The sequence below is a fragment of the Parasteatoda tepidariorum genome, chromosome 1 (genome assembly GCF_982258835.1).
Source record: "Parasteatoda tepidariorum strain Cologne lab strain chromosome 1, Ptep-v5.0, whole genome shotgun sequence".
NCBI lineage: Eukaryota > Metazoa > Arthropoda > Arachnida > Araneae > Theridiidae > Parasteatoda > Parasteatoda tepidariorum.
Genome location: NC_141755.1, coordinates 84,184,363 through 84,306,570, shown reverse-complemented (window position 1 = coordinate 84,306,570; position 122,208 = coordinate 84,184,363). Strand labels below are relative to the sequence as shown.

The window sequence follows — 122,208 nt, the reverse complement described above, 5'->3', positions numbered from 1 at the left end:
AAAAAAGTACAAAAACTACTTAGAAAATTGCTAGTAGCTTTTCAAATCAGATTTTTTTTTTATTAGTTACTTAATACGATTCACTACAAATTATGAAGCAAAAAAATTTTAAAGTGATACAAAAAAATTTGTGAATAAATATGTCCATATCTGCATAAATAGTTAAGCTAAGCTTACGAAATTTTGTGCAAATAACAACCCAAAGTAATTGATGCAAGTTTCTAGCATAGGGTATTCAAAAGTACTAGATTTCATTCATAATTTATTGCTGTTCCCTTAAAGCTTTCAAATTGAGAAATAGCATGATCTAAAAACCTCAAATAATCAAGTGTTTAGTGAGAAATTTGTTTTTAAAAAAAAGTCTAAGTGTTTCTTTCCTTATTGCCAGGTAGTGTAGTATAATTATTAAAATAACCATTTCGCCTCCGGTGACACGACCTTTGCATATCATGAATCTGTGATATACGCAGAGTTCTCCCAGGAAATAAATAAGGGCACTAACTTACTACCCTTAAAATTAATCGAAATGTGCAATATTATGTAATAATTGAATTTGATCCTCAATTTTTAAATTACACTCATATTTTATGTACAATCTCACTTATCGAAATAACAGAAAAACTTGAGGCTTATGAAAAATAATTAAAGGCAAGCTAAAAGACAATCAGTGTCTATAAATTTTCTTTAAAAATTTTATATTAATTTTGATAAACAACTTGAAAGCTTTTTTAATATTTTAAACTAAAAATTATGAGAAAATTTAAAAGTCCATTTTTAAATAAAACATATTTATTTAAAAATAATGGTATAACTTAAAATCACTAAAAAAACTCATAAAAGATGTGAATATCTCAGGAGTCTGATTATCATGCGAATTTTAATTATATAACTAGACGACAACATGAAAAAAATCTTAATAAAATGAAGGAATGAAATTAAGTTAAATAATTATGATTAACTAAATAAAACAGGTAGTTAAGTAACCTTTCCCTGAAAAATAAAATAAAAAGGCAGATTTTTTAAGGGTTGGCGGCTTTTTAAAAAAACTTAAGGAGAGAACTGTATGTTTCCAATGGCTATAATAAATAGGCATTCATGAAAATGAAACAAGGTTCAAGCATAAAAAAAATAGGTATGAGTAGAAAATACTGGTGACTTAATTTCCAAATAGCCTGATGCATTGCAAAATAGTATTGACATCTGCCAAGACCTAAAGCAAATATCACAAGTATAATTTTAACCACATATAAATAAGAACAGAAACATTACTACTATATATAATAAACTGATTTATTAAAATGAATGATAGAATGTGTGCACTGACTAGTGACAGAAAATGCTTTGAATTAATACAACTTATAATGAAAATATATCAATATACATTGAAAAAATGTTAACCAAAATAAGTAAGATGAGATATTGCACAAAATACTGATACAATTTTTTATTATTATTATTAACAGCTAGAATACACATACTAATAATTTCTACCAGTTAAAAAATAGTTTATTCTGAACTTAAATTCACACTAAATGGATTTTGAAGAAAGAAAATATTTTTTTCAACATATATGAAATAATAAAATAAAACATGCAGTAAAAATAAATTCTAATTAAAATAGTTTAGCACCAGATGCTGAATAATAAGGTGAACACTTTAACAAATAAAAATAACATATGTTTTAAGTAGTTAAAAATTGATGGAATTATATATAGGTAATAACAAATGTCATAACATATAAATAAACTATTAATATTTGAATCTGGTAATTTAGCAATAGTTGTATAAATACATTTGTCACTTTGAATGAAATGAAGGAATGTTTTAATATCACAGGAACAATCTAAAAATAACAACAGCTAAAAAATGCAGGGATGTCAATATTTAGATATACTTTATCCTTATATGCTGATTATTTTCATAAAGAAATCAAATTCTCATTAAAAGAACATACCAATTACTTTGGCTTCCCTCTTTTAAAATGAATTTTGACCAAAGACTTAATAGAACAGCAAATTGTTTATAAATATGTATTTCTTTCTTTTTAAAAAAAAACAAGTTTTGGTCTTGAATATTTCATTGAATATACAAGGTGTGTTGCGTTTTTAAAAAGTGCTTAGAGGTGCTCATTTTCGTTTTTTAAAAGCCTTTAAAGGTGCTTTTTTCATTGGGTGTTTTTAAAAAGTGCTTAATTTTCCTTTTTTCAAAATGAGATTTTTCCCTTACAATGTTGATTTTCGCTTAGAATTATGCAAAAAGACACAGTTCACATTGTTCTATTCTACGTTTTCACAATTAATTCAACCCCAATCTGTTTCGGCGCATTGTCAGTCCGTAGCGTATGAAAACGCCATTTGTTTCACATGATTTAAAATTTCATGATTTTTGACAATTGTCAAAAACAAAGCCAAAGAGTTTTTTTTTTTTTGACATGTAGGTTAAAACAAGATAAAACAGTCAATTATCAAAAACTTTCCAACCCTGCCTAATTACATTTTTTTAAAGTGCTTATTTTTTGTTGAATAATTTGGCTACGCTCCTGGTCATAAAAAGAAATTTTTATAATTACTTAATTAACCATTAAACAGTAGCCTGAACAACATAGTTGGAGACCAATATAATTTTGTAACTAAGGAAATAATAATTTAAAAAAAAAAATTATTTCATAATTCCCATTGATTTTAAAATCATAATTTTATAGGGGACTTTTCACAAAGAAAAGAAATTTGCAGTGATAACATAAAAAATTATAAAACAAAATTTCAAATTCTTTAACTTAATGAGTGATTAAATACTAACATTCAGAATCTATTTTTGTTGTACTACACAGTTAAAAAAATTAATATTTTGTCCTAGTGAAATCGTAAAAATGCAGCACAACTATATTACAGTTAATCCAATTTTTAGAGATTCTGCAAACATGCCATTTGAAACGAAACAGATAATGGTTATAGTTTCATAAAACTAAAAAAAATATAAAAATTCTTAGCAGTTGCACAACTAGCCATAAAACAGTAATTTTAAGATGATTGTAGTTGAAGAAAAAAATTTGTCGTTTACTAAAAAAATGCTATTATAGTTGACATCCCTGTAGATGAAACATGAAAATACTGACTATTTATAAAAATGCTACTGCAACTAAAAAAAAAAAAAAACTTACAAATTGAACAATTAGGTTTATATTGGATTACTTGGAATGAAATAAAGAGACAGCAAAATGCATATGAGTCATTCAATAAGCAAACTAAACAAAAGTCTAATGAAAAATTCAATCCTCAAATGAAGTTTTTCAGCAGTGAACCGGTGTAGTAACTTTAATAGTCATATAATAAGCCTAAATAAAACTATGTTCAGGCAAAAGTTTGACTTAGTCTGTTGATTGTAACTTCACTTGCTGAGGCCAAGGGTGCAAACTGGTTTTTTAATTGAGGTAAGGGAGTATCTTCATCGTAGCTTTCATTATCTCCAGGTTTCTCTTGTTCTTCAGGATCCATATCCTCCAGTGCCTTAAATTTAAAAAAATATTTATATATATTCTTTTACTTCCATGTTAATTTATAATAATCACATTAAATGGAATGTCTATATTTTGGGGTGATTCTTTCTAAAAAAGAGAGGTTCAATCACAATGTAATTTTAAGTTTAAAATATACAGTGAAACTCTTTTTAACACAAAAGAGTAGGTACCAAGATAATTTATTTGTTAATGCTGAAATAATCAAAAATTAAAGCTATAATGTAAATATTAACTAGAAAATGTTTAAAAACAGTGAAATTTTTTATAATTAGCGTGTCTCATCAGACTAAGGAATCAATATATTTATTGCTTACATATCCACTTTATTGCCTTAAATAAGAAACTAATCAAATAAGGATAATAAAACCCTGTAATAGTTTTGTAGAATTTTTTTAGTAAACCAGAATTATGAAAATTGGCCAGACTTATAGTCAAAACCTAATCAAGATGCATAACATGAGAGTACATGGAAGAACTAATAGGTGAAAAACCATATCTAGTTTGAATCACCAGTACTCAATGGTGCTTGCAATGAGGAAATTAATATTTTAAAACATAATTTTCACAACAAAAATATCGACAAGGATATTTTGATGCCCTAATTATATCAGCCATACTGTTTAATACAACAAAGAAATTAGAAAAAAACTTCTGTGAAGATTAAGGATTATTGCAGCTTTCTGTCCACCAAAGACAGTGTATGAAATAACTCTTAACACAATCCTTAAATATTAACCCAAAGAATTTTTCACCTGATCTAATAAATGCCTGGAAAAAAGCTTATTATTAAATATACAAGCAAAAAATCTTAAATTTAAATATTTTATAGGCAATAAAAAAAAAATTTCAATTTCCTAAAAAAAGTGCCTTAAAGAATTTCTGGGAAAAAATGTTCTTCCTTCAGTTTACTATGGAGTTCAGTGGTATAATACCATGCACATAAGATATAGTTTGTCTATAGCAAGAATTCCACTCGCCACAGAGTTTGCTGCCATGGAAACAAGAAACACATTTCAAAGAGGGAAGCTTCTCTCTCCAACCTGTCATAAATATTGATATAACACCAATACTTGAAATAATTAAACCTCACAACCATGGTCATCGCCACTCCTCTAGACGAATGGCTGGGGGGGTGTTTTTTCCATAGACAGACTATAGCATTACTTAAAGGCAAACCTCACAAAAGGAATAATAAAATAATATATTTAGTTTGGGGGTCTGTTTTTCGAGAAAACGTGGTATGTGCTCTCCTATAAACTGTTCAACAGTAAATAATAAATCAAAAGAATTTGGTACATGAAATAAAGTATTTACAGTGCTCACTAGTTGTGCTCCAGTTGGATCCCATTCTAATTCTTGAGAGGATGTCGATCTGAGAGGAATAATTTCAACACTGTCAACTTGACCATCTAAATAAAACAATAACTCATTTTATTCAAAACTAACGAAATTCAAATAAAAAATGGCTATATAGAGAGTAAAAGTTTCAATTTTTTTTTTAATCTTTACTTAATTAGGTGATTAGATTATGAATAAGGGGTCCAAACTTTTACCCCTCACTTGCTTTAACTACTGGACTATATTTGCTAGATAGCAACTATACTTTATAATTTAAGAGTCAGGATTTGAGGTCTCTGCCATTATCTTGTGTTGTAAGATATTCTTAGACAGGGGATATCAAAATATGACTATACACATCTGTTTCAACAGTCAGGCTGCTCTCCTATCACTGTCAAAGTGTAAATTCACCTCTTTGCTAGTGTGGGAATGCTATTTGGTCCATTGTGACCTATTTACTCATAACAGGGTATACCTGCATTGGGTACATGGACATATGGTTATTCTTGGAAATGAGCTGATGAAGCAGCACAGGCTGGCTCTAGTGCAATTTTCTGGGGCCCTGAACCTGCATTGGGAATTTTTCCCACCTCTTTTAGGGCATCTATATTCAAGCTCTATGGCAAAATTGCCCATGAGCAATGGCACGTCGCTGGCGGTCAGACACAAGCTAAGGAGCTGAATCGTGGCTGTCCTAGTGTACGTCAAAAAGAGCTGTTAAAGCTTACTCGAAACAGTTGAAGAAAGATCATTGGTCTTCTTACTGGACACTGCATCCTCAGGGGACATCTATACATAATGGAAATTGAATCTCATTCTCTTTGTCGCGGTTGTCATCTTGAAGAAGAGACATCACAACACATACTTCGTGATTGTGAGGTCTATTCTGTTCAAAGATTTGAGCATTTGGGGCAGCATTGCATTAAAACCAGGGAACTGCAGGATGTTCCTGTCAGGTGTTTGTTGAATTTTATTTCAGCTACAGGGCTTTCATTCTAATCATGATTTAGGGTTCGGGTACAATAGATCTCTGGTCGATGTGCAGATAATCTCTTTGGAGCTGCCCAACCTCTAAGTCTAAGAGTCACGAATCCAAATTAGTATTGAAAATAAGCAAGTATATTTTTGTGCCTTTTAGGTATTGCTGATATTTTTTTTTTCTCCGCAGAAATTAATTAGTATATTTAAGGTTAGGCCCACAAACCAAAAGTATGAGTTCATGTAGTTGAAAATCCAATCATTATATTAAAACATATTATGGTGTTTGAATTTTTTTTTTCTTACACTGTACACTATATTCATTCTTACCTGGCTGTAAAATAATGCCTTTTCCATTAGGCTCAGTTGTCCCAAAAGGTGGTTTGGGAAAGTTGAGAACATTTGGTAATGGAGTTTTAGGATATCCAACTAGTGGAAGATCACCTTCATCATAATCATCATCTATTCTTTCATCTTCTTGAGAAAAACTAACAGCTGGTAAAAGGAAAAAACATACTGTGCATTTATTTTATATAAATAATCTACAGAGAAATAAAAGTTTATGGTCATACAGCTCACTAAAAACCATAATGATCATTATTTCAAACAACTTTTAGAAGAACTTTCTAAATTAAAATGTTTATCACTTTTATAGCAAGCTAGGGTATCATGCATTTTTTCAAAGTTACAATGAGAGTACATTACAATTTTTCTGTGTGTATATTTCTCTTTCAAAGTTGATCACATGAATGTATATTTTAATAGCACAAGAGTCAAAATCAGTTAGTTTACACTAAACATAAACAACATTAAAGTACTCAAAGCAAGCTGATCCAACATTGTAAACAATGCCCTAAATAAAATTTTAAAAAATTTACTAAGGTAGATTAGAGTTGAGGAACATGCTTTTATTTAAGAGGAATTCACAATTTAACTTTATGGATAAAGGTATCTTTAATTCATTACCTTAAAAGAATCAGTTACGTTAGTCTTAAAATATTTAATAACTAATATAACACAACTACTAACTAAACTTTTTTGATAGTTTAGATTATTCTGCATCAATGATAAAATGTAAACATTTCACTTCAGCTTTGCTGATAATTTACATTTCCTTACCTTTAGCTCGCTCAGCACAGGTAGTTGGCCTTCTTTTTCCTCTTCTGCTGTACATTTGAATGTCTTCTCCGAGTCGTTCTCTTTTATGACGACGATGAATGCGATAAATATATAGGAGAAGTGCCAAAACCACTATGAGAAGCATTACACCCATAACCGCAGCTACACCTATAAAATGTGATGAAACAATTCTTCATTATTAATAACATCAGAATTGGAAGGGAAAAAAGAGCAAAATATGTATAATAAGGTTATATTAAAATATTACTAACCTAATAACTTAAAATTAACAAGCATAACGCAATTTTAATTGTTGCTGAATTTAATTATTATGAAAGAATAATTTTTTAGTTCAAACAAAGTTTAGTAGAACTAAAGAAGTATTAACAAGAATGTCTACCGAATTCTAAGAATTTGCAGACATATATTGAACTTAAAATGCACTTATAATTTAATTTAATAGCTTTCTATTTGTGTTTGTTTAGGGAAGTTTACTTTACTTCACACATATGGTTCAGATAGTTTATTTATTAAAAAAACTGTATTTTTTCTTTAACTTATTTTCCTCTATTAGTTTCCTGAATTAGTTGTCATTAATTAAATTAATTATTTTAATGGAAGAAGTATTTTCAAAATTCATTCTATAGTCACCTTATAGCCAAATGTTTCAACAAAAAATAAGCACCTTTCAAGCACTCAAAAATATTTTTAAGCACTTTCAAAAAAAATATTATTAGGCAGGGTTGTCAAGTTTCTGACAACTGACAAAAACTTTAGTTTTGCAGGCATAGTTCAAAAATCGTGAAATTTTGAATAATAAAACGAATGGCGTTTTCATACACTAAGGACCAGCAGTACGCCGAAATAGATTGGGATTGAATTAAATGTGAAAATACTGAATTGAACAATATGAACAGTGTCTTTTTGCATAATACGTGGTGAAAATCAACAGGGTAAAGGGAAAATTAAGCACTTTTTAAAAACACCCAATGAAAAAAAGCACCTTAAAGTGCTTTTAAAAAAATGATAATCAAAAATGAGCACATTTAAGCACTTTTTAAAAATGCTACGCACCCTGTTATATTTTAATTAAATACACTTCTTTTACTAATAAAATATGACTAATTGAAGATAAATAGGAAGAAAAAAAACTTTTTTATCTAGCAAACAAAGTCGAATTTTTTCTTAAAGTTTAATATTTAAGAATACAACAAATCTCTCTCTATATATATATTTATTATACATACACAAAATTCTACAAATTTTCACTGTTATTAAGTAGTCATTTCTGATTTTCGCTAAGTTGAATAATTTAGCTTTTAACTTCTAGTTCAATAGCTTTTAATCAGAAGTCGAAACAATCAATAGCACGGAAAATTCAAATAAAAAAACTTCAGCACTTACGATTACTAGTTCTACTAATACTCTCAAGAGGAGTCATTTCCATATCTGCAAAAACACTTTTATAATCAGCTGTTACAAGAGGCTCAGGAAACCATTCAAGACCTTGTATCTAAAAAATGAGACATTTCACTAAAACTAATAAAAAATTTCATAAGCTTAGTAGTACCATTCACTCATATTAAGAAATAAATAATAAGAATAGACTTAAAAGTCAACAAATTGAATCCTAATGAACTTTATGTTCACATTTTTAGATGTGAGTCTAAAAAATTATTAAAAGTTATTCATACACTGCTACAAAAATAAAATTAACAAAGTTATTTACAGGTATCTACCAAATACTATACCACTACAAAAAGTAAGAGTCAACTCTAATAGTTTGGTAAAACAGTATATTCTCTCCCTATTCCTGTTAGTGGCACTTTTTATTATAAGTGCAGACAATTTACGTTTAAGGAATATTATTTGGAATCAGTTTAAAGATGGAATCGAAAAGGTCGATAGTTAAACAGCTATTTGATTATGGAATTTTTACAGATTGAATCTTTAAGCAATTAAAATCTCATGGGCTTAATTGAACATTTATACATAAAACTATAAATCAATTATTGGATACTAATAGCTGTAAAGATCGACCCAGTTCTTTACAGATTTTTACCTTTTGTACAATAAATACAAATGACTGCATTAAAAGAATTTGCAAAAAGATATGAAGAAATCCATAACGTTCTGCTAATAAAATGGCTGCAGAATAGAACATGAGTCATAAAACAATGCAAGTTACAATGTATGAAGACCAGAGTTTTTGCTGTAGTGCAAAAAAATAAAGTTGCTGAATCGGCACAGTAGTAAAAGTGTTAAGAACAAAGTTATAACGCTAGAAATAATGTTGTATATTCAGCAACCTTCGATGATATACCTGAAAATTATCAAACTAAACGATTTCAGATCAAGAATTATGTAATGGTCTGAGGTGCAGTGCCCAATAACGAAAAATTTCCTTAACATTTCACCAAAAAAGGGATAAAAATCAATGCTGAATATAACAAAAAGGAAATATTGGCTATACACTTATCGCCACACGTTGACAGAGTGTATCCCTAAAAAGGATTGGATATTTCAGCCATATTTAGCACCATCACACTGAGACAAAACAACACAAGCTTGGTCCCTTGTCATATCAAGCAAGAAGATTGGCCACCTTGTTCACCAGATCTAAAGCCTTTTAGATTCTTGTGTGAGATGATTTTGGGGTGTAAAATTAATGTTTAGACTCTAAACATAAACTATTACAGAAGTTTAATTACTAAATATCTTTAATGGGTTAAAAAAAACTGTGTACCTCAGGTGGTATATTGGATGGCAATGTTGCCATTAATTGGGATAACTGAGCAAAAGCAGCACACTTCCGCTCATTCACTGTACCATCCACTTTAATTTTATCCAGAGATCCTTTTTTGTAACCAAATGCAGTTTCAAGTGGCATCAGTTTCAAGTTACCAAATTCAATCATAATATCTAAAAAGATAATACTTTAATAAAATTACAATGTTTACACATTTATTTATTCGATTTTTCTGCAAACATTAAAAAATATGGATCCTACATTAAATTAGGACTCAAATGTAGATAACGTTGAATTTACTTATGGGTAAAAGTGATTACTTAAAGCTAACACTCAAAGTTTACATCGAATCATTTATGAAAATTTAATCCAAAAATTTCAAATTTAAAAAAATCAAAATGCCACCCTGTAGCAAGAGTTCTCTGCTCGTCTATATCATAAAGCTGGCCAGCTCAATCTGAATGAATGAAGAGGAAAAACTTCTGTCGCTCCAACATTTTCGACTGTGCTGTTAATGGTCTACACTTATTGGCTGCCTAAAGCAGAGTGGATTCATCGCGAGTCAAGGGGTGGCTGCGCTGCTTTCCATCATAAAACAAAACTATTCTGCTAACCGATCTCAGTTTGAAGGGGAGTTGTTAAAAATTAAAGTGCCATAGAATTGGTATTAAATTAAAGTGCCTAACAAAGAAAATGAATAAAATACAATCATGATTAGAATACTTATTAATCACTAGTCATATTACAGCCTAATTATCATCAACAATTGACTGTATTACTCAATACATAACATTATCTAATGAATCTATTTACATAAACTTTTAAATCAACAGCTAATTGCTTAACATTAACCATAAAAATACTAAAGAAAATAACTATATGCAAATATCCTACTCAAGACAATTATCGTAGAGAGAGATATGCTAATTCTAACAAGCAACTAAATGATTTCTATTTATCCTAATTTATAAAATTTTGTAAATATAAAATGCTGCTAAAGGAATAATACATTAAAGCTTTTAATTTGTCTATGACTGAAATGAAAATGTATTTTTTTGAAAATTTGGAAAACAGAAAAAACACATAAAAAGGCATTACAAGTTATTTTCACATGTTGTGTTCTCTTTTTATATGCTTTGGTAAAACCTATATGACAACAACCTGTATCTTAATCTCCAACGTGCTTTATCATAACTGAAATTATTAATAATAGCAGCAAAAATTTACAGAGCTAAAACAATTCACCATGAACTAAATTTGTGGTAAGTGTGCTAACAATAGCCTTAGAAAGGAAACCATTTTTTTTTAAAGCAAGTCTTTACACTATACAGCATGGACATAAAATAACTTTAAAATAATAAAAGCAATGAGACTTACTTTCAACTTCAATCAATGTCTACAAAATAATAAATAAAATTCTTGAAAATTGGGTAGTCGTAATTTACAAACTGAATTGATTAATAATTCGCAATATATATAACAAATAAAAAGTTATAATGTTTTAATATTATAAACAAAAATAAGATTCTTACTAGAAATACATCCTTTGAAGCTTCCATATTCTCTTTTATTCATTTCTTTAGGTAAGCCAGCAACATACAAAAGATTTGGAATCCCTTCATAAGTTTCAGAAGATGTTTCTATCACCTGAATGAAAGGATTATAGGTTTTTCCATCCACCTAGAACATAAGATTGATTGAATGTAGGGTTTAATGGTACAAAGTCCAAATAAGGACATGCTGTGCCAAACAATACAGTATAGCAGTTTAAAGGCTAAGGTAAAAGTGCATACAGCAATTTCATTGCACAATTTTTATTGATAAAATGGTACAAGTTAATAAAGTCTGAGATAAAAGCGGCATAAATACAATATAAAATACAATGAGTAAAATGATACGAAGGTGATACGATGTTTGCATACTGAATAAAATTGTAGATGCTTTTAAAAGCATTCAAATATTGTTAAAAATACCAGCGGCACATAGAAATGCAAAAATATTAGGATGATGAATGTCATTCAATAAATCCTGTATACATAAAATAGAACTCCCGAATAAGGTAAAACGTTGTCGGTTAAAACATGGGCAAAATATTAAAATGTGGTGAATTGTGAGCGGAACATTACAAGTATGACATTGAGGAGAAGGTTCTCCAAATAGCAAATGAAGGTGTGCTAACCGGGTGTGACCTATTCGCAGACGAGTAAGTTTAACGTTTGCACTATGCAAGTGCAGCACAGGCAACTGGTTCAAGTCTGTTTTAATATAATGTAGTTTATTCAAAGTTTGGAGGTCCCACCTTTGTTGCCATGAAGATGTAATAAATCGTCGAACATGCAGCTTAACATCCGAGAAAGGTACAGACATGACAGGAGAGCAGTGGCAGAGTCAGCTAGGTCGTTTCCTGGTATGCCAAAGTGGCTCGGCATCCGACAGAACAACACATGAAACCCATTTTTATGAAGAGTGATCAACAGATGAATAATAAAACAGAAAATTAGATGATTATTACTGTTAAAATTATCTAACTGGTGCAAAACGCTCATACTATTGGAGTAAATACAATATCTCCGTGTAGAGCGTGAAGAAATCAGTCTTAGTGCCAAAAGAATGACAACAGCTTAGTGCTGGAATCAATCGTTGAACCTAGAACATAAGAGTTCTTTCTATAAAAAAAATAACATTCATAAAATTCACTCCAAATAGCATTTCAAAAATAATTAGTAAAGACAATTAAACAAACTAAAAGAAAGCACAACAAATTATATGCAAAGAGATATTAAGGTTTTATCACATACTTATCAAATAATAATTACAGATCAAATTAAATAACTGGAGAATAAATCTGCTAATGCATAGACTTACAATTAAATTGACTATTCCAGCTTTCCATGAAAAGTAAAACCAATGTCTATTATTGTCAGACCAAGTGTTACTAGTCATTGCTTTTCTTCTAATAACTAAAAAGAAACATGTACAGGCATATTTAATAAATATAAGCGTTCTTATTTAATCTGAAAAATTAAAAATATAATAAACGTTACTTGTACTAATGCAGGCAAGCTAAGAAAAAACTAAAATAAATAATAGTTTGGTTAAAAAAAATTAATAATTATAAAATGGGGCAATATTCAAGGAATTTTTTTTTTTTTAAAGTTTCAGACATTTAATAAGACTTAAAACTTTATGATTTAGAAAAGACCAGGTTTATTAAAAAGATTTTTGAAAAGAAATCATGAAAAACATACCAATCTTGACTTAATTTGATGAATTACTTGCAACAAGTATACATCATTATTTTTTATTGTGAAGAAAAATATTTGAAGTAAAAAAAAATAATAATAATAAAATGTGTAACTTTCATCTGATTTTACATTTACTATCGCAATTGCAATAGGCAACAGATTTATAAATAAATCTATTTTATATCAGACATATCAGATAGCCAGATTTATATATCAGACATAAATCTTGCATAAATTTTATGTATTTAAGACAACAAAAAAATAATAGTTCAAAACTTTTTTTTTGCTTAACTTGTATGTCTTGATTGTTAACACCATAATATTAAAGGGATATGCATACTATGCTTTTAAAGCTATTAATATACAAATCAGAGCTATTTGTGGGGACCGATGTAAAACAGTTTGTGAAGGTTCTAGTAAAATGTACCACTTAGAATCCTGTTAGAATTTTGTCTAGTTTATTTAAATGAAGAATATGATTATTTTTTTAAGAAATAACAATGTAAACATTTTTTTTATTTATATTGCTGCTATTGTTTTTTATTTTATTTTTAAATTATCATTTCCTTTTTATCATTAATTCTAAAATCACAGTAATTTTGGTTTTATAACTTCTCCTTAAAATATGTAAAAATGTTTAAATATATATTGTGGTCTAATTTAATGATTTGATTTTTATGACTAAAATTATGTGTTCCTCCAAGTGAAGAAGCCTCCAAGTGTCATACCTAGCACTTAGTTTATTAGATCTATTTCATCATCATCAATGGCTCGACAGCCCAGGGTGGGCCTAGGCCTTCTCAAGAAGTTTTTTCCAGGCTAACCTTTTTTTGCTAGTGTTTTCCAATTTTTACATTTTAAGACCAAAAGGTCTTTCTCTAGGCCATCTACCCATCTCAAATTCGGCCTACCTCTTTTTCGTGTGCCAACTGGTCTGGCATCAACAACTCTTTTTGTGGTACGCTCTTCGTCCATTCTGATACATGTCCAAATATCATGCCCATTTTATTCTTTGTTGTTTAATAAAGTTAATAATGTCAGATTCATTTATGAGTGATAAAGCTCTAGATTTGATCTTTTAAGCCACACACCATTTTTTTGAATTCCTATTTCTATTTACATGATTGAAATTTTTTTTTAAATGTTGTATTTTTAAAACAAAAAATATTTTTTAAAAAAAGAAAATTTCAATTAATAATTCTAGAAATGCATTGCTCTGAACAAATGCCTTTCTTCCTCCCATTACAACACAACAACTCTGTAAATAATGAACTTTCCTGGTTGGAAGTAAGCAATAAAACATATTTGGGAGTAGAGATAGCGGCACAATATATATTCTAAAAAATCAAGGGAAGGAAAAATATTAAAAAAAAGCCACAATTTTAATACTGAAAAATAAATAGAATTGTAACTTAATATGCATAAGCTTCAGAAAAAGCTATTTATTTATAAAGTCTTACTGTTTGTGGTGATTCTTTCTTCAACAAATAAGGCGTTATCTTCAGCAAGTCCAAATAAAATATATCTCCTAAAAAATTTTGTCATTAATGTTATATATGAGAATTTTATAATGTCTTAAGTAATTTACAATTAAAGATTGATTTTTGTAAAATACTTCACCTCAGAACTTAATGATTTAAACCAGTTTTTTTACTGCATTACATAAATTATAAAGAACCAAAACTTTGATTAAATTTAGTAAGACAATATTTAAAACAAAATACTAACTAAAAAAATTTTTGTTAATACTAATTGAGTAACTACTAATTGAGTTACTACAAACTAAACATTTGATAAATATTTAGTGAATAAATAGGAATTTTTAACTAAAAAACAAAACAATGAATAAATAAGAATTTTTACTTATAATTGCAAAGCCAGAGAGCCAATTTATGAGTTAGATATCAAACAAAGAATAAATTTAGATAAAAAACATTAAAAAGAAAATTTATTCTAAATTACTCAAATAGTCTTTGTTCCTTTTTTAAATAAACATAACACCAAAATGTGTAGAATAGAAACATTTATTTAATGACAGTTAAACTTTAAATTACTTTTCATACAACTAATATGAAATTATAAGTTATAGTATATTAACTACAATTAGTCTATTTATTAAAACAAAGCTTTCATTATAAATTATTTGAGATATCAAAAATATCCCTATCTTAATATAATATGCTTAATGACATAAAAAAATATTTTCAAATTGAATCAATGATTTAAAAATATTAAACGTTTTTAAATCATGTGAATTCCAGGGTTGCCACAGAAAAAAAATGGACAAAATAGTTGCTTTTAGTGAAGCATAAAAATAGTTGCCTAAATAAAAAAAAAAATAATATGACTAAAATTTCGTTAATGACTTAATTGTTGTATACCATGATCCATTCAGTCAAGTTGGTGGCAAATATGATAATTTTTATATAAATGTTAATGTTCTAGCACAATTTTCCCTTTTATCAATAATTTATCTAGGAAATATATATACACACATATATATTGTGAAAAGTGATTACTCCAATTCAAAATTCACGCATTGTAATATCATATTAAATTTTTTTTATTTTTAAATCATGCGGAATTTCAAAGCAGTAACCATTGAAAAGGCGACCGAGAAACGAAATAGACTTACGAAGGAATTTGCAGATTGAACGAATTAAAAAGTGAAGACTCAAATTTGCAATTCAAAATTTTGAACATTTTTTATTTTTTTGCATTTTAGTAGCCTGTGGCAACCCTGGAATTCTGTTCAGAACTTAATTCAAAGTAGTTCTAACCTTTCCTGAAGTTGAATAAACAACAAAACTTGAAAAGCAGCTTTAGCATCAGTTGAAAAAGCAAGCCTCACAGCCATATCTGCTCGCATTTCATCAGATATTTCCTCTCCTTGGAATGAATATGTTAACAATGTGTAGCCATCAAAATTGCCTCCTATATCTAAACAAGACATTTTAAAATAAGAAATGTATAATATACAATTGAAAAGAGTTAAAACAAAATATATTAATTCAACATTTAACCATTAAAAGAAATCAAGTGATACATAATTAAACATCGAGATAATAGAAAAAATGAAGCCTCTTTAAATGAATAATTAATAAAGTATATATTCTTAGGCCTGATTGAAATGATGCACCCCTAAATATTTCCAATCAGGTAAATGAATGAAAATTTAAAAAATAAAAATTATAGCCTGTTACATACTTCCCAAACAACGCCAACAAAGGGTTTGTAACATTTCATTTTTTCATTGCATAACTTTTCTATTAATGCAGTCTACAAAAAATAGAGAATTTAGATTTAGTTACATGTAGTGTTTACATTATCTAGACCTTATTCGTTCTTTTTTTTTTATTTTACAAGTATTATTTAAAGAAATTATCTTAAAACATTTATTTCAAAGTAAATACAATATTTTTTATTGGCAAAAAAATAAAAATAACAGCAATTTAAATATTTTTTTTTTTAAGCATACTGTCTGTAGGAAGAAGTTTTACAATTTTAACCCTTTGAGCACCAGTCCCAGCTTTTTCCAGACTTTCAGATGCCGGTTTTCCAACATAAAAAAACTGGTTCCTTTATGCTTTTGAATAGTAATATCGTAATAATAGTAATAATTTAACAGGAAAATTTCTGCACAATTTTCCCCAGGGTCTCAAAGATTAGAGAGATTAACTGCATTTGGTATTTAATTAAAAGGATGGAAAAGCAAATAAGATTTAAAAAAAAAAACATTTAATTAAAAATTAAGACTGAAAATTATAAATGGCAATAACTAAATTAAACATACGTATTAAATATACCTTTTTATGTTGTCACATGAAACAATAAAAACAGATTTCTTAGAGCATGGAAGGACATTTAAACATGTAAATAAGAAATTTTTCATAATTAATGAAAACATTTAATAAATATCTTGTATTAAGACTATTTTTATAACAGTGAACACTTATCTTGACATAAACTCAGGTAATTACATTTTAAAGTTAGCAAATCAATATTGAATGAAAATGTATCTAAATTTATAAGATGAAGTCATTCTATGGGCCCTTCTAATCAACAAAGAGTTCAACTTGACCATATCAAATGTTATATTATCACATCTTTTAACATTTTGAATTAAACTAAATACGAAAATACATCTAAGAGTGAAGATGCTATCAAGAAGTTATCTATTTTAAAGTTTGTAAAAATAAATAAAAAAAGCAAAAAAATCTATCTATCAAGTAAAACAGATTAATAATCAAGAGTTTTCTCAATGCTTTTTTTTTTTAGATTATTGAAAGAAACTTCTGAATTGCGCTTAAAAATAAAAACTACTTCATTAACAACCAACCAGTTGCTTAAAACGTGCACAAATTGATACAATATAAAAGAGTATAATTAATATCAAACCTATTTTCGTGAGCTAACCATGCTCTTTTAAAACAATCTCTAAAATGGATACATAATTTTTTTAAATAAAAAATAATACTTTTTTTTATTCTAAGCAAATAAAGTTAATTTGATAAAAATGCAAAGTTAAAATAGTGAAAAAATTGAAGACAAGTAAAAATAGAAATTTATCACCTTTTCTTTCATTCGACGGTAAATTATTTTTGAATTTAAAAAATGAAAGTGAGCAACTGAGTCTAATAAAAACTACAATGCTACAATTAAAAATCGAAAACCTTTTAACGTGTAACTGTAATTATTTTGATTAAAGATTAAATAATACAAATTAAAAATATAACTAGTGTGTACATTTACAACAAGAATATTAACACTTCTAATGTCCTTTTTTTTCGTTTTAAAGAACAAATACAGATTGTAGGTCAATATTCTAATGAGTAAAATAGTAGTCGTAAATATCATATCCTATTTTAAACACAGATGAGCACCTTAAACAGGAAATAACCTTTCTGACATGCTTCTCCAGTGTAAGAAGTGAGAGAACAGTCGCAAGATGTTGTGTTATCCTTCCAGTGTTCAATACATAATCCATGATTGTGACATGGCAGACTATCACATAGCATTGCACACCCAGGAGCTAAGTCACCTAAAATATTTTAAAATCACAAAAAGTATTAAATAATGGCCAGAAAGAACAACAAAGCTTATCAGCTAAAAGAAAAATTTGACTTTCCATATGCTCCACATTATGAAAGACTTTATGACTTCTTATTTGTTTACCACAACTTGATTAAAATGTAGACAGGATGCATAGCCAAATTTTTCAACATAAAATAAGCACTTTTTAAGCAATTGAAAACTATTTTTAAGCACTATATACATTAACAAAATGCAAAGTAACTTTCAAAGATTTTAGATGATCATGACAAAATAACTAGTTTCTGACAAAGAATTCTTTTCTTGATTATATTAGCCACCATGAAAAGATAGATTTTTCGGTTCGATATCAGAGGGTGGAAAATGAAGTCTAAAATTGAGAATATCTTGCAAAATGCAGCAGAGTTGCACATGAGAGTGCAATAATCTCAGCGAACCCAGCTCAGTAGACGTTAATCCAGACTAGCAAGTATTTTATCAAACATGTAAAATGTTTGGCTCTTTCATACGCCATGAATCGAAGGTACGCCGAAATGGATTGTGGTTGAATGAATTGTGAAAACGTTGACTTGAACAATGTGAAAAGCACACTTTTGCACAATACGTTCTGAAAATCGACATGGTAAAAAAAATTCATTTTCAAAAACACCCAATGAAAAAAGCACCTTTAAGGGATTGTGGTTGAATGAATTGCGAAAAGGTGGTTAAAAAAATGGTAAAAAAAATTCATTTCCAAAAGGGGGAAATTTAGCACTTTTCAAAAACACCCAATGAAAAAAGCACCTTTAAGGGATTGTGGTTGAATGAATTGTGAAAACGTTGACTTGAACAATGTGAAGAGCACACTTTTGCATAATACGTTCTGAAAATCGACATGGTAAAAAAAAAAAATTCATTTCCGAAAAGGGAAAATTTAGCACTTTTCAAAAACACCCAATGAAAAAAGCACCTTTAAGCACTTTTTAAAAACGCTAAGCACCATGGTAGATTAAAACAACAAATCAGCTATCTTGTTTATCTGCTATAGCGCAGTAGTGGTTCCCAATTTTTTTTCGACTAAGGAACCCTAAATAATCGATCATCTTTTAGAGGAACCAAGAGACTTAATAAAAAAATATAAAATATCAATGATTGAAATTTTATTAATTATTTTGAAAATATTTAATAAAGGAATGAAAATAAAATTTTTCATTGAATTGTTTTTTTGATGCTTTTATGTCACATAGTTAAATTTACAGGTGTGGAGCAGCATATGGTCTTTTAATTTGGTTTTAAGAGTATGTATAAACTGAATATACATGAGCTAAAACTTGGTTTTCATTAAGATAAAAACGAAAATAAACATTGAGAGTGGTTATTAGGAGAGGGAAATTTCTTCTTGAATTCGATTATTTTTATTCCATGCAAAAATACTAATTTTTGATAAATGTGTTCTCTTCATTATTCATTAAATATACTGTAATTTAAATTCTTTTTAATTTTGCTTTTCTTTCTTCACAAGCATTTTAATTCAATAATTTCATAAAAATATTCAATAAATAATAGGTAATTAATCGGATATAAATTTAATCATGGGTTTGGAAAATTATAACAGGTAAAAACAGGTCCCTGTGACCCTTCCAAGGAATCCTAGAGTTCCGTGGAATACCAGTTGAGAACTGCTACTATAATGTTCAAACATGCCAAAAACCATAGAGGAAAGGAAAATTAAGACCCGTTCTCTTGATAATAACTCATATATAAAATCATACATAGCTAAAATAGAAGCAAAGGCTAAAAATTAGTTTATGCAAATTCTTTTGAAAAATCTCTCAAAAAAGGAAACACTGGCAATTGCAAAATTAATTTTAATAATGTAAAATACATTCCAAACATATGGATCACCTACTGAATGGACAACAACAAATAACTTAAATAATTTGTTCTGATATGGTAAAGCTGGAAAAAACTTCTTAAACATTTGTAATTCATGACTTAAAAAAACATACCCAAAGAAGACTAACTTTCAAAACATTCTCAAACAAGCACATAGTAAAAAAGACATACAAAATATTGGTTTAAAAAAATTTTTTGAATAAAATTCTAAAATGGCCTTGATGAGATAATTGAATAGGTAGATTAATATTATTGTAATAAAAAAAATGAAATTAAAGCATCACTTAAACAGTAAACAAATTTTGAGCTAAAAATAAATATACCGTTTTTAGCATCAGCATTTTCGGTGAGAGCAGCTGCTTCCAAATCAAAGAGTTTATCACCTATCATAAATCCTTGAATGCAACCAACAAAACCAGATTTTGTAAAATTAGTAGAGGTTCCACTACCGACATGACCTAAAAACATTTCGTTGTGGTCTATTGTTCGATATGTTCCTCTTGGTGGAAAAACAGTTTCTGAAATGAAAAGTACCTTCAATAAATATTATTAGATTACTTTATGAATCAAACAAATCAAATACAAAACATACAAACCTAATTCTTGATTTTGTCGCCAGGGCATACGAAAATATTTCCCCACAAATTTAATAACAACATCAGCTGATGAATTTTTGTCATTTACAAAAAGTGTAGTACGTTGTAACTGCCGTTCAACTTTTATTTGCACTGGTAATCCTTTAGAAAGTCCTATGTAATTAAATGTATAAAAACTAGTTTGAAAAAACAATGGGTAACAATAGCAAGAGTTATAGATTATTTTTTAGGGTTCTAGATTAAGTTCTAGATTGTAATTTTCTAAACTTTTTCAGGTTTCCTATATTTTTATGTTAAAATTTCCAGAATCACTTTTTTTTCACAAAAGTATTTTCTTAAATTTACTAGTCCGTAAAATATTAATCAGTATGTAACTAACCACACAAATTTGAACTAAGCCTTAAAAGCAAATGTTTAAACAATAACTAACTTTTTCTTACACTACTACTAATATGAAAAATTTTACACATGAAGATCCCCAAGAAAGGTGACTCTAAAGTACACTCTTTCTTCCCTCTAATAATTCATATCATTTTTAAACATGTTTCATGCATACCTGGATTTCTGGGAGTTTTCCCACATCATCAAAAACAAACATTGTTAATGATCCTTAAGTGCACCATTTTTTTCCAAATGTTTGGAGATTTAGTAAATTTTAATTTGCATTGTCAATTTATATTGCTACTCTTTAACAAGGTGCATAGCCAAATTATTCAACAAAAAATAAGCACCTTTTAAGCCCTTTTCAAGCACTCAAAAAAATTTGTAAGCACTTTGAAAAATATCATAATTAGACAGGGTTGGCAAGTTTTTGGATACCTGGATTTCTGGGAGTTTTTCCACATCATCAAAAACAAACATTGTTAATGATCCTTAAGTGCACCATTTTTTTCCAAATGTTAGGAGATTTAGTAAATTTTAATTTGCATTGCCAATTTATATTGCTACTCTTTAACAAGGCGCATAGCCAAATTATTCAACAAAAAATAAGCACCTTTTAAGCACTCAAAAAAATTTGTAAGCACTTTGAAAAATATCATAATTAGACAGGGTTGGCAAGTTTTTGACAATTGATGGTTTTATCCGGTTTTATTTACAGTGACGAAGACGATGGCGCGTCACAAACGATGAAATTAACAAGAGAAATGAAACTTTCTATCGCTAACAGAGAAAAAAATATTGACTATGTTTAGTTGGTCCCCGTAATCAGTAAAAAATTCGAGTGATTCTATTACAGAGGGCGGAAAATGAAGTCTGAAATTGAAAATCTCTTGCAAAATGAAGCAGGGTTGCACATGAGAGACAAAAATCCTTACCAGTGAATCTAGCTCAGTATACGCAAGTATTTCATCAAACATGTAAAACAAATGGTGTTTTCATACACTACAGACTGACGGTACACCGAAATAGATTGTGGTTGAATTAATTGTGAAAACATTGAATAGGACAATGTCTTTTTGTGAAATTTGCAGCAAAAATCAACATAGCAAAGAAAATATCACATTTCGGAAAAGTGAAAATTAAGCACTTTTCAAAAACACACATGGAAAAAAGCACCTTTAAGGGCTTTTAAAAAACGAAAATCGAAAATAAGCACCTTTAAGCACTTTTTAAAAACACTACGCACCCTGTTTAACTTGTATATTTATTTTAATTAATGTGACATAACATGCGCCGAATTATATCATCTCTATTTTGCCACTCCTGCTACTGACGAAGAAGTACATGCAACGCTGAAACATGTCTAGGTCTTCATTAATTTTACTGTCCTTCACACCATTTTATACACCTGTTTACTTTAAATGAATGAGCAATAAAATAATGAGATAACTTTACTAACCCTGAGCTTCTGCATGCAGCTGATACACAGTTTGATCTGAATTGAAAGTAAAGTACACTTTTTTATTAGCAAAATGGAGTTGCACAAAATTATTGTAATGATCAAAAGCATAGAGTAAAATTCCTTCCTTCTCAAATGTCCGGAAGTTTAGAAGAATATCTTTTTCCAAAACAGGATTCGTTTCATTTCCTTCATTTTTATGGTGATAATATGAGCCAGGTGTAACCACAGTCATAGCATTTATATTGATGTCTATAGAAAAGAAAGAAAAAAACAAGAGATTACATTCAGTTTTAAAATATAGAGAAAAAAATGGTGCCTGGTTTATATTTAAGCAGAAATTATTAATGATAATTGCTAGCATTTTATAACTATTTATGACTGAGTAAAATAATTTAAATTAGAGATAACTCTTAGAAAATATTTATTATAAGATTACGTTTAAAAAAAATAAACAGATGAACTATATTTATTTTAATTTAAGACCTCTGAATTTATTTAAATAGTGTGCCATCTTTCTGTTTATTAAAACAATTAAGTTAACCTCACATTCATGTTTGTACAAGTCATTTCTAACTTATTTTAAAATTAATACACCTCCAGTTTGCTGTGATAGCTCAGTGGCTAAGGCACTGAACTGTTGTGAAGAACTGGGGTTCAATCACCAATGATGGGTTGAAGCTCACCCAGTTTTAGATACCAGTTAGTTTGGAGAGCAATGCTGACTATATTACATCCTGTTAGTCATGAAACTGTGAAGCTTTAACCTCCATGACTCTCTAGTTCACAGTGAGCTGTTGCAGGAATACAATTTTCCTACATCTCCAGTTTATTTCTGTTGCCAAATAGGCAACAATAAAGTCTGTACAACAGTACAAACAAAATACATTCATTTAATTTTAAGAAATCATGTGTCTCAAGATGAGCTAACACGGAGTTGGACAATTCAAATAAAAGTTTCATGTGTGAAAGGTTTAGTAATAACAGAAGAGAGAACAACAAAATAGTATTATCTAAAACCTTATCATGTGTAATCAAATCAAAATAACATATACATACTTGTCTCACAATTTTTTCCAGAATGGGCAAATGGATTAACACAATCACACATGTAAGACCCCCAATATTCAACACAAGTAGCTCCATTTTGACAAGGGCTAGAAGCACAGGATGGTTGACATCCATGAACAATTGCCGATTCACTAAAAGTATAAAATAGGTTTTTAAAAAAAAACACAAAATAAAAAATTAAACAATAACTAAAACAAAATTAAATATACAATTACAAAATATTGATAGAATAAACAGCCTTACCTAGAACCTAAAATGTAATAATTTCCTTAAAGTAACTCTTTGGTATGCATAGAATAAATTTTTTTCTCTGTGTTAGAAGATTAGAGAACTTTTTCTTTTAGAATAAAACCTTCAAATTAGAATTGGAAAGAAAAAAACTTCAGAAATATATGAAGGTCTTTATTTTCCGCAACTGACACAAAATTTGTAGCAAATGCTTATTCTCTAAGATTCTAGAGAAAGATATAAGATTTTTTTCATCACTTAAGTCTAATTATAAGCTCAATGTAAGGTGAAAGAAAGGGAAACTGACTGAAAAAAAAATTTTTTTTTACTGATAAAAACTTTTTTTTTTCCTAGAATATCATATTTTGTTTTAAATTAAAATACGTGGGTTTATGACAGTATATTGTGTATTTTGTGCACAGATTATTTTTAACATACAAAACACTATAATTTCTTTTTTTCTAATAAAAAATGTTTTCCAGTTATTTTAAAACATTTATATATTAAACTTTTAGTCTACATTTGCTGTACTACTAAGAAAATATAAAACAATACCTAATTAAAAAAAACTTTTTCCTAAAACTTAGTCAATGTAGATAACTTTATTGTTATCTAAATTGTTAGCGTGAAATTGTTATAATTAAGTGTTAGAAAGAAATTAGTAATTGTTAGTATGAAACATATTTACTAACCTTCTAGTCATGTGCTTATACAGATCGACTACAACATCATTAATTACTAATCCTCTAAAGCACCCTATAAATCCTTCTTTTATTGAAGAATCACCAGAAACAGCTCTAAAACAAAAAGTAAATATGGTACATAGATATAAATATACAGCTTTAAATTCAATATCAAAATAGAATTCGTACTTAAAATAAGATTTAAAAACGTAACACAGCTTGTTTCCGTAATTATAACCAAATCAAAAATTCTGTAATTATAACCAAATTATTAAAAATTTAGTATTATATTGAAAAGCACAAAATATTAATACTTACTCTAAGACACCTCCCACATAGAGTGGACCTTCAAAAGGACCTACACCATGTGATTCACCATAATCAACCATGACAGAATCTAAATTGACAGTAAAACGCATATGATAAGTATCGTGATCCACCCAAACTTGCTGCCATTCCCCAGAATTCAGTTTTCTTCTCGAAGTAACTCTCACACTGCGAGGACGATTGTTTAGTGTGAACTCAAATGATAATTCATAATCTAAAATATAAATACATAATTCTTTTTTAGAACATATTGGCTTAAAATGTTCATATTTAACATGTATACATGCAAAGGCTTTAAATTCAAAAATACTGATAACTGGTTTGTGGATAACAGTTTACTTTGCTTCCTATGTATATTATTAAGTCAAATATGTCAGAAAAAATCAATAACATATTTAATTGTAGAATTTGCATCTTTTAAACAATGTTAAAGATGAAAGAAAGAAATGCAGTTTTTGCAATAAACAATTAAAAAAATGCATTATTGTTACATAACTGGATACAAAATGTTTTTTTAATATGTATGAAACTTTATGAATAGTTTTATAGTATTCTGAAAAATACGTTATTTCTTTAAAAATTTTCTTCCTTTTAAAAATGAACCTTGTAATGTTTACCATATTTGGAGAAATGCTTCAAAATAAATCCCATACATTAAGTTTATTAAATCATTTAAACAATTTTGAAAACAAAATTAGAAAAAGTGGCCACTGTCATATATTCTACAACTAGCCACTGGCAAAATTTCCTAATTTTGCCCTATACCTCTTAATATTAATCTGACTTTTTGCATAGTTCGCAATATCACGAGAACTTTCAAAACTATTTTTAGGGTTAGAAAATTAGTTCATCCTAAGATAATTCCATTAAAAAAATAACTTTTAAAAATAATTTATTATTTTATTAAATAATATTTTTAAAAAAAGGTGAATTGTACGGTACATGAATTTTGGCATGATTTTAAATAATGGCAAAATACAAAATTTGAGCACAATTGATCAAATGGTTCCTAAGTTATTGAACATGAACTAAGCTATCAAATATGAACTTAATATGAAAATCATATAAATTTAAATTTCGATTTTCAGAATGCTTCCAAGTTTATAGTCTGGATTTTCAAAATTTTGGCAAGATAAATGCAATATTCCCTGACTATTCCAGGATCGTTCTGATAAGTGGAAGCATTGCAGGAAATTAATAATTACCATTTATCAAAAGTACTCTCAAATAACCATGACTATGATGAATAGAAGATTGATATATTAAGACAGCTTGACTATTGGATGTCCTAAAACTGAAAGCAATATCTCCTCTACGCCATCCAGGAACCTCAATGAATGAATTCCATGTTTTGAAGGTAATAACATACTCTTGAGTATCTGAAAACAAACCAAATTTTATTTTTAAAGAAGATAAAGGAGTAAAATGGATACATATAAACATGGCACCAAAAATTTAGGATAACATTATGAATTAGGATCTTTTATAAATTGAATCATCAGTGTTTTCATCATAGAAAAAAAATGGGTGAGAATTTCTCACCCTTTCTCAGAAACAGGGTGAGATTTCAAAAAGTTAAGTGAGATTTCTAAAAATTAAAAACTCTTGAAAAAAAATCATTTCTTTAATTATAACACATTTTTAACGTCTTCTATTTTTTAAAGCATTGAATATTTTTGGTGCATCATCACCAAATTTTGCCTTTACAAGGTATTTGTCCATCTTACATTAGTGCATTAAAAATTTGAAAGTCTTACATGAAGAAACCTTACGGTAAACACGTGGTTGCAGAGAAATGTGTTCTGAAAGGGGTTGTGTTCTGTTTTTGGAAAAGGTTCTGAACAATACTGGTAAATAGCTTATCTAGCTTAAGCTAGATAACGGGGCAGAAGTTGAAAATAATGAAAGATCAAGGAAGAAAAGTGAAACAGATTTTATTCTAAATGGCTTAATTCGAAGCTTTTTCCAAAATGCGAGAAATTCGCGAATTTTGAAATTAATTTATAGAATGCGCGAATTTCTCGCGGTTATCATTTTTTAATGCGAGAATAGAAAAAAATATGCGAGGTTCTCGCTTTCTCGCGCTGTAGTGAAAACACTGATCATAACTTGTCTGATCAGTTTCATTTCGATGAACAGCAGGTGTGTCGTCGGCATTCGCTTTGGAAACATAAAGAAAAGGTTTTATAGTGCTTAGGTGTATAAGTGATAAAAGATTTTTAAAAAAAACTGTTGGCTTTCTTAAATTCTCACAGATATGTTTATATCTGCTTGAAGTACTTAGCTGCTTATCCTACAGTTTTTGTTAAGGCAGAAGGCATAAAAAATTTTCCGAAAATGTATTTGCCCACCGCTCATCTAGCTGCTGTAAGCCATCCACTATTAAAATGCCTCAATAAAATCTATGCAGTCTCTTCTGTTATTTTTCTATTTAAAATCTTCCCTACGCACAGCACTGTTCTTTAGGAAAAAATACACATCATTGGCAAACTCATCAAAGTTTATTTCTAATGCATTCAGAAGAACTTTAAACGCATTATTTGCCACATGCAAATTGAAAGCGTATTTTGTTTTGATCTATTTCATCAGAAAACTTTTTCATCACACTTTTGTTAAGATTAGGATCCATTGAGAGACATATCCATTGAGAGACATATTACTATACTTAATGGAATCTTAATGATAGAACATCTTAAAGTTATTGAATAGATAGAACATCCAAAAGTTCATTTAAAATAATGTCAGCTGTAGCATGACCTAAAAATACACTTTTCAGATATCTACACGTTACCAAATTAAACTTGACCAGTATCTGGCATATACATTTAATTACTGCTTGTTCTGTACATTAGCACTTTCATCAAATGCTAATGTTATTTTAGCTGCTTTATCAATATCCTTTATCAAAAGACTTTCAAACTGTTTTGAAATACCCTGGTTCAGTACATAAGCAGTTTCCTTTCTTTAAGCTGTATTGCCAACGCTATGGGGGAATCTGGAAATATTACTCTGAATAAATCGACTGTATCTCTACAAGATTTAAAAGAAATATTTTTCTCAGCTACATCTCAGCACACCATAGAGATTCAGCTTTTAAAATTTGATTTTGCTGGCTAAGAACAACAGTATCACCACTATTTCTATTTGGCACCCAATCAAATACTTTTCCTTCACCATTGCTTGTAAATCTCTCATCAAACTAGCGAAGATCTCTTTGTTCCTTTATAATGAGATCTAACTCGAGCATAACTAAAACATTTGCAACATAAACCACACTTCGCGGAATATAGATCACTAGCCACAGATTCCAACCATTATTTTTTAAAGATATAATCTAGTTATTTTTCAAACTAATCATTCTGGAATTTCGGTTTTTTTAAAGATACAATCTAGTTATTTTTCAAACCAATCATTCTGGAATTCGGTTTATCCTTTTTCAATGGTATCTGGTATCAATTTTAATGAAGACAAATACTGTAAGACAGCAGCAAAATTATTGAAAATGTTTATGTTACTAGAACTGGGAGAAATAAAAAATTCCATTGAGCGATTCCAAATCAATCAGAACAAATCAACTGCTACGAGGACTGAAAACTAACAAAAAAGGCTTCTGAAAGCAATATTTTGATGTCAGTAGCCAAAGAGATCTCGTTTGAGAACTCTGGGATGGACGAGGAGATATGGGAGGGGAGAAGCGTGTGACGTCAGGAGGAAAATAATCACGTCATGAAAAAAGCCAATCATGCGTCTGAATGCAGCAGTTAACCTTGCAAAACTTGTTTTTTTCCCTTTGAAGAGGTGATGTGACTCTCCTTGTAGAGAAGTGACAACTTGTGCAGATTTCGTTTAAAAATGACGGTGTAGGGTAATTCCTGATTCTGGGTGATTTTATCAGTGTTTTCCGTATAACTTCATTTTTTTTTAGAAACAACAGCAAAATCTTAGTAGATTTTTAGGAATTTTAAGGGTTGCACATATTTTTAGGAATTTGAGGTGAAATGCAACCCCTGTATCAAACATGGAATTTGAAAAAAGGTTAAAAATGTGCAATATGTGAACTACTACAGCAAAAAGTGAAGTCGCAAATTTTTACAGTCAATAAATTTTTTATAAGATAAAGCTTCCATCCTAACTGTACCACTGCAATATGCATTGCAACAAAAAGAAAGAAAAAAAAGACACAAAAGTGCATTCTTAAAAGTAACAGAACTCAGCATAGCATATAGTTAAAAATTAATATAACAAACAGACATAAGTTAGAAAAAAAACTACTATAAATATTTGGTTTCAAATTTTAGTAAGAAGCTTGGCAAGAGATGAAAGAAAAACTTACATACTTAGAGAAGAATTTAAAAAATTTTTTTATTGTGTTTATATTTTTTAATTGACTTTTAACAGCAATTTAAAAAAAATTATATGTACAAGTTAGTAATGAATTCTTTGAACAATAGACTATTTTTAATTACGTATAAAGCTTCAATGAAAAATACATTTTGCAATGATGCTTTTTTCTTTAATTTACCCACCTGTTTCCACACATTCCAATGGACCAAGAGTAAGGCGGCCTTCAGCCGAAGCATCCAAATTATCTGGCTGTAATACATAGATTTTAGTGATGCCTAAATGTGTTGGACTAGTATAATCCCCATCATCAACTCTCCAGCGAGCATCAGCAATATCACAATTACACAAAAAAGAAGAATTAGCACAACTATGATTTTCTGCACATTTGCAGCCCTCAGACTGACTGCCAATACTAGTAATATATCTCTTACTGCCAGATGACTCCATCCACGTATATGTCCGAAGCCTATTTTAAGAGAAGTGAAAACTTTTCAGAATCATTTTTAAATAACAGACATCAATAAAATAATGAGTCTGTCCAGTGCAAATTTATTACTGTTTAGAGGTACCTTCACAAAATCACCCATAAAATTGTGCTTTCACAAACGTAGTTTTAAGAAATTAATGATACCTTTACAACACTTATTTAAAAAAAATTCCCTCCTTCTTATTCTTTGTCTTTTATCATTAAAATTTAATTAATAAAAATATTTAAATATATTTATCTACTTCATTTATGAACAGATTGTTGTATAATTGGAATGTCTTGCTCAGCATTAACTTAAGGGATAAAACTACAAAATTCAGTAAACAAAAATTTTTAGATTTAATTCATATATTTTCTTTTTAATCTCACTCCGATTGATAAATAATTTTTGTTAACTATTTTGATGATGTTAAGGTAATAGCTAAATCATGGTTAGATTAGATTTACAGGGATGAGATTAGCCAAAAGACAAAAAAGCTGAATTTCCACGACAGTAAATTTTACGCAAGCGCAACCCTTTAATAATAAATTCCAGACAGTTTAAGGTAATAAATAATGTGTTGACATACAATTGTGTACTAATCTAATATTATATAAATGATTTCATTGATACTTAACATTTAGTGAAAATAAAAATTACCAATTGAAAAAATAAAGCTGGAAATTATATTTTTCCTCAGTTCACATAAGAGACAATTATTACTTGAAAAACTATAATATTTCATTTCTTTTAATAAATACTGTTATGTTATTTATAGCAAATATATCAGTAATATTACTTTTTAAATTATATTGGGAAAAAAACCTTTAACAATGGACCAAATCATGATGTTCATGTTATAGTCTAATCTAACTAGAGCCCTTTGAAACATATCAATAACAGTGAAGTAGAAATACATAATAACTCCTTAACATACAAAAATTGCTATTTCAGTTTGAAAAATTACATGACAATCAGCAACTGTTTAGATAATTGTTTTTTATTTGATAATTTCAAATTTTTATTTCATAATAACAGCAATTATAAATAAAATTTTGATGATGAGTTAATTAACTCTTCTTCCAAAAAAAAAAAAAAAAAAAAAAAAAAAAAATTAAATCCCTTTTTAAGTGATTGCTTTTGTTTCCTATATCTTTTATGTTTGCTATATTTAGTTGTTAGTCCATATTCAAACATCTTGCGACAAATCCTATTTTTTCTTCTTCGCAAGCACAGAATGTAAGTTTTGAATATATTCCTTTCCAGTTTCTCTGATGTTGTAACACTTACATAAACTAATAATCGTCGTTAGAAAAACAGTCACCTTTATAGTAACTAATTTTTAAAAAAATTTACTTCTTACAAGAATCGCGATAGTTGATCTTAAAATTACGTGAGTATGAATAACAATTATGGATTTTGAAATCACATGAATATGAAACTAGATATACGATTTTGAAAATGAGAAAATACAAACTGGGATATAGAATTTTTAAAACGCATAAATACAAATCACGATTCATAATTTTTAGATCGCGTAAATACGAATCATGATGCGTAATTTTTAGATTGCATAAATAAGAATTATGATGCATAATTTTTAGAATGCGTGAATGCGAATTCCAATGCCTTATTTTAAAATCACGTATAAATACGAAAATCAATGTTTGATATTATAAACAGCATGAGCAAATCAAGACATTGAATTTTAAACTTGCGTGAATACGAATCGCTTCATAGGTTTTTAAAAAGGCATAAATATGAATCACAACGTACAATATTCAAATCCCATGAATAAGAATCTCAACACGCAAATATGAAAAGCTATGTTTGATATTAAAATCGTGTGAATAAGAATCGAGATATTAGCAGATTCCAGGCTTGGGACCTCTAAAAGGCTTGTCAGAAACAGCATCGTTTGAACTACAAAAATCGGATCTATCTGGAGGGAGGGTAAAAAATTCGGAAAATCTTATCTGCTGCGTGTAAAAGGGGAGAAAATAGCTAAAATAAGTAAAAATGAGAAAGGATTGGTAGCTATGTAGTTTGAATTTTCTGTTTCTCTTTGAAAATGGGTGAATTTTCTGAAAAAGCGGAATACTTATAAGAAAAAGAGAAATTTTTAGAAAAATCTAAATTTTTGATAAAAAAAGCTGAAATTCAAGAGATAAAAGTGAAAAAAGCGGAAATCAGTTAAAAAGCGGAAAAATCTCATCCCTGGATTTAAGAAAATAAATAAATGGTATTTCAAAATATTGATTTAAGAAGCATTTAGCATACAAAAAAATTTAAAACAGAAAGTGTAAGATAAATTAATTACCCAAGAGGAGTCTTGAAACATTCGTATTTCATGTACTGAGAGCAAACTTTTGAATGTCTAACGAGTGACTGAAGCATTTCAGGTGTGAACTCTCTATATGCAACTTCTACTGTAAACGATTTCATTCCTTTTTTCCTAATAACCTAAATAAGTAAAATAAATTATATTTGCAGTTTTCCCTTTAGAATAAAATTTTTTTTAAGAAAGATAAAATACTATGAACTATAAAACATCCAAATGCCTATTAAACAAACAAAAAAAATTTAATAAAAAAGCAAAATTATTGCATTTATAAACAATTGCAATTTAATAATTAAGTGATACTTTGTATTCTACATTCTGATAATTTAGTAGCATATTCCTATTTTAAAAAAATTTTATATTATATTGTACTTTATTTTAATTTGATAACAGATATATAATTTCAATTAATGTTACTTCATTATTAAACAGGGTGCGTAGTCAAATCTTTCAACAAAAAATAAGCACCATTTAAGTACTTTTTAAGCACTCAAAAAGTATTTTTTAATCATTATATACATTAACAAAATGCAAAATAATTTTTAAAGACTTCAGATGATCATGATAAAGAACTACTTTCTGACAAAGAACTCCTTTGAATCTCACCGAATCCAGCTCAGTAGTCGCACATGTGGACCCGAAAGTATTTAATCAAACATGTAAAACGATTAGTGCTTTCATACGCTACCGACCGATAGTACGTATAAATGGATTGTGGTTGAATGAATTGTGAAAACATTGAATAGAACAATGTGAAAAGCACGCTTTTGCATAATACATGGCGAAAATAGACATGATAAAGAAAAAAAATCTCATTTTCGAAAATGGAAAATTAAGCACTTTTTAAAAACACCCAATAAAAAAAGTACCTTTAAGGGCATTTAAAAACGAAAATCGAAAATAAGCACCTTTAAGCACTTTTTAAAAATGCTATGCACCATGCTCAACAGATAAAAAAAATTCCATAAGCTCAACAGATAAAAAAATTAGTCACCCCTAGAGAAATCTCGAAAAAAATCATTTAATATTGTGTAATTTAATCTCTGGTCTCAAAACACTGATTCAAAATTTAGTTAAGAAGAGAGCCCACAAGCTTTAAGTAGGCACATCACATCCAGTTTAAGCCAATGTAGAAATCACGTAAAACCACCAATTTATATGATCTATCAAATCACCCAAATCCTCCAAAGTTGCAAAGACGCTCATTTTTGCATTTCGCCTGCTATTCTAACATGTCTAACCGATTTTTCTACAGGATTCAAGACAGTAGATTTCACAGGTCAATCCAGGAACAATCAAAGTTGCTGTCATCATATTGCAAAAAATCGGGGTAACAGCAACATATTCATCTTGAAAATGTTGAATGAAGGAATGTTATCCAGAATGTTAAAATATTTCTTAGTGGCTACCTCAGTGAGCAAACACAATCAATAATAAAAAAAAAGAGAGTTACACAGTATTAAATAAATTATGCTTATTGTAATTTTTATAAGGGTGATTGTCTGGTGAGCTAATTCTAACATTAATAAGTGAACTTATGAAATGAATACAAATATAGAAGAGAAGGTAACATAATTGAAATGTTAAATAATTGTTGTTCACCATTTCTGGAGGCATATTGTTCTCCACCCTTGTAATAATTTGACCTCCAGTATCACTACCCATATCACAGTAAACATGAGCTGAAGGAAGCGGGCCATTTCGATCAATGTCGATGGTGTACACTCCTTTTTTCCGATATCCCACAAGATATAATTCTTCACAAGTGCGTTTATACAATGCTGAAAAGAAAAATTCATTCAAAAATACAAATCATTAACTAAGTAGGAATCTGCACCTTAAAAATGAGTAAAAACTTTGGAAAGTAAGGCTACAATAATAAGTTTTTGCTCTCTTCAGTAAATGTTCCGAAAATCAAATCTTATAAACAAAAATTTATTTTAAAAAGTATATCTTTTTAATTATTTTAAAAATACTACATTACTGCTAATTATTACTCTGTTTAGAAAAAGCTGGCACTTTAAATGTTTTTTTTTTTTTTTTTTTTTTTAATTTATGAACTTTTTTTTTTCAGAATAGTAACTTTGTTCAGAATTAAAATAATTTAATCATTTCAATAATCATTTAATACTAATAAATTTTATTTTTGAAAGATTGAAAGTAAATGATGAATAATTAACCTCTGTAACCCAAATATTTTAACAATCTTAATTGCTCTCAGTTTTAATTACTTTGTATAATGAAGATTCTGATACAATTTGGAAATGTCATTTGACTTGAAAGGTATGATCTTAAAAAAACTTTTCTCAGAAAACTTAAAGCTATGAATAATTTTTAATAACACCTTATTTCAAATGAAAAACAGTTTTAAGAGTACAGAAACTTCTAAACCTTCATTTTAGTGTATATATAAAACAAGGGTGTCGCCCATGATAGCATCAATAATATAGTAGTGATATCATCCCAACCCTACAGATTTATAAATTAAGTTAAGAAAAGCATTCTTCAGATTGCATATAACTAATTAACCAATTCATAAGAGAACATTTAAAGTGAATGTCAAGCTATGCTAACATAGATGCAACCAGAACCAATCAACATGCAGTAGCATGATTACGATTTTTAGAGGTAGAAAGTGAATAAAAGTACAGATATTTATCACCAAATGGACTCTGCTTATCATCATAGTCTAGGACAAAAAGCTGAGAAAAAGTGGTGTAAAAGTGTACATCAATATCAGATCTGCTGAGACTCAAAGCACAATCTCTAATGAATTAATTGTAGTATTAGCGGCAATCATTAAAAACTATAGTTATACTATATTTCTAAAGCCCTTACAACTGTCCTCTGTTTAGTCAATCAATATACATATAAATGTTATAAACTATGCCAACTTTGAAATGAACTATAACCTTTTTTTTTCTAAACTATTTTTTTCTGAAAAAAATATCACTCAGATCAAAAACATTTATTTAACATAAAAAAAATTTACCAAATAAAATAATAAAATTATTTTTATTATTTTTAAAAAAAATAATGATTACCTGTTTATACTAGCCATTTATACTCAATGAAAGCACACAAAAAATAAAGATATCAATTATTAATATTACATATACAATTTATCAAGACAAGATAAAGACAACAAAAAGGTAATAAATCTCAAAGAATAACTAAAAACAAAATTTAAGTATAAAACTCACAAAAATGGCATGTCCGCCCAGTATATCCAGTTTTTTCACAATCACAATATGTTTCTCCTTTTTCAACATAGCATGTACCTCCATGTTCACAAGCATATGGATTATTGCACAAGTTAACTAGAAGGCAACTATCTAACGAAACCTTTCCAGACACTTGATTTGTATCAACAACTGTCCTCGGATCAATCCAATCACCAGCAACATATATATCTCTCATACACCCAATAAAACCTAAAGTGGATTTAATATGAAAATTTATATCTTTAAATGCATCAATTCTTGTCTGAAACATTTCTTTTTTTTTTTTAAAGTAAGATTTAATGAAGTATAAGTTTTGCACAAATTTACCTAAAGTCTTCATGATCAAAAAGTTAACAAATCCTTTAAAACTAGGCATTTGGTTACTATACTAATACATTACTAAACTAGTTAACCATACTAAACTAAACACAAGTGGCATTAGTGGCGAAAAGAGTAACAAGGCTACCGGGCTAGTATATCAGATTTATTTTCAGTCAAAAGGTCATAGTTTACTCAATCTGAAAGTTTTGAAGAGTGGTATTTTTTTAGGAGGTTATTTCTTTATAGACTAATGTTTTCCTGACTTTTTCAATATTTAGAATATGCACTAAAGAACAAAATAATCTCATAAAGAAATAATTGGATGTTTAAACAAAAAAAACTAGTCAAATTGGGTAAAAATACCCAAAAGATAGCATCTCAATGATTAAATTTGATTTTTTTTTTCAGTTGAATTCATAATTAACAGTCTGATTATAATATAAAACTTCTAAAAATAATATGAATTGCAATATCGAGAGTAAACTTGAATTCCAATCTCAAAAATAAAATTTTTGGGAACATCAGGCCTATTGACACCCATAACATATATTGCCTTGTAATCACAGCACCAGCAAAGGGATTTGCCAGAATTTTAAAAAATTTCTTACAGTTTTAGTGTATACACATGGCCAACCATCCATGACTAATATGACAATTCTCATGCAAAAAGTTATAGCTACAGTAGACGCCGCTTAATGTGATCACATCGGGACGAACATGATTTGATAACAATAACCGATTGATTACAATAAACAAAAAAAAAATTAAGCTAAAAAATAATTTTTTTACATACGTATTAAAATAAAAATTATTTTAAATTAGGAGTTGTAGCTGTAAGACACTAAAGTATTTAATAGAAATTAATGTACACTAAAGAAAAAGAATTAGTATACTCACATATTTAATGATAAACTGCAGAAAACAATACAAAATACAAAAGGTTAATTATTAACTGAAAAAGAAATCATCAATTGTCGATTGTTTAGCATTCTTTCGAAGCAAGTCATTTACGAATCGCTCATAATCATAATGTTTATGAAAGTGTTCCGCGTCGGCTTTGTTTTGCACACCTAGCCGTAAGACTCGAAGTGCCTCCCTCATCTGAGCAGGCGTCGGAATTTTGTCCTCGATAGCACTTTCAGGTTCATCATCGGCATCAGAATCTTGTGACGAAGCTGGATCTTTGACACATACGGCTTCGCAAATGTCCTCATCAGTTAACGAAGTAGAAGTCTCAACCTTCTCGTCGATCTCCATCCATGCTTCAAAATCCTCAGCATTCATATCGGGCGGGGGATTGAAAACGTCTTCCATTTCTTTCATTACAGCAGCATTGTTGTCCTCTGGTTGACAAAATCTTCCATGACTAAAACAATTTCGAATTGTTTTTTCCGAGACATTATTCCATGACATTGTTAACAAATGTATGGCATCCAAAACATTTGTTTTTTTGGCTAGAGCGTTCGCATTAAGATCTTCAGCGTCTTGGTCTTCCATATTTTCTAAGATCCTTGAACGCATTTCCTTTCTGTAATATGCCTTCAAGGTGCGGATAATTCCCTGGTCACACGGTTGAATTAAAGAAGTGGTGTTTGGTGGTAAGAACACGATATTTATCTTTTTTAATGAAACAGTTACATCATGCGCAGTGCAGTTGTCTATGAGCAGGAGTATGTTCCGTTTTAGTCGCTTGTCCTATTTCAACAGCCATTCGTTAAAGATGGTGGTAGTCATCCACGCCGTTTTGTTGGCAAAATAATCGACGGGCAGATTTTTCACACCTTTGAAACAGCGGGGCTTCTTACTTTTTCCAATCACTAAAAGTTTTTCTTTAGTGCCGGTCATACTAGCGCAACATAGCACAGTTAGGCGTTCCTTGGAGGTTTTACACCCTTGCGTACTTTCCTTCTGAAACATGTAGGTGTGTTCAGGCAAAGCACGAAAATATAGGCCAGTTTCATCTGCGTTATATACATCTTCATGTGAATATACGGCAATAAGTTTAGGCCATTCTTCTTTAATCCACTGATCTGCGGCTACATTATCGGCATCTTTTTGTTCACCATGTGTCCTTCGAAAGAGTATGTTCTGCCTCTTTTTCCAGCGGTGGAACCATCCTTCTGTGGCTACGAAGTTTCCTTTACCCAATTTTGCAGCTAAATCTTCAGCTTTTTGGCGCAAAATTGGACCATTAACGTCCCTCTCACGAACGTTTGTGAACCAGAGTTTTAATGCAGATTCAACCTCTTTGTCTTTTCCATCTCGATTTCTTTTACAATTCAGATTTTCGTTCAAAGTGCACTTTTTTTCGATATCTTCACGATTTTTTAAAATTTTACACAAAAGCGGCTGCGAAACTTTCAATTGAACAGCAGCATTCCTTTGGCTCATTTTTGGCAATTTATCGTAACGATTTAAAATGTCAACCTTTTCTTTCACAGTAAGATCTCTCCGTTTCCTTTCCATTATAAAAAACAAATCAGGTTACAAACCGTATGAACTATGGTAAAGTGAAAATGTATACTGATCTTCTACATGCGACTTTTAAGCACTTAGATGAGGCAGTTTCACTACCCCCCCCAATTTTATTGTTTGACCAATAGCGACTGGCTAAGCGACCTGCCAAGGTCAAGTGGCATACCCGAAACAATGTTCTCTTTTGAAGGTCACCCCTTACCCCCTTCCCATAGTGGCTGGGACATATCATCTGTCACTTGTTTAGTTTTCTCTTCATTTAGGATTTCCGGGAATTTGAAATCGCACAGTGCTACGGAATTTTACAATGCTTTACCGAAAATGGCAAAATACCCCCCCTCATAATAACACGTGTTTAAAAGATAATATACGAGCCCCGTTTGCACTTTTGGTAAGTTTCAGGAAACACTTCACAAAACACAAAAAAAAGTTTTCCTTCTTGTTTTTATTGATTTCAGGAAAATAAAATTTACCTCTAAACTGATAACAATAAACGAACATTTGATTACAATAAACGAGGATTTTTCAATGTATTTTGATCTAAGCGGACGGGACTAAGCGATTTTGATAACATTAAACGTTTGATAACATTAACCGTGATCACATTAAGCGGCGTCTACTGTATCTTAATAGTAAGATAATACAAAAATTGTAAAGAAAACTAACATTTTTTGCAATAAAAAAAAGAAAACTGATGCAGATATTTTATAATTCTTTTATTGATTAGAAATAATGCAACATCTTTCCTTTCAATAAAATGTGCCAAAATTGTATTTCTCTCATAGGTATAATTAAAATTTATCAAAAAGTGGTCAAAATTTAAAACTGCCAACTGCATTTTACTATATCCATGGAAAAACGCAAGAATTTAGAAAAATAGACATGAATTACAAACATGAAGACTCTATCAGTATTGCATTTATATATTATGCAGTTCTAATTTGCAAATTTAGAAAATATAACCTCTGAGCAGCAAAACTTTTTCAAAGTCTCTTTATAGAAAAACTTTAAAATCTCAACAAAAAAATTTTTTTTTTAAAAAAATAGATCCCTTTTATACAATAGGGAAGAAACTAACTGAATAATTAAATTACATATTTCATTAAGAGCAAGCCTATTTATTTTGCAGTAAAAAAAGCATAAAAACGAAACATAATCAAAGTATTATAAATCAAAATATTTTCCTCTCATATTAAGTGAATTAAATGATAATAAAATAAAACACAGACCTCTCTCGGCATCTTGTACACTTGTGGTTAAAATCATTTGACCCATAAATTCTAATGGATGAGTAAAAACACCTTTTGAACTATGGTGGTAATCTACTGCCAATTTAACTTCTCTAGAAATGGAAAATAAAATAAAAAAAATATTAACACAACGACAGTTGGATTTAAAACAAAGAAATTACTAACTTATTTAAAGAAAATTCGAGACCTTCTAAAAAATAAAATGTCTCACCCAGCATCGTAAACAACACCAACGTGATGCCAGTCATCATCAGCAAGATTTTTTCCAGAAATCTTATCATTTAATGTCCAAGACATATTAGGATCCTCCTTTGGAGATTCACTGATAACAAACAATGCTGTTCCTTGGTGTAATAATAGCTGATAATTAAAGATTAATGTCAATTAATAAAAATTAACAAGCAAAACACACGCAAACATAATAATTAAAATCAACCTATTTTTGATAAAATACAATTATTTAAAACTAAAATATTTTTCTGGTACATCCTATATAATTTGCTCTAGTCATTTCTTCGGAAAAAAAATAGAATTGATAACACTAAAATATTAATAGTGTTTTTTTGTATCAAATAACTTATATAAAAATATCAACTAACTAATATCAAATAAAAATATCAAATAACTAATATAAAGTCGGAAGAAATGAAAATAAGACTTTGAAAGAAATTGAATATGGGGTTTAATGCGACAGTCTCTAAAAAAATTTAAAATGCAAAGAAACTTTCGCTTAATTATGAAATTGGAGGATTGCACCATCTTTAAATTTCATTATTTCATAAACACGTATTCAATTAAAGTTTTTTTTAAATGAATTAAAATTAGATTTTGGTTGCTCAATTGTGAACAAAACACACACTAAACTGACTATGAATCACACGTCCTAATACTTTTAATGTAAAAAGATAAAGAGGGAGACAATTATAATCATTTAGCAATATATATTTTAACATTTAAATGGAATAAGTACCAAGAGTAAAATTACTATATTTTATTAAAAATGTGCAATTAAGTATCATTCAAAAGTTCACAATATTAAAATAATAGTAAGAGACAATAATGTATTATTAATTTTAAGTGAATCTAGCATTCAGACACCAGTATTATGGAAAGGGAATAATTTTGTGTAAGTTAGGAGGTAAATATGTTGTCTGGTGTCTTTCAAGACAGAATTTTTTAATTATCTTTTCTCAACTGAGTTTTAACAAACATGTAGAACATATCCCATCTGGTTTCCAAAAAGGAGAAGAAAAAAATACACTTTTTGTTGTATTCAAACAAAATAATAAGATCTCTGAAATATACTTTTAAGTAATATTGAATGAAAAAAAAATCTGAAATAATTAGTTATTTATGATAATTATCAATTAAGATTTAAAAGTGAGAAATTCCAAAACTGAAAACAATCATTCCTACTTTTAAGCTGCTTGAGTAAAACTAATTTAAAATCATTTAAGACTCTTTTTTTTTCCAATGAAATCATAAGTAGAAGCAAAAACTTATCCTGCTACTGACTTTTAAAGAAAAATTTGAGAAAAAAAACTTCTTTTTTACTCTTCCAATCAAATGTCAAACAATACTGATCTTATTTTTAAAGAAACGTGCCATCAAACACAGATTCCATGAAATTTAAAAATAACTATCCGTTTTACATATCACAAATTGACTGTCTGTCCTACGCATATTACTCTTACTAACATTAAATTTGCCTTGAAGAATATTGCCAAAGAAATAAAATAAAACTAATTAAATCTGTAGATAAGTACTTAAATCTTAAATGGTCTTTTTGTTTACTTGCAACAATTAAAAATCAAAATCTAAAAGGCATGCTGTATACATGAAAGAAACAAAAAAGCAATTCACCTAAGAAACTTACATCTTACCTCCCAGACACCAATGCCAATTTCTGTTTTAATTTCACCTGAAGCCAGGACACAGTCACTTTGTAAAGTTTTGAATTCTAATGAAAGTTCTAATTTCTGATTATTTGGCATGACGAGCACTAATTTGGATTCAGGCAGAGGGAATGTAACAGGTATCACATTAGTGGATTCACAACCATACTCAACAGCAAATATACTGTTATAACGTGCCGTACTATCTCCGCTATGCAAAGCATAGAGAACATTCTTATCATTAAAATAGATACTCCGTAGACATCCGATGAATTTTTCGGTTGATTTCAAACCTGCAATAAAATTATTCATTAAGAAAATAGGAGCTTAAAGAACATAAATGTCTATCAGAAAACAATATTTTGTTGTCTACAATTGTCTACAATAGTGAAACTATTGTAGTCTTTACTTCTTTTCGTAGTTTGTACTATAGTGTGCTATGTTTTAAAAATGTAGAGCAGTGAACAGTACCATACAAAAAAACAGCAGTTTGCAGCGATTCCTGGCAACTACTTTTAACATTAGTTTTAAAAATTAAAAAAAAAAACACAGTTTTAACGCAACTAATTTTTAGAATAACCAATATTTAAACAAGCATTTCTGAAAAATAAATAGTCAAGCACTTTGCTCACACTCTCACATGCGAATGCATACTCATGAAACATTGAGGCTATTTCAAAGGAAAGGAACGTATTTTCGATAAACCTTCTTCTTCTTCTTCCTTATCCCCAAAATTAGCAGGGCTAAACTATGTCCATGAAATTCATCACCCGGAGGAAGTCGGCCACCATAAGTGTGTTATTAAGAATGTCCCTTTTGTCCAGACCTAGACAGTCCAGTATACGTTGGGGGGAAGCCTGCATGTTGTGGCACCTGGGGCAGTTAGGGTAGATTTTAATACTACCCTCAAAAGAAAGGGACTTAAGGTGGCCGCTGATAAGCCTGGTAAGTGCAGTCTGGTCCTTGCAGTTGCACCGAATGTTGAGTGCACCTCCTGGACTGGTGCTCTGGTACCAGTGATGTTTGGGGGGTACGAGCCAGGAAGCGAGGTCTTCTTTTTTCTTTTTTGATGCCAGCTCCATGAATGATTGAAAATTATAACTTAATATTAAAGGGAGTTAGACGGCTTCGAAATTCGAACCCTACCCCGACATTTTTATTTACTTATTATACTTTTATTATCATTCCATTATGCGTTCTTTAAGAAAGAAAGATGCACATGAAAGATGCTCATGAAATTCGATAAACCTAATTTCTTAGAGGACATAAAAACTCATTTAACACTTAACAAAACTGCTAGTATTTGATGATTTCGCATTTCTTGGATTAAATATTCTTTGTCAAAAAGGCATAAAAAGTTTAAATGAACAAATTGGAAAAAAATATTTTGGAATAACAAACTGGCTCATGAAAACATGAATAAATATTTCATTATTCCTTTACATTTAATGTAAGTCAATTTTTTTTTATTCAAAACCATTTTGAACATAGGTGTAAATTAAGTTCTTAGGCAAAGCTTGTCTCCTTAAAGTAGTAAAGCAGTTACTACTATTGTAAAGTAATTTGTAGTCACTAGATTTAAAAAAAGTAGTTGTAGTTAACTACATTTGTAACAAAGAAGTTGTAATAAACTAAAAAAATAATGTAGTTTTTCCCACCACTGCTCCTTTTCTTATCTTATTCTTCTTGCAAGTCTTGAGGAAGAACACTTACTGAGTGCTAAAAAAATGTTGAGACAAGACATGAGTATATTTTGAACATATTACAGGGTGCATAGCCAAATTATTCAACAAAAAATAAGCATCTTTTAACACTAAAAAAATATTTTTAAGCACTTTAAAAAAATATCATAATTAGGCAGGGTTGGAAAGTTTTTGAAAATTGACAGTTTTAACCGTCATGTCAGAAAAAAAAAACTTTTAGCATTGTTTTTGACAATTGTCAAAAATTATGAAATTTCGAACAATGTTAAACGGATGGCGTTTTCATACGCTATGGACTAACAATACGCCGAAATAGATTGGGGTTGAATTAATTACAAAAACTTTGAATAGAACAGTTTGAACTGTGTCTTTTTGCATAATTCGAAGCAAAAATCAACATAGTAAGGGAAAAATCACATTTTGAAAAAGGGAAAATTAAGCACTTTTTAAAAACACCCAATGAAGAAGTACCTTTAAGGGCTTTTAAGAAACAAAAAATCGAAAATAAGCACCTTTAAGCACTTTGTAAAAACGCTATGCACCCTGTAATAAATATCCCATGAAACAAAAATAAGGCGAGAAAATGGAAATCAAAATGATAAATTAAATTGTTTTATGAAATTAAAATAAAAGTAATAGGAACAGAATTAAAAAAGTTATATTTTTTATGGCTTATGTGCAAAAGGAAGGAAAGAAATCCTCAAATGATTTAAATATTAGAAAAATTTAGCCATGATATTTTTTTCAGTAATTTTATTTAAAAACACAGTAAATTGCAGTGCATAAGTTGACATTTCATGCTCCTAAAAGTATATGAAATCAGGGGGTCCACTACTAATACGCTGGAAATAAAGTGGGCCACTCATCATGGTGAAATATCGATGCATTATAAACATTGAGATACAATATGAATAACTCTTCCTCAATTTACAAAAACTATTTTTAATATATTTAAACTACTATTTATTTTCTCATCATATTTCTTTTACACATAAGGTTTTTTTCTAAAACAATCTAAATTACGCTCAGAAAAAAATTAAAATAAAAAAACTTAATATTATTTATTCTTAAGTATTTCAAAAAACATAACACATGAAACTTTTTAAACATACCATAAAGGTACAAATTAAAAGCTTCCAGAACAACATCTGTTTTGGATTCAATATAGATTAGCAGTGTCGTCTTATGGGATCCGCATCATCCTAATCTGTTCCACAAAAAATCACCCTCATTCAAAGAATTCGAAATTCCAAACTTTTAAATGATTTTACAGTAACACTTGAATCCCCCACACATTTAGTAACATTTAACATATAACGTCTATAACAGCAGCGTGGAATTTTCCTATTTTTGTAAGAGTTGTTGATAGGAAATTGAAAATTTTTAACTTAAGACAATTTTATAGACTTAATAAATTCTTTTTACACATTTTTTAATTTTAGAAAGTTCTATTATTGGTTTTTCAACAGTCAACGTAAATACTCAACATACCAGACATCTGCTATCTCGTAATCAAAAATAGGGAGTAAACTACTACAACGGGATATATGACAAGTTTTTATTACTATTTAAAATTAATCTTACACCTTTGGTATCTTTTGGAGCAGAACCTATGTAAATCTCGGGATCCAGATGGAGATGATGATGAGAAGGTGACGTTTTAAGAGAGGTTTTCCAGCGAGAATCCAATTGAAGATTAACATTCATTCCATGATGCAATATAGTCAAAGTATGCCATCTGATACAGTAAACACAACAAATGAATAAAAAATTACAAGATATGTAAATAAATCATATATTTTTAATTAATGATAGAAAATTCATAACATGAAGCTTATCTATTAGCAGGTGTACATTTCAATATGCTTAATGAAAATTATTATCTCACAAGATCAAATGATTTTTTATTCATTATGAACTAAATAAATTAATCAGAAAAATATCTTAATTTGAAAAAAGAAATCAATTAAAGATTGATAATGCATTACTTTGATTATAATAACTGAACACATTTTTCAATGAAATAAAATGTTCATATTAGTAAATGAAAGTAATCTGTTTAAATCGGGGAGTAAATTTTTCACTTGCCATTAGCGATTGAATATTTAAACCAGGTGGGAAGATTTTAGCATTTAAAATGTTTAGTTAGACATGAAAGCCTATTCTTAAATCATTATACCTCCATGAAATTCCCTCAATTTCTTCGATTTATGCTAAGTTGCTTGCTTTTTACTTACTAAACCGTTACTTTTGAAAATATTGAAACTATAAGACAATTTAATTTTGATTTAATATTATTATTGCAATAAATTTGCTTCAATTATTAAACTTCTTCCTTTTATGACTTTGGACCCATAAAAATTCATACTACATCTATTAACATGCAAAATTTTTTGGATATTTTCTATAAATATAAAATATTAATGAGCAAAATTTTAATTTGGCTGGTATCTTTGAAACTTCATAACCAAGTCGTAATGATTTAAAAGCAAATTTCTTTGAATAAACTAAACCTACCTTTCCTTTCTCATTCATAAATATCTTAAAAATAGCCTTCTAATTGTTCAGAAATCGCAAAATGTAATAAAGTAATTTTTATTATATTATATAATTTAATATATTATATATATATTTAATATATTTTATATATTATATACTTTGATTTTTAAACCTAATAGTGTTTAGGTACTGATTACAAAAACTTAAAAGGCAAATAAAAATGTTAAATCTATTGAAAAAATATATTAGAGTACTTATTGATAAACTCATTGAAGTAGATGTAGCAATATGAATTGCTAAATAAAAAAAAGTTTTTCTCACAAAATAATTTCGATTTAAAAAAAAATTACTTACATTTTTAGCAATAAATTATCCTAATTTTGATTTTATAAAAAAAACTTATAATTCTTTTAATAAAATTATAAATATGATTTGAATTTAGATTCGCATTATAACAATGGCACAATTTTAAAAACATATTTTAAATTTAAAATTATTAAAATTTGTTAGATAGATAAAAATTATAAGTTTACTTATGTGAAGAATGTTTAAATATAAAAAAAGTCTACAAAGCAAATTTAAAGTTTTATTTCAATTCATATCGTCATTTTTAACATTTAATAATTATAATTTTTTTTTTATACATATTCAAGATTTAATGTTAAGTAGCTGGCATCGTGGAAAATTTAAACTTCAGTAGAGTCTTAATCATATGACACCACTTCCAATGAAGCTTAAAAACATTCCTATATTTGCTTCATCATCATTACAATTCAGGGATCAATTAATTACATTTAAGTTTTTATTCCAAAATTGTTATTACAGTCAAACCCCGCTATAGTGAACCTTCAAGGGACCGAAATTTTGGTTCACTATAACTGGGAGTTCACTATATTCGTTACGGAGGCAATTTAACTAATGGTTCCCAAACTCCTCCCTTTTATTACACATTATTCAAATAAATAACTGAAAAATATTATGTAGTAGCAAAAAATTTGTTATTTTTTATAACTCTTCGTTTTGCGTACAAATAGAATTAGTAATCTTTAGCTGATGAGCAATCTTCAACATCAGATCTTCCCGACTCTAATATAATTTTTCTTGAATTTCTGTTACTCCGCTTTTTAAACCTGTCTAACCTTCCACTCGAGCATATAAAAGTAGTCTCATAAATTCGCTTAGCAAATTCATCGAAATTTGTTCAAATACTGGAAGATTGCGGCTTCTTTGAATGCTGAACTATTTCAGCAATGCTTCTTCAACATCTTTATGATCTGCTTTTCTCAACTTTTTTCTGTCATCTAAATTTTTTTCATGAGCAGGTTAATTGCCTATTTTTCCATATGTTACAAACTGTAGATTTGGATAGTTTATATTCCCAGCAAATATCAGCTTGATTGCATCTATTTTAAATTTGTCCGATCAAAGGAGAACGTTTTATGTTTACTGCTCGCCATAGTTAAATTTGAGTAATTTGTTTGCTGGCCTTTTTTTACTGAACTGAGAGCAAAAAGGAGTTTAAATGAGGGCCTTATCAACACATATTAGTGTCCAACCCTTTGACCAATATACAGACGTGCCAACCTAGCAAAATTAACATTCAGGAGTTTCCCTAACAAGAATTCAGGAGATTTCAGGAGGGGTAAAAAAAGGTGCATGGTATGCAACATTTGGCACTTCTAAGGAATTTTAAGTAAAAAATTTATTAAATATAAGAATGCAAGAAATTTTACACACTAATAGAGCAATAATTGTTTAAAAATATTAAATGGAAATAAAATAATTAAACACAGATTTAGCAACACAAAACTATATTAGGTAGATACTCTTTAAATAAATACCATTTCCTTAATAAAACATTATTCAAAAACCCTTGACACTGTAATAAAAATGCACAAAAACTTTTAAAAAATAAACAAATTGAATAACTATTTTATTTTAAAAAACCAATTCAATACTAATGTATAAAAATACTAATGTCTGTACAATAAAGAACCAATTATCCGGGATGCTCGGGACCATCGCTATCCCGGATGTCTTAATTTCCCGGTTTCCTGGATCGACAAAAAAGTGTCGTTAATCGATGTTTTATCAAACCCAAATTACAAGGAAAAAATGCAAACGCATTTTAAAGTAAGAGAAAAAAGAAAAGCTCTCCTAAATCTAAAAAGGAAAAAAATTGCAGAAAAATAAAATTTAAAAGAATAAAAAAATTTGCAAGTTTAGACAAGAAAAACAAGTTTAAAAAATAATTACGATTCCTAAATCAACTAATAAACAAAACCAATGATTAAATAACGCAATATATTTCATGGGGGGGAGGGCGAAAATAAAAGGAAAACCTATTAATCTAAATAAAAACAACACTTGAAAATTATCGAACCGAAACGATAGTTAAAAAACGGCACTAGCATAAATATTAAAACCTAGAACAAGGCAAGATCAACGGACTTTAAAAAAAAAAAACTAATGAAAAAATTTGGTAATACAAATAATTTTATTGAGTGCAAAATTTATCATGAAAAAAAAAAAAAAAAAAAAACGTAGTGGAATCAGAAAAACGAAACTGCAATCTGCTTCATAAAATAATTGTATGCTTAAATTAATAAACAATTCTCCTTTTTTATGTTTTTATTTTTTATATAAAAACGCGATTTTTAATTAAAGCAGGTGTGATTCCACATCAAGAAAAACTTGCGAATGATACCGCACTTCCAAGGAATCAGAATTTATTCAAAAGAAAAACATTTTATTTTTATTAATCGATGTCAAATAGATAAATATATTTTTCTCTTTCATCTTCTGTTCACTGATATGCATGTGCAATGCATTTTCCCCACCCCCTCGTAAATCAAACAGCAAACGAAATCATCATGCCACTCCTTTGAGTTTAACGACCTAAAAGAGAATGAAGATCTAAAATCTTCAAGGTCGCGGAAGAAATGACGTTTCTCTGGGTAAACGGGGAAAAAAATTCTTCCCTTCCTCACATTTTCCTCCACTCAACTTCAAGGATTAGTCCAGTTTTCGCTTTTTTTTTTTCATATCGTTTTAATTCAAAATGGCGGGAGAACCGAGCAAATTTTTTTTCCGGATTATCTGGATACCAGATAAATGGTTCTCTACTGTATGCATGAAAAAAAGAGTTGCAGACTTAGCTCTCCGCAATTAAGTTTTGCTAAAGTCATTGGTACATGATTTGTTGAAATTGATCCATACTTCCGTTTCGACTTAAGACATCCTTGAAATTTTTTTTTTTTTTAAATATACGAAGACTAAACGAATAATTGATATCACTTGCTAGTTTACGAGCTTGTTGCCAACCGTGGAAAAATACGCATTAAAAACTATAAAAACAGCAAGATACAATATCAATTCCAACTATCGAGAGTACGAGTTTCCCCACTCCTGAACGGACGACACTCGATAACGACATGTGACGTCATTGCATTCAACTCTACACGAAAGAAGAGGAAGATTTCACCCGCCCCCAGTGTAAGGGGGCGGATGAAATAGGAGTGTTAAGAGGTAACGTTGAAGAGGGGGGAAAATAAAGCATGTTCAGCTACGCTTCAGGCAGATGGTAGTTTGATAAGAGGGGATGGAATTCAAGCTGAAAGAAAAACTTACTTTTGCACTCGCGGAAAAATTAGGTAATTTTGAGTTTGGCCGTCGATCGCAGTAAAATTCGGGAGTTTTTCAAATCAATTCCGGAGGGCGGGAGAATAACTCAAAATTCGGGAGACTCCCGCAAAATGCGGGAGAGTTGGCACGTCTGAATATAGAATAATTACTCATTCCCTCTGACAGAAAATGCAGATTGATCCCACTGACACCTTACAGGTGCATCATCTGCCTGGGTGGGAAACATCTTCTTGGTTTGTTTAGGGATGGGAAAGTGAGATAAAAGAAGCAAACAAGAAAAAATGCTTATCGCTGCATTCCCCTCTATAGATGGTTTTTAAAAATCGGTATATGTAATTATTTTGAAGTAGAAATTTCAAACTTATTACAAAAAAATGAAGAAAAAAATCAGTCGAAGACAGAAAAAAGTTCATTATATCCAACTTCCTCACTTTTTTTGTTCACTATATCCACAAAAAATAACATTATACTTGTATAGCAAGGCACGGGACCGAACACTTCGTTCACTATATCCGGGAGTTTACTATAAAGTTTATAGTTTATAGTATAAACCGTGTTCACTATAGCGGGGTTAGACTGCATTAAGAAATAAAAACTCCAGAATAATCAACGGTATAAAATTTTAGTAGTAGTCTAACATGAGAAAAGTCTTATCTTCAACTTAGTTGAAGCCTAGAGAAGTATCTCTACTTTTTTTAAAGGGAAAAAATTTTTTAAAATGGCAAGAAATAACTACAGCCGAACAATTAAAAGGGAGAGAAGGTAAATGAGAAAACTAAAATTAATGACACGCATTCTTAAATTCATTTATTGATTCACTAACAAATGAACATTTGCAATCAGCAAACATCTATCACTAAATTGCTTATTTGATTTATGGTACATTTTTATTTAAACATCTAAAAAAAATGAACAATAGTTAACTGAAATATTAAGTAACATCAACTCACGCTTCATCATTTAAGGAATATCCGATAGTTGAGTTTAAAGGACCATCTCCAAAATTTATTTCAAAATGAAGTTGACCGCCAAAAAGACTTAATGCCACATAGTTTTTGGTAGGATGATCACCAGATGCATATAGAAGAACAGAATCTTCAAAAAACGTCTAAAAATAATCAAGATTTATATGCGATCTAATTTAAATAAAAAACAATCTAATCGTTATACAAAATGATTCTTTTAAGATACCATTTCTAAAAATATTTTAGTAACATAATTATACACAAAAAAATAATGGAATGGATCGAACTGAATTCAAAGTTTAAACACACTAATTTTTATCAGAGGTGCCGATTTTCCAAACTATATATCAATAAATATGAAGCACAATACAATGTTTATGCAATTCAAATTAGAGAAATTTTAAGATGTATTTACAACTTAATCCTATAAAGGTATTGTAATATTAATAAAATTACACAAGAACCATAAAATTTTTTTAACTATTACCACTCTTAGGTAAAGGTACCAAATTAAATTAAAATACATATATCACTGAAATTTTACACTTCATTATTAAATGATAAAATTAAGTTGTTTAATTGGAATAAATAATTCAGTTTTGGTTGAATTTAAACTAGCACATGTTGCCTTTTTAGTATCATTCATTTATCCAGAGAAAAAAATTTTTGCAAATAGCATTTCAGATTTGAGTGAATATTCTTTTGTTTTGAAAGATAATTCTACTATTTCTAAAAGACATCAAAACATGTTTCACAATAATTATGTACCAAAATATCTTTAATAATTTTAAGCATTTGATAACTTTTTATGATTTATGGCACTCCATTCTTCCAAAATTATTTATAATCGGGATACTCAACAAAAAGGTAAAAAATTGTTTGCTAAAAGAGTACATTGTGTATACCAAACAAAACATTCATTTCTATTCATAAATTTGGGAATCTCATTAAATATAAGTTCATTATAAGTTGGTTCCACTATTTTGATTTTATTTTTAAATTTAAAAGTTTCAAAGTACATTCTTACTTACTTTAAATTGAAAGCTAATACGCATAGCTTCAGAATGAACTCTATCTCGCCAGTCATATAAACGATATGTAATATAAGAATAACCTTTAAAAGTAACAGTCACAGGATCTATAAACAAAAATTAAAAAATCTATTTGATAATAATATATAGCAAATACTTTAAATGATTACTAATGCTAATTAAAAGAATTTTAACTTAAAATAAGGCACAGTATATTAAATTTAATAACATCTTTAGTCAAGTTTACCCATGATATTTTAGAACAAAAATACCTTGAAACCAAAAATTTAAACGATTTTTTTCATGCTATTAGATAAGAAACGGTTACAAGAAATGTAATATTATCAGAAATTTCCACAGTTTTAAAAGAAGTAGAGAATTAAATTATGATAATATAGTATTTAATATATTTGAAACAACTAAAAAATAAAACAGACCAATTTTAATCAACATCAAGATTTAAGGTACAAAAACAGATATAATAAAAGATACATCTAAACAAATATATAGACTATTACTAACGAAAGCAAATGAAAGAAAAAATATTGGAAATGTGTTTAAAATGGGATCTTAAGAATTACAACAGCTAGAAAAGAAAACAGATAGAAATAAATTTTAATTAACATCAAAATTAATTGAACAAAAACAGATAAAATAAAAGATATATATAACACAAAAACAGATACAATAAGAGAATGCCTACCTGCGCTAAAACAAATTTGGTCTTCATGATTTGTTCCAAAGCAATCACAAGATGCATGAGTATAATGGTTTATGCAACGGCCATTATATAAGCAGGGATTCTTTTTTGCACAGGAATCAAGACACCCATGTTGTAGATGATTATCTTTAATAACTTCTGCGGGGAAAAATGGACTATCTGATTCACTGAATGTTATGTTTCCCATGCATCCCACAAATCGGACATAATTATACTTCTGGATCATATCATAATTATTAGGGTCCAATCCTTGAAAGAAAAAAATAAACTTGATTACCAATACCAAAATTATATGATTAAAAAATTATAACAAATGATAATGGAAAATAATGAAAACTATTACTATTTTTTTTTTCACTTTAATATTGGTTCCTGGAATTAAAATGGACTTAATACCAAAACCAAGGTAAACTAAATTACATAACATGCTCAAGCAAGGGCGCCGGCAGAATAATGTAAAAGGGGGTGCAACCCTCTAACAAACTATCCCCCCCCACACACACACACACACAAAAATTAAAAATATTTTGTTATTACATTTTGTTTTGTTATTACATATACTTTCATCTGTTAATTTTTTCAAAATACATTTCTTCATTGTTAACAAGATATTTAAAAAGTACGAATTTCTTGTACTTGAAAATTTTGCCACGAGAAACTGTACTGATGGCGCTGACATAGCTACTGACTTTGAAACACAAATGACTACAAACAGTAGTTTAGTATACTAACGTGTTTGTGCACGCTTAACATTGGTATTCATTGTGTTGATGAAGATTTACAGTTTTGAGAAGTCAGTTTGTGTTATACACCTTCGTTAAACTAAATAACTAATAGAAAATATAATATTACTTATATTTTATTAAATGAAATTAATTTAATGAATTTAATAAAAAACTTGTATAGCAAAATTGTTTTTCTGTATCTCTTTAATTGTTTAAAAAAAAGCCAGGGGGGTGCAAGTGCACCCCGCTGCCGGCGCCCTTGTGCTCAAGGTTATAAAACCAAACATAGCTGAACTAAGTCTGATGCAAAAAAAAACCCAGAAAAATCAGAGAAAAGATCACTGAGGTTCCTCAGGAACATACGAATCATAATTGCCCTAGAATAGGCAAATCCAATAAGTTCATAGAAATTAATACTAAGACCACATTGGTTAATGATTGCCTTCTTTATTTGCAATGTAATAACTTATTTTTACATAGCTACATCCATAGCTTCCAGAACCTCAACTTTATTATTCATACCAGAAGTTGGAAGAACATAGTTCAGAAATACATGGTAAAATATAGAAATTAGTAGATAGTATGAAATATTAAAATTTAAGAAAATTATTTGGGATACAAAAATACTTGACAAATTAGTCTTTTTGGATTTTATTTTAACGCATCATTTAAAATTAATTATTTTTACTTCTTTCATAACAAAAACTGCAATTTTTTAAGAAAAAGAAGCTACCTAGCTTTTAAAATTATAAAGCAGCACAGATAAATGCTTTAATGTGCTAATCCCAATTATGTGAAATTGTTTTTGTTTATTCAACCATGGTTTAGTAAAATACTTCACCAGGGTGGGTAGCCAAATTATTCAACAAAAAATAAGCTCTTTTCAAGCACTCAAAAAATATTTTTAAGCACTTTAAAAAAATATAATTAAGCAGGATTGGAAAGTTTTTGACAATTGACTGTTTTATCTTGTTTTAACCGTCATGTCAAAAGAAAAAACCTTTTGGCATTGTTTTTGACAGTTGTCAAAACTCATGAAATTTTGAATCATGTAAAACGAATGACGTTTTCATACGCTAGGGACTGACAATACGCCGAAATAGATTGGGGTGGAATGAATTGTGAAAACCTTGCATAGAACATTGTGAACTGTGACTTTTTGCATAATTCGTAGCAAAAATCAACATAGTAAAGGGAAAATCTCATTTTAAAAAAGAAAAAATTAAGCACTTTTTAAAAACACCCAGTGAAGAAAGCACCTTTAAGGGCTTTTAAAAAACGAAAATAAGCACCTTTAGGCATTTTTTAAAAACACTACGCACCGTTTCACACGAGAACAATCTTTAGTATCAAAGTTCTAAAATGTACCTCAATTAGGTTATAAAGCATAATTTTTTTAAAAAAATATTATATATATAATGTTAGAATAAATTCATATTCTTATTCTAAACTCTATTGCACTATTCTTTATTTTGTTATTTTTCATTCTAAAGTCATATCTAATCATAAGTGTAGCATGAGGGGACAAACTTTTTGTTTTCAGAAAAATTTTCACTTATTTAGTTTTATGTATATATAATTTCACATATAAGTGAATAATCCATACCTCCAAAATACATAACTGTTTGAGGCAGCGTTCTATTAAAACCATTGTTGGGGCCTTGAAACAATGAAGGTAATGTAACAGTTAGTTCACTAGTATCAACTTTGACTGAAAAAACACCACCTCCTGGGTTTATTCTCAATGTTACATAATGCCATTTGTCTCTGTTTAGTCCTGAAATGCATAAAAATCTTTTTAATAATTAATTTCTAAAAGAACACTATCATGAAATAAAGAATTACTGACTCACCTTTTCCAATAAAAATAGTATCATCTGAATAATCATGGAAAACACGAATGACTTTAATTTGCCCATTCTCAAGCATTACATATAATTCATATAATGGAAAGATTTTAAAATCTGTCACTGAGCCATGAAAGAGTAAGAGACCATGAGGACGAGTAGTTCTAAAAAAGAAAAATCATTTTATGTTGACGAAAATGGGTATTGCAATTAGAATATCTTGAAAAGTGAATAATGCTATATCAGGGTGCATAGCAATCAAAGCAAAAGTGCAAAGCAAAATCTTTCAATAAAAAATGAGTGCCTTTTAAGCACTCAAAAAATATTTTAAGCACTATATATATTAACAAAATGCAAGATAATTTTCAAAGACTTTAGATGATCATGAGAAAATTACTAGTTTCTGACAAAGAACTCTTTTCTTGATTATATTAGCCACTATAAAATGATTGAGAGATTTTTCGGTTTGATATCAGAGGGTGGAAAATGAAGTCTGAAATTGAGAATATCTTGCAAAATGCAGCAGAGTTGCACATGAGAAGGCAATTATCTCATCGAACCCAACTCAGTAGACGCACACATGGACTCGCAAGTATTTAATCAAACATGTAAAATGATTGGCGCTTTTATACGCCATGGACTGACGGTAAGCTGAAATGAATTGTGAAAATGTTGAATAGAACAAAGTGAACAGCGTCTTTCTGCATACTTCGTAGCGAAAATCAACATGGTAAAGGAAAAATCACAATTTGGAAAAGGGAAAATTAAGCACTTTTAAAAAACACCCAATGAAAAAAAGCACCTTTAAGGGCTTTTGAAAAATGAAAATCGAAAATAAGCACCTTTATGCACTTTTTAAAAATGCTAAGCACCACGTATATATATAAAATGCATTACAAAATAAATGTAATCAAAGTTCTCTGATTTTCGTCAACTGCTGTAGTACAGCAGTTCCTAAAAGACGTTACATAGAACCCTTGAGTTCCGGATAAGGGTCTCGGGGGTGCCAAGAATTAGGAATTATTTTAGCCTTTGATTTCATTTATATCCAATTAACAATACAATAATTAGTTAATTTATAGATTATTAAATTGCTTAAAGAAAATGCCAGAAAGAATAAACTAGCAAAAGTAAAATAAAAAAAATTCTTAACAACAATATATTGAATAAATTATGAAAAGGATGTACATTTATGAAAAATAGCATTATTAAGAATTTGTCATCAAACTTTTCAATTGAAAATAAAGATAAAAAAAATATCAACACTAAAGAAATATGTTCTGCTAATAAGTACTGTTATTGCTTGTGCCATTTCTTTTTCATTCGACCAAAACCAGGATTCAGTTTATTTTGTACTTTTCAACTTATACGAAAACAAATTCAAAACATGTGAATTCAAAACATAAAAATTAATTTTACGATTACGACGATGAAAAAATTTTATTCTTTCCATCAAATAATTTCTATATTCTTTTTCTTCTTCTTTTTGTTTGTTAATAATTTGGTTTCGTTTTTTTTTGGTCACAATAGTTAATGAACTTAAATTATAACTTAGAGGTCAGGCTAGAAAAAAAAATCAATCATTTAGGGTTCAATGGCCAAGAAAGATTGGGAATGGCTGCACTAGCACATGCATTAACTAAAGATTTCCTACATTTATTAATTTCAAAAAATTGCTCATATGTCATTTATATATATATATATATATATATATATATATATATATATATAAAGCATTATACATTTTAATTACACATTGATTTTCCTTATTTATATTAATAAAAAAGTATTCTTATTTAATTTTTATGGTTTTCAAGCATATTTATCAAATTTGCTACTCTGCTGTACTGCTGACATGTTGTATATTAAAAAACTAAAAAGGAATGAAAAAGTAACAGGTAAATCACAATAATAGGTTTTGACTGTTCCATCCTCGGTAAAAAATTTTAAAAAAAAGTTTAAAACAGTTAATATTTTTCTCAAATTAAAAATTCGAATAAAAATTATAAAAAGACTTTTACAATTAAATTAAAACAATGAATAAAAATTTATTATGCTGCGATGGAAACAACTTAAATCAATTATTGTGATTTTGCTTTAATGCAGTGGTTCCTCATTTTTTTCGGCTAGGGAACCCTAAATAAGCAACATTATTTAGGCGGAACAGCAAATTTATAAATTTTAATCAGGTCATTGTGAATGTTATAACTTATATAAGAATATTTTTAAAATAACTAATTAGAGAAATAAAGATTTTTAATTGTTTTATTATTATTAACTTTAAATTAGGTTTAATGTCCAACAGTTAAATTTACAGTCCTTTTGCTACACCTAGTCAAGTTATTAATTTGTTTTCGGTGCATATAGATAAGCTGTATATGAATAAAATAAGCCAAATTATGGTATACTTCAAAATGAAAAATTTAAAGAATTGCTATAAATGTCGCAAATGAATATTACTTTATTAGTTCTACTTTATTATATTACTTTATTTATTAAGGAATTTATTAACTTCATTTAGATTTGAAAGTCATGATAAGAAATACTAATACAGTATTTTATATTAGCTTGTTCTTTGTATTGCTTGTTTCATACATAGTTTGTTATAGAAATATTATATTTCCTATTTAAAAATGCCATTTCTATTTCATTGGTATTTTATTTTAAATCATTTCACAAGGGCAACCGAAAGATTAAATAAATTACAAATTATAAGTTGGATCTAAATATAATGAAAGGTTTTCAAATTCATCACTAGTTATAAAAATTATAACTCGCTGAACCCTTTTAACTCTTCCACAGAACCCTAAAGTTCCGTTGAACACTATTTAAAGAAACACTGACCTAATGAGTCTTACCTAAATTGAAATGTCACCTCCCTGATAGATGGCAATGACCATACTGGTTTAACTTGTAAAAATGATTGTGGCTGTGCAAATGTGAAAAGTTGACTAGAGAGTAATATTTCTGATTCAGATGAAAATACAGATGATATTAAACAAACAATGAACATTACTTCTAACATGGTGATTTCCTTTTGTGCTGAAAATAATAAAACATTATGAGTATCAAACAAATTATATTTTAATTGAAATTTCATTACAAAAATTTTGGGAACAAATGAATATTAATATAAGAAAGTTGTTTTAAGTTTTTTTTTCCCTCTTATTTAATTAATGAAATATTTTTAGAAAGAAATCTGTCAAGATCACCTTATTTGACCATGATATTTAAACTTATTTTAAGTAAGTACAATACAATTTTCAGAAACCTTGTATTGATCTGCAGCACCATGGAAAAATTCTAAAATTTATCCGCAGAGTATGAAGAAGATATCTTCATTCAGATGTTGAAATGTTTGTATTCAAATACTCAGAATGTCTTAGTGTGTGATAAATTAAAAGCACTAATAAAAGGAAGCACTAAAAATTAATTAATTTAAACTTAATTAGAGAATATGAAAACTTAAATCAAGATGAAAGACAAACTGTTATATTGGAGAATTAGGGATATAAAAATTTTTAAGTTTAAACAAATTTGTCTGAGAAGCTAAAATGTAACCGTGACCCACGGTTGTGCTGTGCTGGTTTTGCCACTGAGGGCATTAACTTTTTATTTTTCGGGACAAAGTGCTGATTTTTGCAAGTTATTCAAAGGGGATATTGCTGTTAGCAGTGAATTTTTGTACAAACTGCCCAAGTGTAAAATCAATTAAAGGATTAAGAACATAAACATTAAGTTTAAAAACTTCAATTTTTATTTAAAAATAAAACAAATATTTAACATTAGTAGTTATTACAAAAACATGTTCAGTTTTCCCAAAAAAAATTCTTCAAATATCTGAAACTCCATATTTTTATTTTACTGCTGATACCTACTGATTTACAATTTTGAAAATTTAATTTTAACTGAAGAGGCAAAATACATTTAAAGTACAGAAGACAAAAATTAATGCTTATCCCAAATGAAAATGTTTAGATGAAAATTTAATTTTATCTAGTGATAAAATATAGTTAACAAGAACAAGTTTATAATTAAAAATTATGGTTATAAATATTATATTGAAATGCTGTGGTTATAAAAAAAAAATTATTTTAAATAAGGAAAGCATAATTTGTAAATAATTGTTACAAACTTTAAAATAAAATAAGATTAATTAATTTGATTGGTAATTTATTTTTAATACAAAGATTACAAATAAAAAGTTAATTTGAAAAAAGAAAAAGAAAGTGAAATTTGCTCTATGCACAATATAAAAAAAAGTATATTGAAGTAAGGAAAACTATGTTGTTTATAGTTATACCTAACTTCAAAATAAATAAATAAACAATACATAAAAATTTTGATCTGTATTTATCAAAGCTGTTCAAATATTTAATAAAATTAGATGAAGTAAGGAAAGCATCATCAGTTGTTTACTATTATTACAAATTACAGAAAAATTTCAGTTAAAAAAAGAAGAAAAACTTTCTTAAAATGTAGATGTATCAGTGATTCAATGGTAAAATAATTTCATAGATCATTTAATTATAAGGTTATAAACAAAATAAAATGAAGTAAGAAAAGCAGCATAAACATATGATATTTAAATTTGTAAAAATTTACTCCAAAATAGAAAAACGTTCATTGCAAAAAAAATATTTTGGTGAAAATTTACATTTATATGGTAAAATATAAAGACTATTGCACATTTTACAAATATTAAGGTTAATAAAACAAAGATAAAAGAAATAAAGCAACATTTGATGTTGTAACTAACTTCAAAATAGAATCAACATGGGACAAGTTTTATTTAGATAAAAATGGAAGTTAATTTCAAAACATGAAATATTAAAACTATTGCAGATATAAACCAAATACGAAGGTCATAGAGAAAAATTAGTTATCTTTTATTTATAACTTTAATACCAAATAAATAAATTAAAATACAAAAAAAAAATGAAATGACATTTGATGTTTTATTTATAGTTGTTAGAACTTATATAACAAAATACAACTAATAAAGAAAAATATTCATTTGAAAAAAATATTTTGATGGAATGTTACATTTATATGATAAAACTATTATTTACATAAATCAAATATTAAGATTATGAAAAAAGGATAATTATGTTTTATTTATAACCTTTTTTACAAAATAAATAAATTGAAATGTATGAAAAACAACGAAATTAGGTAAAGTAACATCTGCTGTTGTCTTTATAGGTGTTACAAACTACAAAATAAAAGCAACATCTAATGTTTATGGTTGTTACAAGCTTCAAAATTAAAATAAAACAGAATTTTTAATATATTGTAGAAGAAATAATGTAAGCATAAAAATATTAACAACAATAATACTGAAAAAATTTTATTTGTACAAAAATATTCAGACGAAAAGTTAATTTTATAGCATAAATTATTTAAAGCTATAGCATGTTTCATTATAAAAAAAATTAAGATAATTGAGTAAAAATAAAGGAAAGAAACTGATATTTATAGTTGCATACTTCGAAATTAGATTTTTGAAGAAAATTTAGAAAATATGAAATAATTTGAATATTAAATATATATTATTATAACACCAAAGATGAATTGAAGCAAAGATTTATAGTTACTAACTTCAAAACAAGATGACTTTAAATGGAAATGTGCATTATAAAAAAAATTACGTATATAATTTAAATGCAATTTACCACCAGTGTTGTATAAATAAATACTAAATCAATACTAATATTTTTTATAGAGAAAGATATCATATTCGTCAGCGATATCTATTATGGAATGTAAAAACAAGGAACTGCTTCATCCATGTCAAACACGCTGTCAACAGTAGAATTAATAAATATAGAGATAGCAGATAACACGTTCTTTTAGATAACATTTCCGTTCTTCATTCTCCATGAATTAGCAGCAACAAATCAGATCTATGAAAAATTAAAGGCGATCAATGAAGCATACTCGGAGCGAACAGAGCGTTTTGCGCCAGGAAAAAATAAATAAATAATTTAAAATGGCAGCCTGTTGCACGGCTCACATCCTGCCCGATGACGCAACAAGACATACATTACTTTCCGTTGTCTACCGTGAAAATTTTTGGCCGTTCAAAATTGCCTCCGTTTCCGACTGCTGCGCAAAAATATTCTGTTTTCATGCTTTTAAAAGTAATTAAAATTAAATAAAATTCGATCAAAGTGAGGATTTATACAAAAATATATTTAAAATGGAAAAAAACTGTAACTGAAGAAAAATGATATGGAATGATAATATCTCATCGAACTATCTATTCTGTTTTCATGCTTTTAAAAGTAATGAAATTAAATAAAATTCGATCAAAGTGAGGATTTATACAAAAATATATTTAAAATGGAATTAAACTGTAACTGAAGAAAAATGATATGGAATGATAATATCTCATCGAACCAATCTATTCTGTTTTCATGCTTTTAAAAGTAATGAAATTAAATAAAGTTCGATCAAAGTGAGGATTTATACACTAATATATTTCATATGGAATTAAACTGTAACTGAAGAAAAATGATATGGAATGATTATATCTCATCAAACCAATCTATTCTGTTTCCATGCTTTTAAAAGTAATGAAATTAAATAAAATTCGATCAAAGTGAGGATTTATACAAAAATATATTTAAAATGGAATTAAACTGTAACTGAAGAAAAATGATATGGAATGATAATATCTCATCGAACCAATCTATTCTGTTTTCATGCTTTTAAAAGTAATGAAATTAAATAAAGTTCGATCAAAGTGAGGATTTATACACTAATATATTTCATATGGAATTAAACTGTAACTGAAGAAAAATGATATGGAATGATTATATCTCATCAAACCAATCTATTCTGTTTCCATGCTTTTAAAAGTAATGAAATTAAATAAAATTCGATCAAAGTGAGGATTTATACAAAAATATATTTAAAATGGAATTAAACTGTAACTGAAGAAAAATGATATGGAATGATAATATCTCATCGAACCAATCTATTCTGTTTTCATGCTTTTAAAAGTAATGAAATTAAATAAAGTTCGATCAAAGTGAGGATTTATACACTAATATATTTCATATGGAATTAAACTGTAACTGAAGAAAAATGATATGGAATGATTATATCTCATCAAACCAATCTATTCTGTTTCCATGCTTTTAAAAGTAATGAAATTAAATAAAATTCGATCAAAGTGAGGATTTATACACTAATATATTTTATATGGAATTAAACTGTGATATGGAATGATAATACCTCATCGAACCAATCTATCGTTAAAATAAATTAATTTATCGTACAAGTATAGTTCAGATTTTTAAAAATAAATTCTAGAAACTAAAAATAAATTTTCCTGAAATATGCACATTTACTCTATTCTGTGTCAGCTAATTCAGAAAATTATTTCTAAACGCTGGCGTTTCTTGTCAGTAGAATAACCGGAATTATATCCTTGATGCTTACCCTATGCTTCAGATAGAAGGGCACCAGCTTACCTTCGATGTTAATGCGGACGGTGCGCAAGTGTCCACATTACTACTGTCAATGCCAATTTGAATAGCAATTGCATAAAAAATACGAGTTTCGTCAAATAAAAAAATAAAAAACACGAAAAAATGAAACATTAATTTAACTCATTTTTTTTTCAATAAAATAATTTTGCAGATGAAAATTTAAAATTACTTTGGTCAGGTGAGTACAGAGAATCTTTAATATTAACATTACGCGGTGTCTGGGGTACGACAAGAGATAAAAAATGATGAAAAAAGATGACTTTTCCATTGAAGTCTTCATAGTACCTCTTCCTCCTTCAGCAATCTCACTGACATGCATTATAGTACTTTAATTAATTAATTTTGGGTGCAATCTTAAGCATTTACGTAGTATTTAATAAAAGAGAACAGTTGAAAAATTCCTATAAAATTGATGAAATAATGCTCCTTTCAAACTGACATAAAATAAGCATTATTAAAAAGTAATAACTATTTAGTTTTTTTTAGAAAAAAAATAGTAGTTTTGCATACGTAAAAAAATAATAATAAATAAATAAATCTTGAAAGTATAAGTAACTAAATATTATAAATATCTCTCTTCTCTCTATATTAAAAAATCGTAAGGGCCACGGACGCCTCTGTTTTAAATGTTCACCTTTAACATTAAATTTTGTTTCGCTGTGCAAAAACTATAAGACTTAGAAACTGGAAATTACGAAGGTGAGTAGAAAAATGTACAAGGGTACAATAGAATAAAAAATTTAACATTAGAGTTGGTCCGAGTTATTAGTTAGATAATTATTAACTGTTTAACTTGTAGGTAAAAATATCTTGTGGGCCGTTCTACAGGCCGCAGGAATGCAACTATACAGTTGAAATTTGTCAAGCTGTTTAGGACATTTTTGTTTATAAACTTAACACACCGGTTTTATTTTCCGAAATTCCAATTTTTTCTAAATGCATAGCAAATTTGAGTGCCTTTTTGTGACATATTTTCAGCTTATTTACTTTACATATTAACTATTTATCCATTGTTATAGAAAGTTAATTTTTCCAATACAAGATCTTTATTTTATAAGTTCGCATCCGTGTAGATATCAATGAATAGTATCAAAAGAAGAGAGATGGATTACAAGTTGACAGATATAAATCTTGACATTGAGGCCGAACCGGGTTCGAATCCCAGTCGATACGAATTCCGGCTTGCAATGACCACAGTGCAGACGTGAAAGATCCTCAGTGGTAGACGGATCATGGGTTAGAGTCCCCTTGCCGTCAGGGTAACCGTGGGAGGTTTTCGTGGTCTTCCTCTCCATGTAACGCAAATGCGGGTTAGCTCCATCAAAAAGTCCTCCAGCAAATTTCTCCCAATACTTGATCCAGGAGAGTTCCCTTGTCTTCTGGATTGGGTTCAAAATTACAAGGCTACGGAGTTGAACATTAATAGTCGTAAACCCATAAAGTTGGGTCGGTTGTTCAACGGACGGTTATAAAATAAAATAAAAATAAATCTTGACATTTGTTATAAAATTTGAAAAATAAAGTTAATAAATAACTATAAAAACCGTTCCCCATTTGAATTGTTATAAGTTTCGTCTATGACTAAAATAATTTCTCATTTATTTATTTTTTTTATTTTTGCATCTCATAATCTGTATTCCTTAGGTTAAATTTTTTTGTACAGTTGATTAGTTTTCAGATCTAGGTCATCGTCTATTTCGTTACGATTAACATACCAGCAAAATATTCTTATACAAACACTACAATCATTGTATATTTCGGAAACAAAATATTTATATGAAATTGAATTGTTATTTAAGGTGCGGATAACAGCTGAATAACATGCAAACCAATCACATATAACAATAGACTAATACATTTTCATGGGTAATTTTATGAGGTATTGAATTAATTTCTATTGTGACTCTGAGAGGTGAGGAAAAAAAAAGCTATTACGCATCACCGACTTCGTACTTATTTTAATGAGAGGGTGTTAGATAAAATAAATAACAATAACGCACTAACATTCACCCTGATATGCAGTAAATATATAAAATAATACTTTTGCATTAGCCTACAGGTAATAAACATAAAAATTATTATGTTAGTGAGCAAAAAATTTTTGATTAGCCTACATATTTTCAGACATATGGGGCAACAAGCAGAATGGTTCAAAAGTAAGGGAGAAAAGATAAAATTTTGATGTGATTTAACGAATTCCATAAACGAAATTTCGGAGAATTAATTAATGCAAAAGGGTAGAATTTAATTAATTTATTTTTAAATCGGTATGTATAAAACTAGAAATAATGTAAATGGGAAAAAACGTCAAATGCAGTACCAGAAAATTATAACCTTGTTAGAAGTTTTATTTATTTATTTATTTTTATTATAAGTTTTATAAAGCTTATAAAATTTATGATTTTGTAATTTTATCAGATTGCTTCAGAGACTATTAGGGGTCGCGAAAATGCTGCGACAAACTTCTAGGGGAGTTAGGGTACATCAACAGGATTAAAACGGCTTAGTTTAGTATCCTATACCCGGAAATGTCCTCGCACGCCGCTAGGGGCGCTTCTCCTATTATTATGACCTGTTCAAAAGCACAAGATGAAACATGGGTTCCTACAGGACCTTATTTAGAAATCTGGGGGTCCTAGGCACAAAACTGTTAAAGGTCCTATTTGTCCTAAGATTTACATGTTTATTTACAAAATACTTTTAAATCCCTTATAACTTGGTAACAACATTTGTAAATTTGTGCTAAAATTTATTTCGATTTTTGTAAACTCATAATTCTAACTAACACATTGTTAATTCATAATTCCTGATTTAGAAATAAGGCGGTCTTAGGCACAAAACTGTTGGAGGTTCCATTGGTTCTTAAATTTACATGTTATTCATCTAGAAAATTATTTTCCCTTTTTTTAAAACATAGATAGGTTGTAATATATTTGTAAATGTGTGCTAAAATTTATTTCAATTTCGGTTAACTCTTTAATTTTTATAAACAATTAATTCTAAGGAAAAAAAACAAACGTAAATATTTGTAACATTTAGGGGGTTTCCAGACATGTAGGGATCCTAATCTTGGGCCTCTCATGTCTCATGATAAATCAGGCCCCCATTTCCTAAGCAACTTTAATCCTGATGATGTACTCTAACTCCCCTAGAAGTTGGTTGCAACATTTTCGCTACCCCTAATAGTCTCTGAAGCAATCTGATAAAATTACAAAATGATAAAATTTTATAAGCTTTATAAAATTTATATTAATGTAATTTTAAAAAATATCATCAGCTGGGAGAGAGAAAGCCGTTGCAGATTTGAAATCAGCGATACAAAAATATCTAAGATTTGTTTTTAAAAAAAATCTCATGCAACAGGAAGAAAAAAAAATGTTCCCTCCAGAGTTATTGCTGTTGTTTCTTATCTCACATAAAACCAAAAATCTCTAAAAAAAAGTCTAAAAACAAATACGGATCCCTTAAAATCTCGCGCCAGTAAAACCTAAGCATTTGAGAATATGGGTCGGGAATTGCACCAGTGACACTCAGAAAAGAATTTTCCCCCTCAGGGGTCTGTTTAGAAGAAATTTGGGTCCGTTAGCGGACCCTTCACAAAATATCTTTTCATAAAAACGGACCCTTCACAAAATAATTTATCTTTTAATCGGACCCTTCACAAATTTGTTTATCTTCATTATTGTTTTTGTTAATCGAATAAATCCTTTCCAGGAAGGAGGGCGGAAGAAAGACAAATGCAAACGAGCTTTGTCCTTCCTTTATTCGTCCGAAATGAATGTTCTGCGTTCAGCAGTATAGGCTAAATACCAAATATTTGTATGATGCATCTCTAAAATAGTAGCAGCAATTGCTGTTTATTTTTAAAAAATTATTATTTTTTTAATTATAATTTCACAGTGTTGAGCATAATCTTGTATGTCTTTACAATATAAAAACTCATTGAAAAAACTTTTTTGCAATAACGGACCCTATTGGCACAAATTCACAAAAGCGGTCCCTGGTTGAAAGAATGTGACTTAACGTTCATTTCATATTCACAAATTACGAGTCATTTTTTCACAATTTTACAAAAAACGGACCTTTTACAAAATGTCTGGACAGACCCCTAGCATAATCTTGTATGTCTTTACAATTTAAAAACTCCTTGAAAAAACTTTTTTTGCAATAACGGACCCTATTGGCACAAATTCACAAAAGCGGTCCTTGGTTGAAAGAATGTGACTTAACGTTCATTTTATAATCACAAATTACGAGTCATTTTTTCACAATTTTACAAAAAACGGACCTTTTACAAAATGTCTGGACAGACCCTTAGCATAATTTTGTATGTCTTTACAATTTAAAAACTCCTTGAAAAAACTTTTTTGCAATAACGGACCCTATTGGCACAAATTCACAAAAGCGGTCCCTGGTTGAAAGAATGTGACTTAACGTTCATTTTATATTCACAAATTACGAGTCATTTTTTCAGAATTTTACAAAAAACGGACCTTTAACAAAATGTCTGGACAGACCCCTAGCATAATCTTGTATGTCTTTACAATTTAAAAACTCCTTGAAAAAACTTTTTTGCAATAACGGACCCTATTGGCACAAATTCACAAAAGCGGTCCCTGGTTGAAAGAATGTGACTTAACGTTCATTTTATAATCACAAATTACGAGTCATTTTTTCACAATTTTACAAAAAACGGACCTTTTACAAAATGTCTGGACAGACCCTTAGCATAATTTTGTATGTCTTTACAATTTAAAAACTCCTTGAAAAAACTTTTTTGCAATAACGGACCCTATTGGCACAAATTCACAAAAGCGGTCCCTGGTTGAAAGAAAGTGACTTAACGTCCATTTTATATTCACAAATTACGAGTCATTTTTTCACAATTTTACAAAAAACGGACCTTTCACAAAATGTCTGGACAGACCCTTGGCATAATCTTGCATGTCTTTACAATTTAAAAACTCCTTGAAAAAGTTTTTTTTGCAATAACTGACCCTATTTGCACAAATTCACAAAAGCGGACCCTGGTTGAAAGAATGTGACTTAACGTTTATTTTATATTCACAAATTACGAGTCATTTTTTCAGAATTTTACAAAAAACGGATCTTTCACAAAATGTCTGGACAGACCCCTGCCCTTTATGTTCCCCAGCTTAATCAATTAATACAAATATTCAAATATTCATTGATACAAATATTTAATATTCATTTTTTTTATACAACCCTCCTTTGAAAAAGATTACATGAACCTAAATTTAACGCATCCACGGACTAACATAAAAATTAGCTTTAAAAAAAAAGAAGAAAAAAAATCTTAATGGTTTATTTTCAATGACACGGTGCTAAGGATGAAAAATGTTTCAAAGCATAACCAGCTGATGGTTTGAGTTAGACGCAACTTCAGACTGACATAAAGTGAACTTGAGTGAATTATGTTAAATTAAGGATTGGGAGTAACGGTCGAGGATCTCAATTCATCTGGATAGAATCCAAGCACGTGTCAAAAATGGTGCATAGATATTGTTTTCTTTAAAGAACCTATAACGTTAGATTTTCTTCAAATAGTAATATACAATGCTAAAGCTGTTAGTTTTTTTAATTTTATTTAGGGGAGAGTCGGGTTGCCCCGCTCACTTAAGGAGTATTGCTTATATTTCTGTATAATACTGAGTAATAATCAACATTTTTGTATGTTTCTATTGTTTTATCATCTAATTAAATAATGCAAGAAGAATAAACCAAAAAAAGAATAGTTAAACTTAAAAAAATAGAAATTTAAAAAAACATGTTTTTCAGCTCTTTTCAAAATGTGCCCCGCCCAGTTACAAAAATTGTGTTTTTTGGCTATTTTTTCAGGTGTAAATGAGAATGACCAATGTATTGACAATAGATAAACCTCATTTATCATTTTTGTCACAAAATTATTTTATTTATTACATATTTATATACTTTTAGTGAATTCTATCATTTAATAACAACAAATGTCATACTTTTTATCATTATTAATGTATATTAATATATTATAATATTAATATATATTTATATTAAATATTTAACGAAAATAATTTAATTTAAGTAACAATAATTAATAACAATAGTTGTTTTTTAATATAAACTCATTTGGTTGATCTCTTCTTATAAACTTCATTTAAAATATTTCATTTAAAATACTTCTTATAAAATTACAAATTCACTTTGTATTTTGATTGCATTCAAATGCTTCTGTAGATTGATTCGTTCACAAATAAGTGAAAATAAATAAGTAAGCAAATAGCTTATCATAATATTTATGATTTCTTGATATTAAATTTAATTTTGATATATCAATTACATTTTAAAAATATTTAATTTTTCATTTTTAAATATATAAATTTATGTTTCATATAATATTAAAACATATATTTGTTGTTAAAAATGCATATAACATTCAAATTTGAAGCAATAAAATAATAATCTTTGCAACCGTACATTTATCGACGAAATAAAATTGGGCTGTGATACCCGACATTCATGTGAGCGGGGCTACCCGAAATCCAATTTCTTTGTAAATTTGTAATTACTCGAACAATTTTTTACATACAAACTTCTTTCTTTGTGCAAATTAAACTTAAGACTACATACTTTAATGCTGTATGTATAGAAAAAATTATTTTTTTAGGATTAAAATGAAGTTTAATCGAAACATTCAACCAATTTTTCTTAATTTCATGACTACTGTATTCAACATATTTTCAAAACTATTGTTTACCATGTTAACAGCTGCATAAATACTTGAAACTTTGAAAATAATCTTTTTTTAATACAACAATTAATGTCCGATGGCCCATTGACTTGAAAAAATATTCTATACATATGAAATTGACTGTGGGCGGGGGTACCCGCTGGGCGGGGCGACCCGACTCTCCCCTACATGAAGAAATTTGATATAAAATTATAAATATTTTTTTATCCTCGCGACACCAAAACCAAAATTATTATAGAATTAAAGCGAGTGTTAAATGTACCGAGTAGATAAATTTTTTTCTTCTAAGACCCAATATTTTTTTATTCGATGATTAAAAATTATTATACACAATACTAGGTTATAATATTAATAGGAAAAAAATTTGATGTATAAATACTTATTAAAATTTTTTTTAATAAATTAATAAAACCAATAGCATTATTTTTTCTTCAAAGATCAAAAATTATTTCACATAATACTAAAGATGTTAGTTTATATATTAATTTAAAGAACTTTGATATAAAATTATAAATATTTTTTTATCATCGAGACATCAAAACCAAAATTATTATAGAATTAAAGAGATTGTTAAATGTATCGAGTAGATAAGTTTTTTTTTTCAAAGGTCCAATATTTTTTTTTCGATGATATAAAATTATTATACACAATACTAGGTTATTATATTAATAGAGAAAAAAAATTGATGTATAAATATTTATTAATTTTTTTTTAATAAATTAATAAAACCAATAGCATTATTTTTTCTTCAAAGATCAAAAATTATTTCACATAATACTAAAGATGTTAGTTTATATATTAATTTAAAGAATTTTGAAATAAAATTATAAATATTTTTTATCATAGCGACATCAAAACCAAAATTATTAAGGAATTAAAGCGGGTGTTAAACGTATCGAGTAGATAAATTTTTTTCTTCAAAGACCCAATATTCGATGATTAAAAATTATTATACACAATACTTGGTTATTATATTAATAGAGAAAAAATGTGATGCATAAATTTTTATTACATTTTTTTTTTAAATTAATAAAACCAATAGCATTATTTTTTCTTCAAAGATCAAAATTTATTTCGCATAATACTAAAGATGTTAGTTTTTATATTAATATAAAGAACTTTAATATTAAAAAAAACATTTTTAAAGCATTCTTTGAGACAATATTTCTTTAGAAGGACCAAAAATTAATATTCTTATTTCTACAGATGGTATTAAGTTTTATTATTTTATTATTATCATTATTAACTAGAAAAACTTTTATATAAAATTACTGAAAATTTTCAAAGAGCCTTGAAAAATAATCGATGAAGGAAAGTGCATTTTTAAAATTTTTTCCTTTGAGTCTGTGTATTTAAATAGAAAACGCTATTTATTTTTCAACCAAATTATCTAATCAGCATATGAAGTCTTTTAAATTCAACATGGCACAATAACAATATCTAAGATAAATAATCAAATATTAAAAGACAGCTTTTCATTTCTATTACAGAATTTATTTGTAAAAAAATTAGTTTCTTTTGCAAACTTTGAGATATTACTTTAAAAAATTTCAGCAGAAAATAAAAAACGAATTTAAAACAAAGTTTAAGATTTATCAAAATATTATACGAAAAATAAACAAAACAAGATAATATTTTTTTCAATAAAATAACTTTTTTTTATTAAGATGAATTATTTGTCTGTCGCATATTTTATAAATATTAGATTTGCTCAAACAAACCACAAGCAAATATTTTATTTCATTTATATACAAAGTTATTTAATTTCACTCTATAGAAAAAAAATTTAGATGTAAAAAATTAGGTTTTTGTAAGTTTTATATATTTAATTCAGAACATTTTACTGGAAAATAAAAAGCAGGAAACGAAAGAAAAGTAAAGTTTTAGAAAAGTCAAAATGTTAAAACTAAACTAGAGGACTCAGCCCCTGCTATAGATGTAATTTTTGATGTAAAAATTCTGTTTTTCTTTCTTTGCGAGTTTTAGATATTATTTTCAAGAAGAAAAAAAATCATCGGAAAATAAAAAAGGAAATTAAAATGAAGTTTAATCAAAATATTGTACTTCATTATTAGAGGCTCTGCTCTCTGCTAACTTCCCATACCAATCTTCACTATTTCTGCCATTAGGTATAGTTTGTCTAAAGTAAGAACTCCCCTAGCCATTCGTCTGGACCCGTGGCGGTGACTATGGTAACGAGGTGTAACTATTTCAAGTAGGGGTGTGGGATCATTATTTAGGACAGGTTTTGACTTGGGTCGGCGAAAGAGAGGGAATCTTTTTCTTCGGTCTACTGTGTTAGCCCTAGAGTGAAGAAGAGCTACCCTCCCTGAAATGCACTATTCTTGTTTCCATAGCAGCAGACGGCCTCAGACTTAGCGGCTGGGTGAGTTCTTACCGTAGACAAACTATACTAGTACTCCAGGAAGATCACGGACACCCACACATGTGACCTATGACGTCAGAGCGTTATTTACAAGCAAAATGGCGTGTTAAAATTGAGCTAAGTTGATTCACAGAAGTTAAAATGCTAATTAATCTGAAGTTAATTAATACACCTGAATTTGTTTGAATTTGTTGAAATATAATTCTTTCTCGTCTTTACTTAACTCAGATTTATTATTTGTTTACGCATTTTATTGTAACCGTGATACCTTTTTGTTTTGTGTACCTGGAAACTTCAATGTGCATAATTAGTTTGTTAATGTTCTACATGTCTTCGTGACAGTCTTTGTGTTGAGTAAGAAATATATAGTAAAAGAATTGCAACTTTTAGGAAAGAATCCCAGTGAGAGAATATAGAATGTTATCATTTAAGAGAATTCATACACTTGACGGGGGCTTGGCGTACTCGAAACAGAATGGAAAGAACAGTTGCTAACGTAAGCAAACACTCAATTAGGATAGAGATACACACACTCGACACTTGCAGGCATTCCATTCTCTTTTGTTTCTTAATAATATACAAATAGCTACATCAAAAATAAAAAATATACAGTTGAAAAATCCCAAAACATTTAATTGTACTAACGCAGATTTATTAGTTTCCGATTCGATCATTTTGTTCGTTACATGACAACTTCATTTACAATTTTATTTTTTAAATTCCTACTTAATTTTGATTACTTTGACTTGAAAAAATATAAAACTTATTTACTATTTTATAATTGTGGAACTGTTAATAAGTTTAGATACTGATTTAAACATTGTTAACCATAAAATGTTGCGTAATTAAGTAATATCATAGAAATGTTTTGTAAATGAAATACAGCTGTTAATTTTCAGCCTCTGGTGTAGAATATGTATCAAAAATATAATAATAGCAGAAATTAGAGCTTTGATACTAAAAAAGTATGATAAATAAAATTACCTTAAATTAATTAAATTAAGTAGTAGTGATAATAATCTGATGATAAGTTTTGGAGCTCTATGCTTCATAAATGCGCTTGCATCTCTAAAGATTAATTTTAAATTAAGGATAAAGAAATGATTCACATGTAATTTACAACTTTTAATAATTTTATGTTGATGATAACATTGATAAATCATAGAAATCTCGATTGTCATGTGAGTAAACTGGATCACGTGTGATTTTTTGGCCAGTAAGAATACGCTGACATAGGGTGCGTAGCCCAATCTTTCAACAAAAAATAAGCACCTTTTAAGTACTTTTTAAGCACTCAAAAAATATTTTTAAGCACTATATACATTAATAAAATGCAAAATAATTTTCAAAGACTTTAGAGGATCATGAGAAAAAAACTAGTTTCTGACAAAGAACTCTTTTCTTGATTATATTAGCCGTTATAAAATGATCGAGAGATTTTTTGGTTCGATATCAGAGGATGGAAAATGAAGTCTGAAATTGAGAATATCTTGCAAAATGCACATGATGAGTTGCACATGATGAGGCAATAATCTCACCGAACTCAGATCAGTAGACATACATACGGACTCGCAAGTATTTCATCAAACATGTAAAATGATTGGCGCTTTCATACGATGGACCGATGGTACGCCGAAATTGATTGTGGTTAAATGAATTGTGAAAACATTGAATAGAACAAAGTAAAAAGCACGCTTTTGCATAAGCCGTGACGAAAATCGACATGGTAAAGAAAAAAAAATCTCATTTTTGAAAAGATAAAATGAAGCACTTTTTAAAAAAACCCAATGAAAAAAGCACCTTTAAGGGCTTTCAAATAACGAAAATCGAAAATAAGCACTTTTAAGCACCTTTTAAAAACAATGGAAAACAGTTGCATGCTATTTCTTTTTAATGTAAAATTCAAAGGAAAGAGAAGAAATATTTTCTTCCGTAGAATAACAATTAATTAATTGAGATGAATTATTTAACATAGATATTCTATAAATATTAAAAGAAAATAAAGAACCACTCAACAGCTCTTTGTGGGCTTCGGCTGCTTTGATTTATCAGACAAGTTAGAATAAGGCAAGTTAGACCATCGATTTGAAGCTGAGTGGGATTCATGCCCAGCAGTCAGAAATCGAACATTTGTTCTACACAATGACAACTCAGAGCTTTACCCACTGGCTCATAGCGACAAATCGAATAAAAATTATATTTACTTTAACAAACAAGTAAGCATTTTATTTACATAAAATGTCCAACACAAAGATAAACTGTTACATCGCAAAGCATTTCAGATCACACGAGGAAAACTATTAAGAAACATTAATCAACAACGGTTAAGAAAATAAACTATAGTTAAACAATTACTTTCGCATACAATGAAAAGGAAAGTGAAACTAGCCACAAATAAAGGAAATTATTTTCACTCATTATTTCCAAGTATGTTTACTTAAATGTAAGCGTTAAATTACAAATTCGAACAAAACACTCATCTTTAACAAATTAATTCTTGGGCGCGAGATTAAATAATAGTTTCGTCAACACACCACTTTTGATTCTGCAGACGATTTACTTTACTATTTTTTTGCAGACGACTTAAAGCAAATCAGCGATTACCATGATAGTTTAACCAGATCTTTAAAAAGACGTATACATTACTTACTCTTCATGGAAACTTTAATTTACCGTAACATCAAGATCGTAATCAACATAAGAATTAGAATGTAATATAGTGAGTAAAGATACGCGTTTTAAGATTCAAAAACCACTGTAAATTGTTCGAAGTCCAGGCACAACCACAGGAAGTGGATCACAAGTTTACTTTCTTATCCTACCTTTACTAGATGAGTGTTATCTGGCAGAAAGGAACGTTAAAAGCCATCTTATCAGAAATGTCATATACTAAGTACACAAACCTGGGATGAGGATAAAAACATTCGCAGAAAAGTGTATCTATACGCTGTGTATATCATTTTCCTAAAGCTTTTAGATTGTCAAAAAAGGTCATCCTATATTGTAGTAGATTTAAAACGCAGCACTTTCAAATTATACGTTCATTTAAAGTATACTGGATTATCCGTAAAGACTGCCCTGTGTATTGTAAGAATCCTTATCAAAAATGAAAACATAAAATTATACACATTTTACAGAGATTTTTTCGTGAAACCCTTTCCTTCATAAGTTTTTATGTCAACCTAAGGAGTACCCGTACTTTTTTATTTCAATTTTGATAAGGAATCTTAAATAATACATACGAAAGGCGGTCTTTACTGAGCATCCTATAAAAATGACATACGTTCTACAACCTTTTTACACCTTTCAGAGAACTTGGAAATTGTTTTTCTAGAAACTGAGTGTTTTTGGCGATTCTCTTTCCTTCGTGAGTTTTTAGATCAATCTAAGGGTTGAAGATTTTTATATGAAGGGTACTTCTGAAGGCCCGAAGTTTTTCGAATAAGATGAATAGAATAGAATATCCCAACATTCTGTTGGCTTACAACTTTTGTTGAGTTATCAAAAACCTTCTGAATTCGCCATTTCGGACACTTTTGCTGCATTTAATTCACCTAATTTTAATTGGCAGTGTACTATCTCAACTAACAGAAAATACGACATGAGTTTCATAAATTTTATTCAAAACTTCTTAAATGGGTTTTAGAGTCTCAACTGAAAAGAATACTCTCAATTTTAAAAAAATCAGAGAGAAAAAAAAAAGTAAATGGATCGTGCTTAGCTTGATCAGAATCTCGAACTACAACTCGAGATATTTTAAATAAAATCTGCTCTGTGAGTTCTGTTTTGTTAAATGGTGTTTGTTACTTTACAACAGCAATACTTTTCTGAATTCCTTTCACTATAAACTCATATCATTTTCTGCTAATTATTGTTATATTCAGAACAGTCCACACTCCAACTACCGAAAACGAGCACGAACTTTCCGAACACATTGCATAAAAATATAACAAGATCATAGCCAGAATTTTAATTCAAATTGGGTTCTAAGCACGGTTCTAATAAAATAATTGTGCAATTTTCCAGCGGTGTAGCCAAGAAGAAAGACCAGGATATCCGAACCAGTCCCGGAATTTTTTTTTTTTAAAAAAGGAGAAAAAACTATTGAAACAACGAAAGAAATAAAAACCATTTTATTTTTCAAGTTCTAGATAGTTAATTCAATTAAAACAAAATGTATATATCACATCAATAATAAAAATTAGGTAGCTTGACTGACTGCAATAAAAAAAAGCTTTCGTTTTTTTGCTCTTCCTCTTGTTTTTTCTTCTTACGTGGTTTCCAAAACCGTTTAAATTTGTTTCACTAGTTCATGAGTTAAGCGTTTTAAAAACTTTCAACTTTGAGTTTCATGTCGTATAGCTCTTGTGTCTGTTGAAATAATAAGTTCCACGTTTTTGGATCAATTTTAGAAAAGAAATAAATTATGTAGTCAAATTTGTTAAAACAAACCTATGGCAATATCCTGACTATACTAAAATTAAGAGAATAATAACATGCATTTAAACATTCAGGGCTGCTTTAAAGCTATTCATCTACATTCTTCAGTTTTGTAAAAAATATATATATATATAGAAAAGCAGAAAAACTTACTCTATTTATATACTACGTATGAAAATAAAATTTTATTTAAATTTTATTTGAATGTGAAAAGAATAATTGAAGACAGGGAGCAAATGTTTTTTGCTTCAATATTTAGGTTATTACATGAACTTTCAATGTTTATGAACAAAAAGTGTTTTAGTATCCATATTTTGTGTATGCAAGCAAGCAGGAAAATCTCTGACTAAAACTAGTGGAAAAGTTTAAAAATTACTAATGAATATTAAAATGCGATGATGCGATCTTGCATGCTGAGTAAATTGAGCAAGATTAAATATATAACGAGGATAAGTTATGAGTAAGATATTTCCATAACTAGCATAATAACTAATCATAATTATTAATATCATTTGTAAAAAAAAATTACTTTCAACACAATGCATACTTTGTAGTGGCATAAAATAATAAAAAATAAAAAAATTCCTTTTTTTTTTCCACATACATTCTACTGCTGAAAATTTTCAATCATCATCGTTTAAAATAACTATAAGTATATTAATAAAACGGCCGACCAGGTGGCCGAGTGGTTAGCGCGCCTGACTGCGGAGCTGATGGTCGCAGGTTCGAATCCTGCTCACGATTGTTTCTTTCTGTTTCTTTCTCTCTGTGTTCTATGTCCTTTCTCCTTTGTGTGTGAATGTCACCCGCCCTATAAACGGGTTTGTGGTTGTGTGACGTGGGCGACGCTGCTCCACCGCCATGGCTTCGCCACAGGTGCCCACTGGGTAACGAGAAGAAAGTAGCAGTTCTGGCATTTTCTGCGGCCAATGGGTCTTCGTCCCAAGTGCCCGCCATTAAAAAAAGTTTTAAAAAATATTTATAAAACATACATGAGTAGAATCTTTGTTTCCTAGAAAAGTTTTAATTTCAAATTTGCCATGAAGATACTCCAAAAAATAAATTTCACGTGAACTTTAATTTTTGATAAATAGAATCTCTTTTTTGAAAAATAATACAAAAATGTTTTCGTTTCATTAATCTTTTAAAGTCTACAAAAAATTGGAATAATATTCATTTTTTTTATTAAGCATTATTTTATATATTTCTAAGATGCGTGTTTCTAAGAATAAGAATATTTCTTAGAATCGCTGTAATCATTAAATATGCTTTAAAGAAGAGAAAATTGACGCGTTTTGCAAGTAATGACCATATAAATGATTCAACGGTTTGGGGAAAACTAATTTTTCTCTATTATTCTTTACTATAACTATTTCGGGGAGAAAACATTTTTTTTCTAGTATGACTGTTATTTTCAAGAAAAAGTAAACTGAAAAATAGAGTTTCCATGATATTTACTAATGAGGCAAAAACGCATAGCTTAAATAAAATAGAAGTTATGGGGATCATTGAAGTTATAGCAAAACAGTTGTTATGGACGGTATTGTAGTTATGAGAGAATAGTGCAATACAGATAATGTCTAGAGGACTTTAAAAAAAAAAAGTTAAGAAATGGCTAAAAGCGAAATTTATTCCTTGAGCCATAAATTTGATCAAGAGAGCCAATCCCTCCTCAAGGATTATGGAGACTTTTCCTCCGACCCCCCCCCCCCCCCAAAAAAAAAAACATTTAATTAAATTCATCTGATTTCAGAATACAACAAAACTTTATAAAAAAGATACTTTTGTCCAGAAAAGCTTTAAAAAAAAATTTTTAGTTACTTATGCACAGTTTTCAAATCTATCTTTTTATAAAACATCATTTACAAACATAACTGATATTGTGGAAAAAGAGTCGTTTCGAGGGGTCGTAACATGTGGGGTGTTTGGTCAATAGGCTTATTTTATAATAAACCGTGATTTAAATGAAAAAAAAACATACATAACGAAGCTCACTATATTATTTTAGCAGCCCTCTTTAGGGGCTGCACTCATTTATTAAGAGCCTTACTCTGTTTTATTTCCCATCAAATGAAGCACATTTTTTTACCCATTAATTTTAACTTGAGCTCATGAAGTTGTATCTATCAAAAATGAAATAAAAATCATCTCTTCCCTTTACCCCCCCCCCCCCCTGCAAAGTAGAGAAAAAGTAGAGAAAAGTTTAACTGCAAAGTAGAGAAAAAGTTTTTCCAGAGAAAATCCAGAGAAAAAAACCACTGGTTATGAATGTGCTTTTAAAATCCTCATATGCATAAAAAATCCTCATCTAAAATATGTATAAAAATACATCTTCCAAACAATCAAAATTATCCCTTTGAACCAGGGTTCGAAAAAACTCAGAAATTCTACCCGTTCCCGAGGACGGCTTATCCAACAATGTACCCGTCCTCCTTTGAAACTAACCCGTCGCTTCTAAATAAATAAAAATATAATTTTCTCTTATTTATTACTAACAATTATATAAATTGCACAATGAATTAGTAGTTACTAGGATTACAAATACTAGGATAACATTATACGGTAATAAAAGAAATACTAGGTTACTAACTAATAGTATAACCTAGTATTTCTTTAATGAAATAATTTATTTCTTTAATGAAATAATTTAAATAACAAAGGTCAAGTTATCTGTCAGTTATCATGTCAATTTATCCGATGGTACTGTGTTTTTTAAATGAATCAAATACGACGTTTGCCAGTTCCACAATCAAGCCAATGATTTACAGAGGTTTCTGTGCAGAAATCTGAAAGAGGTTTTTCATTTAGGTAAATGTTCATAATTGCGGTTGACGCTTCTTGTTTAAGACCAGTACGTAATGTGTTTTTTTGTAAGTTCATTGCTGTAAAGCCCCTTTCATCCGCTGCAGTACTCCCAGACAGAGAAAACAGCCATTCCACCATGCGCAGTATGTTGCTGTATTTCGAGATTAGAGGGTCATTTTAGAAGTGAGGAGCTAGACTCTTGTAAGATATCAAAAATTGAAAATATATCACATTAACGGGAAAATGGCAGTCCGCGCGGACGTTGGATTCGAGAAATTTGTTGTCCGCGGGGAATTTTTGACCGCCGAGGACGGGCGGTTTTTCGAGCCCTGCTTTGAACTATTTTTCTGCAATAGGGCTTAGAATATACTAAAATATACTAAAATTTTGACAATGACTGACTATATTAGTTCTAGAACAATTTCGCGAAGGGATAAGTACGAAAAGCATATTATCAAGTTTTACACTTCCCTTTTTTTTAAAAATTTATTTCATTTTTCATAATAAATAACCCGTATATCAAATGCACCCGTTAATTGACCTTATCACATTTGTTTATAACACTTTTTTATCTACTTTTCACAGATGTGCTGTCAGAAGATCGGCATTACAGGATCTTAAATGATTGATAAGCTGCATTTCACCAACTTCTTTCATTTTTTAACACTATGATCCTTTTACTTTTACGCTGAAATGTTATTGGCAGAAAATAGAGCTTCAGTTATTTTATCTACATAGGGGTCGTGCAGATATTACGTAAATATATTTGAGATGATTTTGAACTCTATCTATTATCAGCATAAAAAAGCAAATCCTATCTTTCGCCATGCTTTTCCTTATTGTTTATTTAATTATTTCTTCCACTAAACTTAGGTGATTTTTACAGGATTTTTTTTTTTCAGTTTTAATGGATAGTTATAGCGTGTTGTTGCTTATACACCACCTCTCCATTTGACATAATAAGCGATTCGAAACCCCATTCCCTTCCGCAGTTACGTATACATAATATTTGAAAGAGCCCATACAGAATGCTATATCATCAATAACATACTAATGATTACCGCAAGAATAACAAATGTTTTTAAAATTCTTAAATGATAATTGTGAAACAAACGAATCTCAAAATTCACTAGTATAAGACATTCTATGGTAGCTAAAACAGTACATACTTTCATACAAACAATGCAAGCAAAAAAAAAAAGAAAAAAAAAAACGAATTACCCTGTGTAATTTTTGATCTAATAATGATTGGACCTTCACGTTCTAGGACTTAATCTTAATGTTTCAAGGAAGTGATCTCAAATACGCTGATTAATTAGTGCAGACGATATTTTAAGTTACAAAATCCGACGCAAAAACAAACCTTCTCAGAATAAACATTCCTTTTTTTTTCTTTTTTTTTTTGTCGATTTCTAATTTCTAACCCTCCAAAATATGGGGGGTAGCCGGAATCTGGAAAATATAGTTCCCATAGTTTGATCAGGAGCCCTTAATGTTAATTTTATTTTTATGCGTATTTCGTCATGTCTCGAGAACATTTTAAACGAAATAAAAAAAAATTTACACTCAACTATGAAACCCTTTTATCTAAAGATAATTCCCCGCAAAATATAATTTTTAGTGAACATATATCATTTTTTATTATTTTATTTAATAACAGTCGGAAAAATTTTGAATTGTAATGTAAAAAAAAAAAGTTACATCGTTTTAAAGGATGTAGTTTTACATGGCAAAATACAAAATTTGAACCAAATCAGTCGAATAGTTCCTGAGAAATTGAATTTTAAAAATACGGCTTCATTAAAATTCGTTGCTTGATTCACGTGATATTTTACAGCCTGGTAATATATCACCTGATATTTTACAGCCATGGTTTTATGGTATTTTTTCTAACATGTTGAACATTTAATAATTCTAGAACTAATTATCGTATCTTTTTTTATTCCATTGTAATTCCTGTACACACCTTAATAATTTAAAGTTTTTAAGTCTTATAGTTTTGAGCAAAAAAATAAAATGTAGCGTTAAGTTTGAACACCCAATACAGCAACAGCGGAGGCGACCCTTGCAATTTATTATGTATAGAGATTGGTCTAAATATTTTAGTAGTCGTATTTATGTGTGTCACCCTAGAGCTGCACAATGAGCAGCTCTAGTGTGATGATTTGGGAAACATAAAAGAGGGTGATCCGAAGACATGCTATCATCAGACATGCATATATTTTGATCCTGTGCAAAGGGGATCGCTCCCCCACTTTGGGAGTCAGATGATCTGCGCGTGAAGTCGAGCATTTAACGGTAGAACAATTTAACGAGGACCGATACTGCGCACTCTAGGTCATTTCACTGACTGATCAAAGCGGTCACCCCACCTGCTCACTGACCGCAGTCAATGATGATTGACTTCGGTGATTTACTGGGAACTGTATCTTACAATCAGTCCACCGTGGGCCTTATATTTCAGGACCATAACACTTCTTGGAAATGCCGTTCGCTCCTCATTCAGTGGCGTGCAACATGCGAGGAACAAACTACTCGATTAGATGCCCCGAAAAATATGTTTAATCGCTGCAGGAGCGAAAAATGCCAATTAAAACTTAAAGAAAAAAAGCCTGGAGAATATTATTCGTATTTATAAAAGTCTAAACACTGATTTCAAATTCATTTTGGTGTAAATGAAAATGAAAATTAGAAAGAAAAAAATTATATTTCCAACTAATATTCTTTTATTATTTAAATTGGAATGACCGAAAATTTCGATATTAAATTTGTTTGAAAATCAGTATTAGCTAACTTTATTATTATTATAATATATTTTGCTTGAACCCAATATTTATTGGATAAATATTTCATTTATAAACGGAATAGATTAAAAAATAATCAGAATAGACTTGAAATTTTTTAATTCTCTTAGGAGTCGAATGGACATAGACACCGAGTTAACGCCCTTTCCTCTCCACTACACTCAGTCTTCACGTAAAAATGCAGTCATTCATAATTTATTTTTTTAGCTTTTGAAACTGAATAAAAATTAAATAAAGTTTTTTTTTTTACCAGACCAGATGCTCAGAGTTAACCTATACCTTTTTTCATTAAAGTGAAATTTTGTATTGACATTGTTTTTATTGCTTTGAAACAGCAAAAATAAATGATTAAATAAAAATTTTGCTAGGAAAATTATAAATTTTAAAAAATGAATTTAAAAATTATTTTACTGATTCTAAAATATAAAACCATTAAAAAAGTCATAACGAATTACAATTATTAAAAGAATACAATATACACTCTCGTAAAGAGTAGAAATAAATTGAAATGCGTATTAAAAAGGAAATGTAAAACAAAATTATTCAAAAAAAAATTTGTAGATACTATAAATCGATAAATTTTGCAGTAGATAACAAAATTTTACTCCACGATATTCAAGATCAGTTAATGATATTTACAAAAAATTTACTCACCTACTTATTATAACGAAATTAATTTACACACGATCTTTGATTAAGTAAACAAGCACATAAAAAACGCTTCCAATAAAAACAAGTCTTACTTCTTCGTTATTCTAGTTTGGAAGAATCGAATGAACCACGGAGAGCTAGCCACTATAAGAACGAAATAAAAATAAAATATATTCCAGTCGATGATGATGAAGTTTCTACCCGTTACGAACATCGGAAACCGAAATGCCGGCAGTGCAGCCAGCCCTACTTTCACCTGTTGAAGGTCGGGCGAATCTATTATAGCTGTAAAATGCTTTCTCGGGCTCATTCAAGGGGATATAGGTATATTTAGAAATCGTGGCTTCGCTTGAATAGAATTCATTAAACCAGCGAGCAGCAAAGAGTGAAACAGTAAAATGCTCGATTTGCTGCACCGAACGGAACAAAATGTGTGGGTGGGCATGCTTTATTTATTTTATTATTAGGAAGTTAGATAAAAAAAAGGCAAGAACAAAAGTTACTAGATTGGAGGAAATATAAAGAAAATAGAAAAGAACATCATCCTTTTATTGCAACTTGTTCATAAATCTGTTTAGAGAGAATTTTAGAAACTTGATTATGTTAATAAAACACAAGCAGGAAGTATATTATCACTTTTTTAATTTTAAAGCTTCGTTTTTTTTCCCCCTTTTATTTAAAAAAATCGTTTGAAAATAAAAAAGAATAAAAATGGATTCGAATTTGTTATTAAAAAATGGAAAAAAAATAAACATAAAATTTTAAAAAGTTTTTCGTATTTTCGATCTAAAGAAAACCAAAAATATTTTTCTGTCTAAAGAATAATTCAGTTTAAAAAAAAAGATAACTGAAAAAATATTGAAAATTCTTTTTTCGTCGTAATGATCCGTCAGATTAAAGGCTAAATTTTCTCAAATAGTTTTTAATGTGTTCATTGGTAAAATATGCTTTTCAATATACAATAACCGACAAAATCAATAAAAAATAACTTTCAAAAAATAGATGAGTTCATTTAGTCTTAAAAAGAGGAGTAAAAAAAACTATAATACTTAATTTGTGCTTTATATACATATTTTTTCCATCTTCTAAATTTTGATACCTAATCTTGGAAGATACAAGGAATACGTATAAAAAAAAACAATTGAAACAAATTTAAACAAAGTATTTAATGTGGCGTTTTTGATAAAATTAGATAAAGAATAAATAGAAGACTTGCTTTTAACAATTAACATTTTATTATTTAAACAATTTAAGAAATAACATAACTATATTAACCCGATTTAGCAATCCCACGGTAGTTTTATTTAATCGAAGACTCTGAAATGTTCTAGAAATCTAATTTTAGCCCTTTCTCTTGATTTTAATTTTGAGTGACGATAAGCGTCACATCAAAGATGTGTTAAATTATTTATTGTGTTATTATTATTTAGCTAAACCATATAGCGGATGTGTGACACAGGCAATTAAACTTTTTTTTGCCTTGTGATATTGAATGAAACTTAGAAGACAAAGGTATACTTGCGTGAAATATTATATCGTAAGTTTTATAATAATATTTACTTAATTGGTGTGATTGTTGATTTTATGTTTTCCTTTTCAAGAATGCATGTACTAATTTAATACGTGATTATTTTACATATATAACGTAATTTATAACGTAATTATTTTGCATTATTAAACAGAATTAATACCTACATTATTCAAAAAGTCTGAACAATCCAAACTATTTTAATTATCATTATTTCATAAAGAGGAAGAAAAAAATAATAAATATTTCAATTTTTTAGGAAATTTTCAGTAAAGATTTGGGTATTAGTCATCTCACTAAATGATTTGTTCACTCTCATCATTAATTTATTTTATTTTATTTCATAACCGGCGATGAACAGCCCACCCAATTTTGAGTTGGCGACTATCAATAGCTTTGTAATTCTGATCCCAATCCAGAAGACAAGGGAGTTTACGGATCAAGCAGTGAGACAAACTAGCCTTAATGGAGGACTTTATGATGGAACTATACCTCATTTGCGTTACATGTAGAGGAAAACCACGTAAACCTCCTACGGTTAACCAAATGGCAAGGGAATTCTTATCCACGATCCGTCTACCACTGAGAATATTTCACGTTAGCACTGTAGTAGGTGCGAGCAGAATTCGTATCAATCTGCCACCGTTGGGATTCGAACCTGGGAAACCGCATTGGATGTCAACGCTCTATCCCTTGAGCCACATCGTCAATTTATTGCAATTGTGCTCCTTAATGAAACAAACTATATAAATTTCAAACTAATATATATTCTTTAAACTCTATAAACTTGCTAAAAATACGTTTATCAATGATTATGTTTGATATTCTATTAGTATACCTCGATCTCACTGCAAGTAAAATGATATTCACATAATATCAAATGTTGAAGTTGCGTAACCCTGCACCTTGAAAGACTTTACTTGGCCTGTTTTCTTTCAATGATTTCTACTGTAAAATTATCTGCTAGCTCACCTTATTAAAAAAAATGCCAAGTGTCATTTCTGATGTGACAAATGCTTTGTAAGAAATTGTCTATTGTCATCGTTAATATCATTAATTTCAGAAGTGTCGTATTAGATATTTGTAATTGACTTTTTCCCATAAATACATAATATAAATCCAAGTGAAGAAATACTAGATAATAATAGAATCTCAAATATATGTTTTTAAAAGTTTTGAACTTATGCGTTATAACCGCTAGTGTCAATAATATATTTCATTTGGCATTTCTCTTCGCAAGTTTTGGTTTTACTCTTTCACGGAATTTCGGCCTTTATCATCTATTTAAAATCACGGTATTGGGCACAATAAATTCTTACTCAGACTCCGCCTCGGATTTTAAAGCCTTCGGGTTCGGACCTCAAACAGCAAAACCAAACTTAAAAAAAATAATAATAATAATGCAATATTTAAAAAAAAAAAAAATTATGATCTAATATTTAAAAATGAAAACACGGAAGTCCTAAAAAGGTAAACTGGATTTCCTTCATTTTCATTATTTTATTTCTAAACGAGAGAAATGGCTGCTTTTAACTGTAAAGTAATTGAATTTTAGACAACAAAAAAAAAAAAAAATATTTCTGTCTGGAATGTAAGCTTCAGAATTGGAAATAGTTGCATATCAACGAGATTCCCATAAATTCGCAGAGTGACAGTTTAACCTCGTCGAGTAATATCACATTTATTTAACTGCAAGCTGCACATAAAAAATTGTTGACAATTGTCCAAATGGAATCTTTATTAACAGATATGTTATTTTAACACTGTTTAATACTGATATGTTAAATTTGTTAAATGTATTCCTCTACATTAAACAATCGTAAGGGCCGTCGACGCCAATGTTTTAAGTGTTCAAGTTAAGGTTACATTTTGTTTTGCTGCGCGGTAACTAACCATAGGATTTAGAAACTTGAAATTACGAAGTTGTGTATAAAAGTGTACAGAAATAGCGGATAAATTAAAAAAAACTAACTTTCTATTATTAGTTCGAGGATAATTAACTGCTAAATATTGTTGGAAAAATTACCATACGGGCCGCTCTGCTGAATGCAACTGCAGAATTAATATTTGGCATGCAGAGAGGGCCATATTTGTTTAATATAACCATTAATAATTTTTCAAAAATTTGTTTAATATTCCAATTTGTTGGTAAGTTATTGTCTTATGAAAAGCTTTTTTCCTCACTTTTTTTATTTAATTTTTTTTTTTTTTTTTTCGCTTTACGTTCCATTTTGCTTTACTGTCTATAACTTAGAAATTTAAGAAATGTGTAGAAAAATCTGCCAGGAGTTCGATGGAATGAAAAAAAAAATTAAGATTCGATTATTAGTTCAAGTGCTATTAACTGTTTAACTTGTAGTAAAAATCAATTTTGGTCGATCTACTTTCCGCCGAAAGGGTGCTACAGAGTTGTAATTTGATTAGAATTTGAGAGAACTTTTTGAATTCTAAATTTAACAAGAGTTTTTTTTTCCGAACTCCTATTTGTTTGAAAATTATTGCAATTTTAAGTGGGGTTTTTTTTCAATTTTTTTCTTTAAATAGTAATTATTTATCCATTATTGTAGGAAAATTTATCACTCTCGTGATTTTCTTTTCATAAGCTTGCTCTTGACTCGTTGTCAAAAGAAACAAGAAAAAAAAACAGTAAATAAATAAAATAAAAAATAAGAGAGAGATTAGATGAGATATAAATCTTAGCATTTATATCAAAATTTTTAAAAAATATTGTAACTAGATAAAGATAAAGACTGCTTTCAATGCTAACTGTTATATGATAAGGTTATCGTATTGTTAACAAAAAATAACTTTCATATATTCATTATAACTTCTTATTGTATCGCACATTCTGTATTCGTAAGTTGAAAAAATTTTTCTAGTTCAGCAGATTTTTTTCAAATCCAGCTATTTTTTCATTGCGCTACGATCAACATATTAACTATATGGGCCTATATAAAATTTTAATAATTTTATAAACAAAATAATCTTTTTTATCAATTTTAAAAAAACGTTTTTAAGAAGATCAAGGGGGAGAACTGTTTTTGTTCATAAAATCTGATTCTGAAGGAAAAAAAAAACGTTGGAAACCGACAGGAATTGTTTTTCACAGCATGGCCTATCTTTACTGTGTAATAACTCTCAGGGTGAACGAACCTCATTTCTTTGCAATTGATTTGCCAAAACTTAGTAATCCTCAAAATGCAATAGTAATTTTTGGAGAAAAAAATGGAAATAAACTGTTGTTTCCCTTTGATCTTCAATGATGAATGAGAAGCATTTACGGGCACTGATCTGCGAAGCGAACAGGGGGCGGAGCCTCCTAGTTCTGTAAAATTATTGTGCTTAATATTAATTGTTACATTGTTTTTCAGAAAAAAGCTCAAATGCTCCATACATAATAGTCGTATTTTAGATTGAAAGAAAAAACCCTATTTAATACTAACTATTTTTTAGCGGGAAAAATGACAGAACTCTAGTAGCAGCAAAACTTATAGAACTCTTTAAAAAAAAAAAAAAAAAAAAAAAAAAAAAGAGGGAAAAGTTACAGATATCTTTAAAAAAAATTAAGAAAAGTTAAAAGCAAAAAAGAGCAATTAAAGGAAAATGGTCGTCAAATTGTTTTAAATAAATTTATTTTATTACTTTATCTCTGAGTTATGTATTCGTTTTGAATTTATGCGTATTTTAATAGAATATACGGAAAAAAATTGGAGGATTTTTTGATTCCTATTTTTAAAACATTGTTCATAAAGCTATTTTTTTATCGATTTTTGACAATAAGTTCAGTTATGGAAAATATGAATAATCACAGAATTTTAAAACATATAAATTTGATTGATGGCAAAAAAATTCAGCGCCACCATGTAATTTTGATTTCAAGTTGCGTCTTGACACTAATTCTGAAAATTAAAAGTATATTTATTTAAAAGAATTAAAATAGTTTGCATTTTTAAATAAAAATAAACACTTAAAAAGATAAGGCAGGTGTTGCTTCAAAAAACTACAAGCCAAATCATATTCTAAGAATTCTTGTCTACAGGTGTAGATGAATAAACTTATATTTTTCTCCACTTGTAACAAAAAGTATTTTTTCTAGATGTAGGTAGTTGAATCACAAACGTTGAAGAATGAATGAAGCTGTCAAACGAAGTCTAAAATTGCAATAAATATATATTGAAAAGTCATTCTCCCGTCCATAAATTTATCAAAAACTGTTCGAGAAAATTTATTAGTTAATCTGTCGGACTTAAACGCTGAAATAAAATACTTACAGCTTTTTCGTTTAGCCCTTTTCTACCTGAATTACTTCAAATAGAAGTGTTCTTTTCTGTTTTGTTTGGGTCAAAAATACGGACTTTTTGTTTTAAATTATTTGAATGTACATTCTACTTTTTTTCTATCCTTAATAAACAAACCCTATAAAAAATTTTAAAAATAAACGAATCTTCCTTTCTATAGGAAGGATTTTATTTTAAATCATCGGAAAAACTATATGAAGCCTCGCCTCAGAATTAAATATACATACATACATAAATAAAAGTACCTTGTGCTTTTATTGCTAGTTAATCTTTCAACAGCAATTTGTCAAAATTAAATTGCTTAGTAGTAAATAAGGGCGAAAACCCCTAATGAAAAATATAGTTTATCGAAAAGCAGCTATTTCATTCGTTAATTAAATACAAAATCGTTTCATCTAAAGTAAGAAAAGTAGTTTAATTAGAAACGATTAATCAGTAATATTTATTTTTAAAAAATTAACTAAATATTTTTTTCCTGTACATGTTAATGAGATTGTTATAACACTAGATAATCTGTCCGTTTACATAATTTTCTTAATTTTTTGTGAATTAAGTTTTAAACACACTGAAACATTTTCAAATTCGACACCTCCATAAGTTGACAACCTCTCTAACTTGATCTCTATTGTTGAGAACCGAATTTAAAAACAGTAATAAAAGAGAGGAAAGCCATTATAATCTAACCACCTGTCTTTCTTGTATGTTGAACCTGAAATAAGTCAAATTTATATAGGTGAGTTATTGAATGCTATTCTAAACCCTTCATAAGTTGACCGGAAATAAGAAGTATTTCAGATAATTATTATGACACAGATTAAAATTTCTCTAAATTAGCAAAATAATAAAAAAAAGCTAACCCAAACCTCTTTATGAATTTTCGGTAGGAGAAACTTATGAGAGCTTATGTAACTAATATGTTTGTAAGTTTAACGAAATAAATTTCAAAATGGTGAAATAAATATAGAGTAGAGTGGGGTCAATTGTAACAGAGCAAAAAATTCGAGTGTCGGGCTCTAGATTTGGTTCCTAGGTTGCGCACAAGGTGTATTTTATAAATCTACATGTACACCCCTGCTGGCAACCATTTTTATGTACTTTTGAAAGAGTTACATCACAAAAGATGTTTTCACGCTACGTAAGTACTTTTTTTGGTATTAGAATATTATATTGTAACAAAGTAATTTTGTTTAAACAAATAAAAATTATTAACCGAATATGTAAGTGGACACCTTAATTAACATTTCAAAAAAAAAAAGATTAGTTTTGTTAATTAACTATAATTGTTTTTAACAAATGAAGCTGAAATGGTGTCTTGGGGACGATTGTAACAATAAGTAAAGGGACGATTGCAACAGCTGAAAATAAATAATCTTATGTTTACAAACCATTACTTAACTCTTTAAGAACCGCCAATAGTTTCCTATATCATTTATATTACGTAGCATGTGCATTATTTTATTTGTCACCTTTCACAGCATAAAATAAAATTTTTAACCCCTTAAAGTTAAAAGTTTAACCCTTTAGGTCTCTGCTCATTATTATTTTTACTCCTAAAATATCACTACTATTTTGATCAATAAAAAATATATCACAACTATGATAATATGTATAATTAACTATGTTTTAGTTGAATTTATGAACTGTTACAATTGACCCCGTAAGTGGGGACAATTGTAGAAAGTGCACTACTGTCAAAAATTGTTAATAACTAATATAATAACATTTAAAATAAGGTTTTTTTTTCTAGTAGAGGATAGTCTACTTTACTCGTCTGTCAATTAATACTAATAATATATTGGATTTCTTGTTAGTTAAAAATAGTTAAGTAAAAAATTTTACAATTGATCCCACTCTCCCCTACTGTTAAGTTTTTTAATTGCATGCATCCTCTGGTACATTGATATATGAAAAACTATATTTATACCAAATTGCATTACTAAAAAAATATGCTCAACGAATTTTGTAAACTCATCAATTTAGTATTAAATTTATAAAACCAATTTGAATTAAATATGTAAATATTCTTATTTCTGAAATTAAAAGGGATACATGATAAATAAAATTTGTTTAATAAAAGTGAATGTTAGTTCACGCAGAAAAAGAAACTTTATTATATTTATTTCTATAGTCGTGTAATATGCAGGAAATATATGAAAATATGAACAATGTATATTACATGGTATACATACAGATAATATTATATAAGAAATGACGAAGAAAATCGATACATCCCTCTCTATGTTGACCACCTGTCAAAGTTGACCACTAATCCGTCAACTTACGCAGGCTACACAGTATTTTTATTTTAAAAAATTAAAATCTCTTGGTTTGTTATTCAAGAAATTAATATTTTTCCAACTGTATTAGGTAAAATAATAAAATTTCACAAGCATTAAAAAATATAATCAATAGTCAATCATATTATTAAATTGTCCCTTAAGTATTTTTATTTACTGGTTTTAACTATTTCTTATGCACTAATCATTAACTTTTGTTTCATTTTTCCACTGCAAATTTTGCGTAAAAAACGTGATATATTTTGAAAAAGAAAAAAAAAATAATAATAATAATTTTTAGCATGTCATTAAAATCTTGCCTGAGAAAATTTTTTTGTGATTATAATTTGGAGGTTTTACTCAACTCTAACTGAAAATCAAAGCTATGAATTTTTTTATTATAAATAAAAGTAAAATAAACAATGCGCTTAAGCTAAACGAATTGACAAAATCGTTCATATATTATTGCCTAGATTTTTTTTATTATTATTATTCTTTCCAAAATTAAATAGTTTTATACGATTACGATCTTACCTTTTTTTCATTCAATACACACTATATACTATAATCAGCTGAGAACAATCAAACTTAGTCCCAGTGTATCCTTTTTAGAACAATATTGGCTGCATTCGAATTGTTTCTGTGAATTATCGATGATAATATCAAACGAGTATAAATTTCCCTGGATTTTGTATTCGCCGCAAATCCCTTGGCTCATTGTCTAATTACAGAAGAAAGGGTACAGATGCCATCGTATTCTTCGCTAAGACACTTTTTACAGCTGTTATCGTTTACGCAGCGTTTGCCTTCTCCCTTTTGTCAATTTTTGGCAAAGAGTCAGTTTGGCAGACGATTAGAAGTTAAAATCTTTGTGAACCCCCGATGGCCTTTTGTAATTCATTTTGACATATCGAAATTGCCCTGAATTCCTAGATAAAAAGATTGTTCGATATAATGTCCTTATCAATTTGAGTGAGTGATATGATAAATGCTTATTTTCATAAATTCTTTTTCTTTTGCCCTAAGAACCTCTTTTTTTTTTCTTCAGTTGATAAATGATATCTAAACAGTCGAAGTTTCAGAATTCAAAGTTAAAATATGATTTCCATAACATAAAGCAAAGATTGGGCTCTTTCCAAATTTAACAATACTATCTATCTCTTATGATTGACTGTTTTTATTACAAATATTTTAATGGTTGGGAATTAAAATGATTTACAAAGACACTTTTTACAGATAAATTTTGAACTGCTCTCAAAAATAAAAGCATACAAATATCATTGAACTTCCTTCTCCTTTAAAAATGTTAATTGATAAAATTATATTTTGTTTGGTTTGTCCATAATACGTTTCTACTATCTTTAACGTTTCTTTTATTCTTTTACAAAGATTAAAAGTGCAGTATTTTCTTTTTTTAAATTTTTATTAATAAAATGATTTTTTGTGGGGTGCAGTTATCGAAGTTTCTTTATATTCCCTTTCTGAACGATACTGTTTACTTATGTTTTTAATTTTCCCTTCCGAACAAAAAATTTAAATAAAACCAATGATGTAAAAATTATATTATTTAAAAAAATATATAAATATTGCTTTTTTGAAACATTATTTAGTTTATTTTTGCTTCTAGTCATTTTTCTTCTTCTTTGCTTTCCGTATGTTTGCATCTGCCACATTATAGGTTATATAACAAACAACAAATACGAAAAAAAAAACTCTTAGCGTTTCAAATATTAATAGAAACAAGAAGAAAAATAATGTAAAGTGTTTAATGACACTGAAACAAAGGAAAAAATACTTGACATATTTAATTTAAGTGTAATGTTTCAAAGGATAGTGAATATTCCAAAGAATAACTAAATCCCATCAGATATAGATGATTCCAATATAGTTATTTAATCAATATGTAAACTGATTCGAAACAACAAAAAAGTTTGAATGGTCCGAGCTAAGCTAATTATATTTCTCCCCTCTTTAAGGAAATAATTTCAATAGGGAATAATTTCAATAGGAAATAATTTCAATAGGAAATAATTTCAATCAAAATAAAGGATTAACCTTTATTTTGATTTCATTCAAAACAATTAGTTTAATTTCATTTGCTTAATTGAAACAATTTGCTTAATCGAACAGCTAACTCAATTTTGAGTTTTTGACTATCAATGTTCATCCGCAGTCATGTAATTTTGAACCCAACCCAGAAAACAAGGGAACTCCTAGATAAATCATTGGGACAAGCCTTCGTGGAGGACTTTTTGACGGAACTAGCCTACATTTGCGTTACATGGTGAGAGAGAAAAACCACGAAAACCTCCCATGATTAGTCAGATGGCATGGGGATTCTAACCCATGATCCGTCAACCAGGCTCCAAAATTTCATACCTAACGGCATGACTGTGGCAATGTGATCAGCATTGCGCACAGGCCGCCTTTACTTCCCACAACTGGTACTCATCGTTGATTGAACCCCAGTCCCTCACCATGACAGTTCAGTGCCCTAACTACTAAGCCATCGCGGCTGTTTCATTTAACTAGTTTGTGTATTCTAATTTTTTATGTAACTTTTACTTTTTATTTATATATTACTATTATTTTCACAAAGATAAGTTTGTGACAGCAAATTGGTTACATGAAATTGGTCTGTATGATATTAGGGAAGGGTATTTCTCTAATTTTACCATGGTTTTCTCATCTGTGAACAAGGGATGAATCAGACACAAAAACCTGCTTTCTCTGATACTTTTCTTTTCTTGTCCGAATAAGCATACCTTTCTGAGAAATCTAATTTTGAAGAAGTCTTATTTTTAAAAATTAGATTTCTCAGGAACTATTCTACCGATTTCGTTCTATTGTATTTTACCAATGAAAATTGCATTCTTTAAGATCATGTAAAAAGTATCTAAACCTTACAATTCAATTTTTTTTTATTATTATTAAATAAAATAATAAATATTTAGTACAAGTTATATTTTGTATGGAATTATCTTTGGATAAACGAATTGTACAGATGTGTACAAAAAATTTTAAGTTCGCTTAAAAAGTTCTTGAGATGGGGTGAAATGCGCAAAAAGTAAAATTAACATGAAGGGGTCCAAGCTTCGGATCGTTCTAATGAATAATCTATATTTGGTCCATATTTCCCAGATTGCGGCTACGCTCCCTATTTTGGGGGTCGGAAATACGAATCTATCAAAAAAAGATATTCAGAAAAAGTACGTCTTTGTGTAAGGTTTTATTAGTTAAAATATCATCATCATCAATGGCTCGACAGCCCAGGATGGGCCTTGGTCTTCTCAAGAAGTTTTTTCCCACCTAACCTTTTTTTTTTGCTAGTATTTTCCAATTTCCAGTTTTTAAGACCAAAAGGTCTTTTTCTAGGCCATCTCAAATCCGGCCTGCCTCTTTTTCGTGTGCCAACTGGCCTGGCATTGAAAACACTTGTTGTAGTACGGTCTTCGTCCATTCTTATAACGTGACCTGCCCATTTTATTCTTTGTCGTTTAATAAAGTTAATAATGTCACTCTAAATATCGCCTGCACTAATTAACATATTTGAAGCGCCACCCTCTCGAACAATTAAGAGTGAGTCCTAGAATGTGAAGAGCCGATTATTAGATCAAAAGTTAATCAGGGTGGTCCGTTTTTTATTTTGCGCATATTACCATTCAATAAAAAACAAAAATGTTGTATAACAAACTGTGTTCTACAACATTCACTAGCACACCCTTCGATAAATGCATTAATTCGCTCATCACTTAACTTTAATTTATCTATTTCCACGTAATCAAACTTAAAATAATATAAGTTTTATTCTTTAAGTCAATTCTTCTTGGACCGAGCAGGATTTTCATCATAGTTCAAGAAAAATGGGGACAGAATTATTCCATTTCTAATATTCGAATTTTTTATTGAAAAAACTTAAATCATAAATTTAGCAATTTTTCATAAATATTATCAGTATGTGGGCTTAAATCTCTAGGAAAGGGTAATGAAGATATAGAAAATTTCTTAAGAGTAATGACTTTTTCAGAAAATAGAAAAATAACATTTTGCCTCTTAGAAAAGTGTCCGTCTTTCTAGTGGTTTAAAAAAAAATCGGATTTAAAATTTAAAATGTTACACGCATTTATCTACAGCTTGATTAGAAAAACGAACACGTGGAACACTAAAAACTGTAAACAAATTCTTGTAAAAAAAAAAAAAAGTTCTTTTTTTCAATCTGGAGAACAAAACAAAATTCATTCTTTCTTTCTCTTTTCTTTTCGTTTACGATTAAAAGTTATTTTTAGAGAAGATAAATTAGTCCAAGGTGAAGAAACAGATTAGAGACAACTTCTTAATTTGAAATTTTAAACATGCAATGAAAAGTTTAAGCTAATAATATCTTATTCTTTTTTGGTATACTTATGAATACGCAACAATTTGTTGTCATCAATAATAAAATTTACAGTAGTTTTAAGTAAATCACTCTATAACTACAAAACATTATAATAATAAAATTTATATAACTAGTTAAAACTTGCGACAAATTTTTTTGCGGATATTTTTAAATCTATAAATATGATCGTCTGCTATTTTATTTGTTGATTAAAGTGAATATAAATAATATATAGCACAACTTTTGTAATTATTGAGATGATTTTAATGCATTTTATGTGATTGAGTTATTTCCTAATACGATAACGTGATCTTATAGATAACATCATAAATATCTAATTAGGAGGATAATAGGATTTGTAATGCTCTTATCTACTTCTGTCTGAAAAATTTAACTGATTCGTACAAAAGAAATTAGTTAGTGATTAATAGTGACTCAAAAATGAAGGGATTCAGCATTTATAATATTACTATATTTGCGAATCTTGAGTTACTAAAAAAAAGTCGGGTTTTTTTGTAAAAAAACATTAGTAATAAGCTTTAATAATTAACCAGATTATATTTAAAAATGTGTGATTCATATGAAACATCTTCAAATTTCAACCTGCAATTAAACAGGTTTTGTTGTGATTTGCAGACATCGATAATATAGCTGTTTTTTCCTCTTTTAAATACAAATTAGTGGCTCAAAATGTATATAGTTTTTTTCACTCTTCATTTTTAAAATGGCAAATCGCACAAATTCGAGAAAAAAATTTTGAAATAAAATTCTAATATATCAATTCTAATATATCAATAATATTCTAATATAATAATCGAATCTAAAATTGCCCTACTTCATTTTATCGATTTTTTTTATTTGGTATTACTCTATACTTTATTTTAATAACTGATACTGAAACTAAGTATTTTTTTAAACTTTTAGGAGGCTCCGCTAGTTGCATCTTATTCATGAATGTTTTTTTCTTCTTAAATGTCAACATTTTCCACAGAAATACAGAACATTTTATTCTCAATATGCACAATTTTTGTAGCTTTATGAAGAAACATTCTATTAATACATTAATCGCAACGAATTAAACAATTACCGAGATTTGGAAAATAATCACCAAGACTTGAAAATAAATATAACAGAAATACAAATTGTAATACTCAAAAAGAAGAAATAAATAAGAAGTAATTTTACTCGTGGATGAGACTTAAAACAATTGAAATCTGGAACGATTTTTATCGTTCATTATTAAGTTCTTTTAATTTTTAAAAATTTCATTATAAATGTTAAGATTTATATCTGGCAACTTGCAATCTCTATCTCTTTTTTCGCCACTTTTGATTGACATTTGTTTAAACGCGAGTTTATAAAATAAAAAAATAAAGATTTTGTGAGGAAAAAATAAATTTTCTACAACGATGAAGAAATAATCTTTGTTCATAGCGAAAGATAGTTAAGAAAAATGCTCGAAAAAATTTCTGTAACTTTCGAACAAATTGGAATTTTGAAAGAAAAAAAAACTTGCTTGAAATTAATAATTGAAAATGGCCCTTTCAACCATTTTCAACTTTGTAACGGTGGATGATTCTTTTAAAAGTGAATAATCGAATATTAATTTTTTTACACCATAATTTTTCCTCTACATTTTTCTACATACTAATACAATTTTAAGCATGCATGTCTCATAAAACTTGGGCAGCAAAACAAAATGTAATGTTAAGTTAAATTCCAAAACAGCTGTGCCCTTCCGGTTTTTAAAGAAAGAGAAGAAATTTTAATATTTTGCAATCTTAAGAATAAATATACTTGGTTTCACTTGATATTATGATAAGTTTTCGAAATAATTCATGGGAACTTATTTCGAAACAGTAATTTTATAAATGTGTCAATGAAATTATATTTTCTTGTCTCCTTTCGGACATAATATGACATATTTTCTTAGGTTCAGGATTGTTTCCTCATTCAAATGTGCCATTTCTTATTTTCTTATATATAATTAAACTCATTAATTTCACATAATTATTTTGATATTAAAAATGTTTTGATTGATGAATCGTTAGTTAAAATAGAAATAGTAAAAATTTTCCAAACTAAATTATTTTCTGCTCTGAAATACAAACAATATTACTTCATAAAAACATCAAACGTTATTTATTTCATGACTTTATAACATGATAAATAATATTTATCAGGCTTAATTATAATATTATTAATAAAGCGTGGTATTTTATTATAATTTTTAAAAACTTTTTATTCTAAATTGAGGAGTGTCTTTGAAAATTGATTTGATGTTAAAGTGTGCCATTATGAAGAACGTATTGGGAATCATGTTCAACAATTAATGATACTAAAAGTTTTTCATATATTCCAATTTCAAGAAATCTAAAGTTAGAATTTGAAAAATTAGAGGAATATAAGAAAAATTAGAATATATTTCCTTACATTCTAATTTTACATATATTCTTATAATTTTAAATTTATTAGAACACGATGCTGTATTGGAATTTTAATTAACTTTTTATACCTAAATTGAAACGTCGTGCCAAAGAAAATTAATTTAATTTTATGGTGTGCTACTTAGAAGAACAGATGGGGAACTAAATTCAGCAATTAATAATACTAAATATTTTTCTTATAATCAAGTTTTGAGGTACCTAAAATTAGAATTAGGCAAATTAAAAATAATGAGAAAATAAGAAAAATTCGAATATGTTTCCTTATATTCTAATTTTATATATATTGTTATAATTTTACATGTATTAGAGCATGCTGTTTTATAGTAATTTTAATTAACATTTTATTTCTAAATTGAAGAGTCGTGCCACAAAAAATTTATTTAATATTGAAGTGTGCTATATAGCAGAACAGAATAGGGAACCAAATTTATTAATTAATAATACTAAAAGTTTTTTTATAATCAAATTTTGAGGTTTCGAAACTTAGAATTCAGCAAAAAAAATAATGAGAATATAGGAAAAATTACAATATATTTCTTTACAATCTAATTTTACATATATTCTTAATATTTTAAATTTATTACAGCATGGTGTTTTATTGTAATTTAAATTAACTTTTACTAAATTTAGTCTTCTTATAAGAAAAATTTAATTTAATATTAAAATGTGGAATTAAGACGAACAGATAGGGAATCAAATTCAACAATTAATTAAACTGAGAGTTTTTTTAAAAAATATTCTAATTTCAAGTATACATAGATCGAAGTAAAACAAAAAAACAGCTGTGTAAGATTTGTTTGCAAAGCATATGAGAAACAGCCGACTAATCAGAAAAACAGTAAAAATACATTTCGAAAAATCTAGACAAGTTATGCTAATCAGTCAATTTGTATGGATGAACACGATTATGTTGCGACAACTACGTGTGCAGGGAAGTCATTCCGAAACAGGTAAAAATAAAAATACTGCTGCGCTCATCTAAAATTGTATTTTAGGTTTCTGCGCACGCATCAAAAAGAATCATATAACACATTCAGATGAGTTTATGAAATGATGATTCGTGTGCAATGATTGTCACGCAACATTTGCTAATTGGGTAACGAAATTTTCTCTGCAGGGTTGCTCGTCATTGAGAACTCAAAAATTTACGACTTTTACTTTATTTTATTTATTAAGTGTTAAGAAACAACATAATAATATTCTTATTTCACGAACATGAAACATTTATCGTTAAATGTTTGTAAGTAATATGCGATATGACGTTTTTCTTGGTCCTTTCAAAGCGTCTCACATCTCTCAGGTTAATGTGCAGACGTTTTAAGAACTTTATTTTTGCTTTTAGTTATCAAACATATATTTTTTGAGAATTTTTCAAATAAATATAAGTGTAAAAATATAATTTAATAAAGGAGAATTAATGAAGCATAAGGATAAAAAAATTTTTTATGTTGTATATTTACAATTCATTTTTGACTAATCTTTATGTATAAAAAAATCCCAGATTTCTTAAATATAAGCGTCAATTTTTCCAAACTTCTCTCCCGGTCTCTTTCATGTACCAAACATATATTAATGGACCATTTCCCGATAAATAAAGGTTGAAAAATAAAATAAATAAAAAAAGGAAAACTAAAGGAATTATAAAAAATAAATGAAAAATAAATTTTAAAAAATTGTTAATGTTTTATATTTACGATTTATTTCTGACTCATTTTCGAATTTTTCTTATCTCGAATTTAAACTGTTCAATTTTTCCAAAATTTAATCACATTGCCTTTCAGGTACCACATTTATATTATTCGATCATTTTCAAATAATTAAAATCTTAAAAACATAGTTGAGTAATAATAAAGAAATGATGTAATGAATAAATTTAAAAATAAATTTTAAAAAAAAATTAAAAAAGAAAGTAAATTTTGCCTCATTTCTGGCTCATGTTAGGTTATATCTCATCTTTAATTTATCAATGTCAATTTTTAAAAAATATTCTCACAGTAACTTCATGGTATTAAACCATAAAGTTACTGTGACATTATTCGACAATTTTCAAATAAAAAATTTTTAAAAACATAGGTAAATGAATGAAAATAAAGAAATACTAAATTGAAACATACAAATAAACAACTACTTTTTTCAAAAAAAATTTTTGTTACTTATTAGTTACTTTATTATCAATACATATACTACGTATTTAGTTAGATAGTCATTCGTCTATTCCATTTTTACTATTATTTAATTACCTACTTCATTAAATATCAATTGATAATACTTAAATTAGAATAAAACTTTAAGCGCATGTTTGATTTTAACTTTCTTAACATATTGTCTTAAACAACTTCAATGAAGCTGAAGCTTAAAAAACAATTGAGTCTTCTTTCACAATGCAAGTGAAAGTGAAATTAAAGTTACAATTGCTAAAAACAAGGAACAAATAATAAATTTAACGAACAAATTGGTATGAATAGAAAAAAGGAAACAGGATTTGATTTTACGATAATAAATTAATTATAAGAAATTGCAAACTACAAATCAACAAAAAATATTATTATATTAGTTTTAAACGGTGTTAACTTTTATTAGAACAACAGCGAAGTCAAAACTTTCAGGAAGGAAATCAGGCTCATATTGTATCAAGAAAGATTGTTGCTGATAGGCAACAACTTTCCAAAACAGTTTAAAAAAAATCTCGAACTTTTTTAAAATTTTTATTCTATGTTAATTCTTTAAAAAAAAAAAAAAAAAAAAAAAAAAAAAAACAAATTTGAAACTTAATTTTTTATTTATAAAAAATATAGTTTTTCTTTTAAATATTCTAATTGTTTTATCTATATATATAAAAGTGAATGTGTGTATGTCTGTCTGTCCTCTATAGACTCCTAAACCATCCGACAGAAAGCTATGAAACTTGGCATACAGATAGTTCAAAGCACGAGGAAGGTTTCTGTCGACATTAGAAAATTCTGCGATAAACCGTTCCAGCGATATCAGTGAAAGTCGAAATGGAATTTTCTGATTGGTTAAAAGCTAGCCATTGTTTTAAATTTTGCTATAAACGATTCAGTTTTCAAATATCTTGAAGATAACAACAGTGATATTTTCTATCTTATAACTCTATTCATTTAGAAAAGTAAATTGCATATACTTTAATTTTTAATTCGCGCGTTTCTTTATGTCAGGTGAGCACAAGCAAGTAAAATCAACGAGAATAGATTTCTTAATTGTTGGTCGTATCACGGATTCAGTACTGTGAAAACTGTTTAATAAATATAAAGACAAAAGCAAATGTCATTCAAATTGCACGTTTTCAGAAATATGTATGTTTAGTACGTAATTTTAGGTTAGCACAATTAAATATAGTTTTCGAAGATTCCAGTGCTGTGGCAGTTGTCATTTGAAAACTATTAGTTTGTTTGTTTATTTATGCAAAGTTTTCAAATTCATCCATTTTATTTCTTTCATTTATAAAATTGATTTTTGTTTTAAATCTTATAATTTTCATATTTCTTATTCATCTCATTTTTATTGCTCTTTTTATTATTTAAAATATGTATGTGATATTTCGATTTAGCAAATTTGCGACCACTGTCAACTTTTACATTTCTTTTTCTTTGTCAGAAAGAATATTTGCAAAAATATGCCGCCTAAGCAAATCGCTCTTAGTCGGTCGACATCTCAAGAGCGCAAAAAGAGAACTACCCATGTTTCAGAAACATCGGAGCAACGGGAAAAAGACTTGAAACTAATCGAGAACAGAATGCTTTTGCCCGTTCCTTAGAAACGTCTGAGCAACAGGAAAGAAGACTGTCAACAAATCAACTACGAACTACACAAGCCCGTTCGTCGGAAACATCAGAGCAACGGGAAGCAAGAATGAAAACCGACCGAGAACGCATTTCGCTATTCAGACGCTGCCAATACTCTGATTTGAATTTCAGTGCATTTCACTATGATCCGACAACAAACTATAGTCTTCCCCCAAGTGCCATCATCGGAGAAATATATCAATTATGTATGTTTTGTAATGCTCTCAAATTTAAAAATGAAACAGCTGAAATTTGCTGTTCTAGAGGCATACAGAAACTACAAGATTTTACGTCGCCTGCCGAGACATTATCAACAATACGCCGGTACAATTCATGTTTCTAAATGACTTCATTCGGTGCTACACGTATTGTGAACGAGAATTACATGCCAACATTCAAAGTGCAAGGCCAAATTTATCATCGTGCAGGATCACTTCTTCCATTGCCTGGTGCAGATCATAAATTTCTACAGATTTATTTCATGCATAACACAAATGATCAAGTCAATCAACGCTGTCAGGTAAACAATGGCACTAAACGAGAAATTGTTACCGCATTACAAAAATTTTTCGATCAACATAATCAGTTAATTAGGTTGTTCAGAATTGCTCTTGACTAAATGCCATACGATATTTACAAAGTTGTTATTAGAGCTGAAAAAACACCTGTAGGCCACCACAAAGGAAAATACAACGCGCCAACATTGGATGAAGTGGCTATTGTTATAGTTGGCGGAGAATTTACCTCCCACGATACAGTTCTTCATTGCAGAAATGGTGACGTTCAAAGAGTTCTCAGAAACGTATCGATCCTATGATGCATTACAATATCCTATTTTATTTTGGGGAGGACAGGAGGGATATTATTTTAACATAAAATTGAGAAATCCGCAAACAGGCGAGAAAACCAATAAGAAAGCAAGTGCAATGAGTTTTTATGCTTACAGATTAATGTTTGCCAAAACGCTGATAATCATATTTTAATATGTCGACAATTATTTCATCAATACATTATCGATATGTATGCAAAAAATTTAAACTGAACGCCTACTGTATATTAAATTAAATCAAACCAAATTACCTTCAGAAGAATACATTCATTTACGGGATGCAATAATTAATGATGGTAACGATAATCCTAATGATGTGGGAAAAATGATTATATTGCCGACTACATTTGCAGAGAGTCCAAGGCACATGTATGAATACTCACAGGATGCAATGACGCATATAGGCTCCCAGATTTATTTATTACATTTGCATGCAATTCTGCTTGGGTTGAAATTAAAGAGCTTTTGTTACCAGAACAATCATCATCGGATCGTCATGATATTACAGCACGTGTGTTCAAACAAAAATTAAAATCTTTACTTGATTTCATTGTGAAATGTCATGTTTTTAGAGAGACACGGTGTTGGATTTACTCTATTGAATGCAGGCCCCTCTTCCCCACTGGGCACTATGGGCACGTGCCCAGGGCCCCGCGATCGAATGGGGCCCCCTAGTTCCTGCCAGATTACCAAATGATAACCGATACATTATTACCGAAAAACATTAATTTTGAAAAATCTGATGATAATGACTTACTACAATACCTACGCTTATTATATTAGCTTTAGTTTGCCGCATGCGGATAGCTATACCTTGTACAACATAGCTTGAACTTTTTGACAGATGGGTCAGTGATGGGAAACAGAAAATATCTATTGGTGTAAAAAATGTGTTGGCTAAATATGTGGCTGTATGTATGTTTTAAACTATTCAAAATAAATAAATTCATTCGTCAATCAATTTTATTGCACTAGACATAAAAACATTGGGTAGGTAAGAAACCATTGTTTTCAGTTTTTCTATTTAAATTCTACCTCGAAGCAATAAAAACCACTTAAGACTTTCGGAAAATGCTTGAGTCCTTAACAGGTACTTTTATGTTGTGTGTCTATTCTTATGATTATTATCAATTTTTAATATTATTAAAATAAGAAGATATTGTTCGTCGTTGCAAAGTTATATCGATTTCAGATTTGACATCTGTCAAAAAGAAAGATCAAACTAATAAATAAACAGGGTATAATACTCCACTCTCTCTCAAAAATGAGTTTTTCCGATATTAGTATGTTTAGGTTAATTTAAATACCTATATGTAAGTATAAGAATACAATTTAAAACAAAATTATTAAATTAAAAAAAGAATTATTTGATGCGGTGTGGTTTATGTCTTAAAGAAACCTATTCGAACGTCATTCGTAATACCAAAGACAAAAAAGGGGAATTCCCGATTCCCGATCGTCGTTTGACTTGACGAACGGGAATTCCCTTCAAGTATTTGTCTGCGATGTTGTGGCGTTTGTTTTGTTTGTAGTTGTTAGTTTGTTACTGACTGTGCTCGAGCTCTGATAAAAAAAATAGTATTGTTTGATTAAATCGTCGTTTTGTCTGTTTTGTGTTAGCGAATATTTTCGTTATAAAATTAATTAAATAGTGAATTATAATATAAAATGTCGAAACGGTCATATCCTAGTGGATCTGAAAAAAGGAAAAAAGCTCTACATCAGAAAGAAGTAATTGAAAAGTTACCAAAATTAACATCATATTTTACTACTACTACTGGAGAAACTTCTGTAAGTAGCAATCAACTCATAAATGTTCCACATGATGACTCAGCTCAATTACAAATTGCGGGAATTTCTAAACCTTCATGTTCCAATTTTGAAAAAGAGATTGAATCAGAAAGCGACTATTCCTACGACGAAAGTGCAACGACTTCAGTGACTTCACTAAAACCGACAACTCCAACTGTGTCAATTGAACAGCAGTTTTCCAACACAGAAGAATTAATATCGCACGATCCCGCCGATTATTTTCACGAAAAGTTTGTTGAAATAAATCGCGAAATTTTAATTCGTAAGGGACCAGTATATTTTCAAAATAAAGATTCTGACTTTTCCGAGGCATCCAGAACATACAAAGATGGTAATAAATTAGTAACGAGATATTTCAACAAAGCATTATTTATTCGCAAATTAAAGAACAATGAAAGCGTCGAAAGAAAATGGTTGCTGTATTCGCCTTCCAAATGCTCTGTATTTTGTTTTTCATGCTGCTTATTTAACCCAACTGATGTTAATCTTTGCTCTCGGAATGGATGTAATGATTGGAAACATATTAATCACATAATTTTAACACATGAAAATAGCCCAGCGCATAAGCAATCTATGATGACTTATCTGGCACGAAGTAAAGCGGTTGGTAGAGTAGATATAGACTTATTATCTCAACATCAAAAGGAAGTGGATTACTGGAGAAACGTACTTAAACGGATTGTAGCTGTTGTAAAATTTTTGGCATCGAGAGGGCTTCCATTTCGCGGCGACAATGAAATCCTAGGATCTCCAAACAATGGAAATTATTTGGGTTGTGTGGAATTATTGAGTGAATTTGATCCATTTCTTGCAGATCACTTAAAAAAATTTGGGAATCCTGGAAAGGGTAACATTTCTTATTTATCAGCAAATATCTGTAATGAGTTTATTGAAGTAATGGGAAAACAGGTTCTAAAAAAAATTATAAATGAAGTTAAATCAGCAAAATATTTTTCCATAAGCGTTGACAGTACGCCCGATCTGTCTCATATTGACCAGCTAACTTTCATCATTCGATACGTAAAAGACTGTGTTCCTGTTGAAAGGTTTTTGAAATTTATACCTATTAAAGAACATAAATCTAAGTATTTAGCGGAGACCATCTTAAATTTTTTAGAGATACATGATATTCCCATAAAAGATTGCAGAGGACAAAGCTACGACAATGCTTCAAATATGTCGGGAAAGTATAGTGGTCTACAAACAAGAATCAAGGAAAAATGTGAATTTGCCACCTTTATACCATGTGCAGGACATTCACTAAACTTGGTAGGTGTCCATGCTGCTGGGTGTGTACCGGAGGCATCACAGTTTTTTGAAATAGTTCAGAAAGTGTACAACTTTTTTTCGGGCTCTACCCACAGATGGAATATGTTAACAGAACATTTAGGTTCAAAAAAAGTTGTTAAGAGTCTTTCACAAACCAGATGGTCAGCCCGAGCTGATGCAGTAAGTGCTTTGCATGGGGGTTATAAAAGAATATTAGAAGCTTTAATCACCATCGCAAACGATACTGAACAGGCACGAGAAACAAGAGACGAAGCCCTTAGTCTGTCTAGAAAAATGGGAAATCTAGAATTTATTATACTGACGGAAATCTGGAGCACTATATTGGAAAGAATAGACAAAACAAGTAATTATCTTCAGAAAGAAACAATAACACTGGACGTTGCAACCAATTTGTTGACTTCACTTTATGATTTTATTACTAACCTCAGGGATAAATTTGATAACTTCGAATCATCTGCCAAAGAAAATAACCCAGAATCTGACTACAAGGATCTATCTCAAAGAACAAGACGTAGAAGCTCACGGCAGAGTTTTTTTGATGGCTCTGCGCCATCAGTCCAATTGAATGGAAAAGAGCGATTCAACGTAGAAACCTTTCTCCCAATAATCGATACCTTGAGTGTTCATCTAAAACAGCGACAAAGTTCATATGAGATCGTCAGTCAACGTTTTAGTTTATTTTTTCACTTAAAAACTCTGAATTCCGAAGAGATACGACAAGGATGCAAAGAATTTTCTCAAATCTATCACGAAGATGTAAATGAAAAAGAGTTAGAAATAGAATGTCAACATTTAAAAGAATACTTAATAAATGTTCAGAGTGAAAATGAAGCATCTAACAGTGTACAGGAAGTATATAATCTATTAAAGCAAAACAAAATTGAAGACACATTTCCTAACGTAGAAATTGCATTGAGAATATTTTTAAGCATGATGGTGTGGGGGCGGAGTTATCGACCATGCCAACCTTCATCTATCAAAAGGTACCTCGTGATAGAATCAAGTTAGCATGCTTTATATACTACTGAATGATGTTTTAACTTTTGTAGTGGTAGTTACGCCACAGTACTCCCCCACCAGAATTTTATTAGAGATATAATTCGATGAACAGATCTCACTAGTTGATGTACTTGTGAAAGACCGGGAGAGAGTCACCGGATTTTTTTGAGTGCTGAATGTGAGAGGTGTATTAACATCACAAAAGGGTACCTCGTGATAGAATCAAGTTAGCATGCTTTATATACTACTGAATGATGTTTTAACTTTTGTAGTGGTAGTTACGCCACAATGGTAACTAACTGCAGCGGAGAACGCTCCTTCTCCAAATTGAAACGAATAAAAAATGAATTAAGAAGTACAATGCTTCAAGAGAGATTAAATAGTTTGTCGCTGATGTCCATAGAATGTGATATTCTCAATACCATAGATTTTGAAGAAGTGATTAACGATTTTGCTCATCTTAAATCTAGAAGGGTACCTTTGCAATCAACATAGAATTAATCTAAGGATTTTAAGTTAAGCGAGTTACTTTTGTAGATTATTTTTTATATTTCCTATTTTTTTATAGCTAGTAACTAAATAAAAATAAATTTAGAACCTTGTTTGTCTTTCTTTATCTATTGTAACTAAATAGTGTTTTCTCAAGGTCATAGGGGCCCCATGATCCTAATGTGCCCAGGGCCTCAAATAGTTTAAAGACGGCCCTGATTGAATGGCAAAAAAGAGGATTGCCACTGGCACAAATTTTGATTTGGCTTATTGAAAAAATCCCACCATGCCAAATTGATTAGATATCAGCAGAAATTCCTGATGTCGCCATAGATCCTGTCTTATTTCAGATCATTGTCCAAAATATGTTTCATGGTCCGTGTGCATCACCATACATGTCTGTTTGAAAATGCATTAACGATATCCTAGAGAATTAACTGCTGAGACTATCACTGGTTTTTTTCACCATTAAATAAAATTTGCATTTCAAATCATAATCGCAAATCTCATTTGCACACTTAAATACAAAATTAAAGTTAAATACGAAATTAAAGCGTTGCAACGCACGCAGGGTACAGCTAGTAGTTTATAAAAATACCACTTAATGGAAGTAATTTCTTGAAAACGATAAATGATTTGAATTCTACATAAAATCTTTTGATAGTAACACAGAAAACGATGCTAAGTGTTGAAACGTTGTGTAGTGTGAGGAATACGAAAAAAATGGTTGTCAGCAGTATAATTTAATTGGACAACAGGACGGATAATCCATAATTATTATTAACAGCATTAACTTATGGGATAACAGATCTTATGAGAATCCGATATATTTTCGATTGTATTTAATATTTCATCAATAGAGAAATAACAGTCACATACAATTAAAAATTTATATATAAGAGCCACAAGCAAATCGTTTAAAGTTGCGGTACACTCAACGTGCTTTCTTCAAAACCAATGCTAACATTCTTAAAGGTGTTATCATTAAAGGCATTTTATGAAAAATATAAGAATATGTGCCCAATTACAGAGTTTGATAATGCTGAAAGTCTTCTTTTCTAACAAAATAAGTTCACCTTTCATCGTCATGATATATCATGTGGATGCGTTTACACAATTAAGATTTCATTTCCGATAACTTCATGATTTTTCCATTTGTACTTATAAAAAATATAAAATGTTTTCTCAACCATGATTAAAAAAAATGAGATAAGTGTTATCGTGTTGAGTTGGGCAGTCAAAAATCGTGATAATTCAGAAGTCGGGATTAGAACAATCAGGTATGCGACCCATGTATCTTAAAAATAAAATCATAATCTTCCCGCAAGATTTGTCGATGGATGGATGGATGAAATATCCATTTTTTTCAGTCCGAATTATTGATTGTTACAATTTAGGATTCTTTTTATCACGAGAGGGCTCTGTCTCTTGTACGCTGCTGCTCACTAACACGGAAAATCGATTTTTTAATTTTTTTTATGAACAAACGATATCAAATCGAAATTTATGAGCAGACGATATCAAATCGAAATTTATTAGCAAACGATATCAAACTAATCTCATAATTTCATTAATTTTATCGTCACAAAAATGCAAAATTATGTATTCTCACAACTCTTTGTGAATATAAATATTTGTCTCATTTTACTCAGAAGCGTTTTGGTATAATTAGTGTAAATTATGTTATAGATTTAAAAAAGGATAGAGTATATTCAGTGCTATGTAGACAAGAAAAAAAAACGTAAATAAAGCACAAATGAAAGTACATAAATGGATATACTATAGTTTCGGTTCTATAGTAACAGTTTCTTTTGGCGGAAGGTTCTTACTTATTGCACCGAAACTATAGTATGTCCATTTCTGTACTTTTTCTTGGGATTTATTCACGTTTTCTTTTCCTTCAGTTTGTTAAAGATTGCCCGAATACGAACTTATTTGCTTCTGAAAAAAAAGGAAGAAAGATAGTAATTATTGTTATGATTATCAAAAAAACAAAAAAAAAAAAACAAAAAAAAAACGGTTACCTTTTTTTTAACTTTAATTTTAATGTAATGACGTTTTGTCCTTAAAGCAATCAATTAAATATTACTGCTATAATAGAGTAATGACTGTATTGCATAACACAAAGAATTTAAAAGTATGATTGCCAAATAAATTCGTATAACTAAATATTTGTATTTTGGCTGGCGTAAATTGTCATAAACTAAATCCAGTTTCCTTAGGAAGAAAAGGAGCTTTATTTGAATTAATTGTTTTGTCAACTTCATTGACTTACATTTATAAATATTAAACCGCATTCTTCATAATTCTTGGGTGAAAATCTTTTAAAGTCGCACGCCTTTAGACAAAAATTATAGTTCATCTGTGCCAAATAAAATATTGTTGCTCAGATAAAATTCCGAAATAAAAAACAATATATTGCTGTGAACACTTTCATTAAAAATACACTCCCATTAAATGATATAATGTATGTAGATATTTATTAAAAACACGTTCAGTGTATTGTTTGCATTATGGTTATTTTAGTAGGGGGAAATATCGAATTCAAAGAGAAAAGAAAATGAATAATTTCAAAGATACGAGATAGGAAGAAAGGCAAATTATGAGTAAAATAGAAAGAAAAAGAAGAAGAAAGTTCACTTATTTGCTTATAATTATTACACATACACTCATTTTTTTACTAATTATTGAATTAGTAAAAAGAAAAAAAATTAGGAAACTTGGTCACATTAATATTTATTAGTTCGTTATCCATAGCTGGGCTATAATGATGCAGAAAACAGCATGAAAATTGCAAATGAAAATATTAAGAAAAAGTTGTTCCGATACTTGGGAGTAGGAGTAAATTTATAAAAGAAAAACCGTCATCATTACCGATTAGGGTAGTCAATCTTAATTGTGGACATATTTTTATTCGTGTGTCATCACAAAGCGCGTTCTTGACATAGACTACATTATTTGTTCATAGTACTGAAATGCCTGGCTGAAAACGCCTCGCTGGAAGCAACAACCAAAGTCAACATTTTAAAATGTTGGTAATCAAGTTTTAAAAACTCTTAAGAATAATAATTATTAATAAGAATTAATAATAGCTCCTGTGTTTATGAAATTGGATTGACGACATAGGATTGTTCTGACCATTAATTAAAATAAATGTGCTTCTTTTGCAATATTCAATATAAAAATATGAATCTTTCTCTTTTAACGTATAACTTCTGAAAAGGTAAAATACTTATGTTTTCAAATGTATCACATAGCTTGTTTATAAATAGACTAATTGCGTTTTAAAACATAAATCTGTAATTCTGTCTCCCTTTAAGTTTTATCCATTAATTAGAATAACTGTGCTTCCTTTACGATATTCAATATAAAAATATGAATTTTCCTCTATTAACGTATAACTTTTGAACATGTAAAATACTTATGTTTTTAAATGTATCACATGGCTTGTTTATGGACTAATTGCTTTTTAAAACATAAATCTGTAATTCTGTCTCCCTTTAAGTTTTAACTGTTACATCTATGGAGATGGTGGTATAAATTAAATGCTTAAATAAAGCAAAATGTGTTTGCCTTTCAATGCTTACGATACAAAAGGAAAACGAAACTTCTTCATTATAAAAAGATCTTCGAAAGAAAAAGTGTTTTATGGGTGGCATTAAAAAAAATAATAACCGGTGTTAAAAGGGTTAAATTTGACAGATTGAAATATTGTCTCCCAGAAGGTTAATAAAAGAATAATCCAGAGTGTGAAAAATTCTCCTCCACCAAACGATTCTTCATTAACCAGGAGTCAAAAGTCACAAAGCAGAAAAGAAAAAAAAGGTAAATAAATACATTCTCACCTTCCTTCATCTATAAAGTTCCCCATCCAAACAAACACCACATTACAGAACGATACCCAGTCACGTGAAAACGATTAAAATGGCTTTTTTCTTAAATCGCGCGTGACCGACATTACAGTCGCAGCAGCTGGAATTTTAGCAAGCCTTGTTATTTTTAATACTTGGCGAGGTCAGAGTCAACTCATGAACTTCTTTTGCCTGACATTGAATGATATATGGTGTTTTCATTGGTCTAGAACTCCGCAATTACTCATCTGTTTGGATTATGTACATTGATTGAGAGAACTCCTTCCATATGGGTATAGAAAAGAGGATGGGGGAAAAAACACCAAGTAATTTGAAAGAATAGATACATATCTTAAAGCCATCTAGCCATCCATGAAACACTTCATACAAATAGAATATAGTAAACCCACTGACTAAGCCATCAAATGAAATTCGAATAAAATCTATTCTATCATGATTAAGGACTTATCATTAACGTGGTGTGCCATTATGCCGTACCTTAATGTAGTCGAACTCGCTCATAACCAGGGTGCATAGTGTTTTTAAAGAGTGATTCTGATTTTCGTTTTTTAAAAGCCCTTAAAAGTGCTTTTTTCCTTGAGTGTTTTTAAAAAGTGCTTAATTTTCCCTTTTTCAAAATGAGATTTTTCCTTTACTATAATGATTTTCGCTTCGAATTATGCAAAAAGACACAGTTAACATTGTTCTATTCAACGTTTTCACAATTAATTCGACCACAATCTATTTCGGCGTATTGTCAGTCCGTAGCGTATAAAAACGCCATTCGTTTCACTTGATTCAAAATTTCATGATTTTTGACAACTGCAAAAACAGTGCCAAAAGGTTACTTTTTTTCCCCCGACATGACAGTTAAAACAAGATAAAACCGTCAATCGTCAAAAACTTTCCAACCCTGCCTAATTTTATTTTTTTAAAGTGCTTAAAAATATTTTTTGAATGCTTGAAAAGTGTTTAAAAGGTGCTTATTTTTGTTGAATAATTTGGCTACGCACCCTGATAACGTAACGGGGCGTGATGGGACCGCAATATTTGCATGCGTTTGTAAAAGAAGAGTTCGTGGAAAAAATTTTAAAAGTTCATACTTATAAAATTATAAATATACTAGCTGAATTCCCGTTTTCGGTCCGGATTGAAAGAAAAAGTAAACAATCAATAAATCAGTACTGAAAAGATTGTAAAATGTTAGTGTAAATATGTCAAAACTCTCACAGTTATTTCATGATTATACCTGCTTCATTTACATCTTTTCTGGACGAAATAGGTCCTTAAAAGTTATTTTAAATTTATTTCTTTAAGCGTATTTTAAGTTTTTCATTTAATTTTTTTTGTTTGCATTGTAATTAATTTCTTTTATTCAGATTATAATTTCTCAGGTATGGCTAAATGTATTAGCCCTTCATACACAAAATGAGAATGCTTTCTCCAGGCTCCTCCTATTTTTGCGATAGATCAAATATTCTTACTCAACCAGATTTATATTCTTCAAAATATAAAATTAAACTTGAATAAGTATTTCTAATTAAGTTGAAAAGTCTTTTTAGGCGAATGCATCGACAATTTCTTTTATGCATTGAATGAATAAAAAAAAGAGGGTTTTAGAGCAATTGATAAATTGTCCTTAATAAATTAAACTATTAGTGTATATTTTTTTTTCCGTTTATTAAATTCTTCTAGTAAATACTATATTCAAATTGAAAGTTAATTGTGAAAAATATTTTGATAGACTTCTAACTTTTTCCTAATAATAATAATAAATAAATAATTTCGTAACAAGAATAATAAATTAATAATTTAGAAAAAATAATAATAATTACTATCTTTCAAGATGCTTTTTTCAGTTTTAATAGTTTCAGTTTCTTTTTTCCTGCTTCAAATTTCACCATAGGAAGTTTTGAGTTAAGTTTAAAATCAGTTGGCTGTTTAAAAAATAAAATGCTTACAGTATTTCGCATTTAAACTCTCAATACACTTTAAAATGTTTTTAAAACTGGCATTAATTTTTTTCATAAACCCACTAGAAATGCTAAGGTAAAACGTAAATTTTTTTAAAATTGAAATCATCATTAAAAGTTGCTTTCGTTATTACATATAAATTACATCAGATTTTTCTCGAAAACTATTGATCGCAGGGATTCAGTTTTTTCATAATGTTGTGTATATTCGCTTGATAGTATATATTTTTTTAAAATTGCAGCATTAATTTTTGAACTATTGTGATAAACGTCTCATTTTCATCTTGGCGGCCGTTTTTGAAGTACAGAGGGTCGAATGTTTTGTATCCAAATTGCATTTTTTCAAAGGTTAAAACTATGAGTTAATTTCAAAACACATTATATGAATCATTGTAAGATGAGCTATTGCGTGTTAATAATTTTGTTAACAACTATCAGCAACTCTTAAAAATCGTGACCTTTAGCACCTGCTTTCTAACCTCATCTCAGAAAAACATACCTGGATCTTTTGAAGTTGGTACAATCATGATTTACACTTGCAGAAGATGAAGATGAATTTTTACTGAGTCACGGCCTCTAACAGCGCAGATGTTTTTTATTTTTTTATTTTTCATTATGAGATTCTTCTCACAAATCTCTACAACTTCATTAGAGTTGTTCAAAAGAAACTAATTTTAAAAAAAAAGTTATTTAAAATTATTATATTTCAGTTATTTTAAAATTTTTAATCCTTGAATTCAAGGATAGGGGAAAATTAACCCTACTTCAATTTTCTGTTCATAATTCATTAAAAAAAAATTTATTAGCTCCTTCCTAATATGTGTTTGCAACCGTTTTTTATTATTATTATTAATCCGAGTTTTTATTATCATTATTAATCCGAGAAGTTTTATTCTATTTCAAAAATATTTTAAGTTAAAAAATTATAAAAATCTATTTTAAAATTTATGGAGAGGAGAAAAATTAACATTCGGAAGGTCCATTATAGATCCCATTTCACTTTTCTGTTTATTATTTCTTAAAAGAAGTTTTTATTACTTTACTACAGGGGTTGAACAAAATAACGGAAACACTTCTGTACGAACTCACTTTTTTTCATATTTTTCAAGAACTACTTAGGGAATTGTTTTAAAACTTTAGAAGTGTTTAAGTCAAAAATTAAGAAGTGTTTAGGAAAAAATGAACATTCGGAAGGTGAAAAGGGATGCCGTATGGGGCCCTCTTCAATTTTCTATTCATTATTCTTTAAAAGATTTTTTTTCATAAGTTAGCTCCTAATATGCATTTGTAATTGGGTTTTTTAATTATTTCGAGAAATTTAATACTATTTCACATCTATTTCAAATTTTTAAAAAAATTATAAAAATATTTTTTTAAATTTATGGAGAGGGGAAAAAATTAATATTCAGAAACAAAATGTGTCACCTTCACTTCAATTTTCTATTCATAATTTCTTAGAAATAAAATTTCATTAGTTCCTTCCTAACATCTGTTTTTAACCGCGTACTTTTTTATTATTTCAAGAAATTAATTCGAATCGATTTCAATTAAAAAAATCCAGGGCGTAATTTATGAAAATTTAAGCACCATTTTGGCGATAAGCTTCTATCTGGCCGAGAAATATATTATGCCAAGTTATGTCTAGATTAAATTTGAAGAATTGCATTCAGGATAAGATTTACAACTAGAATATAATGCATTTCGAATATAATCGTGATGTGATTTCATTTCATCATATGATTTTTTTACAGAAACCACTGATTTAAATTAACTCTGACTTTTCGTTTTTTTTTTTAAAAAAAACAACAACAAAAAAAAAGCATTCTCTTAAGCAAACACAATTTTCATATTATTTAATATGAGCAAACTTAGTAAAAAAATTTATTAATTTAAGTTTAAAATATTTTCATATAATATAACTAATAAATAAATTTTTAAAGGTGTGATTTTTTAATACACTATGTCAGCTACAACTAAAAAAATATTTTCTGAAACTACGGAAAACTCGTTGTAGAATTCTTATCAAAACCAATTCGCCACTTACCATAATACCAGTAGTACATATTACTGTGAGTGATACATATGAATTAAGCATCATCTGCGAATGGCGATTTTTTACTGTTTTCTTAAACGTATTTCCCATTAATCTTTACTTCATGAGCAGGGCTTTTTAACACGCAGCTTATTTTATTTTATTTCAATTAATACACATTATCAATATTAATTGAGTATTAGTGTCAATAATATTATGTAGAATTGGTAAAAATATACTTGAGGGTGCTCCTTGGCAAAATTGGCGACTTATGTTTGGCGCCATTCCTGTTTGCGCGGAACACCGTGGTATCAGGAATGGCTGCCAAAACATAATGATATTTCAATACAACATTGGAAAATTTCAACAAAGCATCTGCCAAAACTTTATAAAATTGCAATGAACCCAATATAAGCAAAATTAATAAACCCAATAAAATGAATTTTGAATCGAAACAAAAATTAATGGAATAAGCACAGAAAGAAAAGAAAAAAAAACTCACTTCTTCATTAAGCTTGAATATCCTCACATATAGGTCCGCAGAATACTCTAATAGCAGTTAGATACTGTCTAAATTTATAATGAATAGAATCTGTGTACCTCCATCGCCACATAAATTCGGCGAAACACGAATCGAAAAAAGTGTCTGTGGTACCGGACTGGCGGTGACATTTTTTTCCGAAGTCCCTTTTTATGACTGCCCACATACCTTCGATCTTATTGACCAGAAGCAAAAGTAACCTTACCAGCCGGTATCCAACGTAGAACCAAAGAATATATAAGAATATCACATATCACATTATATATTCATCACAATATATATTCTTTGGAGTATCACATTATATATTCTTTGATAGAACTAACGGACTAGCGAGCACAACTTGACGAGAATCAAGGGGCACCCTCAAATATAGTCTACCCGTAGAATTTTTACGGTTACCCAAAAATCTTTTCATCTTACTTTTTCTTTTCAGTTTAGAAATTACTTTTTTTTTTTTTTTGTTTCAACTAATACGCATTAACAACATTAATTAAGCATCATTGTCGTCAATGATAGTAAGACGATTTCCTACTGTTCTTCTATTCAAATAAATACCTTTACTCCATTACTTTTTCTTTCTAGTACATAGCTAATTTATTTTATTTCAATATGCATTGTATTATCTTAATTAAGCATCATTAGCGTAATTAAGCCTCATTGGCGTCGTTTTTATGTTTCTCTTAAACGAATTAGTACCACTTTCCCAATAATTTTGCTTTTTAATGCATAAATAATTTTTTTTCAATTCCATTACTGTTGATTTTGAATTAGTAAATTTTTAGAAACACGTTTAAAAGAATTAATATAAATAAAAAATAGCTCGTAGTATCAGACAAAGTATAAATTTGGTGACGTGCTACTGATGCTATCTTTAAAATATGTAAAAAATAGGATTTTAAATTTTAAAAGAATGGCTAACGCTTAACCAATCAGAAAATTTCATTTCGTTTTTCGTTCACCCCGCTCGAGCTGTTCATAGAATGTTCTAATGTGGACAGTGACCTTCGTCGTGCTTCGAACTATATGTATGCCAAGTTTCATAGTTTTCAGGTGTCTATAAACACACACACAAGTCCACAGACATTCATTTTTATATATATAGATAATAATTTTTCTATTCTACCATGCTTGACAAGAAAGACTGTGTGCCCGACTTCCTCAGACAATTGTCCCTGGAAATCATCAATAAAATCCCTCCAAACGACATCAAAATATTCTCTGATGGCAGAAAATGGATAGACAGACTGGCAGTGGGGTATTTATTGAAACACCTCGAGAGAACTACACTCTTCATCGACGAAACCCCGATTTTTGCTCCGTCTTTCGAAGCGAACTAATTGCAATCGACAGGGGACTAGAGAAAATCTTGAGTGAAGGGCACCTTGGAAATACTTGGATACTATCTGACAGCCGTAGTTCAATTCAACACCTCAAAAATTGGGCCCTCATTGGAGATAAAACCAGTTTTTCGATCTTACAAAAAGTAAAGCTCATTTCCCAGCAGCATGAGGTCCACTTTCAATGGATCCCGTCCCACGTCGATATCCACGGCAACGAGTTGGCTGACACTCTCGCAAAGAAGGGACTAGACCATCCAGTCCCCTACACCTCAGAGCTTAAATACCTTGAACTTTTCGCAAGGCAAAAGGCCCAGAACAAACGAAAGTGGCTGCTTCCACCTTCTCACTATTGGTATAAAGCAAAAAGACCAGGACTCTCCCTATCTCTTCCTGGTGACAGGCAAATCAACACTTGCTTATCCCGACTGGCCAGTGGTCACCTGAAAAGTCTCACATTTTCTGCTAATCAAAAGATCTTTCCTCTTTGCCCTAAATGCCAACAAAACCGGGCATCACCTGAGCATATCTTGAACTGTTTAGGGCTGGACTGGAACGACATTCATTCCTCTCCCATTCTGGTTTCGGATTTTCTTAATGTCAGCGGATTTATTGATCTGGTCTGACCCCGTCAGACCAGATGGGAATTAGCAACAACAACAACATAATTTTTCTGATTTGCTCTTTCTTACTATAACTGCAGAAATATTCAATGCAATTAAAAAAAATTTTTAGAGTAATTTTTAATTAATGATTAAGCTACAATTTTAAAATTTGAACAAAATTTGTTAGAAATTGCGTAAGTCTTTAAAGTAATCCTTTTATAGTGCGCATGCGCGGAAAACATTTCTTAATTTTTTTTCCTACATAATTTTGTTTAGAATCGTATTCGGTAACTTTAAAAAAAAAAAAAAATCTGATTTGAATATCCCCAGAAAGCATGTAACCTTACAACAACCTTGTGTCGGAATTTTCTTTTAATTGTCACGAAAATGTTTGTACTGAAAACCTTTTTTCAATAACGCAAAAATATTGCAGTTTCAAACCTTTCATCCTGAAAGGATTAAAAGCTATTTTTTAAAGCTTTTTTTAAAAAGTATTGTCACTTAGGTCCAAAATAACATTTTAGATGACGTCACATTCGCGATGAGATCAAATTTGCATAGTCCATTAAAATTTCATGACAAGGTGGACTTTAGCTGAGCATGCAAGACTTTTCGAAAAGAAACCTTTTAATGACCTAGATTTAAGATTTTCATTTTGATACTAGCTTTATTAAAGGATTTCCAAGGTTTTGGATTAGGGTAATGTGCGTAGAATAGAGCAGATTGTCACAGATTTCGTTTTAAGGTTAGAAGGTTTACACTTAAACCGTATTAAAAACCTTTTTAGGTTTATATGAAAAGGTTTTTGCTGTGTGACAATAAACCTTATTTTGCTATCTGAGTCTTAAAAATGAAAAAAGTTTTAAGTAAATTATTAGGTAGCTTTTGTACTTTCTTATAGAAAGCTCTATATAATAAGGGTTTTTTCCAAAAATTTCATTTTGTATCATCTATATATATGTATTTCTCTTGCACGTCGACAAAAAAAGCCTCATTACAACTCCCCGAATGGCAACGCTAGAAAATCGACCAATGATTGCCGCTAAAAATGTCACATGCCAAATCTAGCTGAGGTGGCTCAACATATAGCGCTTTTAAAAACGGAAACTTAAATAACAATCTAGCTGCGTCAATCTCATACTATTAAGCTAGGCAAAAGTGAGTAGTCTTTGTCGATAGATCTCTATTTAAGTATTTTGTCGAAAGCGCTTTTTTTTCACGAATTTATATATTACGAATTTATTTGACGATTTTTGATTTATATCACGAATTTATTTTTTTTTATTATTGTTATTAGTTATTCATTAAAAAATTTGCCTCAGTCAATGAGTCTTTATTTGAATTCAAATTTATTTTAATGACTTAGTATTTACTAAAAAAATGTAATTTTTTTAAAAAAGAAAGTTGTTATATGGATTTTAATGATTGTTTTGAATTCTTAGAATTTTGTGTATTTGAATGTACCTAAGCTAGTAGCGAGCGAAACGAGCTTGGTATGCGAAGCAAACCATATAAGATTGCGTAGCAATTTTCGGGGGTGTGCGAGCGTTAGCGAGCAGGGGGCGCAGCAAAATTTCACAACAAATGATGATACCCTAAAATGAAGGTCCGGACAACAAATTATGATGGTATTAGAAAATAAACATAATTTAATTGGGTGTGGTCCCATATAAATCTTGTTTAATAGCAAACAATTCAATCTGTGAAAAACCCCTTACCTTTCAAAGTTTTCAAAATTGCTAGAAACTTATTAAATTTTCAAGACATTCAAATCAAAATTTTTAATCATGCAATTATGCTTAATAATAACATTAAGGTTGATTTAATTGGATACTAGTAAGCGACGTCACGATCGTGACACACACTCGAGTGTGTGTCAAACCTGATTGATTTCTGAATCGACAAATGCCACGATCTACCTGCGATGAATGACAGAGAGACCGAGATTCGATGTGGCGGTGGACTGCTTACTGCGATTGACCACCGATATCCATTCAAAGAACCGAATCCATCATCTCCTACCTACCAGACCCCTATCACGAGTGTCTGACTGTCTATCTCAGGGGTCGGCAACCTTTTGAAATGAAAGAGCCAAAAGTTACAATTTTACAAAATTTCCCGCTTTTAAAGAGCCACTGAAAATTTTTGATTTAATACTATAATATTTTTTTATGTATATATGATTTTTAATTAAAAAAAAACGGTTTTGAATACAGAGTAATATTTATTCTTTATTTTTTAAAATACGCTAATAATTTTTTTAAAATTTAGTTTTTATTTAATTTTTAATTTTTTTAACTTATTTCTTTTGGGGGGGGGGGATAAGAATATTTGGGTCATTAAAATTCGATGAAAATTGCAAATTTTCTTACTAATTCTTGTCAAATTTTCAACAGAAAACGCGATTTTTTTTTATTAAATGTGCAACGAAACACAATCTTATCAGACAGATTTTATAATAATTCTTTTTAATTTTTCATACAAATTCCGTAATAATATTCATTTATATTATATCAGAATTTTTTCACAATTTTCCTTTTTCAAGAAATATGTACCGTTTATTCTTGTTATTGTTAAAAAAAATTTTTAAGCACTTAATTATTAAACATTTAAATAAATTTTGCATTTTTTTTTCAAGGCAAACGTTAAATCGACTTATGATGAAGTGCTAGAAACGATGGTCACGTACTTTTTCTATTTATTGTAATTTCTATTTCTATTTATTTTCTATTTATTGTAAACATTTATAGAGCCTCGAGCTTTCCAACTCAAATAATTTAACATTTTTTTAAAAAATTAATTTAATAAAAGTCACTGAAAGTAACGATCTTCTATTATTTTAAATATCTTTTATACGCAAAATTACAACATTAATGTATTTGATTGCTAAATTTAATAATATTCAGGTAATTCGGAGTGACCGCTCTTAATATGCATTTAAAGAAATTTTGTTTCAAGTGAACGCGAAAACGAACGGATAGAGGTCACACGTTAGAATTTTAACAATCGAAAACAAACAAATCACTGTTGAGGAAGGCGAGTGTGAAAAGGCGATTAGCGATTTTTTACCAAATTAAATAACTTTATAAATTAAAAACTTCAACATTCACCTGGCAATTAAACAGGCCTGTTATTATTACTATTATTATAAAGATTATATCAATATATTGCATTAGATATTTTTTAAATTTATATGCTTGTTTTTTCCCTTTTAAATTTTAATTTACTACATCCGCTGAAGTAGATTTTTATCTTTATTTTTGACAAGGTTTATAAAAATTTATATTAAAGGTGGTCTTTTCATAACATCATGTTTCACATGATAATAACATGAGATACACATCAAAGGCTTTAAAAAATGTAGATGAAAATTAAATTAGTATTTATTCATTAAACTGAAACATTAAACTGAAAAATTATCAGACATCAATTATGACTCGTGCATTTTTTTTAAACTCTTAATCTAAGTAGGATTCTTTCTGATGCATTTCAAATATTATATGCGTATTTATTTAATTTTAGTAATTTGATTTGCGAATAATTATTTTTAATGCTTATTTATTACTAAAATTTTATTTTTCATTTTCATTTAATAATTTTATTTATTTTTATTATTCATTTTATAATTTACATTGTTATTAATATAAGAGCTGTGACTAAAATCTTGAATGGGGATACAGAAGTAGTTCTTTTTTTTCTGGGGGGGGGGGATGAACTAGTTTTGGAAGCACATATAAATTTTTTCACGCATTCTTGCCTTAAATTTGTAAAATGCTAAATTTTTTATCCGAATATTTCTTTATATAAAAATAATACTACATAAATAATAAATAAAACTTTAAAAAAAATTTAACTGTATTCAAACATTGCAGCGTGATAAATCATAAATAAATACTTTTAAAATTTGATGATTTGGAAATAATGCTTTACCGAAGAATGTTTAAGTCTTTTTTTAAAATATTAAAAAAAAATACCCTTAAATCGCAAAATAATTTTTTTTTCTAGTTAAGGTAGTTAAAGTACAATTTTGTTAATTATTTATTTTGTTAATTATCGTGCCTTTTAATACAAAACTGTGAATTGAGTTTTTACATAATTACAAAAATATTAAGTTTCTTTTTACTAATAATTATCTTAAACAAATGGAAAATTGTTAACTTAAATATAAAATATAAATAAAAAACATTAAATACATACGAAATACATCAACATAGTAGCAAAAAAGATGAAAAAAATATTTTTAAAAAAAAAACTGCAGCTTTTCTATTTTTAAACACATTACATTTTTAATAAAATAAGCATCAGTATATATTTTGTTCATAGAGGATTGCAGTTTGAACTTATTATAAAACAACTACTACGAACAAATATAGAATTTGATTTTCGAAATTTAAATTAAATAAGATCTGTGAAAAATAATCTCAACTGAAAAAATTAAATTTAAAAATAAATTACTATTTTAAACACAAAATTAAAAAGCTTAAAAAATAACTATTTAAAAAAAGGAAAAAGAATTCCTATATTTAGAATTCAAATGTGATTTATCTGTTTCCATCTCAAGCTCCTACTAATGAATATAAATAACGTAAAAAAATTTTAATTGCTCTTTTTTCTTTCTTTTAATCATTTTACAGTGGAAAAGAGATTAAAAATTTTTTATCTACCTCATAAAAATCAATTTTTATCCATATATATTTTTTAAAAAAATTTTTTTTTCTTTTTTGAAAAAAGTCTTATACCTAAATTTTGAAGCAATAATTGAGGAATTAATTTAATAAGAAAATAACAACATATTTAATGAAATTTAATTTTACCTTAATATTTAAACAATAAGACTGCAAATAGTAAATATTCATAAAAAATTTATACTTACATTCAATAATAATATTAATTTATAAGATATGCTTTGAGTAACTAAGTACTTGTAAACTGGTACTGGACAGTTAAAGACAGGTCAGTGAAGTAACTGGGGAGGTGAGTGAAAAGAAACTGGACTGTCATATAGAGAAAACCACAGCTGTATGTGTATTGAGCCCTTTCCTTCCCTTTCTTAACGACATGGACAAAGATATTGTCTTTATTCTTAGAAAGAGCAAGAGAAAACGTGAGAAAAAGGCACTTCTAGATAAATACTTTTAAAGCACCCTGGATTTTTCAAGTTGACAGAAATTTCCGGGGTTTTGTCTGCTGTTTCACAAGATCAGAGTCGCAGGCATCATCCTTTTTTTGTGCCTTTTCATGGTGTCGGTAACGACATGCTCAAACAGACAACAGACTTGCCACTTTTCCGGGTGAATACTCGTAATCGAGTCGGAATGAGACACCCCTCTAACCGGGCTTAACGACAGGCCTGAGGGTAGCGGTTTGTAATTAACGATTATAAGAATAGAAAGCTCTTGAGAAATTAGGTACTTAAAAATATTTTTTCTTATTTTTAAGGGTTTGGTAACAATTTATTAATTTTTTCGTATGGAACTGGAGAGCCGCAACTTTACATCAAAAGAGCCACCTGTGGCTCCCGAGCCACAGGTTGCCGACCACTGGTCTATCTGTATCAACATTCAAGGCACCAATCTTGCAATAGTCAATCTTTACTCTCCTTCAGGTACACTGGGCTTGAATTGGTTACAAAATATTGTAAATAATCTCTCAACTCCTTTTCGTATTGTCGGTGATTGAAATCATCGGCGCCCTAGGGAGTTTCTCCGATTTGCCATCATTATCACCTGGATTTCATAGCATCGGTAGACCTTTGCCTTCTCAATTCATCGTCCCCTACACATTTCGGACAAAATCATCTATCATCGTTGCTGGACATCACTCTGATGTCCCCAGATATATATCTGCTCTGCTCCCATGAGGTTTATGCGTATTGCTTTGATAGCGATCATCTTCGAAGATGGGCATCTTCGATAGGGATCCCTATAAAGACAGACTAGTGTCTCAACAAAACCAGATCTGCTCGCGAACGCGTGTGCATTAGAGTTCCATTTTATACCAAAGTCAACGACACTTTGAAAAGTAGTGATAGCAAAACAATGGCAGAATTTACATCTACTTGCATTAGTGCTCTACACGTGAATAGCAGCTGGCAAAGATTTCCAAAGACGAATTTCCCTCCTGGTGGTCCCTATATCTCTTCTATCTCTGCGGCGATGCCCTGCTCCTATAATTTCACCTTACCTGATAGGAAAAGGCACTTTCACTTCAACTTGGAGTGACGCATTAAAAACCAGTTTTCTGCCAGCAACCGACACTACTCCCAGTTTTACCTCGTGCACTGGTCGGTGATGCACGGCTCTTCGACAACCTTAATTTCATT

The 122,208-nt window shown here is 29.0% G+C and overlaps 1 protein-coding gene across 9 annotated transcripts; it reads right to left on the bottom strand.

Moving 5' to 3' along the window:
- Window positions 1–1,269: 1,269 nt before the first annotated feature.
- axo (axotactin) lies at window positions 1,270–109,521 on the bottom strand. Of its 9 annotated transcripts, none has more exons than XM_087167943.1 (33): window positions 109,393–109,517; window positions 56,930–57,113; window positions 54,078–54,235; window positions 53,831–54,001; window positions 51,482–51,748; window positions 50,779–50,885; window positions 49,733–49,890; window positions 44,225–44,376; window positions 40,924–41,228; window positions 39,252–39,400; window positions 39,020–39,132; window positions 34,974–35,204; window positions 33,373–33,551; window positions 31,750–31,892; window positions 29,145–29,428; window positions 25,824–25,997; window positions 24,610–24,832; window positions 24,301–24,405; window positions 23,369–23,511; window positions 22,310–22,561; window positions 20,470–20,622; window positions 20,197–20,391; window positions 17,847–17,987; window positions 15,727–15,886; window positions 14,407–14,474; window positions 12,567–12,661; window positions 11,234–11,381; window positions 9,699–9,874; window positions 8,357–8,465; window positions 6,953–7,120; window positions 6,164–6,328; window positions 4,841–4,926; window positions 1,270–3,506 (listed from the first exon to the last, which is right to left on the bottom strand). In XM_087167943.1, the coding sequence occupies exons 1-33, from the start codon at window positions 109,400–109,402 to the stop codon at window positions 3,351–3,353; spliced, it is 5,328 nt and encodes a 1,775-aa protein (XP_087024069.1). In that variant the 5' UTR covers window positions 109,403–109,517; the 3' UTR covers window positions 1,270–3,350. The 9 variants fall into 9 exon arrangements, with proteins under 9 accessions (XP_087024069.1, XP_071035636.2, XP_042909256.2 ...); XM_071179535.2 differs by having other exon boundaries at window positions 4,832–4,926; window positions 109,393–109,514; XM_043053322.3 differs by lacking the exon at window positions 109,393–109,517 and adding an exon at window positions 90,038–90,384 and having other exon boundaries at window positions 4,832–4,926.
- Window positions 109,522–122,208: the final 12,687 nt, after the last annotated feature.

Coding starts and splice junctions, on each gene's coding strand:
- axo (XM_071179535.2), bottom strand. Junction 20,392..20,469: donor GCGACAAAATCAAGAATTAG/GTTTGTATGTTT, acceptor TTTTCATTTCAG/AAACTGTTTTTCCACCAAGA. Junction 12,662..14,406: donor AGAAAGAATCACCACAAACA/GTAAGACTTTAT, acceptor GTTTCTTTTTAG/TTATTAGAAGAAAAGCAATG.